This window comes from Solea solea, chromosome 16, assembly GCF_958295425.1.
Source record: "Solea solea chromosome 16, fSolSol10.1, whole genome shotgun sequence".
NCBI lineage: Eukaryota > Metazoa > Chordata > Actinopteri > Pleuronectiformes > Soleidae > Solea > Solea solea.
In genome coordinates, this window is record NC_081149.1 from 5260760 (window position 1) to 5396259 (window position 135500).

Consider the following 135500-nt stretch of genomic DNA (forward strand, 5'->3'; position numbering starts at 1 on the left):
TTATGGTACTCGGGTGGCACCCCACTGAGGTCAGGTGAAGAACTGGAGCTAGACCCTGAGTGATGAAGTGAAGCTGAGGCTTGCTGCAGGCACCTCTGATGACAGGAGGAACTCCACTCCCGGATGGTCCCAGTTGCCCATCTGGAAGGAGAAGGTGGCCTTGGAGCAGGGTTCGCTGGCTTTGGAGAGGTGACAGGGTAGATGAGCTCACCAGGATCTCCCCGACTACTGATGAGCTCTGGCTTTTGCTGGACAGCCGGAGATGTAGTGTCCCGCTGCCCCACAATAGAGGCAGAGATTGGACTTGCGTCGACGCTCTCTCTCTTCCAGGGAGAGGGAGGTCTGCATGGGCTCTGGATCCTCAAACTGCTGACCCAATGGGGCGGGGTTGGCTGCAGCAGCACCCCCACGGGAGCGAGGTGGACGAGAATGTTGGGTTCCCCCTTGACACTTCTCTCGTCGACGAGTCTGGACACGAAGCTCAATGCGGACAGCTAAGTCAATCACCCCGTCCAAGGTGGTTGATGACAAACGCTACCTTTGCCGGTTCTGTGGCGAAGGTGCGGGGCTGCAGGGCAAACAGAAGAGAACAGTTGGTGATGAAGGGGCCGCAAGTCAATCGATCTCCGTCATAACGCTCCGGGGTTCCCACCCGGGGCTCAGGAGCATCTCTGGGTGGAGAAGAGGCAGGTAAAGGTGCAGGAGCAGAAGGTGAAGCTTCCCAAGTAGAGGCAAATCCAGCAGATGAGGGGAGCTGGGTTAGATGAGCTGCTAGCTGTTGCATCTGTGCAGCTAAAGCTGCTAGTGTTTGTCCCTGAGTCTCAGCAGCCTGTCTGGCTTCAGCAGCAGCTGCAGTCATCACGGCCTCGTGTTGCTACAGGACTTCCTCAATTCTCTCGAGGCGACTCAGTGGTGAGGGATTGTGTGCTGGGTTTGGCCAGATTGTACTGTAACGGGTGTTGGCTGGACCCAATTGCAGCAGAAACAAGCAGGTTTACTTTAACAGCCTTTATTTGACACCAAATCGAATGAAGCAGCAGAGTATAGCAGGTGGGTATGGCAGGATTCAAACCCGGATCTTCCAGGGGAGCAGGTTAGCAGAGGGCCACAGGGCAAGCAAGAAATCTGGGACTCGTGAGCAGGTACAGGCTGAGTGCCACTCAGCTGCAGGCAGACGAATAGCAGGAGACCGGCAGGCAGAACTGTCAGGAACAGAAGGCAGGTGGGTTTGCTGAGGCGTGAAGCAAAGGTCAGGGGCAGATCAGGTCGATACCAGGTAAGCAGTCCGGGAATGATCGCTGGAGAGTCAGGCATGAGAGCGAAGACAATCTGGCAAAGAGTGAGTGGAGAGAAGCTGCATATATGCTGGCTTGATTGGAGATGATGAGCAGGTGAGAGCAGCAGGTGGAAGCAGCTAGCTGATGAGGGGTGTGGCAGAGCAGCAGAGCAGGAGGGGCGCAGAGCAGACTGTGACAGAGTGACCAGGAAACATTTTGTCAACCGTTTATAACTTCAGGAAACATTTTGTCAACCGTTTATAACTTCAGGAAACATTTTGTCAACCGTTTATAACTTCAGGAAACATTTCGTCCACCGTTTATAACTTCAGGAAACATTTTCCGGCAGAGTTTAATCGTCTCGATCACTCGTTTCATCTCTTCTTCAAAACGACATGATGTCAACATTTGGAATTCTCAAAAAAAGGAAAATCACATCATGAGATGCAAATCGCTCAAAAATGAGCGTAAAAATCACACAATCACAGAAATGTACGAGAACAACAGAGGTTGATTTTTGCCGGCTGAGTAAAAGTGGACTAAAAGAGCATTATAGAGCAGCCAGCACAAAAAATGTCCACCACCGGGCGTTTAATTAAAAGCACATCCTGTTCCTGGGGGAGACACTTCCTTTGGAGAGAACAAACAAAATAAAGGCTTTGTGGTGAAGTCACGTCAGCTCCGCGTCCTCCGAGGAGAACAAAACCCCCCCGATGCTTTCAAAGAAATAAAAAGAACGCCAGGCTCAGCTATGATAACACTGACACTTGGTCCACGTGTTGCCGTTCGTGTCTTTGTAGCAATCGTCATGGCAACCAAAAAAAAAAAAAAAAGCTGGAGAGGGAGCAGGAGGAGCAGCGTAGTGGAGCTCTGCTCCTGTCCTGGTTCTGCTGAGATGAGGATCCACATTAATCAACCTCATCCAGTGACAAGAGGAAAGTCCAGAATTAACACGTCACCTCATTTAGAGCATGTCAATGACACAGAGGTTATTTCCTGCTCCACTGGAAGAACCAGAGCTAGTTCAGGCTTTTCTGAAGTTACTCAGTTATTATTTACTTCAGGTTCAGGGTTCAAGTTTTTATGTTATTTTTGGTTCTATGGTGTAACCTGGCTCTCAAAATGCTTTTTACTACTTACAATTGTTATTCTTGTATAAAATAATATACACGTTCGTATTTTATCGCTCACTGTTTTTAGTGTGACGTACTACGGTGGCCTGGAAGTGCAAACCACGATTACAAAACGTAAAATCTCAAAAACAAACAAGTTAATTTACAAAACATAAAATGGGATTTGTAAAAGTGTTTCACGTTTTGTTAATGTGTTTTCAAAAGTGTACATTTGTTCCCACTTTTGTCGATTGTTTTTAGGATTTGTAAAATGTCAAGGCCACAAAATAAGACATTTGAACTCAGTGACTGAGGCAGCAGTGGATCGACGACTCCTGTGAGCTGCTACGTTAAAAACACTGATTTTCTTTATGGACTTTGGTGCAGGAGAGTGAGCGGTTTACAAAGCAATAAAAACATCCTTTTTTTTTTGCCAGAAAAGGCTGAAAAGCAGCAAATATAAAAGACAAGTGTAGATTCTTTGAGGTGAGCCATGAACAAACCCTTCAAAGGTTCATTCAGCTGGTTCTACAATTATTGGGGTAAAATTAAACATAAAAACACACTGCTGAGCACGCACAAAAGCAGAAAAGGTCAAATGAATTTGTTATGCAAAGCTAATTAAACAGACATTAATCTATTACAGCTCCCCAGTTTGACTGTGGGACGGCTGCAGGCAGCTGAGGCGCCGACGCCTCTGCAGGAAAACACGAGGATACAGTGAAAGCTTGCCGTATTGATCCGGTATCGATTCAAAGTTCAGGACACAGAGAGACCTCCGCCCCTTCGCTGCATATTTTCCTTCTGGCAGAGCAAGTGCAGCAAATCAGATATCATTGTTAGAGGGGGGGGGGGAGATAAGACAGTTTGGATGATACGAGGTGAAATTTTTGTCACGGCAGATTGAGTGCGTCTCTGTCGGGCCCCACAGGCGGCCGGCACTCCGTTAGTCATGGCGTTAGTCACGGAGGAAGAGAGGGCGGCCATTTGTCAGCCCGGGCCATTTTTGTTAAATGAGGACACATTGGCAGGTGACCGGGCGACACGAGCGTCCCGGCAGCCAAGACTTCAGCAGCAGAAGGGACAGTGGACATCTGCTCTACATCAAGAATCAAGAATCAAGAATTTTTATTGTCATTATGAGGACATAATGAAATATTGCAGTGACTCCCGTTTACCGTCTTTTTTTTGACTGTTTGAGAAAATGGACAGAGTCGTCCAGTTTGAAAGTGCAGCCATCTGCCAAGACAGGTTGGGGTGAAAGGAAAAAATGGGGAACAGGGGAGAGGCGGGGAAAAGAAGGGACAAGACGCAGGTGAGGTAGAGACAGAAGAGAGAGACCAGGAGCAGATATACAACAATTCTATCAATTTTATCGCTTACGTGGTAAATTGCCATGGGAATATTACACAACTCCTTATATGGGACATACATCCTGGGGGATAATTAGTGCAGAAATCACAAAAAAGAACACCTTTCTTTCATTTTTTTTCCATAAAAACGAGCCAAAGCGACGTATTTCACAAAATTGCCAAATTCAATCTGATTTGAAACATTTTGAGTACTTTTTGCTCAGGTTGTGCTAAAAATAAGGATATAAGACGCTCTATATTACAGCTCTGTGTTCGCTTCATTGAAGTTTTTATTTAAAGGGTTAAAGAAAAACCGCCACGTAGAAATATTTAGAACTGTTTCTCACCCGTCCGTACGAATATGATAACGAGACATTTTCACTGTTATCAATTACATCATATTTTGTTAAGGATGCAACAAAGCTGCAGTCGGGGGCCAAAACTGCAGCGGTTAGTAATGAGAAATGGGACAAGCGCGCTGATTAATTTATAACAAAAGAGTCAACAAAGGCAGCAGTGTTTTAAATCACCTGCCGGAGACGAGATATGTGCGGCGCGCTCTAAATTATATTTGTTGAGATACAAACAGAGATGGATTACCTCGGCGCCCAAACAGTAAATTAAAATGCAGCATATTCACCTCCGTCCCCACCTGCTTCAGACAAAAAAAGAAAAACAACTTCATTTTTTATTTATTTCCTTCCTTAAATATTTATTTATTTATTGGTTGAAGCAGGCGGTGGGATGGAATAATAAATCGCCCGTCTTTGGTGGTTGGTTAAGACTCATTAAAATATTTCCTATAAAGCACAGGAGCAAAACCGAGCCTCGGTGTGCCTGAGCTCAGCCCCGTGTTCTGTTTTTCTTTGAGGGATTTACATTAATAAGATAGTGGGTGTGCAGTAATCACCTAATGGCAAAGCCCACACGGACACGCGGGGACGGCTAATAGCCGCCGCAGAGGCTGAGCTACAATTAACTGGTGAACGGCAGAGAGATCGTTTTTTCAGCATTTTAAAATGTCTTGGTGCCTCTGTACACACTCAATCATACTTTTAATGACTTATTCAGACTTTATTATTTACTTCTCCATCATTGAAAATTATAATTGTTGTTGTTGTTTTGAATCTCGGGTGGTTCCTAAACTTGTCAGTATGATGTCAAAGTTTTTGCTGCATGAAAACGTGGCCGGCGCCAATGACTCCAGTTAAAAAAATTAAGATTTTAACTCTTAATAAAAAATCACTTTAAAAAGTCACACGACATATTTGTCTGGTCATTAGACCAAAGTCTAAATTTTGACCCTTTGCACAACATTGACTCCCTGCACCAAAGTCCTTTGGGAAAATCAGCGATTTTAACATCACACACACAGGCGTTGTTGATCCACTTTTTCCTCCATCATTAAGTTCAAATGTCATATTTTGTGACTTTGGTGTGTGAAATCCTTTATTTAGATTTACCTCAGTGACACAAACTGGCCACACGAGGCAGTAGAGGACCAGCAGCTCCTGTGTCCCCGCAAGCTAAAATCCCTGATTTTCTCTATGGAGTTTGGTGAAGGAAACGAGTGGTTTACAGACACAGTTTCCAAATGCACATTGACAATTGTGTACCTTACTTTAGGATTCATATCTAAATTAAAGCTAGTCAAATGTCACACCTACGGCCATTTTAGAGTCTTAAATCAACCGACCAGTCCACACAGAAAGGCCCTCAGTCAAAGTGGGATTTGAACCTGCGACCTCTACAGCCTAATGTTGTAACTTATTAGAATAAATTGTATATATTTATGTACCTTTTTAACTTTTGGGGCAATAAAAAAGGTTTATTAATAATAATAATCCCTCAGGTGCAATATTCGTGTATGGACCATGGTTTTGCTTGAAGTTTTTCTTCATTCTCACCCAAGACAAGTTCTGTGTTCTGAGTCCTCACCTGGTTCTGATAAAACACAACTAATTAAAAAGTAGTAGACATCTCAGAAACTTGTAAATAACTGCTCTCAAGTTTGTTGTTTTTTCACAGCGATAAAAAACAAAAATCGGTCCATTTGTGGAGCTGTCAGGTGTACGGTCTCTTTAAAATGAAGAATTTAAATGAAGAGGCCGACTCTGAGCAGAGGACCTGACCTCCATTCTAAAGGACATCGTGTAAGGCCTCGCACTGGAGCAGCGTGTAAAAATAGCTGCCCCACTGTTTTAGGACTTTTTGTAGAGTCCTTGTACCTCATCATCCCACAGATGAGTGCAGGGCTGGGATTTACGTATATAACCACTTAGAAATGTGCTCTTTGACTAAACTTGCACTCAAGCAACTTGTCTATAGCCGTTAAAGGCGACATGGAATGCTTGTATCGCACATATATGTTAGTTATGGAGGTCTACTTACATATATTAACTTGTTTTCATGGTTAAAATCCTCCTAATCGCTGCAAACGAGCCTATCAAAATATCTCCTCACTGACGCTCTCGTCAGCCGCGCTGTTTCAGACCAAAACCACACCCCCAGAACGTGGACTGTGTTGTGATTGGCCAGCCAACGAGAGCTTTCCCACTGTCCTGTGATTGGTCAGGTACCTGGAAGTGACGTAATTGATAGGTCAGCTCTCAGATACACAGCTCCCCCTCTGGCACGGTGGATGCTCTGCATCTCAGCAGCTACAACCAGAGTAGTTCTTCTTCTTCCGCGGTTGAATGTACGCAACCGGATGTGCCCGGACTAGTGCCCGCACCAGGAGGCGCTACGGTGGTGAGAGGAGTGGTGAGGATTTCTGATGACATCATCAGCATAGGGAAGTGCCGATCCGCTTCGCAGAGCCCAGGAAAACAATACAACACTATTTTCTCAGCAGTGGCTGAACTGTTTGTTCTGAAACTTTAGGGTTTCATAAACGAGGTAATGACGCAGATACACACACAAACGCAGCGTTAATTGGAGCTTCCGGTCTATGTGGCCTTTAATAAAAGGATGTGACCTCAGTCATTTCCATTAGAGAACAAATGAAATACAACAAGATTCATCACGTGTGCACTGTTTTTGCAGGTAATTGCACTAATGTCATGTTTACAGTTTATTAAATTACGCGCTCCGTGAAAGCAAACCCAACATTTGTGCCCAGTAACGGGAACCTTATGAAACTCTGCCTCTGAGTCTTCAGGCCTATACGTGAAGTTTAATACTTTATATTAGTTTAAGAAGAAGACGCCCAGTGGCCAGTAATATCTGCATCGCCTTCACTTCCACAAAAAAACAACATTATGAATCAAGTCTTTGCAGCTTTGTGAGGAAAACACAGATAATAAATACAAGAGGAAAAGAGGAACAAAGAAAGCTGATGTCTGGTGTTTGAGCAGAGATTTTTTTAATCACTACAAGTATCATTTCAACACTGACCCATAAATAGTAATAAAAATAAAAATCATAATCATAAAAAATGGTCTGCATATGTTTGATTTTGTTAAAATCTAACATTAAAAGCTAATGAGTAAAGCAAGAGTGGAGACATTGTGCAACATTTGTGCCAAAATAAATCTTTGACGTCCATATAAACTTTACAGGCACCATTTTACGCTGCTTTGCTGCTCGACACTTTCCAACACTTTCACTACTTAGGGAACGATTCTTTTTTGCGAGTGCTGTGATTCTGTTGCCGTTTATCTTGCACTGACGGCCAGGAGACGCTGTGGTTGGGAAGTTTGAAAAATTGAAAACGTGGTGGCACGTTGGGTCAAGTCTATATACAGAACTATATATAACTAGAATATATATTTTTTATCGCGTCTGCTTCTTGGTGCCAATGTTGTCAGGTATGTGATTTTAAACTTTTAGTCCTGAGACTTTTTGTGGACTCAACCTTGAAAACTTAGAGACAGAGAGACTTTTGCAGCTGGTCACACAAGTTTTGAGTTTTAACATGGAGTCAATGGGAGGTTTGACCAGAACTGTGCTTTTAGGTGATTTTAAGAAAAACTGCAAGTCATATGAAAATGGAAACAACTCACAGGGTTAGACAACAACCACAGTAGTAGTTATGGTTTTTATGTATAAATTGTCCGTGTAGGTTGGAAATTGTGGGCAGGAGAAGCGTTTGTTTAGAGATCTTTGTGATTATTTTCATAGACCAAAAAAAGTACAACACTTAAATTGTGATTGTTTAAAAACTGTAACAAGTATCAAAAGTTTGATTCAGGTGAATAAAGTCCCAAGTCTTGTGACCCGTTTAAAGTTTCAACCACGCCTCTACGTTAAAGTAAGACAATTCTCAATTCTCTACACTAAACTGTGGTAAAGCAAAGCAAGTCGAGTGAATGAACGTATGAAAATCTGCTTCATCTCACAGCTGTATTTGTTGAATTAAACGACACAACAACAGTGTTCTTGTGACAGAATGGAAAAATGGGCTCATTTTCTGTGAATCACGGTGATGCAGCAGTGACAAAACTGTGTTTTTCCCTCTATTCAAATCCTCCGTGTGGCTCCCCCCCCCCCCCCCCCCCCCCCCCCCCCCGGACCAGACCTCGTCAGACCTCTCCATTATTGCTGATCATGAAATTTGCTTTCCAGGTGTGTGGTCACGCTTTGGATTTCATCATTAACACAACGAGAGCACAGGAGCACGTCTTAATGCCAACAGAGTTATAGATTATACACATTTATAACCTGGGCTCCTGCGTCACTTTGGCTCTGAGTCGCTGATCTTTATTCTCCCGTGATAATTGAGGGCAGGACAAAGTCATTTAATGTCAGACCTCAAACTCACCGGAGCAAATGCTGGAAGGGAATTAAATCAAATAGCTTTGCATTCATGAATTAGTAAGTGGTAAAAAGTTCGGTTAAAAAGCACTTTTTGATGCAACAAGTAACTTAAAGCTGTGTTTCCCTCATGTTGCGGCTCAGTTTGGAATAGGAAACCTGGGTCAGGCTTGTGTTTTTGACTGAGAACAGTACCTTTATTTGGTAGGCGTGGTGTGGGCGGAGCCTGATGGACATGTAGCTGGATGGTTTGTGGCTGTTTGTCCTCAGAACTGTCCTGTCTAAACATCTTTGAGTCTGATTCTGTCAGAGATTTCTTCTTCTCTCCACTGAGGCCTAATGTTTGCTCATTGTTTCTCTGCTGCTTTGAGATCATGTGTGTTGTGATTTCAGTGCTATATAAATACAATGGAAGACGTCAGGCTTTGTATGAGAATAGACTTCTGGTGTTTAAGAAACACTGGGTTGCAAGAGAGTGACAGCTGACTGTCGTGGGTGGAGCCGGTCTAGCTCCACCCTCCACTGCTACTACTGCTATTACTACTGCTGCTACTGCTACTGCTACTAATACTGCTATTACTACTGCTGCTACTGCTACTACCACTACTACTACTGCTGCTGCTACTGCTACTGCTACTACCACTATGGCTATTACTACTGCTGCTACTGCTGCTACTGCTATTACTACTGCTGCTACTACTGCTGCTACTGCTATTACTACTGCTGCTACTGCTACTACCACTACTACTACTGCTACTGCTACTGCTACTACTACTACGGCTATTACTACTGCTGCTACTGCTATTACTATTGCTACTACTGCTGCTGCTACTGCTACTGCTACTACTACTACGGCTACTAATACTGCTATTACTACTGCTGCTATTGCTACTACCACTACTACTACTGCTGCTGCTCCTACTACTACGGCTACTAATACTGCTATTACTACTGCTGCTACTGCTACTACCACTACTACTACTGCTGCTACTGATACTACTACTACGGCTACTAATACTACTACTACTACTGCTGCATCTACTACTACTACTGCTACTACTGCTGCAACTACTAATACTGCTACTACTACTACTGCTGCAACTACTACTACTACTAATACTGCTACTACTGTTGCTACTACTACTACTACTGCTGCTGCAACTACTACTAATACTGCTGCTACTACTACTACTGCAACTACTACTACTACTACTAATACTGCTGCTGCTACTACTACTGCTGCAACTACTACTAATACTGCTGCTACTACTACTACTACTAATACTGCTGCTGCTGCTACTACTACTACCACTACTGCAACTACTATTACTACTACTGCTGCTACTACTACTACTGCTATTACTAATATAAATAATGAGAATAAAGCTTTTGCTGCTGCTTCAGTAAAATGTAAAACATAAAACAGGGTTATGACCTTTTAACTCACAGCTGAGTTTCACATTTCACTCTCTCCTGATAACCATTGACGGCTATTTTTGTCGTCTCATTTCTTTATTTTTCCCGTCTTTTGTCCCCGTTTTCACATTTCCCTGCATCTCCAGAGGGCCGTACGACCTGCTGCCACCGCACTTCCACACATCCGCCTCATATTAAAAAAGACACAGAGAGACAGAGAGCGTGAGACCCTGCCTCTCCTCCCCCGACCCCTTTATGGTGGATTAATAATTTACTGCTCCGACTTCTCATCTAGACTTGGAGGGGGCCAGTTTAACAAGCGCGCTTGTTTTCTGCCCCGCTCGTCTGATAGTTCTCACTCACAAAGACATGTGTGACAGCGCCGCTGTGAGCTGCACAGCTGTGACCCAGTTCAGAGACTTTTTCACCAGAACCGTCTCAGCGGGGGGGCGGAGAAATCCAGCATGAAAAGCCAAACCCGGTGGGCACGACTGCACTCTGCTGCAAAATAATCTCCATCCGTCCTGCTCGTCGTTTGAGGTCATGTGACAATTAATCTAATTTCCTGATTTCTTAATTTGCCAAAAAGTGCAGTCTCACGCTTTCATGTGAAAACAGGCTCTGTGTCAAGCAAAACTATCAGACCTGACTGAGGGAGCGTTTGTGTGTGTATGCAGCAGCACCTGTTTTTTTAAAAAACTAAACAAATATGTGAAATAAAATGAATCATAACTTTGACTCTGCAACATAATTATGACAAGATGATAAAATGAGCGGTGCATTATTCCCACGACAATTCATCTGATCCGTGCCATGTGAGCACTAAGGGGTAATGTCGTTTCCGTTTGTCAGCCTCATATGTTTAACCTTTTCCATACGAGGGCTATTTTTGCTGCCTCCTGTCCGAAATAAATCATATGATAGTAGCCCATTTAATGTTGGAGTTTGTAAAGGAATATCTGATGAACCCTGCTTTTTTACAGATGTTTTGAAAGGTAACAGTTTAAAATTGTTTCTTAAAATTATATTTTTAGTTCACATGCGTTAACATAACATGTTAAGTTATGTTGATGTCTACGTTTCATGTACAGCGTGTGTTTGAAAATCCGGAGTCGAATTCCTTGTATGTGTTACATACTTGGCCAATAAAGCTGATTCTGATTCTGATTCTGGTAAAGTGTTAGGTAAAAAAAAAAAACGTTTAAAAACTTCACTTTTTCTAATCATGTGATGTCACTTGTGACCTGTTTGGTCACTTCCTCCTTAAGGTCACTTCCTGTTTAAATTACTTCCTGTTTAGCAACGTTCGTCCGTGAAGCATCGTGGCAACAGAATTCCGTAACTCCAAATATTTCATGATATTATTTAGTGATAGAAGCTGATCAGTGGTTTGTGTTTACTTAATATAAACTGAGATAAATGTAGGATCAATTGATCCTAAAGTTACTATTAAGGCTGTAATGTCGCCCCCTGATCGCCATTCAAGAGCATAGAGATGAATTGGCTTTATTTTGAGGACACAAACTTAAAGCAAGTCCAATTATGAAACCATTTCTAAATTATCTTTAAATATATACATATATACTGTATATATATATATATATATATATATATATAGTATATCATGCATACATTTGATAATTTTGAGATTAAGTCAACAAAATAAAGTTGAAATGTTCTGAAATGTGAACAAAGCAACAAATAAAGGAAACTTAAGTAACTGTGAACACCTGCCGGCGACTGCTGTTTCACACCAATAAAAGCAGGTTGTTTTGTAAATGAGTCATAAATGAATTATTAAAGAGTCTGTGTGTAACATTTAGGAAGCTTTAATGACACAATTTTATTACACTTAAACTATAAAACTGTTTATAGAAGTGTGAAGAAGCTCCTGACATCACTCAACCATCAAGTCACCAAATTAAACCTTTCCAGAATTTGGAAAAATTACACAAAAAGGATATTTCTGCTCCATTAAAGCACTCTTTTTATTATTATTATTATTCATCAACTTAACCAAACAAGAGGGGCTGAATATTTTAAAAATCCACGAATGTGACGTTTATTTTTTTAACTTAATTCTCCACAATCTGCAAAAACTAAATCAATTATGTGCCTTTTGAAGGCGGCGGCTCGTTCTCCTCTGCAAACACGCGGCTGATTTATCGTCCGCCGTGTTCATCGTGCGGGGGGGGGAAAAAAGAAAGGCTTTTTATGAACTCATTTTATTCACAGCGCTGTCTGTTCCACTTTGCATAATAACCTTCAGTCTGCGGCGCGTTCTCACATCCTGTCGTGTTTAACCTGCCCAGTTAATTATGGAGCTGCTTTCATGTTCTTTTCAGTCCCACATGAGGAGCTGCTCAAGTTTGATTTCAAATTTAAGTTTCCTGTTCTATTCAACGCTGTCGTCATCAAAACTTGTTATTACGTATAATACTGAAACAACTTCAATTTGTGTGTGTGTGGGTATTTTGGGTATTTTTATTGAAGAATTGATCAAATTCCTGGTCTAATTATTGACTTATTGGGTCAGGGATGTTAAACGCGAAATTACCTGTGGGCAAATGAGCATCTAGTCTGGTCAAGGCGGGGCGGGGCTAGAAAAAACAGTGTGAAAAACCGTGTGTTCACTAGTGTGTGAGCGATAGGACCAACAATATTTCAACACAATGTCAAAACTGATGATATTTCACAGTTTGTTTTGATATTGAACGATGTGTGTACATCATAATAAAAGCGTATATTTCGATTGCTTGCAACACGAGTCAGTTACAGAGCTGCTAGTTTGAGGGTATAATCTGCTGCTGTGTGCTCAGAAAAGTGGTAGCATCATGAAATCATGATGAGGTAGCTTTATATTTGGCAAAAAGTCAACGTAAACTCAAACAAATCCAAGTAAAAATGATATTTATTCAAACCAGGCTTGCACAAACAACATGGATGTAACCTGAAAACAAAACAAAAAGATTTTTTGGAAGATTGGAATCTTTGAGGAGAACAATCATGATTTTTTTTACACAAATCTCTGACACGTGTCATCAGCGCAGGGACGACACGCGGACTTTTGTTCAGTCACTGATCTTTGCTGTCGCCGTCGTCTCCTGTGGCATTTTCACTGAATGTTTTCACACACACACACACACACACACACCTTAATGGCCCTTTTCCTGTGACAGTGATCAATATGCAGCTAATTACCACCGGCGATGACGGATCGCACTGTCAGATTAACCGTGATTATCCCGAGATTAAACATGTTTCCCAAATCCCAAATGTCAAAAACTATTACAAGGTCAGAGGAAGACTTCCTCGGTTCCTCGGCTTCTTCTTCACGTGATCATTTATTTGAAGCAGCCTCACTTCATGAATTCCTCACTCCTCATTAAAAACCACGTCGTCACGGTCGTGTTTCTGAAATCTGACTACAGATGTGGTTTTCACCTGGTTAGTGACGGTTGAATGCAGACGAGGTGAAAATGCTGTGGTCAGGTTTCACAGAGTTGTCAGATTGACTGACGTCTGTCTGTCATGATCCTGACGGATGCTCTGATGACACAGATGGTGATGGAGAGACTTCAGTCAATGTCTGAAGGAAGGGTAGGGGAAAGAAATCTGATAACACAGTCCTTGTAGTAGAGTGTTGACACTTGGCAGCCAAATCTAAACCAAAGCCAGTGAATGATTGGCAGGAGAGTCATGTACGTCATGGATCACGCCGTGTGTGTGTTTGTTTATTGTGTACATTTGTTCATGTGTGTGTGTGTGGAGCGCTTACATCACGCAACCAAAACAGCCGCCATTCTGGCAGGAAGCGGCGCTGATCACGTTCCACAGACGAGGCCATTTGTCGTCTCTTCAGCTGCTGTTTTCATAAAAAGTGAAAACGGTGGATGGATGTTCAGATCCTGAGTAGGGCAGACAACAAATTCTGCTTGTATAGCGTTAATCACGCAGATGAATTTAGCGTCCAGATTTGTATTATTATCTTCTTGGTCGGCAGTTAAGGGATAATGTAAGACAAGTGTTCCCTTAACTTTGTTTCCCTTCCCTTTAGACTTTTAGTCTAAAAGACGTGAACTTCCTCCAATTAAACAACTCTCCAGTCCCGTCAGTCTTGGTCCGTTATCCAGTAACATTCAAGTCCACTGCCAGAAGCCGAGGTGTCCCCTTTGACTCGGACTTCACCTTCAACCCTCACATCAACAAAGCTGTACAGTCTTGCTTCCTCCACATCAGAACCATCTCTAAAATATTCTATCACAGCCTGATTTAGACAATTCACACAATGAGCAAACATTAGAGGCATCAGTGGGGAGAAAAAACTCCCTTTTAACCGAAGAAGAAATCTCTGACGGAACCAGACTCACAGTTAAGGGGGTGGAGTGGCTCAGTGGACCGGTACCCTGTGTGCAAAAGACTTCATGGTCACAAGTTCAACTCCACCCCTGGCAGGTTGTACTCAATTACCTTGTAAGTTGCTTTGGATAAAAGTGTCTGCTAAATGACATGTAATGTAAGGGTTAGCTTAATTCAGGGGCCTTAAAAGTGATCAGTAAAATCTTAAAATCAATTCTAAAATGTACGGGAGCCAGTGGAGTGAAGCCAAGATTGGAGTAACCGGTGAGAAGCCTGGCTGCTGAGTTCTGAACCAGCTGGAGGCAGGAGAGCGTCAGAGCACCTCAGCTTTGGAACGGCCTGCCCGCAGAGATAAGGCTCATAACCTCAGTGTCATCTTTTAAATCTCTTCTTAAAACTAATTTTTATAGACTTGCTTTTATGTGACGCCGTCTTTTTAGATTTTTATTTGGTGTTAACCGGTGTTTATCCTTTCCTCTCATTGCTTTCTTCCTTTTCTGTGTATTTTCATTATGTATGTGAAATTGCTGTTTTTAAAGGTGCTTTACTTACTTACTAAGCTTTACTTAACCATCAGTGGGGAATGAAGGAACGCATTAGCTGTTTCCACACTAGACAATGATGGATGGATGGTTTCCGATGCCTTACATATGTCACATATGTTCTTTAGTCAAGGACATTGTTCAACAACAGGCCGCATGTTTGCTCCACAGTGTTTCTACAACAAAGGAGCCAACATTTCAAAGTCTAATGCGAAAAGAACGTTCTTTATGAAATGTGAAGGCCACCGTAGTTCTCTGGCGCTCTTGGGAAAAGGAAGGGATGAAAATATTTGAATATTTGTCATCTTAGGCTCTTTCTCTGATAAATCTATCACAAAGTTACAGATATCTCGTGGATTTGGTCTCCAAACAGCATCAAAGTCGTCACGGTGCAGTTTTCTTTGTAGTTACTGTACAGACAGATGTGCTGTCTTACCATTAGACGTGAGGAAGAACTCACTCAGGATTGTTCAATAAAGTTCATCAAGAGCATTAAATAATAATAAAATAATAATAAAAACCTCACGGTTGCTCTCTGAGAGCTTGCAGTCAAGTCAGAGAGTTTCCTGAACTCGGAGGACGTGCACCAGGAAGACAAGGCTTTAGATTCTAATTGGTCTGATTAGAGAGACTCCTGCGCCAGCACTTCTGATTAAGTGGAGTGATGGTGGTGATAAAGGCCGGCTGGCAGGCGGCGCTGGAGCATTAAGTGGCCATGAAATGAAGCAAAGTTCACTGCTGCAGCATGCGAGCGCGGTGCCGGGTGCAGGGATCCTGTCGCATGTTGGAGCCGCGCCGTGGGCGTGCGGTGAGATGTGACCGTAATCTGTCATCGTGTTCCGCGCCCATCGCCATTCGCAGCCTGACACGCGCTCAAGAGCGTGAACAAAGGCGGCGGCGGCGGTTTCCGCTTCAACACTCTCGCGTGTTTTCTGTCCCCCTCCTCAGCTGATGTTTACGCTGCCGGACTCACGATCATGCACAATTCAATATTTGTATATATAGTATAGATTTTTCTTGGATATGTAACGAGCAGATTGGATTGTATCCCCCCCCACACACACACACACACCTGAGAGACGCTCCAACACGTTAAAATTCAGTTTAAAAACAATAACTGTGAGGGGAAGAAAACAGAAGACGTGGCTGTGATTCTGCAGGCGAGTGTCATAAGTGAGTTAATGAAACACACACAACAACACGTCTCTTCCTCCACTTGTGCTGATGAATGGCTGGTTTTTTCATGCTTCTGTGCCAGTGAACAATAACTGGAGAACAACCTCCAGAGAATATCCTCAACTTTGACACAAACAGTCACAGGATGCTGTGGTTTGAAGGTTCGACCATGGTCTCACAAATCACGCGAGGCGAATCCTCCCGAAACCAATTGTCTATGTTTTGGTCTGTTGCTCCGCCCACTGCCAACCGCCCCAATAATGCAGCTCATACCCAGCCGGCGTGGACATGTGGGCCACAGAAGACGAGTAGGAATCTCGTCTTTGACTTTTGTTCAAAGATAATTGGACCAAACTCTGCGGCAGAATGGAGTTGGAAAAACCTCATCTCCCTCGTGTCCTTTCTCTCCCCCCCTTTCTGTCTCCCACCTCTACCCTGTCCCCCTTTTTTCCTTTCACCCCAACCTGTCTTGACATCTTTTGAGTCTGGTTCTGTCAGAGTTTTTTCTGCCCACTGATGCCTCTAGTGTTTCTCTGCTCTCTATAATGTCGCCCGGTGTACAGAGCCTTGAGATAATGTATGTTGTGATTCAGCACTATACAAATGAAATTAAATTGAATGTTATCATTATCTAACTACACTATTATATGATTATTAAGGGCGGTGGTTTTTTTCCTTCTTCTTCTTCTTTACGTGGCGTGTGTTGTTGTTAGACGAGAGTAGCAAACATAATATATAAACATAAATATCTTTATCAATATCAAATATTCTAATTGTTTGTTCATTGTTGTTATTGTAGCGTGTTAGTTGTTTGTAGTTTAGTGTTTTTGCCGTGCACATCGCTCCTCCGTCTGACGGTGGAACAGGTGTTGTTGGCGGTGGGAGATCAGGTTGGACACGGGAACATCAGCGATGCTTCCCGCATGAATAAAGTGGTTGTCGTGTTTCTGAAAGAAGAAAGCGATGTGGAGAGCGGCCTCGTACGTCAGGTACTACACCTGAATACGAGTAATAGGGGGAGTGGTTAGTGTAGCCTGGTTTCACTAATCGAGCTGCCACTTGTTACACCCTCCCAGTAGGGTTTACTGACCATCAGACTACCTGGGTACTAAGTTGGCACAAGCTTGAAACCCACTTGGGACCCATATTATCGTGAACCCAGGGCTCACATGGGAGGCTGGCGGTGGGTGGAGCAACAGAACGTCTCTTTTCAGGTTTCTTATAGGCAGAAAAAGAAGAGACAATGGGAGTGGCCTTTTCTTCTTGAACTTGATTTCCAACAAGGTCAAAATCAAATGCCACCCTTTAATCGTAGGAAGGTTAAAGTTTAACCGGCAGACCTGGCGTCCTGTATCCAAGTACAAGTCCATCGTTCTGCTGCCGCAGAGTCCGCTCCAGTTATCCCAGAACACAAGTCAAAGCAGAGACTCAGAGTCAGTCCTTCTACTCAAACAATGTCCACTCGCCACGTGTGATTCCTCCTCCTCCTCCTCCTCCTCCTCCTCCTCTAATAAAAACATGTGGACTCCTTCTTGCCTCCAGGTTATTAAAAGTAAATGTTATATTGACATTTCAATCACTCAGCCTTATTGCTTTTCCCGGAGACACTAAGAGCCAACGCTTGTCGCAGAGTGAGAATCTTCTTTGTGTTCTCGCAAAGCTCAGGCAGCCGGACCAGAGGTCACGACCAGAGGTCACGACCAGAGTTCATCAACGATTCACTCACGTAATGAGTTATTTTTTACATTAATTCTCAGTATTCACACTGGAGGGTTCTCTGAGGGAGTTCAGACCAGAGTGCTATAAAATACAGCTGCAGGTCTAATATTGATAGCGTTGGTTGTTTTAGGTTCTGAGCCCGAGGCCGCGCTTTCACACTCGCTATGTTAACGCAGCAGAGCTAATCTGCCACGTCGGTCACTCGCACCCCCCGGCGTTTCGTCTGCTCACCTGCTGCGGAGCGAATGTGCAGCTCCTGCTGTGGTTTACGTGCAGAAAAATCATAAAATATACTTTTGAATTCTCTAAAATACTCAACCTCATGAGCCAGAATGGAGTCAGACTCAATTTAATCTGTGTTAATCCTCCTTTTTTAACCTGATTTTCACCGTAATCACGCCACATTCTGTGCTATCGGAACAATTCCAGTGGTTTCTGAAAACTGAGAAGTTGCACGTCAGCGCCAACGTGTGGTTATTATGGTCGTTTCACTCGCACTGTTGCAGGAAGTCAGCGAATCAGCGTCTTTGTCACCAGAGAGGAGAGAGTTGTAAAAATGCCTGTGCATAAGTTTCCATTTTTTTGGCCTGTTTTTGGACATTTGAGACAAAAACTCAAAAAAAGTTATTTTAAACATGTTTTACACTGTTCAAATTTCAAATTTAACAAGCAAAATCTAGTGTTTTTAAAAAAACACTATTAAGTGGAATGTTGCTGTCTGTCATTCCTGTCGTTTTTTGCCTCCTGAGTTATAAATGACAGCGTATGGGGACGTCATAGAAGTTACTTTTATTCGGGTATCGCAGGAACATAACAGATCACTTTTATTTGACAGTGACGTTGTGACGCTCTTAGTTTACCCTACGCTCATCTCAACGTCACACCAGGACTCTCAACCCTTTACAGGACACTCATTGAAAGACGTTTTTCCTTGTGCTACACATTTCAAAATGATGCAAGAGAAGACCGAGCTCTATAAACGTACCTTTTACCTTCCGGAACTGCACCGAAGGCCTCGGCTAATCGATCAAGTTTTGCGATGACGCTTCCTGTGGCGTCGGTGGAAATCCACGTTTCTAGGATCTCGCAGTAAAGCGGTTTCAGATGTTCCTCACCAGATATAGTTATATATAGTTACCAGATGTAGTTATATATAGTTACCAGATGTAGTTCTTTGTCTGGTAAAAAGGGCTGAGAATGGACTCACATGTTTGTTGCTTCTGCACGTTTTTCACAATAAAACTCAAATGGAATCAGGGAACTGAAACACTGTGGTGCTTTTACTCTGAAACAGGATGTTCCGTGTTTGTGGTTCTGGTCGTCAGCGATGTGCAGAACCCTGAACTGTTCCTTTATGCAGCAGTGTTGGCAGTGGATTTCTCATTTCCTCTCTCCTGCCTCTGCTCGGTTTATCCAAGTGTTAGATGGTGGTTTAATTGGAAAAATGTCATCCTTTTTTCTTCCCTTTTACCGGTGAGAGTGTGTGTTTATGAAACTCTCAGCATCTCTGCCATCCTTAATAAACCTCCGCGTCCTCTTCGGTCTCTGCCCAGTGACAGTTTCCAAAGTGGTGACATTTATATCCAAATGGTAATTGATTCACAGGAGCCTGTTAGTATGCAGCTACAATTTAACAACTCCTCTCTTGGGGGGGGGGGGGGGGGATCAAGCTCTGGAAAGGAGAGACAAGATTTTGTTTTTTGCAGTTTTCTGGTCCTTACTCCAAAACCCGCCCTCGAGACGGCAGATCACATTTTAGGGAGGGAAAAAAAAGTAAGTAGAGCCGCAGGTTTGTTTTGCAGCTCTCGCTGTGCGACGCTGCCGAGGCTGGTATTGATTGCAACGCTGCTGCTGACAGAGTGGACACGGGCAGCACTCTCCACTCAGGCTGTGTTTACTGGTGCGTCTTACCTGCGACACTGAGGCATCGACAACAACAACAACAACAGCAGCAGCAGCAGCAGCAACATGAGGAGAGACTGACAAGCAGCAGTAATCCTCCTCCTCCTCCTCCTCCTCCTTCTCCCCAGACACTGTCAGGCCGGCTGAGCAGGAATAATGGCAGCAGCTCACAGAGCGCCTGCGAGCCTCTGGAAAAAAGTGCGAGTTGTCACCGGCGATTAGCCGGCGAGCTCCGTCGCCACGAGCCGTTTCAATTATGACACAGTTAACGAGAACAAATGAAGCCGTGATTGGCCACATAGTGTCACCTCTGCTGGAAGTGCCAGCCTCACAGAGTGTGTCCTCGTCGTTTTCAACATCTGCTGACAGACGAGGGCAATCACTTCTTATGAAAGGAGAAAACATGCACTCAAGTCCTCCAATGTAATGACGAGCGATCGGCGAGAAGACATGGCCGACCACAGCCTGGGTGAACTCAACTGAATCTGCCACTGATTTGGTGACACATCCAGCGAGGACAACGTTTTTGTTCAACTTCAGAACCTCAAAAAAAGCTGCTGCAACTGAGCGCACCTCCACAAGGGAGCTAACATACTAGTTATGTGTACTAGTTCTAGTTTGCAGAGTTTTCATCACGAGCGCTCACCAGAAGATAAGAAGCGGGCTTGAGGAACACTCAGTCATGTCCACTGTGGTGATGTCCTAACCTGGCTGACACCAAACTGCACACAGACAAGATCCCAGACTGGGAACCAAAACCCAGCTCCTCCTTGCTGTGAGGCAACAATGCTTACCACTATCCCACTGTGCCACCCAAAAAAAAACGGGAACCTAGCATCAGAGAAGTGCTCGGGGAGGTGTGAAACCAAACTCTGATGCTCATCAAAGAAGTAAACTCTGCTCCACCTAAAAACTTAAGTCTCGGTTCGCTTCAAGTTCAGGACGTGGACTACAACGCAGGGCATTGTGGGTAAACACTGTGAAATGTCTGAGCCCAGTGTTGCAGCGGATCTTTGTGTCGTATGTTCACGTTAAATGAGATGATTTGATGCGGCTCCATGTTCAGCTCTCATGTGGCAGAAACACATGTTGTCCTGCATTAACCAACATGTTTGTCTTTGTCTTCTCCTTCAGAAGTTCTTGATGCAGCGCCGCCCTCAGGCGGGGAGGGGAACACGTTATTCAGAAGGTTTGGATTGTCGAGTCTAGCGGAGACCATGAGGTGTGAAAACGACCTCAGTTTGAACGGAAGAGCTTCAACCTCGTGCCTATCTGAAACATAAACGGTGTTAATTTAATCCTAATCTGAGAGGAAACACATGCCTCATGGAACATAATTGAGAGTGTCTTTTTGTGTGTTGTGTGGGAGCGTGATTTCTTTTTTTTGTGGTAAGGGGCCACGGAGCAGAGGTGAAAACCAGTTTAGCGCCACAATCTCCACTAAACAAGACAAATGTGGCATGTTCTGCCGTTTACACCCTGTAATCTGCTCTAATCTGCTCTCCCCGCTGGTCATTAGTGTTGCACAAGTGGTGATAATGTGTGAATCATCGGCTCAGTTTCCTCTGGCATCTTTTCTCTCATTACACTCCGTTTTTCTTCTGCAGCTCCACAAGGACGTGTGATTGTGATGACGGCTGCTTCGTTTTAAAGAAACACCACAGTACCTCGAGTTTGTTTTCTGTGTACTTCACTGTATTTCAATCCCTCGAGTTGCTTTTGTTTTTTGTGTATTTTGTGTATGTGTGTGTTATTTCTAGAGCACACGGTCAACTTATATTTTATATCCTTTTTTAAATCCAGCACAACCTAGACAATCTGATTAAAAGAAAAAAACATTATAAAATATAATATTTTCACCAACTATATGAAACACACCTGAGCCAAAACTGAAAATGTTTAAAATCAGATTGAATTTGTGAAATTTGTCTTGTTTTTATGAACAAAAATAAAAGTCTGTTTTGTGACTTCTGCACAATTACAGCTACTTTTTAATCACTGCTAATAAAAATAGCCTGAATATGTGACCCCCCCCCCCCCCCCCCACACACACACACACACAGGATGTCCATATAAGGACGAAGGCATGAAGGGTTCAGGGACAGACATACAGACAGACGTCCTTTGCATTTTTAGATAAATAATTTTTTCTGGGTTTGTGTGTTTCACAGGTTTTGAAAGATGTCATCATTCCATCATTCGTTCATTAGTATTAATTTATGTGTATTTTTTTTCTTCAAATATGTAGAGCAGAAATGTATCAGTGTGAAAGTTTCCCTCCCTCTCATGACTGCGAGTGTTGGCTCTCCCTCTTAAAAATGCTCTTTATTTGCCCGCCAACTCTTGACAGGGCCAGATGTCCCCAACATTAATGTGTGTGTGTGTGTTTGTCACAAAACACCTGTGATGGTGTGACACACACACACGCGCTGACACACACACACACACACACCCAGCATTATGAGACACACTTGAAACAAGGCGATCAGAAATGACTTCACCACATTCACCACGTTCAAATGCACGTCAGGGTCAAAATTCACAAACTCTAACAAGCTTCTGTCGCTCATATTGAAAGCAAGTACAGAAGCACACACACAGTCACACAGCCACCAAAAACAATACTTCACTGTGCAGTAAGTGTATATATAATAATGTGATAAAGTCTAAAAAATTACGAAATACGTCAAAATTCTGAGCTAAAAATATCAAAATTTGATATATAATGTTGCTAAACATCAAAATTATGTTAGATTGGAAAGTTTAAAAGCTGATACAACTCAGATAAACGTCACAATTATGAAGATAAAAATGGACCTCACACAGATATAAACACACACACACACTTCAACAACCTCCTCTCACACACTGTGATTCATGGACCTCACGTTTCATTCTCCAAAACACACACACACACATGCATTAACGCAAACAAACACAAGCAGACTGAGTAATAATTTCCCTTGACCCTCCTTTGCATTCTCTATGTTTTGCTTTAGTCTTCTTTAAGGTTCCGTGTGGTTTATAATAATCCACTTCTATGCATCGCAGAGCAGTGATGAGGCGAGAACACACACAAACAAACCACGGCAACACAACACTTCCCTATAAGTTAGTTTTCATGTATCCACTGCTGCACCTCATCCCCTCAACAATGATAATAATTTAAAGTGTTCATATGCACACGTGGCACAGGACGGTGATTTGTTCTCACGCTCGTCGAGAGGCGAGAACCAAACAAAAAGAGGTCTAAATTATCACAAAAAGAGAGTTTGTGTGGTCGTAAGAGGCTCTTTACATTTGATATACTTCATATTATCTTCTTTAACATATGTAATAACATACATGCACACACACACGTATGTTTGCTGCTTCGTGTCACTGTTGGACAGACTTTTCTCAGCCACTCACTCTCACTCACACCAAAGTCCATAGAGAAAATCAGCGTTTTTAGTCTGTGAAGAAACAGGAGCTGCTGGTCCACTGCTGCCCCCTGTGGTCACTTTGTGTCACTGAGGTGAATCTGAACAAAGGATTTTAAATGCCGAATAATACAAAATAAGACATTTGAACTTCCTGATGGAGGCAGCAGTGGTTCGACCACGCCTGTGTGCTGTGATGTTAAAATTGATGATTTTCTCAATGGAGTTTGGTGAAGGAGAGCAAGCCAACACAACCTTCAGTTTCCAGTCAAACAATGAGGAAAAACATATTTTTAAAGATAATGTCGACTTAATCTGGTGATTATTTTGATGAATTAGTTGCTGATGACTGGTGGAGATCTGCAGGCCTGCGTGTCTGCTGTAAGAGTGAAAGGAGGATCACTTTGCGTTGGAGCGTGTGAAACATGCCGAGGCGTCCTGGCTCATTAACAGAGGACGACAGAACGGACCCTTGAACAGACTCGGTGTCCGAGGAGAGATAATTCCCCTCTGCTGCTGCAGAACTGGGGCAGACATTTCGGTCGGAGCTCTGAGTGAAGCCAAATCCAGACCCACGGGAAATCTCCTCACACAAAATGTACGAGAGACCATCGCTGCCGACTTCCTGATCAGAAAATAAGGAACGGATATATCATTCATTCATTCATTCATTCATACATCATTCACTTCATTCAAGTCATGATGATGTGCATCAACTCATGAGCCAAATAATCCAAGAAAAAACACCAAACACCTTTGCTACGATAGAAATGAACTATTCATTCATTCATTCATGGCTCCTGCTTGGATTAACAGGGGCCTCAAACCTGGGGCCCGTGGGCCACATGCGGCCCACCACTTAATATAATGGAATCATATAAAAAAAACAAAACTAAGATTTAGTATCATAAAGAGGTTTTTTTTTCCTTTTATTGTCAACTACTATCATTCATAACACATGCTTTTATTTGAAATTATGTAAAATACCTGATTTAAAGTCAGAATTCTGAGATTAAAGTCAGAATTCTGAGGTTAAACAAAGTAGAACTCTGAGATTAAATAAATAGAATGCTGATATTAAATAAGGTGGAATTCTGAGATTAAATAAAGTAGAAAACTGAGATTAAAGAAAGTCAGAATGCTGAGATAAAAGAAAGTAGAAAACTGAGATTAAATAAAGTATAATTCTGAGATTAAATAAAGTATAATTCTGAGATTAAAGTCGCAGGTAAACAGAGGCAGATGTGGTTTTTACTTTTACAGCAGAACGAGACATTTACATAAATATCAACCTCAATTCTTCCTTGCACAAAATTCACTTTTAACATTTGTCACTGCAAACGTGCAAACTCTGCATTACCGTAGTTACGCGGCAGTTTGAGATATCGGACATTTCCAGTGGTTTCTGAAAGCTGTGGTTATTAAGGTAATTTCACAGGAAGTGGGAGAATCAGCATCTTTGTCACCAGAGAGGAGAGAGTTGGAAACACGCCTGGATATAAGTTTCCATTTCTTGTCCTGTTTTTGGACATTGAGACATTATTTTAAATGTTTCAGTTAATACACTATTTTAACATGCAATGTATTGTAAATAACTGCCACTTATTGAAAGTTGTAAAAATGGGCAAAAAATAACTCACTCACAGGACGTTTTTTGTCCCCTTTATAGTTATATTATATTATATTATACAATATTAACTTAAATAAAGTGGAAAACTTTAATTAGTACTCACTGCTTTTCCAAAAGCACTTGGATTGAGAGACAGATGGGATTACGGGCGTGTCTTCTGAACCCCCTGAAAAATGACGTCCGGTGTGATGTCTCAACGTTTTGTTAGACATTTATAGTAGTGGTAGTGGAGGCGACGATTGGTTCCAAACGGCGTCGATGGCAGCGTGGGCGCACGGGGGGAGAGCGTGGGAATCCATAAACCACAAAACAATGAGCAGCGAGTCAGCGACACCGGAGGAAACTATGTTACCACACAGGTCACCGTGTGGCAATGAGTGGATTGGAAGCAGGTGTTCTCTCGCCACAGGTGAGCTGATCGCATACTGGAGGTGGAGAAAGGAGGAGATGTAGGCGGAGACCAGGCGGGGCATGACACGCCCCTAATAATGAATGCACATGAAGGGAACACTTGGCAAAGCAACTTAAAACCAAAAAAATGATAATATTTGATGAGTGATTTCAGACGTGAAAGTTAATCCTTTAACACCTAAGCCTCAACATTATTACATATATAAGATAATATATATATATGTGATTGTGGCAGTGGGGCTTGGTTAGAGCGACGGCTGCTGGAGGAAAGGAAGGAGTGGCTCAGCCTGTGATCAGACAGCTGGACAGAATCAGGTAATTAGTCAGCTATATAAGCATGTTTGTAACCTGGTTCTGATCTCTTGCAGTAGGCTGGGTCCTCACGCGGACACACAGAGAGAGAGAGAGAGAGAGAGAGAGAGAGAGACGGAGAGACCCAGAGACACAGAGACACAGAGAGTGAGGGCAGCGCAGCGCAGCAGAGCGCTGACATCACAGCCAGCCACAGCTGACTGCTTTTGGTTTTGTTTGGTTAATTGTTTTCAGTTGACAATAAACTGGTATATTTGCTCCCTCAACGCCGCCTCCTCGTCCTTCCCGAACCCCAGTGAGTGGGAAAAGCTCACAGTGGCACCTGAACAGGGACACATGGAAGGACAATCTCCGCTGTCGCTGGCCCTTCAGCACCTCGCTGCGATGCAGGAGAGCACCACCACGCTGCAGCAGCAGCAGTCCCAGCTCCTCGCGGACATTGCGGCGTCACAGCGGGACGATCGTGCTCTCCTGCGGGAGCTGCTGCAACGCCCGGCTGCCCACGGCGCCGACCCGGAGCCCGGTCGAGGACGGTCTCCGGCCGTCGCCCTGCAGCGGATGACCGCGGAAGATGACCCGGAGGCATACCTGGACATCTTCGAGGGCACGGCGGAGGCGTGTGGGTGGCCGGAGGAGGAGAGAGCGCTTCGGCTTCTTCCCCTGCTCACCGGCGTGGCGCAGCTGGCCGCGCACAGCCTGCCGGCGGCCGCGCGCCACGACTACACACAGCTGAGGAGAGTCATCCTGGACCGGCTGCGCAGTACGTCGGAGGGACACCGGCGGCGGTTCAGGGGGCTCTCCTTTGAAGGAGCCGGGCGCCCCTTTGCATACGCGCAGCAGCTCCTGGACGCAGCGAGGCGCTGGCTCCAGCCGGGGACCCACTCCGCTGAGGACGTCGTTGGACAGGTGGCGCTGGAGCAGTTCATCGCTGGGTTACCATCGTCCACAGCCAATTGGGTCCAGTGCCACCGCCCGGCCAACATCGAGGCAGCGATCGTCCTCGCGGAGGACCATCTCTCTCTTCCCCGGCGGAGCATGAGGGAGGAGACCAGGCCAGCGACGATCCCTGCCAGCCGTCCCACTCCAGCCCCGAGGAGGAGGTTCCCAGCGGCATCGGCTCCTGCACCACACCCACACACACACACACACACACAGCCGGAGCATGCATCGCTCCGGTCGTCTAATTACCCTCTGCCGTCTTTCCCTCAGGGCCCAGCCTACGCGTCTGATCACCTGGCACCCCGGGGGGCTCCTCAGACGCCAGGGCAGGTGTGCTGGCGGTGTGGGCAGCCCGGCCACATCAGAGCGGAGTGCCCGCTCATGGAAGTGGGGCAAGTGGTTCGGGTTGCCGGGCCGCCGGCCCCCTCCCCCGGTTCGGAAGGGACGTACCGTATACCGGTATGTATACAAGGGGGTACACATCAAGCTCTGCTGGATTCTGGTTGTGAACAGACCATGATCCATCAGCGCTTGGTTCGACCGGGGGCATTGTTGGAGGCATCGTGGGTGAGGGTGAGGTGTGTGCATGGGGATATTCACGATTATCCGGTGGTGGCTCTGGAAATTTATTTTAAAGGGAAAAAACATAGAGTAAAGGCTGGAGTTAGTACTCGCCTCACGCACCCTCTAATTTTGGGGACAAATTGGCCGGGGTTTACGAGCTTAGCAGGGGAAACCATGAGGGTGCGGTCACGTAAGTCAGGGAAATGTGAGTTATGTGCTGTCCTTAGTGGTGAGGCGGAGGTGCCGCATCCCGACGCTGCTGGGGGGGGGGCACAGATGGCGCCCATGGAAGATTTTCCCCTAGCACAGTCTCGGGATGAGACCCTCCGCCACGCCTTTGACCAAGTGATGGAAATTGATGGTTGTCCGGTTCACCCTAACGCAGCACTCTCTCACCCCTACTTTGTTGTCGTTAAAGACCGTTTATACAGAGTGAGTCGTGACGCTCGAACAGGGGAAGAGCTCTCCCAGTTGTTAGTCCCAAAAAGCCGCCGAGAAACGATTTTCCAGGCGGCTCACCACAACCCCATGGCGGGTCACCTCGGATATGATAAGACACTGAACCGGATCATGGCCCGATTTTACTGGCCGGGCATTCGGGCGGATGTAAGTCGGTGGTGTGCATCCTGCCGCGAATGTCAATTAGTCAACCCTCCGGCCACCCCAAAAGCGCCCTTGCGCCCATTACCATTAATGGAGGTCCCTTTTGATAGACTTGCCATGGACCTCATCGGGCCATTAGACCGGAGCGCACGGGGATATCGCTTTGTATTAGTTCTAGTGGACTATGCAACGCGATATCCCGAGGCAGTACCCTTGCGCAACATCTCGGCAAAGAGTGTTGCACAGGCACTGTTTCAGGTCATCTCCCGAGTTGGGATCCCGAAAGAGATCCTGACTGACCAGGGCACATCGTTTATGTCACGTACACTACGCGAGCTATACGAATTACTGGGCGTCCGCTCAATCCGGACTAGTGTGTACCATCCCCAGACTGATGGCCTGGTGGAGCGGTTTAACAAAACGCTAAAGAACATGATTCGTAAGTTCGTACACGAGGATAGTCGTAATTGGGATAAATGGTTGGACCCTCTGTTGTTTGCAGTGCGGGAGGTGCCCCAGGCCTCCACGGGTTTTTCGCCCTTTGAACTCCTGTTCGGCAGGAAACCTCGGGGTGTCTTGGACCTGGTTAAGGAAAACTGGGAGGCGGGTCCAAGCACCAGTAAAAATGAGGTACAGCACGTACTGGACCTGCGAGCAAAACTCCATTCACTGGGTCAGTTATCACGGCAGAATTTGCTCCAGGCCCAGGAACGTCAACAGCGGCTGTACAACAGAGGGGCTAAACTTAGACAGTTTTCACCGGGAGATAAAGTGCTTCTATTGCTACCGTCGTCTAGCTCCAAATTACTCGCCAAGTGGCAAGGGCCCTTTGTGGTCACACGGCGAGTGGGGGATGTTGACTATGAGGTTGTGCGTTCTGACAGGGGTGGAGCAACACAGATTTACCACCTTAACCTCCTCAAAGCCTGGAGGGAGGTGGCGTCTGTTTCTCTGGCCACCACGGTGATTGAGAGAGATGAGCTGGGACCGGAGGTGACTAAATTAAACAGGTCGGCGCCGGTCCCCGTTGACGATCATCTCTCGCCGGGCCAGCACATAGAAACTTCCCCGGGTGTGACAGTGCGTTCACGACCCTATCGCCTGCCGGAACATAAGAGGAAAACTGTTCAGGCAGAACTTCAGGCTATGTTAGAGATGGGAGTAATAGAAGAGTCCAACAGTGACTGGTGTTGCCCCATTGTTCTTGTTCGCAAGTCTGATGGGTCAATACGGTTCTGTGTGGACTACCGTAGAGTCAACGAGGTGTCCAAATTCGATGCCTATCCAATGCCCCGGGTCGACGAACTCCTGGATCGGCTGGGCACGGCTCGCTTTTTTACGACACTGGATTTGACCAAGGGCTACTGGCAGATTCCCTTGTCGCTAGAGTCCAGGGGAAAAACGGCCTTCTCCACTCCGTATGGTTTGTACCAATTTGTCACGCTTCCATTTGGGTTGTTCGGGGCCCCAGCCACGTTCCAGCGCCTCATGGACCGGGTGCTGCGGCCTCACTCTGCATATGCTGCGGCCTACTTGGATGATGTCATCATTCATAGTGAGACCTGGGAGCAGCATATGCAGCAGGTGGGAGCAGTGCTGGAGTCCCTGAGGAGGGCGGGGCTCACGGCCAACCCAGGGAAGTGTGCAGTTGGACGGAGGGAGGTACGGTATTTGGGGTACCACTTGGGGGGAGGGCAGGTGCGGCCACAGATACAAAAGACCGCAGCGGTTGCAGCCTGCCCGAGACCCAAGACCAAAAAAGAGGTTAGGAGGTTTCTGGGGCTGGCCGGTTACTATAGGAGGTTCATCCCGGCCTTCTCGGAGCTGACCAGCCCCCTAACCGACCTGACCCGAAAAGGTGCCTCAGATCCGGTCCAGTGGACGGAGCCGTGTCAGCTGGCGTTTGAGAGGGTTAAGCAAGCCCTCTGTGGGGAGCCACTTTTATACACACCTAACTTTTCTCTCCCTTTCATCCTGCAGACCGACGCCTCGAACAGCGGGCTGGGGGCCGTTTTGTCCCAGGAGGTGGAGGGGGTCGACCGCCCCGTACTGTACATAAGCCGGAAGCTAGCTCAGCGGGAGGTGAGCTACAGTACGGTGGAGAAAGAGTGCCTCGCCATACGGTGGGCGGTCGGTGCCCTCCGCTACTATCTCCTGGGGCGCCCATTCACCCTCTGGTCGGACCATGCCCCGCTCCAATGGCTCCACCGCATGAAAGATGCCAACACGCGGATCACTCGCTGGTATCTGGCTTTACAGCCTTTCCGGTTCAAGGTGATCCATAGGCCGGGGAACCGCATGGCCGTGGCCGACTTTCTCTCCCGCTCTGCGGAGGGGGGGGGGAGTGGGCTTGCGGCCGGCGGGGTCCCGGCCTAAGTCGGGCGGTGGGGGTATGTGGCAGTGGGGCTTGGTTAGAGCGACGGCTGCTGGAGGAAAGGAAGGAGTGGCTCAGCCGGTGATCAGACAGCTGGACAGAATCAGGTAATTAGTCAGCTATATAAGCATGTTTGTAACCTGGTTCTGATCTCTTGCAGTAGGCTGGGTCCTCACGCGGACACACAGAGAGAGAGAGAGAGACGGAGAGACCCAGAGACACAGAGACACAGAGAGTGAGGGCAGCGCAGCGCAGCAGAGCGCTGACATCACAGCCAGCCACAGCTGACTGCTTTTGGTTTTGTTTGGTTAATTGTTTTCAGTTGACAATAAACTGGTATATTTGCTCCCTCAACGCCGCCTCCTCGTCCTTCCCGAACCCCAGTGAGTGGGAAAAGCTCACAGTGATTGATGACACCCAACTCATTCTCTCTTCTCCCGGCTCCGACACACATGTAGCAGAACGGATCTCCACTTGTCTGACCGACATCTCTCAGTGGATGTCTGACCATCACCTGAAACTCTATCTCGACAAGACTGAGTTTCTTTCTCTCCCAGGAAAGGGCTCTCCCACCACAGACCTGACCATCACCCTCGACAACTCTGTGGTAACTCCGTCTCATACCGCAAGGAACCTGGGTGTGACACTTGATGACCATCTCTCCCTCACTGCCAACATTGCTGCAACAGCTCGATCTTGCAGATACATGTTGCACAACATCAGAAGGATACGGCCTCTTCTAACCCAGAAGGCGGCACAGGTTCTGGTCCAGGCTCTTGTCATCTCACGCTTGGATTACTGCAACTCCCTCCTGGCTGGAGTCCCTGCGTGTGCCATACGACCTCTGCAACTCATCCAGAATGCAGCAGCTCGACTGGTCTTCAACTTACCAAAATTCTCCCACACTACACCGTGCTTGCGTTCCATGCTACAAACGGATCCGGTCCAGCCTACATCCAGGACATGATCAAAACCTACACCCCAGCCCGCCCACTCCGCTCTGCATTGGTAAACCGGCTCGCTGCCCCCTCACTGAGAGGATCGCAGAGGCATTCGCAGAACTGGAGACTGTTCACTGTCCTAGCTCCCAAATGGTGGAACGAGCTCCCCATCAACATCCGGACAGCGGAAAGCCTCCACATCTTCCGCCGCCAACTAAAAACACATTTCTTCCGACTCTACGTTGACTAAGACGACGGTGATAAAAAAAAAACGTATACATCGCACTTATGACTAGCACTTCATAGTTTGGCTTACTTGAAGCTCTTACTTACTTCTAGCTCTTATTTGTACCCAAATGTTTAAATGCACTTATTGTAAGTCGCTTTGGATAAAAGTGTCTGCTAATTGACATGTAATGTAATGTAATATGTATAAAATGTAAGGAACAACATAATCACACACCCAAATGTTAAAGAAGATAATATAAAATATATGAAATGTAAAGTAATGTAAGTTAAGTTTCAGTTTCAGTTTTTTCAGTGATTTTGGTTTAATCTTGTGGATTAAAGGTGTGTTTTTCTTCTGGTTGTGCTAATTTGGAATTCACTGTTTTGTTGTGTTCACCAATTCTTTTGCCCATTTTCCCATGTTAAAATAGTGTTCGAACAATTCAAAATGAAGAACAACAAAAAAAACACACTGTAGTTGAACACAAACAGAAGATCGTGTGTGTTAAAATTGAAAGTTGTACAATATAAAACATATTTAAAGTAACATTTGTGTGAGTGTTTGTATCAAATGTCCAAGATTCTCTGGATTCCTGTAACGGCGCAAGTGAAATTACCGTAATAACTGTTGTCGTCTGCAATATTATACGCTCAGTGTTACAGTGTTTTAAAAACCTTTACGCTTATGCTGCTATACCTCCACGGCACCACCGGGGGGGACGTGAGGACACCAGGACTCTTAAGTGTTCCGACACCTGCTGTGACACTAATCATCGCAACAGTTACGATGTAACATGGCGTCAACGTTCCCAGCTGCTGTTGTTGTCGGGGAGAACGTTCCTCTGTGGAGTTACGGTGTCATCACTCCTCAGCCAGTGTCGACCCTGTCGTCACCCGTCAGCGATTTTTTCTGCTGAGGCTCGCGAACTCGGAGCTGTTTAACACTTAATGGACAAATTCCTCTTCCCTTTGTGCTCAAACGCGCCCAAGTCATGTGCCGCGGTTTGAGTGACACGGGAACCGAGGGCCAATTTGCAAAACGCCGTCTTCCAGATCCTCCGGTGAGGAGAGACATTCATCAAACGCTCCGTGCACTTTTTTTTTCTTTCTCTCATCTGCTTGTCATATTATGTGTAAAGCGCTGTCAGGAGCACTGTAGCGTTTCTTCTCTTTTTGTTCAAAGGGCCACAGGGGGAGATCACATGACTGCTGTAAAGTACGGCCGAGCAATTAAAGTGCACTCCTTCTTCTTCTTCTTCTAATTCTTTTTCTTCTTCTTCTTCTTCTTCTTCTTCTCCTTGTGTCTCAGTGAGATGTGAAATGAGCTGTGCAGGATAAAATAGTTTGGACAACTGAGAAGACCAAGAGTCCCATCACTAAAAGAAAAAAAGAAATTTTGGACCAATCTGTGCAAAGAGTGGACTACACAAAGACAAGAGTTACCGTCTTTTTTTTTTATCAATTACTCCTTAAAAACAAACTTTAATCACAGTTTCTTGTAAGACGTGGAGATTTTAAAGCTACAGTGTGTAACTTTGTCATTTTTCTGCGGCGGCACGTCCGATATTCACCTATTTCATGTACTTTCTTAACACTTAAAGTCTGATTTTAGTCAGACTTAGACAATAATTCAGTTTTCTTAACGTCATGTAACCAAGTTAGTCCGACTACAATCGAGCCAGTCTTAGTCAGACTAACATACCTGGATAATAGTCCGATTACTCCTGCATGCATACGCTTAGTCGGACTGGAGTCGGACTTCTGGCGTTCTGCAACTTGTACTTTTACTCCACTACATTTCCTCTAACTCACTTTGTTACTCGTTATGACCAAATAAAATCATCAGAAGCATTGGTATTATGGTCTGTATTTATATAGAGCTTTTCTAGTCTTGATGACCTTCACACACTACAACATGGGGTGTCCTGCTCAAGGACACATGTAGATGAGCAGAGCCAGGAATTTAACCCACAACCTTCCAGCTGACAGACAACTGGCCCTACCATTGAGCCACCATGGCACAAGCCTAAGTCTGCACTTTTTTGAATACTTTTATTTCCAAAACTTAAGTACATTTTATATCAGAAAATGACTTTTGCTACTTAAGTACAGTAAATGTCTTTAAGTATGTTTACTTAAGATAAAAAAGTGACTTTCAGGCTCACAAGACTTTGTGAGCTTTAAACACCAGGGTAGTGTGGACGACAGGTGCATCCTGAGCAGAATTTATACATCTTTTAAAAACTAAAACAGAAAAACAGAGGAATCTGGATGGAACCTTAGTTCTTAGGACTATAATTCTGGTATAATTCCTCTTGTGGTGGCTGAATAGTTTTGGGACTATGTGCCACACGACTGCAGTGACTGTGAAGCATTTTTTAACGTCACAGAGACTCTCTCTCTTTTTCTCTCTCTCTCTCCTCTTCTTTCCTGTCTCGCCTCGTCACACCCGACTGTCAAGAAATGTCTCCCCCCCCCCCCTCCCACCCGAAACAATTGCAATACTGTGTCCAGTGAATAGATGGTGATGGTGAGGGAGAGAGAGGAGACAAGTCAAATAAGCCAGACTCAACCTGTCCAGGTGACAGATCAGGTTAGGACAACCCTGTCCATCCCCGCCTGTCTCTCTAACTGTGAGCGGAAGAAGAAGCCGTGGACAGCAGGAGGAGGATGTCACTCTGTCTGTCTGTCTGTCTGTCTGTCCCTGCTGTACTTCTAACATGTTTGTTACAGCGAGAACAGTGTGGGGACATGTTTGTGGACAAGCCAGTGTGCACTACTTTCACTCTCAGTGCAGATGTTTGGCGCTCGAGGAGGCTGGAGGTTTGATGGAGGACGTGTCTGAAGTGATTAGTGAGGCGTCTGGCGTCTGAATATTTCATACAACATGTATTTTCATGAAGGAGTAGAACGAGCGACCGTGTTCTGACTTTTAATGCATGAAACTGCACTGATGTAGTGAAAGTGATGAGTGTCGGGGCAAAACATGTGTTTGTCGTTACTGATCATTAATTCATTTTTGTACCACTTTATGCTCCACGTGAGGGTCACAGGGAGGGGGGGTCATTGGAGCCAATCCCGGCTGACACAGGGTGAAAGGCGGACCCTGGACCGGTTGTCAGGGTCACAAAGAGACAAACACCTGCGGTCAATTTGTGTGTCCAATTAACCTCTGCGCGCTGCACGGCTGGTGTAGTGGTTAGCATTCTTGTCTTGGCAGCAAGAAGTCCTTTTGCTGCTAGGCAACATTGCTAGCCGCTACTGCACTGTAGTAGTGTGGTGCCGTTATTGAAACGAGACTCTAGAGGAATCTGGAGAAGGATTCTTGGGGAGGAGCCAAACACACACACATACACATACTGACCTACTCACTTTAGTGGGGACCAAAGTCTATGAACATCTCTGTTGGTCACTGTTTGTGCAGAATTTAAATATAAACACACTGTAATTCAACTTCCTGCTGAAAGTTTGTTGGCAGTGGCCAAGTGGAAAGGGAACTTGGCTTGTAACTGGAGGGTTGCTGGTTCAAGTCCCCACCAGGTCAGAAGGGCTGGGATACTCCTGAGCAAAGTATTCAATCCCCATTGCTCCCTGGGCACTACTCAGTGTGGCAGCCCACTGCTCCTAATTCTAGGATGGGTCAAATGCAGGGAAATCATTTCCTAAGGGGATTAATAAAGTATAAGACTTAGATTTCCTCAACTCTTCTCATTTTTGTTGCTTTTCCATCAGAGATAGCACCTGGTGTTTTTTTAGTATCTAGCGAGCTAGCCGGTACTAAATTGTGATGTCAGCAGACTGCCGGCCTCTGATTGGTCAGAGAGTGTCGTCGCTGAAGAGTCATCAACTGATTCTAACGATTCAGTTTCACCCAAAACGACTGCTTTACAAGTGCTTTGTGTGTTTGTGTCGCGTAGAAAAAAAACATGTCACGGCAATAGAACTGTGGAAAGTGGAAAAGTGACGTAACACACACACACACACATACTGGTCCACTCACTTTAGTGGGGACCAAAGTCAACATCTTGAACAGAATCTTAATGTAAACACTCCGGTTTCAAGCCACTTGCTCAACAAACGTGAATTTTTCACCATTTCGGTGTCAGTTTCACAACAAAACTGTTACACGGAGCTGCTCTCTGTCTCCCTCTGTCTCTCATCAGGGGTACTGCAGCCTCACAGCAGGAGTTCCTTATGAGCAGGTGCAGCGCCTCACGGGTGAACGGTAAACTGTTGATAAAGCTCGCTAAGGGTTTTGGTGACAGTGTTTGAGGAGGAGCTATGACTCCGGTGAGTCGTCAAGCCATAATTTTAAGACACGCCCTCAAATCCTAAACAAAAGAGAAATGGTTTAAAGCCTTTACTTTGTAATTCTTTATTTCACAGTTGTAATTGTATCACTTTTTCAGAGCCACTACAGTACTTTCTAACATATATCATTTATCTGCGTTCACGTGATGAAGAGCAGACCTTCACCTCGATCAAATCTCACTCAGACGACTCGGCGTTGGCAGAAGGTTCCCGTTTTCACGACAGATGGACGAGATTTGACACTGAGCGAGCGAGGACGACGTCGTTAAAAAAGTATTTGAAAATCAATTTCCCCGCGTCGTCACAACGTTTTCAGTGAGGTGATTTTCACCATCTGGTGCAGCCAGATTTCACCAGATTAAAACACGGTTTATGAATACGATTAAGCCGCCAATGAAGCGCCGTGGAATAAATGATTCTCCATTAATACATTTTTTTTTTACGTCCACTCCCACTCCAGATATTTCTCCTTGTTATGACTTTGCAGCGACAGCAGCCTCCGTAAATGATTATGCAGATACATTATTTTAATTAAAACATGTTGTGTTTCAATAAATGATGATGGGTGAATGTTCCACACACACAGACACCCAACCTGAGGAAGGTGAAGAAGATGAATAATCACACAAGTATCTAAAAATTCACCACTATTCAGTCACAGTCTTGAAATAAAGTTTATAGAAACAAGTGGAAATTCACAGAAAAAAGGGAACACTTTGCCAGTTCAAGAGAAAAAATGTCAATTTCTATGACTGAAAAATTCAACACTACAAAATAATATGGTTTGATTGCCTGAGATTTCTTACTAAACCTGAAAAGCAAGTCTGAAAATCCAAATTTTTTAATATCAAATTGTGCAAAAGTCCAATTTCCACACACGCACTCCAAAGTTTCTGTTCTGATATAAACCTGTCTTTGTGAAGACATTTTTATCTGGTCCTCACTTAAAGGGTTTGAGGGTTAAGACTTGGTTTTAAGATTAGAATTGGGTTTAGGTTAGGGTGAGGTTAGGGTGAGGCATTTCATTAAGGTGAAGGTAAGGGACCAGTTTAAACCTAACCCTAAAACCAAGTCTTTACCTATAAACAGTCCTTATAAGGTGTGACAGACCGTGAGGACCAGTCCTGTTGTCCTCACGGTCACAAAATGTCCTCGCCTCCTGAGTTCTATACTACACACACACACACACACACACACACACACTTTCTTTAAGACACTTAAACACGTTATTTCGTCTGGACCTTTAAAGGGCTTTTGGAGAGTTAAGGTTTTATGGTGCGGTTATAGGGAGTGTCCTCAGTAAGACTGCTGTACAAGAATCTACACACACACACGGAAGGTGTGTGGATGCAGCTTGAGCGCGCGTTGAAGCATAAACAGACACAGAATCACCAGCAGCAGCTTTTCACTGACAGACTTCTTATATTCTCTCTCGCTCTCGTTTTCAACCGCGAGTTATTGACTGAAGCCCAGAGGCAAAAAAAACATAGAAGAAGAAGAGAAAAGGAAAGGGAGAGGAAGAGGAGGAGGGAGGGTTTGATAATTAACCGAGGCACCTGAAAGAGAGAGAGGGAGAGAGAGGGAGTGAGGGAGTGAGAGGAAGCGAGAGAGAGAGAGAGAGGGGGAGAGGTCCTGTTCTCTCGCGCTGCTGAGGCGTTTTGATTCCGTGGCAGTGGCTGAGACAACGCGGTTACAGACCGCCGTGAACCCGGTAAGTCTTCTCCCTCTTCTTCTCCCTGTTCTTCTCTCTTCTTCTCCCGCCACAGCCTCTCATTCTTTAATCTACTAACACAAGTAAATTAACTTCTATGTTTTTTCTTCCTAAAAGGAAAAAAAACCCTCTCCGTTTCCAAGTTTACGCACATGATGAGGCGATGATCCGCTATCACTGCGGCGAATATTTCACTCGCGCGATTCACGAAAACTGTTTTTTTAGTGGAATATTTATTTTTTTAAAGGTGTTGTAAGTGAAAAAAAGAGAAAAAGAAATAATGAATAAAAGAAGGAGATGATTTAAGTGGAAACCTGAGAGCCCGGGCGCTGGCCGTGGTGCTGATTTCATGCATTGTTGCTGCTTATTGATACAAGTTCTTCTTTGATATTTGGTCTAAGCTTGAGTGACATGTGCTGGACACGTCTCTCTTTGTTCGCAGTGTCACATGAAGAAAAAGACAGATTTCACCTGAAGGACTTTCGTCTCTGCTGCAGCCAAAAGTTTTGAATCAAAAGAAGAATAAACATCTGGAGCCGCGCGAGAACCACACAGTGTTAAGATGTTCTGCGCGTGTGATGTGCGTAAAAGCCGCCAGTCACAATCCGTGAGCGAGAAGTCGGCGCGTAAAGGTGGAGCACCTGCGATGGACAAACCCGCCAGAAGCTGCACTCGGTAAAGGACGTGGACAGAGTGACACTCAGGACAGAAACCCACCAGCGTGTCCTCGAATGATGGGGACAAAGCACCTCCTGCTGCTTTTCATCTACTTAGACCCGCTGAATGTCCTGTGCGCCGCCGCCGCTGCCGCCGCCGCCACCAACAGGAAAACCAAACCCTCGCAGAACCGGAACAACAAGTTGAAGGCGGTGAACGGCAGCAGCACCACCGCGGTCCCCGCGGCCGCGGCGGGGAAGATCACGCAGCTGCAGGCGCCCGCGGTCCAGCACGACACGTGCCTGGGCTACTACGACGTGAGCGGCCAGTACGACAAGGAGTTCGCGTGCAACAACACGGACCACCGCTTCTGCTGCGGCAGCTGCTTCCTGCGCTTCTGCTGCGCGGACCGCGGCAAGCGGCTGGAGCAGAAGAGCTGCACCAACTACAACACGCCGGACTGGATCAAGACGCAGCCGCCGTCCCCGGCGCCCACGGGCGACACGTACGACCCGGAGCTGGACCAGACCAACGCCACGGTGTACATCACGTGCGGCGTCGTCGCGCTCATCATCGCCATTGGGATTTGTGTTAAAGTTGCCTACGACAAAGCCACGAAGCCTCCTCAGGAAATGAACGTGCACAGGTGAGATCTCCGCCTCATTAGCGCAGTGCATTCTGGGCGATGAGCAATTATATGGGGTGTGGTTGTGATTACTGACCCTGACTGGAAACCTGATTTGTTCTACAGCATGTGAGAAAATGGACAAACTAAGTTACTAACTAAGGCTGTTTCCATGGTTACAGTGAAAGTTTGAATCTGGTTTCCAGCAGGGATCGGGATCCGGCATCTACCCGATCCCTGCTGGAAAACCCTGTTTGGTCCTCACATGTGTGGCTTCATCCTTTTGAAACCATTTACAGCAGTTTCAAAGATTTCAAAGATAGCATTTCGATAAAATAATGTTTTTCTTATAGCGCAAATCCACGTTTTTGTGTTTGTTTTTCATATTTTAGTTGTAATTCTGATCAAATTAAATCACATTTGTATGTCAACGACCACGTCCTTTAAAAACATTTTATGGCAGTTTCAGTGACAAGAGGGACTGAGACAGAGGCGTTTGAAGGAAGTTAAAGGGCCTGGGGCCCCCAACATTGAACCAACTGTGATGAAACTTCCTAAAGTTTGACTCATCCACTGCACATTTGCAAAATGAAGTAGAAGTAGGAGCTCATTTCCAATTCTGAATTCCATTGTTTGTTTGTTTTTAGAACCAGTGGAGTCGCCCCCTGGTGGCTAACTAATACTTTTCTCCCACTTCCCAGGTTTCAGTTTTCAATATATTGTTGTTTATTGTACTATTACCGTACCAATCCAAACAAGTTCATATTTCTATTCAAGATACTTTGAGTTTTAAAGGTAATCGTACTGAGATGTTCAGTCAAATATTGATATCTATAATCTTCCTCCAGTGTTTGGTCTAATCTGACTCACAATTATTGGTTATTGATCTTTTTGCCTGAAGTCCTCGTGATGTTCTCCACACTGAGAGTCTGAAACCACGAGAGTTAAATCACTGATCACTACTTTGATTGAGTGGTTCGTTGTCACCAGTTACTTTTCCTGCAAAACCACGGAGAACTGGAAAAGAAAAGGAAAAACAGTTTAAATGTTGATGTTTCGTCTCGGTCGTTCTCAGGGAGTTGAGGAGAAAATTGGCAGGTGGCGACGGAGTTGTTTGTGGTGAGTGTGACATTCAGAGTGACGGCGAGAGACGGAACACAGTCGGAGACCAAGTGTTGGTGTGTTTTCAGGGATTTTGTGGTGTTATGAGGACACTCTGGCGTGTGTGTCTGATATGAGGATGAGGATAAACCAAGAGTCATTTCCAGGTTCTTTTTGTGCCTCAATAACCACAAAAGTGGTCATAATCACATACATTGATAAGCATTTCTGCCAAAATCCATAATCTGGGAGAAGAAAAAGTATTTCTCAGACAATTGAAGATTGTTTGTGACAAAAATTCAGATCGATCCGTCAAAAACTGTAGACAGGAATTTGATAATTATTGCTTTTTATGGATTTTATGCCGTCATGACGACACTCGGGTGTGTTTTCATCTCTCGGATGTCGTGACATTTTAAACCACGATCTCTTCTCAGCCTTTCCCCAGGTGCTTTTTTTTTTTTTAAAACCTAACCACATTAATCACCACCAGATCGTCCTTGTTCCCTTATTTTCCTCATTAACGCCTCGTTTAATTGCTACAGAAAATGAGTTCCTTGCAAAAAAGTGAAATGAGAATGCAGTTAAATTGAGTGGGAGCATGAATTCATGGCATGGTTTCTGCAAACCACAGGGAACGTTACATTTCAGCATTTTGTTACAGCTGAATGTTATGTTTCTATATTTACACGTGAAAGTGAGGTAGTTTTGAGGTTACCGTCACTCTCATTTACTCATTTACGCACGGAGCAGTAAAAGCAGTTAAAACACAGTCAGTTGTGTGCTCGTCTGTAGATGTGTGGTAATTTTGGCTCAGAAATCTGAGCTCAAACGTATCTGAGGGGTTTTAAAACAAACATACAAGTGCAACATATGATCGTGGAGCCTCCGAGGATCCGCTTCAAGTGCCAGCTTATAATTTCAGTTAAAAAAAAGAAGAAGTGCCATCTGTATTTTTGTGCCTGTAGTGAGGCTTTAATCACAAATATGCAACCTTCAGCCTGTAATTACACTGTGTTCTCTTTTCAGGCTGTCAATTCAATGCATAGTGAAAATCTAAGGGTTTGTGTACATTCAGCTGGTTTACAGTAGTGCGTGAGTATCATACATCATGTTCTCTCCTGAAGGCTGTGACCTTCAGCGAGCGCCTTTCATCTCCTCCCCAGAGCTTCCCTGTCAAAAAATGTCAAGATTGTGTACATTTCCACGCCACACGTTCCCATTTCTGTGTCAGTCCTGGAAATGGGAGGGGGTTGGTATTTGATGTGTGTTCAGCGGCGGTGGAGTGATGGAGGGGAGCCACTCATGTTCGCCCTGGTAGGAGTTGTCTTCTTCAATGACAGCGTGTTTTTTAAATCCTCAAGGCTCCGGTAGTGCTCATACTGAAATGTTCACTGAGCATTAGAGATCATATAAGACATCGCACGTCTTCGATTCAGTCACTGGCTGCACAAACTGCTGCGGTTTCAGAAACAGCACGGAAGGTCACATGTTTCCCTCCATCGTCAGAAAAATGGACTCGTTAGAATCAACACTTAAACCTTTTTTAAAATGTTATAACTTTATATCTTGCCATTTCCATACAGCCTTCAATAAATAGAGTTTTCTTGGAGAAAAGGTTGCAAATGTGGGATTCACGACAGCTGCTAGCTCATATTAGCATTACTAGCATCTATCAAAGACCTATCGCTACCCAGCTTTCCGCTAATTATGACAAAGCTACCAGGTACACAACTGCTTGATGATTGGGCTCAGTTTGCTAAATTTAGCAATAAAAACAGGCAACTTTTATCTTAACAAAACGTTGCAAGTAAACGGGTTAACAACCCCAGGAAACACAAATACAACAAAAAAAAATGCAAAGCAGCAGAGCATGTTTGACAAAAATATAATTTAGCAAAACTAGCATTGAGCCAAGCAGGGGTTTAGCAAAAGTAGAATTTAACAAACCTAGCCTTTAGCAGAACTGTTGTTTAACGTATACATTCTGTTGCTGATAACAACTGTAGCATACTCACAGCTCTGATGCTAATACAAACTGGACTTAAGCTAACCCCTTACTGTGGTGCAGAGGGTGGCTACAAACTTAAGACACAGTTTTTAAGAACTTTGAACTCTAAAGAAATGTGTTTACTGTACATGTTAAATTATCCCAGAAAGGATGTCAGTCAAGCAGCTTCAAGCAGCAGACACAGTCGCACAAATAACAGAACATGATTCGGGGAAAACACAGCTGTCATCACATAGATGAGCTCTGCAGAGCTGTTAGCTGTGGTATCCATCCATCTGTCTATCTCTCTAGCTCTCTAGCTCTTGATCTAGCTCTCTATCTAGCACTCTAGCTCTTGATCTAGTTCTCTATTTAGCTAACTAGTGCTTGATCTAGCTCTTTATCTCTCTATCTAGCTATCTAGCTTTTGATCTAGCTCTCTAGCGCTCTATCTTGCTCTCTATCTAGCTCTAGTTCTCTATCTAGCTCACTAGCTCCCATTTCCCAAAATCCACAGCAGATTAGCAAATGTAAAAGTGTGAAAATAGTGTGATGTGAATATTAGCTACATAGTCATAAGCTTCATGTTTGGACTATAATCCAAACACCTGTCCAAGATCATTGTCTTGGACTGGAAGGTGGACAAAGACGTTAATGGCTCCTCAGAGTCTGGTTGAGGTCTGACTACATTTGCAGGTTTTCCACCCACTGATAAGAATGAGAGAGAGAGAGAGAGAGAGAGAGAGAAATTGCAGTCACTTAGTCATTGCTCTTATTCAAGTGTTGCTTGAGTCACCTGCTTTTATCCGGGCTTCATTTTGGACAGATCAGCAGGAGAAGGACGTCCTGCTTCTCAGCCAGAGTCGTGCCAGTTGATTTAATGATATGAAGACAATTGAGCATTGTTGTGCCTCAGTCATGAAATTTCACTGCCTGCTGCTTTGGAAATGTTAAGGGCAGATTACTCATCTCTCAGACACACAGTGACAAGTTCCTGATGAAGAAAAACAAAATATTTAAATCCAAGACAACGACTGGAAGGGAAATCTTAATGATCATCATGGTCATAAGAGGGTTAAATCTAACCCTCTTATGACCATGATGATCATTTAGATTTTTATGGCTGTAGAATTGTCAAAAAACGTTTAATGAGTAAGCGCTATCTTTCCAAGATAACTTTCACTTTATGTTTATCTGGCAGTTATTCAACCATTTAGGTTACTGTCCCCGGTCCATAGTTTATATATGATATGAGATGAGATATATATATGAGATATCTAATTTTCTAGATATCACAAATGGTCTAGGTCTTTGCCAAACTTTTGAGTTAGATACACACCATTGTTTAATGACTTCACACAATGCTGATTGAGCCCATCAGCTCCACATGACTCTAATTGTGTTTGTCACAGAATGTTTAGATCTTTAGATTTTTCTGCTCTGCAAACACAGGAAGTGATTTCTTTAATGTCAAGACAGACAGAGGTACCAACATTTAGCTAGGAAAGTGGGACAACTGCAAACAGCTCAGAGTTACCACACATCTACAGAAAATGCAAAGAAGCGTCCATGCGATATTTTTAGAATGTGTGTTTTGGGCCTGTGATGGACTGGCGACTTGACCAGTGTCAGCTGGGATTGGCTCCAGTGGCCCTGCAACCCTCATGAGGAGGATAAATCAGTAAAAGATGGACAACACCAAGTTTCGGCCACTCCTTCTCTAGGGGTCGCCACAGCGAACGATCCGCATATTTGATTTGGCTTGGGTCAATTTAGAGTGGCCATTTAAATATGAGCAATGGGGATTGGGTGCCCCAGCCCTTCACCTGGTTGGAACTCGAAGTTCACAAGCACTGCATCTTTGAATTCAAGTACAGGTCTTCACCATAGGCCTCTTCTCCAAAGTTGACTTTAATGTCTGCATGAACTTATTGGACTATATGTTGTCATATAATGTTTTGTTTGAAATGACAAACACAAAAAGAACAAATCTTATGACAGATCCATCCATCTTCTACAGCTTTATCCTCCACATGAGGGTCGCACTGTGCCAATCTCACCTGACATTGGGCGAAAGGCGAGGTCCAGCCTGGACAGGTCGCCAGTCCATCACAGTGCCAATCTTATCATAAGTTTTTTTTTATTTTCCATTTCCTCTCTGAGAACTAAAGAGATGGTTGGCTGGCTCTGCTCTTCTTGCCACGGGTGCGATCCTTCAAGTGGATCCATCTGATGCCATTACTACAGTGTGAGCTACGGCCGCGAGAGTTCAGAGATGGGACGATTGAACGAGAAAGCGTAGCTTCCTGGATGCTCAATGGTGTTATTATATTAATTTTTGTGATTTGTTTACTCACACCAAACCGCTTGGCACAGTCATAATGATATTTGCTGGATTAGAGCTCAGAGGCCTGGCAGCAGTGAGTGCACATCCACGCTGACAGCTGTGACCGCAACAGAAGAAGAAGTGGAACATAGGATTTACTTTATATTTGGCCAAAGGTCTTCTCCTTAAAAATGAGAGCGTCTTTGTTAATTTTCGCTGCTTGGCTCGACTGATTTTGGACTCCCAGGTCTGTGACTGATGGAGCACTGTGAGCAGAATACTGAGCTGTTGGCAGACCTTTGCTTTTTTTTTTTTTTTTTTTTTGCCTGTGACCTTCACCGAAACACAAGAATTGTGGAGTGAGAGCTAAAGATTTGAACAGGCTGTATTGATCAACCACTGCAGAGCAAATCAAGACGCAATTTATGCCAGCAGTCTGTGATTGTGAGACTTAGATATTGAGGTAAAAGACAGGACGCCCTGTGAAATTGAGGAAAATAGCAGCAAATAAACTGTCCTGTTCTGTCCCATAGACTTTATTTTAAAAGCTGAATTAGTCTCTGGGTGTGGGAATGTGAAGCCAATGCAGAAATGTCTAAAACTTATATTCTCTGTGTGGAAATGTGTGAGGAAATTAGCCTAATTCTCACTTGATATTTAACCTATGTATATATTTATATATTTATATATATATATATACATATATATATAACTTTATAGTTCCAGTTCCATGACGTCGTAATGTCCAAATGTGTTGTGGGATCTACCTACGTTGCAGTCAATACATCTGTCCACTTCTAAGGATAAGGTCCCAGTTCTCCTAATTTCTTCTCCAGCCTAAGAACTTAAACTAGTATTCCTACGGTATAGGCAAATCTTTTATAAATTATTCACAAATACTTTATTTTCTTGATTTGTTTTCAACTGTTTTGGACAAAAAAATGGAGCGAGAGAGGATCAAGATAACCAAACTAATACTTGCCTGTTCAAGTTCAATTATGGAGTTCCTCAGGGATCGATTCTTGGTCCTGTGAAGTTTTCTACTGACATGCATTTGACAGAACCAGGTTAAACTTACATATTTTGTTTTAAATGTGTTGTATTCCTTTGTCCTTGTGTTTTTATGAATTATTTGTGTAACCTTTGAGAGAAAATCACCATGCAGACCAAGTCCATTTTGCATCCAAAGAATAGTCCATCTCTTTGTCGACATTTCCACAGGACTATTACACATACTGTCTAATATAATACAGACTATAATAAAAACTAATATACATATTAGTTTAGAAAAATGTCGGTAATATACATGGTACTAACCCAAAACTTATCCAGATTATAAACAATCACAGCGTTTGTGACAAGGACAAAGTTTCCTGCAGTTTTCATTAAGAAAAATTAAATGTAGACGTGCGCTTCAGAACTCCTTTGCCCACATTGTCCATTCCCTTTGAATCACCACATCATTGTCAGGCCCCTTTGCTGCAAACTGTAGCTCCTGCCGCACACGACATGGCAGCCAATTAGGACAATGCAAAATCAGGTCGCCTCTGTCTGTGAAAAAGGAATGGATAAAGTGTGCTGATCCTGGAAGGGAAACGCTATTAATACACTGCATATCTCCCAAAGTCACAGAGTTACAGGAAAAGTGGACTGTGTGGTTGCATTGGGTTGACATTGACATAGTTTAACTGCCCTTTCATTTCCTTCAAGAAAATGCAAAGGCTGACACTAAGCCTCCAAAGGTTCAACATGGTGTTGCTGAAATATTTTATTTTGTGGCTTGAATGAAGAGACATTGAGTTAAATCTCACTAAATCAGCCTTGATTCTTGACTCCACCGCAAATGACTTTGGGTAGCAAACAAGAGAATGTGTGACTCTTTTAATTTCCTTTAAATTGTAGCTGTAATTATGTTTTTTTTCCCTCTCCACTTCCCTTAAAAATTGCAAAGATTCAAATGGAACTGTAGCTTAATCAAACTTTTGATTTAAACTTTTGTTCTTTTGTGTTGTTTTCTTCCCCCCCCCCCCCCCCCCCCAGAGCTCTGGCAGATATTCTGAGGCAACAAGGACCAGTTCCGATATCTCAGTACGAACACGAAAACATTGCAGCAATTGATGGGTCGCCCAAAGACGAGACGCCGGTCCGAACCTTGAAGAATCATTACACACCTGTTCACGCCAAGGCTTCAAACCACGGTAGGAACGGTGCTTTTATGTGAATCAATAACTCAGACACTGAAACGCTTGTCCATTTATAAGAATCCAACTCTGTGCTATTACGACGTCGTGAGCCTCTCAGTGTGTCTTCCGTGGAGAGACCGTCATTAATCTGTCACAACGTGCTTTGAGTGACGTCTTGCGGAATTGACAGATGGGGCTGTGAATCCTGAGCTTTCCCTTCAGTCTTTCTTAGCATGAAACGTGGAGAGAAAATAGAAATGTGAGGCCTTGGATGAGTTCTCCAATCTCTCACGCTGTTTTCCCATAAGCCCAACTCAGCAGTGGCTCGAAAAAAAAAAAATTGAGATGCAAATTGTCATCTTCAAGCTTTTTTTTTGTCCGGAGATAATTCTGTCGTGCAAATGCCGTTCCGCCTACTTTTTATCTGGTCGGGTCTCCAGATTCCTGCTCCAGGGACGGGCTCGTTTTGCTAAGTGCCCCAGTATGGTGTCCCAGATTCGACGGTGTTACGTTTCACTCTCGTGTCACTCCCGCCTCCACCCTCAATCACGGATGGAACGTGTCAGAGGAGAGGAGATATACCACTGAGCTGCATGATGGAAGGAAGCTGTTTTCTCACTGTTCTGCAGCAGGATGACGTCGTGTTTCTGCCGTGTATATGCGACACATGTTAGGTGACTATTCAGGAGGGTCTTAAATGGTGCTCTCATCACTACATTTGCATTATTATATTATCACATCACAGTATCATAATGTTCCAATACATTATCCTCCCTTTTCTAGTCTTTATTACCTTCACTCTTTTTATGTGCATTTTTTGAATCTTAAATTATGAGCTGAAGGAGTTTGGGACACACTTGGATACATATTATATTGTTTCGATCAATAATTCTGTAATAACCTTCAACATAATGCAAATCATTGACTCGAGAGAGAGAACTCGACTTCCTTGGGGAAATCTGCCCTGTGATGGGAGACAATTCCTGGCTTTCCATTAAAATGTGTTGCAAATTTTACCTGAATTTACATAGATTTGTTTAAAAAAAAAGGGCATTTACATACATGTGCAAAATAGGGATAAGATAAGAGAGTGTGCAACTTTATGACTTGAAATGTTGATACATGATGGGATGGCGTTTTGTTACTGTTTCCATTATTGTACCAATATTTGTTGGAGTTTCCTCATATTGTGTGCTGCATAATCTGTTTTTCAAGCTTGTTTCAGTCACATGAGTTCTAAAAGTTGCTGAATCTGTTTCCATTGCACCAACTTTTCCACCTTCTTCATGCAGCAAAAAAACCCGTTTAATGCGATATTTTAAAGACTTTTTAGAATTATCCCTGTTTTAGTTTCTCTCTACAGTGGAAATGTCGCCATTGTAGCATTCATAACAACTGAATATGCTGCAAAGACACCTAGAAAAACATTTTTCATGATCTCCAATACAAAGAGAAGTCGGTCTGCAGATGTGAAGTGGTTAAAAGGTTTAAAAACAAAACCAACGCGGAGAAAAACAAGTGTTACACACTATGTATATGCATTATGACTTGTTGTTAAGGTTCTGCACAAACAGACAGTTATGTTCTGGTATTTGTCTCCTCCTCTGTCCAGCTGCGTGCTACAGGTCGACCAGTTAAATCGTTTTAGCTGATTAATCAGCATCAATTGGATCTTTTACAACCTAATGACCTAAGAGATGCAGATCACTGCTTCGCATGGATGCCACTGGCTAACAGCACGCCAAGCATGAGTATGGGTCAATGGTCACCTTTGCTGAAAAAGGAGGAGGGAGTGGAGCGATGGTTACGGTCACCTTTTTTGTTTGTCTTGGTCTATACCAGTGTTTCCCAACCCTGGTCCTCAGGGAACACTGCCCTGCATGTTTTAGATGTTGCCCTGCTTCATCACACCTTCAAATGGTCATCAAACTCTGCAGAAGCCTGATAACGAGCTGTTCATCGGGATCAGGTGTGTTGGAGCAGGGCAACATCTAAAACATGCAGGGCAGTGTTCCCTGAGGACCAGGGTTGGGGAAACACTGGTCTATATCATCCTCCCACTCAGTTTTGCCTCTGTTATCACCTTAGGGGGTGCTATATAGCCCCTGAGCAACGCATGGGTCCGGGAACTATGCCAATATCGCATTTTCGCCAGACCTGACGTCCATGCAAAGTTTCAAGAAGTTTTAATGTAAATTAACACCCTCAAAAATGACCACAAAGCCACAGATATAATGATAATCCTAAGGATTAACAACAGGTTCCTCCATGAATTCGTGCCTGGAGCTGTTTTCAGCCCCTGCCATTCGAGGCTTGTGCCCTGTCAACTAAAGAGTAGAAAATGGTGGGTACAGTGTAAAAAGAGAACATGCAACGTGTTCCCTGTTCATGCCGCACGGTTACATTCCCGAGGACCTCTTTTCTATTTGGCGTCAAGGTCAAGGACAAGTTGTTGTCGAAAAGAAAATGGCTTTTGCGAAAAGCGTGCGCCGTATGGATCCACTTCAGCGCCGTGACACGGCCCTTAAGAAGGTTGTCGAGCAGCCGCTCCAGCACTTCTCTGCTGTGGAAGCGTCTCACAGCAGCAGCAGATCACAGTTAATGGCTGAGGAGAACAAAAGTAGATTTGAAGAGATTTCTGTGCCGGAGCTGAATATATATCTATAATATACTCCTGCAACATCACCACTGATGGTTTCCTGCACGCAATTGGAGTTCACTTTCAATCGCTATCCCGTTTTGTATATGGCTATTGTATTTTATAGCATTTCCAGGCAAAAAGGGGAAAGTATTAGCAGTGATGTGCAGCAGTGGTTGGTCTCAGAGCGTCAGCCCTGTGTGATGTGAACTCATCCCAGAGATATTACACTTAGATGAAGTGCTGATGGCGTGTTTGTTGTGTTGTGTATCCAACAAGCCACCATTTTCACTTCCCCAAGCTCTGTTCTCTCACGTTTTCTGCTTGTGTGTGTGTGGTGTGTGTGTGTGTGAGAGAATGAATGGGTGACAAATGTCTTCCACACTTTGCAGACAGAGGGAGGAATTAACTCTGTAGGACACTGGCAGCCACCTCACTCTCAGCTCATTTAAAGTTTCACAGCCCCGTCAGAACTTTCACTCCACAATGAGATGAGACCGACTTTGGGATTGTTTTTTTGTTTTTTTTTGTTTTTTCATTAAAAAAAAGATGATGTCATGGCAGATGTCAGTGATGAGTCTCCTCAGTCTGACTCACACACACACACTTATGAAGTGTATTGTTAAGTCAAAACAGTGAAGCTACATGTTCACCTGCTGCCTTAATTGATGATGCACGTTGCTTTAACACAGAGACTTAGATATGGAGTTATAGAGGCTGTAGGTCTATTGTTGATAATCGGATGACTTTTTGATTTCGACTGATACACAGCTACAGCAGTGCATGGGGCATTAGTATTGCGTCAAGGCTCAAAACAACGTTTCACCTCTGTGGCAGTGAGGAGAGGAGAGGATTCCTACAGATAGTGCAGTGTCCATAACTTTGCACACAGTGTACAGACGGATTCTTAAAGTCTTATCTTCCTGTGACGCCATCTTCAAAGTCCGTAACAGTCGATTGCAGAAGCACATAGAGTATTTCCATATTTCAATATAGGCTAGTATTGAAGTGTAAACTGAAAGGGAGATGCATAGAACATGATATTCTGTTTGGAGATGGCTCAAACAGTAGCGTAATGAAACATCACGTGATGTCTCAAGTCAAACTTGTGATAGTTTCATGTTTAAATCTTCTCAAGTAATAAAAACCTTCTTGGGTTTTTTGTTTAAGACCAAGTCCGACTCCAGTCCGACTAAGCGTATACAGTACATGCAGGAGTAATCGGACTATGAATCACATTATCCAGGTATGTTAATCTGACTAACTAGACTAGCTCAATTTTAATCAGACTAACATGTTTACAAGACATTAGCCCTTAAGTGTTCATTTAGAAAACTTACTAATTTGTTCATAGCGGCAGAAAATGTCACCCTCCAAAAAATGCTGTAAAAATATCATATGTTAATATTTTTTTCCACTTTAAATGATTCAGTCTACACCACTATTTCATCATGAAATATACATATCAAATATTATTATTATAGAAATTGTAACCCTTTGAAAGGCCATTATGTTTACACAACTCCTTTTTCTCAACTTTTTTTTTTTTATCAAAAAACAAACACTGATGTTCGCTGTTATCCCTGTTTTGACACTTTATTAGCCGCCCACCTCCACCCTCACCCACGCCTGTATTGTGACCACCATTTTCTCTCGACCCTCCACTGGGGGCCGATCAACACGACTAGAAACACATTTGATTTCCAACCTGGTGTGACAGCATGTCAGCAGAGCTTCAGTGCGACTGTAAACAAACCCTCAGAGGCACTGGCAGCGGGCAGGTCAGTTTTGTGCTCTGCTGGACTGAGCCAACTTTGCCATCCCCCCTGTTTTCAGTGTTTGTGTGAAAAGGCACATTCTGGCTGTTTTATATTTGTACCCCGACGACGGGAGAGAGGATACAATCTCATTTATCGCTCAAATGTCAAACGATTTATTTAGGAACTCACGCGCCTCATATACACAAGTCAATATGATACAAGTTCAAAGTAATATTACATGACACACTATTTCTTTAAAGATATTCAAGGTATTTCCCTCATGACCACATGATTTATTCATACTCTTCAACATTTGGTCGGAGCTAACATATAAGCTAACAGGTACATTTGCAGATTTGTTTCGTTACTTTCCCAGAAACTTATCCACATGCCGCTTTTTAGACACTCTGGTGCCGTGATTGTCCTCTCAGGAGGACGGTTTACTTACATTCTGTCCTCCATTTTCACACTGTGCTCAGGTCGCCATCTGCTGGACCACCTCAGACAGTCTGATGCACTTCTAGGCTAAATATAAACAGGATTTGTAAGTTTGAGTCCCTGTGGAGTTCGTCAATATTTTCAAACACCACTTTTCACGAAGCAAACAACGCTTTTTAAGAAGCAAATAAAATATCGATTTAATCATTCAAAAATATTGTATTCTATTGTTTGTTTTCTTTGGGGGAAAACTTGGGGGAAGGAGACGGCCAGCGACTCCAAGCCCGTGAAAACTTCCGGTCCATTGAGCTGTCGCTCCAAAACTCAATAGCCAATCAGCAGGCAGCTTCCTAAGGCCGGCCCACAAACAAAAAAAGGGTCTTGGAATTATGTTGTGCAGCTATTTCCAATTTCCATTTTTTTTACCCTCTCCTTAAGACAAATTCAAGCTTTTTTTTTTTAATCTTTTTTTTTTATCCGGATATTTGAGGCCATCACTGACGAACATAAAAGTGCGGTTACAAGTGCGGACAAGGCATCTTTGATGAACATTTCCTGGAGATAAGGGGGCTTTAGGTTTGTCTTGGCACGCGGGAGCAATTTATATCACCGTCAGCATCTCCAGTCAGCGGCCTGTTTTCTGCTCCAAAGTGCAGTCCTTGCAGCACACGGAGGTTATGAATCGTCAGCGTTTCGTCCCGGGAGACGACGCGCGCTGATGCTCGACCGTATCATCTCCACAGAAACAAGACGATTCCTTTCTCGTGATTTTTTATGGAATTCCTCAATGGTCCTAATTAGCCGTGATGGTCAGAGTAATCAGTTTTTCATCTTCCTCTGGGTTTGATAAAAGAGTAATAAACCGTGGAGCTCAGGCTATTATTGCCAGACCTTGGTGCGATGAAGATCCCAGGTGTTTCTCTTCATTGCGATAATTTGAAATGCTGTTCGATCTTGGTTTCCTGAGGCCCCAAGGTCTGAGGGGCGTTACTGTGTTTGAAGTAGTTCCTTAAAGACAGAGGCTTTTAACCGTTTGCCAGTTTACGTAAAGATGAACTTGGAAAGAAAACAGTAGGGGGGGGGGGGGGGGGCAAAGAGGCCATTTGATAATTCAACTCTCTAGATTTGGGACGTTATCCCTCACTTCATCCACTCGGAGTTCTTTTATTTCCCGTGACGACTCGTCTGTGATTGGCAGCACAATTGGATGTTGTCAGGGTCGGCGCCGGCACCTTGTCTCGCTCCTTGTGTTCATGATGTAAACTCAATTACAGTGGTGGTTTTGGAGGAGCGTTAACAGCGGTGTGGTACAAATTGCATTACCCAGCGATCCTTTAATACCAGGAAACACAAAAGTGTCTCTACTGTGGAGGTGTGAAGCGTTGGATTCCCAAACTAAGGTCGGATCGATTCTGAAATCAAATGTAACCAAACTTCCTTTCACCACGGGGGATTTTTCCAGAGCCGTGATTTCACTGCGTAATTAAGTCACATTTTCTGATTTAAGGTAGAAAAGAAAATGTTTGATGAATGGGCCCCGGAACCCCAGCGCGGCATCTGTGGCATCCTTAATCAACACATATTGACGAGCTGATCAGCCCACCTGAGAGCCGCTGTTCGTCAGTCCTGCCATTTTTATTCTGTTTAGTATTCTCGTCGTCTGTGGCTGCTTTTTCCACAAAATGGCAGAAAAGGAAAACAGACATTTCTCAGTGGAGGTTGACTGATAAAGGGGTTTTTCTATGGCCAATGCCAATAATTAATGCAGATTTTTAGCCCTTACATTATGCCGATATCTATCTGATGATCTCTCTGATAAAACGGATGAATGAATATCTTTATTTCGGTTGCGTTCACATAAAAAGTAAACATAAAGTGAAACCACTGAAACACAATTATGCCAATAACCGAAAAAGTAATAGGCTGAAGCATGTGGGAACTTACAATTATAATACTAGACTTCAGCTGTAATTATTTTACATTTCAGACTTTATTTGAACCCCAAAAGAGTTTTTAAGTTTTTTAATTTAATTTCATCATTGAGTTTGTTCTATAATTTAACCGTAACCCTAACCCAAACCCAAATAATCCTCGTAAATTATAATTTTCTTCTATCAATTTAAAGAATGTATGAATGCAAACAGGAGGAGAGTTTTATTCACTGCACAAAAAATTATCTCTAGTGTTTCCGAATATTCAGTGTCTAACATAAAAGATTCTAAGTGCTAAGTGTTTTCCTCAAATTTGGACACAGTATGACATAACTGCTTAATGACAACAAATAATACTTTTTTTAAACCACACTAATGGTCTGCAAATATACAAATAATGCGTAAGCTCAATATTAAATACATGAAAGAAGTCATCAAAAAACTAAAAAAATAAACATTTGCATGATGGTTTAATGACTTATTGTCAGAGAACAAAACATGGGTCATTTGTAATAACAATCAGTTTCTGTTTTGTTTAGTTACAGACCTTTGTGCTCCATTTCCTGTCCGTGGTCTCTTTGGTGCGTTCCAGGTTTTCCAACGTTTACATGCAAATAAAGCCAAAGAATAGAATCAAATTGATGTAAAAGCACCTTTTGACACACTGGCTTTAGCTACTTTCCATTGACAGCAGTGACTTTTTTTCCCTGCCATTACAGTTGGAAAACTTATATATGTATATTTATTGATATATCTCTGTCTCCTCAGGTCACTATGGGAAAGGAGGAGGCCAAGACATGCACAACTACATCTCCTCCGGGTTTGTGACGCTTGGACGTGGCCACTTGCAAGGTAAAAGCTTGTCCTCGCAAGTTTAAAATGATGTCAGTTTCACTCGCAGAAGCTTCTGTGTCATGCTGTCGTCGTCCCTGCTGCCAAACGCCAGAAAAGAGAAGAGAAGAATATCAAATAGTGTGACTTTTGTTTCTGCCCGTACAGAATGGCATGAAGTGACATCTTGCAAAGTCCACTCACACGTTTAGTGTCTATGATTAAATCCACACTTCCAGTAACAAAGTAACACTTTTCGCAACCGATAAGCAGCCAGCGTGACGGCGACAGTGAGGCACAGGAGTCGATTTCCATCCCATTTCCTCCCTTTGGGGAGCTAATAAATCAGGAGCAGCGCCGGAGTGAGAATGAGCTGTAAACAAGGGGCTGGTTGTTGTGTTTTTACAGCGCAGCACTCCATCGATGAGTCGGGCATGTCCTGGCAGGGCGATCTGGACGTCCCCATCTCCTACGGTACGTTCCTCACATTATTCAAATGTTCCCTGCTGGAGAGAAAAGACACTCAACACAACCTTCTCATTTCCTGCTCACACCTGATAAGAAAAGTCACACAGAGGCAGAGAGAGAGAGAGAGAGAGAGAACACAGTTGAGTGCTTTTGGCTGATAATCGCAGCACAGTCACTGGGCGTAAAGAGCCACAGTCATATTTGGGGCCCCGGCAGCGACTGCTGCTATTGTATCTGCTCTGATTATTCTTTTTTCACTTGGAATGGAAACTCATTCAACTCGGCGAGCACATCAGGATCTGCGACAACTGCGATGTGACCGAGTTTTAGGGCAATCGGATGAATTTTGCAGGAATTGTAGTTAGAAGCACATTTTCACATTTTGTGTTCCCACTATGTGGCAGATTTCAACCTCGACAGACGGCTCTCTCCCTAACTTCACTTTCCTGATCTGATTCCTTATTTGATCCGTTACCGTGGCAACCACGGTCTCCATTTTATTTTCTTAGTCTGTTTTGAAATCGTTGAAAGTTTGTGAATTTGAAAGTTTCTTCTCTGCCACATTTTTGTGTTCCCACTAGCCACGTGGCAGGTTTCGGCCCCAGCCTCCCTCACCTTTCTTTGATATGTTACCGTGGCAACCACAGGATCAATTATTTTTCATCTTCTCCTGAGGACCCACGATGATACCCCCGCAAAGCTAGTCATAGCGCCACCTACTGGCAACAGGAAGTACTGTGCCTTCAGTGACATTTACGTGAAGCTTTCAGCGATCAAATATTTCATGTCTTAATAGTTTTTATTTTTTTGGTCAAATACAGAATTCTGTAAGAAAACTCAGTTTTGCCTCTTACGTATGTAAATATCCCCCAAAAGTAAACAGTTAATCAATGAATCTGTCATGGTCTTCTTCATCAACCCTGAAGCTAATTTAGTGTAAAATAGCGCTGACATGAGATGCTGTTGATTTAAAATTGAAGCAAGGACATGAACAGCAGGCACGGAAGTCGCCGTCTTTTATGATTCATGCGACGAGTCTTTTCACGCGACGGCTGATACTGTATTTAAAGTGTTGTCGCTGTGAGGAACGTCACCTGCTCGCTGCACCTCACAGGTGACAGGCGTCAGCAGCGCGAAGGCGGCCGCCCGTCATTTCAAAGCTCACGTTCCTGTCAGCCGCCATCGTACATGTGTGAGTTAAGCAGCTGGCTGTCGGCTGCTGGCTCACACACACACACACACACACACAGGTTTCCATGACTTCAGAGTACATTGCATTGATTTGCATTCATTTCCTGGAGATTTACACTAACCTCTAACCCTCATTACCGTAACTACTCAACCTTCTGTGATATCTAGAAACTGGCGATCTGTCTAGGGTGTGACCCCCGCCCTTTCGCCCTATGTCAGCTGAGATTGGCACAGCACCACCGCGGGACCCTCATGTGGAGGATAAAGCGGTAGAAGATGGATGGATAACGGGAAGTAGAGAATGAACTTGTCATTACGGTAGCTCCTCAGGACTTCCGCGGGCACGAGCGTCCGATCACAGACAAAGATTCACCAGCGCATCACACGTTGGCGACGTCAGCTTCTCAGTACCGCAATTCCTAAACGGTTGAATAACTGCCAGATATGGAAAGTGAAAGATATCTTGGAGAAAAAATGGGCAGAAGAACTCACTCATTGAACCTTTTTTGAACAATGCTACAGCCATGAAATCAAAATGAATCCAGACGTCCTGATTATCATGATGGTCATCACCTAACCCTGACTTCACCTTTCCTTAAAATGTTATCATTTACATAGGAATACCAGGACATCATGCATTGGTCCTTGAAAACATTGGAAGTTTGTGAGTTTGAAAATTTAAATTTAAATTTTCTTGAGCGTTCCTTTCTCCTTCCCTAGATTCCCTGCTTCCTTTCCTCGGCTCTTCCCTTGTCCTCTCTGACCTCTGACACAAGGTTTTTTCCTGCATTTCTCTTCACAAAAATTGTTTTCTTTTATGGACAAAAACATAATGTCCTCTGTCACAATCATCTCATATCTATTGTGGAGTATCCTCCCGTGTATTCCTCTGCACTGCAGTGTCGTTTTCCTCGCGGCTTCTGTTTGCCTCCAAACACCAAACAACTCGAGACAAGCACATTAACATGAACAACCCACTCCCCTGCTTTTAATCCACTGTTTTCTAAGACAAACCACGTTTGATTACGAGCGGCCGTGACCTCAAACTCAACTGTGTGTGTGTGTGTAGTGTTTCATTGTTTGTGTGGGAGCGTTCGCCGTGAAAGGAAGAGAACAAACAGTACAGACTCCGACGTACGTCAGGGCTAACGAGCCGCTAAACAAAGCTCCGAGTTATGTCGTCATTAATATTCATGCACACAACGCGACACTCGCGTGAATCCACAATCACTGCAGTAAAGTGAGAGTGTGTGGAGCCACTGCTGAGGCTGCGAGAGATGGATTCATGTCCGATATCGTGTGTCTGTCTCTCTGTCTTTATTTTATTCCTGGTGATGGATTGTCTGCGGGCGAAGGCGACGTCGAGCAGCTCTGAACCAGAGCAAGTGTGTTTTGATGGAACGCGAGCAGCTGCCACAGGAGACGCCGGAGCAGAATCAGATTCCTAAATTGTCAACGAGCTCCTGAAAACGCTGCCTCGTCTTCTACAGGATCAGGATTTTCTTACACCCCATTAAACCCAATACCACTGGTGAAAAACCACTTTAATCCCGGGTTTGTGAGCATTTACTCGCAGGTCAAATGTTTGATGTAAACGTAGCAGTGGCTAACTAAGAAGAAAGAGTTGCTAATGTTGCTAAAGTCATGAAGATGTGACGTCCTACCATGTGTGCCAGCGTTGGGAGGACTTTGTCCAACACTTACCTCATTTAATCTATTCCCACTGGTGAAAAGAACCTGTTTAATCCCGGGTTTGAATGGGTTTTGACCAATGGGAATGTGTTTAATCTGCACTCTGCGGATTCACACGTATTCATCGTGTCAATGCTTGATTGTGGGCGGATCTGATGTCTGTTGCTAGACGTACTGAAGCTATTGGAGTTAGCATAGGAGTAGTCTGTCATGGCATACTACTTAGCAAGAGTTGCTTATGTTGCTAAAGTGGTGTCCGCCATTGTTGGGTGCACTTGGCGGTTAGCTAAGCAGTGGCTATCAAAGTAGTTGCTAATGTTGCTAAATCGATTGGCCAATGCGCGTTGTCCAATACTTACCCCATGAAACCCATATTTAATCCCAGGGTTGAATGGGTTTTTACAAGATAAAGACCCATAGGTAAGTTTTTAAAGTAGGCGCCCCTAGTGGTAATATAAATGACAGCAATCTGGTACCTTGGGTTTGTCTTCATCAAGTAGCTTGGATGAGGTTTCCACTGGCAGTTTGCTTAATGGTTAAAGCGTTTATACACAGGGTCGACTCATACGTTAGACACGCACATATGTAGCCTATCCCTGTCTTTTGTTTAGCCCAAACCATAATCTCACTAACACTAAACGGACCTATGAGTTCTATTCAAAACAACCCATACTTACGTTTGATTTACGGATTTACATGTTTCGCGTCATATCAGTTCTTGACGGTGGGCAGGTTTTACGCTAGGTACTGGAGCTTAGCTATCAAAGGTTAGATTAGCAGGCTAACTGAGTTGCTAATGTTGCTACTTAGCCATGACAGACGGCTAAGCAGTGGCTATCAAAGTAGCGAGAGTTGCTAATGTTGCTAAAGCGATTGGCCATTGTTGGGTGCACGTTGTCCAACACTTACCCCATTAAACCTGTTCCCACTGGTGGAAAAAAACCTATATAATCCTAAATTTGAATGGGTTGTGATTGGTTTCATCTCCAACTGGCTTTAGTTGAAATAGAAGAATTTGGAGAAGCCGCTAACGCTGGATTTTCATGTTCGATCGTGGGCAGGTCTTACGCTTGGTTAATTTTGTTTCCTGCATCTATTAATTGTCATCGATAATCAATAGTTTTTTGGGGGGATTTCAGGGCCGAATATTGGGCGAATCAGTCAATCTAGAGTTGTCGGTTCACTGTAACTAACAAATACTTATTTGAGGAGAAACTTTTCGAAAACAAACCAGTCATATCTCTTTAATTGTCCGAGGATTTATAAAGAAAATCGAATCTTTTTGTGTGTGTGGTGTACAAACATTGTCTTTGTCCTCAGGCCTTTGTCGTCTCACTTTACCGTCTCTGCCTGTGGCGTCCACTGATGTGCATCCTGCTTAATTACTTTTTCATGAATTCGCTCCCTGTTTTCGTCCTGAGGGAATTGCTTTTTTCCTCCTCATCCCAAACCACTTAAGGTGACCTTGTCTTATTGGCACGCACCCCCCACCTCCTCACACTGTAATCCCTCACACCCACACCATGTGTGTGTGTGTGTGTAAAAAGAGTGGAGTTCAATTGTGCCACTTGCCCACTTTGCCTCCTTTTGTCCTTTTTTTCCCCCGTCTTTAACGCCGCAGACGTCATTTCGGGCTGAACCGAAACTGGAAACCTTGATCTTGAGGATAATCGATCGATAAATCATGTGCTGTGACATCAGCAGTGCACTGCGCACACGTGTCGTGTTGACTGTGATGCTGCGTATCGATCGGGAGACAGAGAGTCGGTGAGTCAAGCTCTTCCTGGATCATGTGCTCGCTCACCGTCGCGGCGTGAAATCCACTCAAAGATTGTAGAAGATGTTGTTTTTACAGTATTTTATTACAACTTTTCTTGAACACTATTAGAAGTAAGTTACTGGTTAAATTTGAAGAAAAACACAAATTAAGAACCCTTTATTTTGATGTTGAACCTTATGTTAAAGCTAATTTATTAATTGCCCAGTTAAAAAGAGACCTTCCTCCCCTTTGCCCTGGAAGTTTGCATATTTATGATAAAAAAAAAACCGCATTAAAAGGATATTGCAAGGACTAGGAACAGGGATCAAAATGTGAAGTAAATAGCCATATCTTTGCTGACTTAATTACAGCAAATGTAATCTGTTAAATGAGAGCAAATTTCAAACTTCTGCCTATTTTTGTAGTATTTACATGGAGAGGAAACCAAAAACACACAAAATAAACTGGAATCACATTTTCTTTTCTGTAAAATATTCACATTTAAGAAGCTGAAAAAGTCATTTGAATTTAGTAATGATTCGTCGTTTCAGCCCTTATTTGAATCCATCATTTGTCTCTTTTTTAAAAGTTTCACATCAAAAACACACACAAATAGGTTGGAACAGGAAATTACACATTTGCTCCTGGAGACATTGCTTTTTTATAATTATCTGCTTGGTTTTTTTGTGTAGAAATGACACAGTTCAGTGTCACTGTGATTCACCAAGGTTCTTTCTCCTCCCGGAATAAAACAAGTGTTACGCGAGAGGTGACCTCTGACATCTGTTCGCATCAGTGTCAACTTCAAACCTATTTTATTCTGTCACCGGGCAGGTTTGGTCTTTATCGGGTCATTTTAAATCGCCGCAACGTTCGCCAAAGTGGTAATATCCGCTTCTTTCTTCAATGAGGGTGATTCAGAGCAGTGGAGCTCGTCTCACACTGTGGCCGTCAGACACACAATGCAAACTGATTCCTCTCCTTATCTCGCCACGTTCCGTTAAATGGGAGGCTAATGAAGCGGATTCGGTCGCTGGAATGAAGCCGCACACTCGAAGAATCGCGCTTAATATCTGACACATACAAACACACACACACACACAATCTTTGTCCAGCCACTGCACATGCATTATGTAGTGCATGTTTTCAGGCGCTGAAATTACATCTGAATTGCTCACCGCAACTGGAAGGTCAAGCTGCTGCCTCACCTGGTTTTCAGCTTTTTATCTCAAATTGGAATTTCTTTTAGAAATGTCCCCTTTCGCCATTATCATATCATGATGATCTCATATTGGTCCGTTTATTTCTGTGTTGGTCATTTTAAGCAGTTCTGTAAATATTCCACTAAAACTGCAATGGCTGCATCGTTAAAAAAAAAAAAATAAACGGAGAAAAACGGAGAAATCACAACTGAAAAGTGTTTTAAAAAACACTTCTCGCTTCTCATTGGTCGATACCGGAGCGTCTTTGCGTGTAAATGGGCGTGAAGGTCAGGTCAGGATCACAGTGATGACCGGTTGCGTGTGGATTAATCCGGAAAACCAAACTTCATCCACCATAACTGTTAAAAAAAAACCAGTTTTAAACCAGTTTAATCTGGTTTAATCCGGTTTGTGAGCAGTGTGAATGTGTAATAACACTGTACGCTGGATTTTAGCTCCATTCAGCATCAATGGAACCTTGTTAAACACACAAATGTCTTCTTTGTTTGACTTAGTGATGTGTTTCTGCCCTAATTCAAAGTTTGGAGCTGTAGCCGATTTAATCTGCATCTTTTCTCGTCCATTGTGGTCGACCGTAAAAAAGGCGGCCCAAAATGGCCGCCTCTGCTTATTCTGCGGCATAGAAAAACAACAGCTCATACAATCAAGTGATTGTACACTTATTTATCTCAAATTTCTTGCCAAATGACAATAATTTCACCTAAAATTTAACATACTGGTCCTTCATAAGCATTCTTATCAAGTCTGTTTGACCCAAAATGGGTGAATGATTTACAAAATGGATGCTGAAACTAGCTCTTGAGACCAGTCAAGTTTTCTGAGAATGTAGTTTATCCTTCTTCATCCACCACTGCTTTAAACCGGTTTAAGCCAGTTTTTGACCAGTGTGAATGTGTATGGATTTTAGCTGCATTCACCATCAATGCTTCTTTGTGTGACTTATGTGTTGACTTTTCTGGCCGAATTCAAAGTTTGGAGCCGCTCCGGTCGGTAACAGCAGATTTAATCTGCATTTTTAAGCTCTTCTCTTGTCTCGATGACAACATTAAACTGCTTTACACGACAGTTTTCACCGTTCACTTTATTTTCTATCACGTGTCTCTCAAACCCAATGATTTTTGCTTCACTGTTTGGATCAAGATACAAAATATCTGGTTCATTTGTGACATCACATTTCACACGTAGTGTTGGAATTTAAGGCAGAACAAGCACTGACAATGAAAATGGAGTTAATCCCTCGAGTTTCCTCTCCTTGCTTTGGCAGCGTTTCTCTGTAAATACTCATTTTCTTTAGCCTCAGAAAACATCCAGCATGATTAAAAACACCGACACACTGAGCTGTGATCTTCTTAGTATTGTTGCCGGGTTGCGGCGACAGTGGCGCTGACGCTGCTGACTGAAGCACTTCCACGTTCCGGCCTCGTCACTGCCTCGTCCTTGTCCTCCGCTCATAATAGATATTGACAGGTTGCGGCGCAGATAATCCTAATCTGCATCCTAATTGTGCTCTCTCCTCTACGCCGTGCACTTTAATTTGCGACTCTGTTATGCGGCTAATGGAATTTCACAGTGGCATGGCCCTCAGCCGTGAGCAGGGAGGATGTGTGAGAAGTGTGTGAGTGGATTCATTTGTTCTAGTCACATGTGTCGCACATAGAGTATGATGTATGAATATAGGTTTGCTGTGTAAGGGTTGGTGAAGTTTCATTTCGTAGCTGAATATCTTCTGTGTTGGTGAACATACACTATTGGCTCTTTTCCACTACACAGCTCAACTTTGCTTTTCCATCAGTGATAGTACCTCGTACATGTACCTGCTCTGACGAGGTTCCAAACGAGCTGAGCAGACACTAGAAATGTGACGTCAACAGACTGCCGGCCACTGATTGGTCAGAGAGTGTCGTCACTGAAGAGTCAGGAGCGCGATGTCCGACACAAGAATCAAAGCCAAAAATTTCCAACTGTAGATGAGTCAAAAAGACTTAAAAATCCTACTTATAGTTCAAAATCTAATTAAAGTTCACTTATAATGCCAACATCTACTCATAGTTCCAAAATCTACTTATAGTCCCAAAATCTACTTATAGTTCCAAAATCTACTCATAGTCCGAAAATCTACTTATAGTTCCAAAATCTACTTATAGTTCCAAAATCTACTCATAGTTCCAAAATCTACTTATAGTTCCAAAATCTATTTATAGTTCCAAAATCTACTCATAGTTCCAAAATGTACTTATAGTTCCAAAATCTACTTATAGTTCCAAAATCTATTTATAGTTCCAAAATCTACTCATAGTTCCAAAATCTACTTATAGTTCCAAAATCTACTCATAGTTCCAAAATCTACTTATAGTTCCAAAATCTATTTATAGTTCCAAAATCTACTCATAGTTCCAAAATCTACTTATAGTTCCAAAATCTACTCATAGTTCCAAAATCTACTTATAGTTCCAAAATCTATTTATAGTTCCAAAATCTACTCATAGTTCCAAAATCTACTTATGGTTCCAAAATCTACTCATAGTCCCAAAATCTATTTATAGTTCCAAAATCTACTCATAGTTCCAAAATCTATTTATAGTTCCAAAATCTACTTATAGTTCCAAAATCTATTTATAGTTCCAAAATCTACTCATAGTCCCAAAATCTATTTATAGTTCCAAAATCTACTCATAGTTCCAAAATCTACTTATAGTTCCAAAATCTACTCATAGTCCCAAAATCTACTCATAGTCCCAAAATCTACTCATAGTTCCAAAATCTATTTATAGTTCCGAAATCTACTTATAGTCCCAACATTTACTTAAAGTTCACTTGAAGTCCCAAAATCAGCATTTTCTTAGCTAATGACGACACAGGAGCTGCTGGTCTACCGCTGCCTCGTGTGGTCAGTTTGGGTCACTTACTGTATGTACTTAACAGCATTATCAGTGGGCAGTGAGCGAGTGTAACCGCCTGCGATCGTACAAACAAACAAACGCCACATGAACCTGACCTGAAAACAATCATGTGCTGCAGATATTCCGGCCACATGATTGTTGTCAAAACACTGTTTCTCTCATTGTCATCGGCAAAACATGGAGTTCTATCAAAGTTGTGTCCAGTGCGTCTTGTTTTTATGTCGAGGAAAAGTTCCATCACGATATCATTATCATTATTGTTTTATCGCCCGTAATCACTTTCTATAGTAACGGGGGGGGGGAAAGCAGCCTAAACTCTGTGTTCAAAGGTTTTATTGAAGATAAGATGGAGTTCAGCAGGTGTCGGTTTCATGATGTGAGTCTTTGTTTAGTTTTTTGAGTTGTTCTGCGTTTGAGGCTTCACTCAGCTGTTATTGATCCGACTGAAGACTCAGACGCTCCTGATGAATTCAACATTTTCTTCCATGAAACGAGACGGTGACGAGACGTCTTTATGGAGCAGTAATGGTGCATGCGGCCGCCTCATCGCCGTGATGTGAAGTTTAATATGCTGCAGAGTCGAGGCCCGCGATCAGATCAGATCAGCTGTGGCTGCGGGCGAGTGGAGGAGGAGGAAGAGGAAGAGGAGGAGGAGGAGGAGGAGGCTGAGTGGCTCCCGGTGCATCATATTCTTCCCATTTCTCCGCAGCTCCAGACAACAGGCCGTGCTGAAATGACTGTAGGCGCCGCCAACTGTGAAATTAATTGAACTTGTGATCCGAGAGCGGTAGAGACCAGCATCCAGCCCCGAGGAGGCGAGCTGTGTGCAGCCGCGCTTACATTAGCCCACGACGAGGGAACAGCCGAAGCCCCGGAGGCGCTGGACTGGATCCGCGGTCGGCCGCTTTCCTTGGACAAGATGTCCAGAGTCTCCGCTCCACTCCCGTGACATTGTTGCAGAGACGTGTTGTCTCGCTACCGGCTCGTATTAGGGAGGCTTTGTGTTGGCGAGGAATCGGATTTGTTCACTGATCCATCGGGTGACCGATGGCGAGCCTGTGGATCATGATTCTGAATTCAGGGCACGGTTTTTGGAAGCAGAGATTGAAGAGCTGCAGTTTTGTTTGGGTTCTCGTGAACACGTGCGACGTAGCATTGTCTGTTTGCTGCGACTCTCGTCTGAAATCCAGCTCTGTCGAGCAAAACTATCACTGTTTGTGTGCGGTACGGTGGCCTGGAAGTGCAAACCATTATTACAAAACAGTGTTGTTCTCTACTCAAGTACAAAATTCACGTATCTGTATTTTACTTTATTTATATATCTTTACTCCACTACATTTCCTCTAACTGTTACTCATTACTACCAAACGAAATCAGAAGAGGAAGAGTTGGTATTATGGTCTGTATTTACATTATATAGAGCGGTTCTAGTCTTGATGAGCTGCTTTACACTATAGTTTTCAGCCATTCACTCATTCACACGCTGCAGCAAGTGTTTTTGCTCAAGGGCACAAAACACTTGAAAAACAAAAGGGACTTCAGATTCGACCAAAGTCATTTTCTGGTAAAGATACTTGTACTTTTACTCAAGAACCCCTTTGTTAAGGTACTTTATATGAGACTGATTGTAAAGCAGCTCATCAAGACAAAGATAAATAAATCAGACTAACTTTACGTCAGGATTAACTCCTAAATCTTGAAGTTAATTTGGTCCCCGCTGCCTTCGCCTCGCGATGAAAACACGAGAAATCAAATGGAAACATGACAGACGTACAGATGGAGGCAAACATCTGCTGTCATGTTTCAAACTGCTGTCGTCTCAGAGACGGCGATCAGTCTGGGAGAAATGAAACTTCTCTCTCACTTCCCTGGTTTTTTTCTGGCCTGAAAACCAAAAAGAGGCAGAACGTTCTCTCTCTCTCTCTCTCTCTCTCTCTCTCTCTCTGTTCTGCTTTAAGCAGTTTGTGTCGTGTCCCTGAAGTTTCCTCCCCCCGCCCCCAAACCTCCCGACTCCTGTGGATACAATGAAATCCGCACTGGCCCATATTAGATAAGTATCCTCCAGCTCTCATCCAGGTCACATTGCACCGTGGAGAGCAGCAGCAGCAGCAGCAGCAGCAGCAGCAGAAGCAGCAACAGCAGCAGAAACATTACATTACATGTCATTTAGCAGACGCTTTTATCCAAAGCGACTTACAATAAGTGCATTTCAACATTTGGGTACAAACAAGAGTTAGAAGTAAGTAAGTGGTTCAAGTAAGTCAAACTATAAAGTGCTAGTCATAAGTGCGATGTACAAGTAAGTGTCAACTGTCCAGAAGTCGATGGGGAGCTCGTTCCACCATTTGGGAGCCAGGACAGTGAACAGTCTTATTCGGTGAATGCCTCTGCGATCCTCTCAGTGAGGGAGGAAGCAAGCCGAGGGAGAGAGGAAGCAGCAAGCCGGTTTGCCGATGCAGAGCGGAGTGGGCGGGCTGGGGTGGAGGTTTTGATCATGTCCTGGATGTAGGCTGGACCTGATCTGTTTGTAGCATGGAACGCAAGCACTAGAGCAGCAGCAGCAGAAACAGCGGCAGAAACAGCAGCAGCAGCAGAAACAGCAGCAGCAGCTCAGGTGGAGGAGACGACGCAGGTCGACTCACAGCTCCACATCGACCCAAATCCGCCTGTTTTTCTATCAAGAACTTCACATTCAAGGTCGACCAATAAACCGTAGTTACTTTTTTGATTTTATGATCAAATATAAGAATGATTCACTTTTATTTTATGCAGTATTTTCGATACAAATATCATGTCTATAAAAGAGTCACCATAAAAGAGCTCGGAAAATGTCCTCCGAATCAGTGTTTTTGACCATTTTTCCAGAAAAACATTGAATATCGGGCAGTTTCCAACTGATTAATCCGTCCACGTCTGGTCCACCTTACTTTGGCATAAAGTCATCTTGAACTCCATAACCCGAACATTGATTCAACATGTGTTTACCTCCAAATAGACGCAGGTTTGGTAAAATGTCTGTATTTTCCTCTTTTATTCACACGTACAGAGCTGCTGCACTTCAGAGTGACACAGCAGTGCACTTCTGTGCCAGAGACGTCTTTACCAGCCTTGTTTTTCGCTTATTGTTTTCCGGCTGAAAACTGAAGTTTATAAACCGCTCGTACTCCTACACCAAAGTCCATGGAGAAAATCAGCATTTTTAGCTCGTGGGGACGCAGGAGCTGCTGCGTCCCCACGAGATTCACGCTACCAGACGAGGCAGCGTAAATCTGCGAAAAAGGATTTCCAACACTGAAGTCACAGAATAAGACTTTTTTTACATCACTGATGTCAAGAGCAAAGAAGATGGATAGGATCAGGAATGAGTCAATCAGAGGAACAGCACGTGTAAGATGTTTTGGAGATTAGGTCAGAGAGGCCAGAATGAGATGGTTTGGTCATGTACAGAGGAGGGATAGTGAGTATATTGGTAGAAGGATGCTGGGGTTGGAACTGCCAGGCAGGAGGTCTAGAGGAAGACTAAAGAGAAGGTTTATGGATGTAGTGAAAGAGGACATGAAGTTAGTTGGTGTGAGAGAGGGGGATACAGAGAACAGGGTTTGATGGAGGAGGTTGATTCGCTGTGGCGACCCCTGAAGGGAGCAGCCGGAAGGAAAAGAAGAAGAAGAAGTCAAGAGCAGTGGGTTAACGGCTCCTGTGCTGTGGTGCAATATCACTGATTTTCTCTCTGGACTTTGGTGCAGGGACTTCGGGGGTGCAGTGGCCCAGTGGTTAAGACCAGTACCCTGTCTGCGAAAGACATCGTGGTCGCAAGTTCGACTCCTCCCCTGGCTGATTGTACTCAATTCCATTGTAAGTCGCTTTGGATAAAAGCGTCTGCTAAATGACATGTTATGTAATGTAATGTAATGTAATGGAGAGAGTTTGTGACTTTACGACTCTGTTTGGAAACACTGTCTTTTTTTAATCGGATAAAATCTGCTTTTTATTTACACCAAACACGTGTGAATGAATTCCATTTTCCTGCAGCTCGTGACAGAATAACGTGCCGTTTATTCATTTACGGACGTCAAATGTCTGATATTTTATTAGCATCCCCCCTTTGAATGTGTCATTCAAATGTCGCGACCTTCAGCAGAAACAGTCGTCTTTGTCTCGGAGTGCCGCCGCCACGGCCGTCGCCTGCTCGCCCTTAATCAATTAAAAAACAAACAAACAAATGCTTTTTAAGCTCGTTCCTTTTGATATCTGTGATATGCATAACAACGACCTCGTTACTGGAGGCGTCGCTGTTGTGTTTGTGGATGCAAAACACACGCTTTCATTGTTGTGTGATTCCTCCGTGCAGTGGAGCAGAGGAGGACGGGAAACAAACAGCGAGCATCTCTCGAGGCGTGAACTCACATCTGTGGCTTCTGTGTCGTTCGCCGGCTCCGGGTGGAAAAATCACTTTTTAAAGACGTGTCCTCCATTTGCTTATAAAACGTCGCCGTTCTGCTGCTTCTCGCTTTTGTCAAAGCTGCCCATGAAACAGTGGAATAAAAAACGACCTTCCGCTGAAGGAGGACACTTTTCCTCGTCTCCGCGTCCTCCGTCTCTCCTTGAACGTGGCGCGGCTCGTTTCTTTTTTAGAATCCACTTTCCCGGAACAATAAAACAATCTTATGTGAAGAATCAGGTGTGTGAGGGAGGGAACTGGAGATTTCACAGCTATGTTGGAGGTGTCAAACACACGGCACGTGGTGCCACATGTTGCCCGCCAATCCATTTCCTGTGGCTCGCCTCTTTATTTTTTTGTTATTTCTGTGTTTTTACATACATTTACACAAAGACTTTTATTTTGATGGCCATTAATGGTGGTCACGCCCAGTGTGGATTTTGCCAGATAATTAGGGCCTGAGCCACGAATGACAGCGGCCGAAACGGCTGCTATTACATAAAAACTCTTATAGTTTCCGGATGCGTGCGTTGCTCAAGGGCTCTATAGCGCTAAGGTGAAAACAGATGCAAAATTTAGTTCCACCGAATTTCCCAAAACTTGGTGGGAAGATGTTATAGACCAAGACGAACAAAAAAGTCAACCATAACCATGGTCTCAACTAAACAGGAAGTCGGCCATTGTGAATTCTAGTGTCCATTTTGGCGATTTGCACCTTACGGAAATGAGCGAACTCATCCAAGCACGTTTGTCGTACCGACATAAAAAAAAACACGTCAATTTGTACTTGACACATCAAAGGTGAAAAGTTATCAGAAGGTTTTGTGGATTCAAAATGGCGTGGCCACGGCAACCCTCTGTGTTTTGGCCAATTTCAACCATTTGCCACGAAACAGGAAGTATCATACAACTTCAGCATTGAGTTCCACCGAATTTGCCGAAACTTGGTGGGAAGATGTTATCGACCAAGATGAACAAAAAAGTCGACAGTAACCATGGCCTCAACTAAACAGGAAGTCGGCCATTTCTAATTTTGGCGATTTGCACCCTATGTAAATGAGCGAACTTGTCTGAGCGCATTTTGTCGTACCAACGTAAAAAATACGATCGACCAAATAAAAGTCTATTACTCTATATAATGGCTATTGAAAGAGAGTCAGTGAGGTCAGGGAACTGAAACGTCTCAATAATTGTTTCAGTCTTAAATCCAAAATTAGCAATTTTTCCGTGGATTTCTGGACGACTCGCCTCCAAATGTGGCTTCAGGTTCGTTGAGTTTGTCTGCATGGTTTTTGAAGGGTTTTGTCTTCAGCTAACATTGTGCGTGAAATCCCACCATATGTCGTCTCTTCTCGTCGTCATTTCTGCCGTTTTTCCCCCGTGTGTCCTCCTCCGTGTGGACTTCCAGATAGATCCAAACAAAACCTCCGTCCCTTGCAAGAACAGATCTTCTCTTCCCAGTTGGTCATGATGGCCATAACATTTCCATTTTTGTCACATTGACATCTCGTTATCGTCTGTGATAAAAAGAATTTTCGTTAACTAAATAAACACTGGTCACTCCCAGACATGCGGGGGAGTCTATTTTTGTAATTCCTTGCCAAGAGACTGCTGGACTGTCCGAGGTGTGAAAAGCAGTGAGCACAGAGTGGATAAAGAAGCACTCAGCTGCTCGTTAACTCCGGGCATCGTGTCCTTACGTTTCAGAGCCAGATTAGGTTTCGCTCTGCTCTCCAATTCCCTTTTAAAGTGCTTTTAAAAAAGTTCCACGTTTTTAACAACAGTGTCAAATTCTGTGAAGTTGAAGGAGCAGTTGTTGGAAGTTCAGATCGATGCTCCTCAAAGTTTATTTAAGTTTAGAGGGATTTACATCTCACGTGACCTTTTTAGTCCTTGTCAGATTTCAGAGATTTCAGATTGACAGAGTTCATAAATGATGATGTAGTAACAAATATGAGTTAAATATTTAATAAATATAAAACAGATTAGGTGTCATTTTCATCTTCTGTTTGATGATTTGTAGTTTCTTGGTAACGCAGCAATGAATTGAAATCTGAAAGACACAAAACTTCAAAACACAGTTTCATTTTCTGACGGGTTTGTGTCGCTTTGCAACCGCTCACTCTGCCCACACCATAGTCCACGGAGAAAATCGTCGATTTTACATCACGGCACATGTGGGTTGTTGAGCCACTGCTGCTTGCGTATGTAAGTTCAGACATGTTATTTTTGAGTTTGAAATCATGAATTTTTCCTCTAAATGAAGTGTTGATATTGTGTAAACTGTCATTGTTTTGTCTTGTTGTTGCTGTTGTTGTTGTTATTTGCAGAGCACAGGGTTTTTTCACCATGTGCAGTTAACGGCTGACGCAGGTGTTTGAGATTAAACTCGTCAGAGGGAAACTCTGTTCTCTGTCAGGACACGATTAACTGATCCGACCAAGTGTTCCACAGGGTTCCAGCGTGTGTGCTTGTGTGTGTGTGTGTGTGTGTGTGAGTGTGTGTGTGTGTGATTAATGACAAACATTTCTACTGAGTCCAAACGTTTGGCTAATGTCACTAGAGAAAAAAAAGAAAGACGCAACGTTAATTACTGTTGTTCTGTTCTTTAACCTTCACGCTTAATCAGTCCTTGAGATGAAAAAAGTGTGAAATCACATTTTAAAAAGACCCAAATGACCATAAAAAATGTTATGACCATAAAATCGACCAGTCTTTGTTTATTAAGAGAAAAATGTTGATTAATGGAGTAAATAAGTAAAATGTTGTTCTCTGCGCTTTGTTGGACAAGTTACTCAGGACATGTTTTCATATTTGTCCTCTTTACTTACTGCAGTACTTGCCATTCAATCAATTAAAATTTATTTGTATCACGCCAAATCACAACATACATTATCTCAAGACTCTGTACATAGACAACATCGTGGAGAGCAGAGAAAGCCAACAATTCACACAATGAGCAAACATTAGAGGCAACAGTGGAGAGAAAAAACTCACTCTCCGACAGAACCAGACTCAGAGATGTGCGGCCATCTGCCAAGACAGGTTGGGGTGAAAGGAAAAAATGGGGACAGAGGAGAGGTTTGGGGGGAGAGTGAGCGTCATGACTCAAAAAAACAGACTGAGAAAAGATCTCAGTTTGAAATTATATTCTGATACTAACAGAATCACCGTTCACCATGAATACATGAAAAACATCATTCTGCTGCTTCTCAAGGCAAAAAAATACTCTTTTTTTGGGTTGAACTGAAAGTCACGATGCTAAATAAATGCTTGCCCCATGTGTCAAAACACATATATATATATATGAATGACCCCGGTGAACCATGGACACTGCTCACGTCTCGGCCTCGCGAGCCTTTAATAGAGATGTCAGCCTCAGTAAACAGAGACGACCGCGGTGCTAAGCGTTCCTGTCACACTTTGGGCCCAAACTCCTCTCGGAGTGAGCGTGTTGTTTTGATTAAAGGGCCACGTGAAGGTTGAAGCACCTCTGAGGGGAAGAGTTATTGCTGCAGCGTGGATTGGCAGCTTGATAATGATCTCAGTGGGAGAACTCAATGAGCTTTTAAAGGCAACGTGTCGCCTCCGTGACCCGCAGAGAAAAGAAAATAGAATCCCACCACCTTTTAAATACCAAGCGGCTGCTTTTTTGTCAGGGAGACTTTCAGGTAAACGTCAACAGCAGGTGTTGAGCTCATGATGAAGTTCATTCTTTTATTCATCTATCCATCAACTCGCGCGTGGAAACGAGGGGAAAAAAAGCTGCAATTTACTTGTCCTTTATTTATTGACCAGTTAAAAATGTGAACTAAGCAGCTTTTTGTGGGTCAAATTAAAGAAATCTAGGTATCTTTAGATATGTTTAGTTATTTAAATTTAAATTTAAAAAAAACATTTCAATTGGTAAACAAAAATTTCCAAGTCATTTACTAAAACTTAATTTAATGCTTGTTATTTCAAACATAAACTCATTAATCTGAAATAAAAGTTTCAGAAAATTCTGAAAATTTGCTTTGGGACCCAAAAAATTCACCTGCGACCCATCTCTGGGGCCCTGACCCAGTGTTTGGGAGCTACTGCTGTAATGCATTTTGGTCAATGCCTGGTTAAATTTGTATCAATCATAGTCGAGCACTGGCTACTCAGCGACGGGGCCCCCCCCAAATTTAATTCAGTTTATGGCACCATTTAATTTTAAATATAGCGTTACATTGATGTGATGATGCTCCATTTTGTTTTCAACTATAGACCAAAGAAGTCGAGTCTTTAACAGGTTTTTTTTTGCAGATCAAATAGCAATATATGTGATAAAAATGAGTATAAACCTTTAAAAATCATGGTTTATATGCTTTAGTGGGGACCAAAGTCTGCAAACACTGCTGTTTGTACAGAATATAATCGTAAAATAAAAACACTGATCATAAACTTCCCGTTGAACAGACGTGTACAAAGGCGACGGGAAGCTACTTGAACTGAAGCTTGTATGTAAGTCAGTTTCGGCTTCTAATGTGCTGTCTCACTCACACACGCGGGTCCACTCGCTTTAGTGGGGACCAAATCCTCGGAGAGTCTGTTCGTCCGCGTTTGGAAGGAATATTAGCGTAAATGTTCTGAGCTCAAACCACTTGTTTCCCAAACATGTAGAGAAATTATATTTTTACTTATATTTTAATTTAAAAAGAAACACTCCTGCTCTATGTCTCCCCCTTGTCTGTGTCTGTCAGTGGTACTGCAGCCTCACAGCAGGAGTCTGCTCTTCTTCTCCACCTCTTTTAATCATCTTTATTAGGAATTTTAAATAAAGTGTCAGAGCTTTTTTGCATGTTTTTGCCTCGAGGTGAGACAGGTCAGACAGGTCAAACTCTGATTGTGTCGTTCACAAAAATATATATATTTTTTTTTTTAACACCTGCAAATGTTCCATTCAATGGATTGCAGTCAGCAGGGATCACTCCCTGAACCGCCACGTTTTCTTCTGCCTTTCTTTCTTTCTTTCTGTCTTTCTTTTTGATGAGTTCATTAGATTTCGTGAGGAACATGGCGTGACTGTGTCGGAAACCCTTCGGCAAACATGCCACAGTAAACGCAGATTAACAAAAAACAAAAACCCGGCGCAGAGCGAGTGAGACGTGTTTAAAAAAGGATTAGAGAAGGTTAACAGATGCTCTGGATGGATTTGACTTGATCAGTCAAACACTTCACATTGTGCAGTCAGGACTCGCATCATGCTGGCAGTTTTCTTAAACAAGTGTGTCCCTTGTGCAGCCTTTCATTTGCTTCTGTATTTCACAGTTTGAAGATAAAAAAACCTTTCTGCTGCTGCTGCTGTAGTAATAATAATAATGTCACTGTTCTTTGTTCTTTGGGCTTTGTGATGATCTGTTAACTGATGCTGAACTGTGGAAGTGTTGAACTCGGCAGCTGTTGTGACAGTGAAAATGTCACAAGTCGGCGAAATGAGAGAAAGCAATAGGAAATGAGAATTCAGTGTGAGCGGTGGCGAATTTACCACTCGAGGCCGTTACAGAGAGCGAGCAGCGAGTCTCTACTTTAATGCTCTGTTGCACCTTTTTTTTTTAGAAAATTAAACAACCCTTGGTTAGAGCTGCGGAAGTATTTTTAATCACAGTGATTAAAGTTGTATTTATTTGCAATACACAACGGTTTTTAGGTCCATAATAACACTGTAAAGCAACTTGTACCAGTGTTCCATTGACTTTGAATCAAACGAATTCAAGGAAAGTAACTTTATGACCTAGACCTTTTTAGATTTATGTGATTTTTTTCAAATCCAAACAAGTGCAACAACACGCCAGAGGAAAACACAGTGTTCATTTACTCCTCAGGAAAATGTTTACTCATGTTGTAAATCAAGCAAAATGCAAGAGACTTACTTTTCCCATATAGTTCCATTCAAATTGAGTTCATGTATGGCAAGCAGCACTGTTGCCCCCCCCAGTTGCTATTTCATATATTCTTACTTCGGGATTGCCCTCAGCCAGCGAAGCACATGGCGGTCTAGGATATAGACCAAAATATAAATATATAATATAAGTATAACCTGAATATCTCCCACCCACTGCATACGACTGAATGCTAACTCAACTCTTTTGCTATCCACATTTTCTGGTAGTCAGGAGGATATGGGACCATTCACACAAGAACAAGTTACGTTAATCATCATCAAAAAGTTTGGGCTTTTTATCAACATTGGAACAATTTTTTGGGAGGTTTACGAGCATACTTCGCATCTTCTACTCACAGCATTACAGCACCACACACAGGCCTGGCATAGATACTTCAGCATTTAGAGCTGTTTCTAAAGAGCTGCTGGGTGTTTCAACATCTTTTCTTGAAACGAAAGAGAAAACAAGACTAGGACTGTCATGATAGGGCCCTTGCCCAAACAACTCGTCATGTCCAATGACTCTGAGAAATTTCATGTAGTTCTGTTTACCGTTAACCCCTCGAAAATGACCGGAAAACCACGGATATCATAATAATAAACTGAAGGCTAAGAATGGGTTCCTTTTCCGTTGGCCCTGGTACATTCATGCTTGGGCTCTAATTATACAGGGAAAGTCCTATTTCTGTGTGGATCAGGCTGATGTGTGTCCTCGGAGTGTCCTGCAGAGTCTCTGCCGCTGTCTGTGGACGAGCCTCCTGTCAGGTGTCAGTGGTCAATCCGTTCTTTCTTATCAGGCTGAAGGATTCGAGAGTGAATAAATAACAGAAATGGAGAGGTGAGGGCTGAGTTCTTCACACTGCCGGGGAAAATAAATGCTTTCCAGTCAGATTGTGGCCGGATTTATGTGGTCATGAGAGGTCGGGTCAAAGTGGGGAGCGTAAAAAACGCTGAGCAAGCTCTTCTCCGTGGAGAGTCACGCCGGGCCAAAAAGGATTTAGTTTGTGAGAAATATTCTCATTACCTCCGGGGTTAAAGGGAAATAAAAAGATCTTGACTTTTTTAAAACTCCAAATGCATTTGATCCCACACAATCTGAACTCTGGCACTAAATCACCAGCCTTGTGATTAAATATCAAGCTGCTGATAACTGGAGCGCAGATAAAAGAATAATGTGTGGACCCCCTGTGACATGTACTGTGGCGTATTATATATGACGATTGGTCCTCCAACTGCGGCGTGTGCCCAATCTCTGCTGTAATTGGGCCAACTCGACTGACTACTTAAAAAAGTTTTGTGCAACTCGTTTGACATCTATTATCTGTGCAGTGCATTGTGGGCAAAACAAATGACAGAGCGTAGTGTAACAGACGTTCTCCAGCATGTGCCGAAATAATGAAAACTAAAACAAAAAACCGTTGTACTGAAGGAACTTTTAAAACACTACTGGAGACTTTTGTCATTTTTCACAAAACCTCCATTTAAATTTGTGCTGAGGCTCCAACTGTTTCTAAAGATATCAAATATGTCAGAGTGAATATTATTAGTGGGATTTTTAAAGTGATGCATGAGGCAGCTGGAATAGTTCAGTCTGGTGGTGTGTGATTGTCATTGTTCAGATAGTTGAAACAGTATCTAGGTAAGAAACTCTTGACACTTTCTACGACCAAAATTATTAACACCTTGTGTTAATAGACAGGATGAGACCAAGTCAAGACCAGCACCAAGTCAAGGCTTAAGACTAAGGCAGGGCTAGACCAAGTCAAGACCAGCACCAAGTCAAGGCTAAGACTAAGGCAGGGCGAGACCAAGTAAAGACCAGCTCCAAGACAAGGCTAAGACTAAGGCAGGGCGAGACCAAGTCAAGGCTAAGACCAAGGCAGGGCAAGACCAAGTCAAGACCGGCACCAAGTCAAGGCTAAGACTAAGGCAGGACGAGCCAAGTCAAGACCGGCACCGGGTCAAGGCTAAGACTAAGGCAGGGCTAGGCCAAGTCAAGGCTGTCTAAGGCAGGGCGAGACCAAGTCAAGACCAGTACCTAGTCAAGGCCAAGACTAAGACAGGGCTAGACCAAAACAAGACCAACACCAAGGCAGGCTGACACCAACTCGAGACCAAGTCAAGGCTAAGACTACGACAGGGCGAGACCAAGTCAAGACCAGCACTAAGGCAGGCTGACACCAATTTGAGTTCATGTCAAAACCAAGACTAAGGCAGGGCGAGACCAAGTCAAGACCAGCACCAAGTCAAGGCTAAGACTAAGGCAGGGCAAGACCAAGTCAAGACCAGCACCAAGTCAAGGCTTAAGACTAAGGCAGGGCTAGACCAATTTGAGTTCATGTCAAAACCAAGACTAAGGCAGGGCGAGACCAAGTCAAGACCAGCACCAAGTCAAGGCTAAGACTAAGGCAGGGCGAGACCAGGTCAAGACCAGCACCAAGTCAAGGCTAAGACTAAGGCAGGGCTAGACCAAGTCAAGACCAGCACCAAGTCAAGGCTCAGACTATGGCAGGGCGAGACTAGGTCAAGACCGGCACCAGGTCAAGGCTAAGACTAAGGCAGGGCTAGACCAAGTCAAGGCTAAGTCTAAGGCAGGGCGAGACCAAGTCAAGACCAGTACCTAGTCAAGGCCAAGACTAAGACAGGGCTAGACCAAGTCAAGACCAGCACCAAGTCAAAGCTAAGACTAAGGCAGGGCATAACAACACAAATTAACATTATGTTGTGTCTCACGTGACTTAAGTTTGAGTGACGGCTCTAACTCCTGGAAAACTGAAGCAAAACATGGAGGAAAAAAAAGAAATCATCCACAGTCTTGATGCGACAGAACAAAACCAGAGTTCTGAAAACAACAGGAAGCGAGTTTCTGTGCTTTGGCCCATTTATCATCGCAGACAGCACATGCAGCAGCAGCAGCAGCAGCAGCAGCGGCAGAGGGTTTGAAACACGGATCTTGGAGATAAAGATGATTAAGACACTTTAGAACCCAAGAGCCTGATTGCTGTAATTTGCTGCTGCAGATGATTTGAAGCAGTGGCTCATATTTTTAGATTAAGACTGAGTAACACTTCCTGAGGATTTCTTTGGTAGCAAATATTTATCGTAAATAAACGTCCAGAGAGGAAAAGAGGGAACGGCTCATATTACCTCAACTTTAAGAGAAGAGTAACTCCTTGTTTGAATTGACTTGGTTGATTGTAGGTCACAGTGTGACTCACTGACTCAAGACGATAGCAACGCAAATCAAGTCCACAGTGTAGAGACCAAAACCTGGCTTAGTCTTGGTTTCGACTTGGACTTGATCTCACCCTGCCTTGGTGTTGAACTTGACTTGCCCCGCTCACCAAGGAGAAAAAACATCGCCAACAGAAGTTACCAAGGATAGTCATCCGAGCCTCGACCTGGCGACCCTTGAACTGGCTGCTACCCCGACTCCCCTGCCTGACGGACCTTTCCGTTGTGAGCCGCTCAGACCAGACGTGTCCAGGGGAGCTGTAGCATCGTGTCTCTTGTTCTTCTTTGGTAGGAATGCGTCCTATTCCCTGCATCCAGACTTGTACCGTCACCTGATACTACAGAACCCTGACCCGCGAGTAGACCAGGATCCGCACATTGCGACGCGCACGTCAGCAATGTTTACATCATATTTAGTCATATAAGTCATTTAAAAACACCATTTGATTTCACCCTCTCTTACTCATTTTTACTCATTAGAAGGCCTTGAAATGATCATTTCAATTGACGCGACTGACAGTCATTTCTCGATTTTTGCTGTGACACGATGATCAGGTCTATTTTAGCTGTGTCACATGATGGAGTAAATGAAGTTGTGATTGTCTTCTCTCTGAAGACTCCTGCTGTCAGCGAGTCGCATTTCTCTCTCACTCTGTTCCTTCAGCCTGATGAAAAATGATCTTGGTTTTAATTAGACGCCACAAAGAGGCTGATTCATTGTTTATTTGCATTTTCCGTTGTGTTTTTCTCTCTGTTTTTCTTTAACTTGAACCTCACAGACATTGTGGAATCGATGGGGAGTTGCATATTTGCCGAGGGAAGAAAGCGTCCGTGTGTTTACTGCAAATATACGCCTGTGGCCAATACACTGTGACGATCACACAGCCGGCACTTTATATGTAGAGGGGAGGAAAAAAAGAAAATTGCACGTCGAGGACCTGATAGATGAAGGTGAAATAAAAACCCAGCCTGTAGCCAAAAGTGACAGATGAAAAGGTTGAATGAATAAAGGTGCGGGGAGAAGTAAAAAAAGAAAGAAAAGCACACCCCGGTGACTGGTGCAGCATCCACACTCCCCTCACAGGACAATGTGATGCCCTAACGAGCCCTCAGAGGGGCTCCTTTTTCCCACCCCTAGCTTTTACCGCTCATCCCAGGTGCCAGACACATTTGTCTGCGGGGTTGCGGGGGGTTATGGGGCTGCTCTGCTCACAGATGGAATCCTATTGGGCGCCACATGGCTGGAATCCATGTGGCGTGATTCAGTCTGCCAGGAGCTTTTCACGATCGCGAGGAGCAGTTGTTGTGTGGTCTATCTTGGAGGGAGGCAACCAACTGTGTACGGTGGCACGGAGTCTGGGGCTGTTTTGTTGCACAGAGTGACTACACGATCAAAAAGGTTGAGCTGTTTCCCCTCCTGTTGCGACGTGTGCCTGATTTTCTGGACGTTTGTCATTTCATACTTGGGCAAAAACAAAAACTTTGTGTCCACTTTGAAATGACCTGAGAACATCCACCGTTCAAGTGAAGCTCCTGAATCCTGAGATGCTTTATTTATTTATTCATACTACATTACAGGGACAGTGCATGCGAATAAAACATTCCTGTAAAACCTTTATTGAATATTATAATATATAAAATGTAATTAAAAATTGTAAAAAATTATGTATTTTAATCCAGAGACTGAAGCCAATGTGAAAACTCATACTTTCTATTGTTGATGTATATATATGTATAGTAATTATGATTATGAAGTAACATTTATTATACTAGTTATTAATAGTATATAGAGGATAGTTTTACATAGTTTTTTTCACTTATTTTCTTTCTTATTGTCTCCCTCAAATGTTAGTCCTTTACTGTCCGTTGTTTTAACGTTGTTTGAGATGATTAAATACATAAAAATAAAACGTCAATAAATATAATTCTAACTAGGACTGCATGCAGTCATGATAGGGCTCTGGCGTCCTCACTCACGTCTGGGAGTGCCGCAGCTCTCCCTCACTCAAAAGTCTTCACTGCACTCGGACGAGTTCGCTCTTTTACATAGGCTGCAAATCACCAAAATGGACGCCAAAATTCAAATTGTCCGACTTCCTGTTGAGCTGAGGCCATGGTTACAGTTGACTTTTTTGTTCGTCTTGGTCGATAACATCTTCTCACCAAGTTTCGGGACATTCGGAGGAACTCAATTTTGCCTCTGTTTTCACCTTTAGGGGGCGCTGTAGAGCCCTTGAACAACGAACGGGTCTGGAACTATGCCAATATCGCATTTTCGCCAGAACAAGTTTCAAGAGTTTTTATGCACGTTTAACCCGCAAAGCCACGGATTTAATAATTATCTGAAGGAATTTTTGTTTCCGTTCGGTAAATATATGCAAATATAGAAGATTGTCTCCTAACAAAGATAAAATGTCAACATTAAAACTTATTGGCTTTTCAACTCTGAAAATAAATCTCATAAAAGTAAAATGGAATTACTGATCAATAATCCCAAATATAAGTGTTTGTGTGGCACACACTGATGCTTTTTAATTGTTTTTGGTCCAACATTTGCATCTTTTACCTCCGAGGTTATTAACAGCCATAGATTAAACATACTGGGGGTAAAAGAAGCCTCCTTTAAAGAGGAGAAGGTTTAAATTTAATTACAAAACAACATCACCAGCTCCCCAGGAAGTGCTGATCAGGGTATGTGAAGTAATGAACCTTCATTATGAGCTGGCAGGCGCCTCCTCGACTGCTGACACGCTTAGAAACCTATTATCGCCCCGGCAAATTAAAACAATTGAGCGCAAAACATTTCGAATGCATAAGTCGTTTCCAGCGCGCGGCGTTTGATGAATGGGAGCGAGAATCAGGAGATCAGTGTGACGACGGCAAACCGAAAACATCAGGTCACGAGCAGAAAATCACCTGGCGCTGTGGGAAAAGACGTTTTCAAATCATTTCCTGCTAATTCAATTTCTCCAAAAGTCAAGCAGAGGCCATTAAAATGACTCTGCTGCCGTTTGAGTGGAGCGTCAGTGAAACTGTGCTCGTGTCAAGGCGACACATGGACAAAATAAAAATGAACTGGGCCTCTGCTGGTTCACATCATTACATCAACGCTTGGCTGCTTTTTCCTCCACACAATTCAACTTCCCGCTGCTCCTTATACACAGTGTTTGTTTTAAAGATGTGCTCTGAGTTAGTGAACACAGTACACTCCTGATCAAAATTTTAATCAAATTTACATTTTGCACTGTTGAGAATCCACTAGAATCCACATTTTTGCAAAGATTTAGGCTTTTAAAGGCTGTGGTCTGAATTTTTTTATCAGCTGATGAACAGCCTATTTCAGTTTAATGGTTGTTTGCAATAAATTGCTTACTCAAAAATTTTTTTTTTGTCTCACTCCCATTTCTTCTTTTTGCATTTTGAACTTAGAACCTTCTTAAGACCCAGCAGTGCAAAATGTGAATTCTTGCAATTTTTCAAATGGTCTTAAAATTTTGATCAGGAGTGTATTTGTGATGTTTTTACCTTTTACCTCTTCAGAGCTCCCCCTACAGTTTCGGGGGAGATAATTTTGCTGTGACACCACCGTAAACATCCATCCATCGTCTCCTGCTTTATCCTCAGTCAGTGTTTAGATGCAGGTCAAAAGTCCTATTTCAGTCAGACTAAGAAAATAATTCTTAATGTCATATCAACACATTAGTCCGACTAAATCGACAACAAGACAACCACAAGAGCCGAGTTCGATCTAATTTGTATCACGATGAACATGAGCACGCCGTCCATCTTCACCGTTCACCTTCTTGTTTGTCTGTGACTTAAAGGTCAACTGGAAACTGATTCAGTACGCACTAGCTTATAGAGAAATACAGACGTCAGACGTACACGGCCAATCAGTTGTCCGATTCCCTGTCTTAGTCTGACTATTACTCGACTAAACTGCACATGGAAACGTGTCGTAAAAACTCGACGGAGCCGGCGAACACGAGCCGCGCAGCCACGTCCATGCTGGTCCACATCCGTTTTTCATGCTCTGTGTTTTGTACTCGCTCGGTCAGAGTTTCCTCTTCCTCGCTCTTCCTCACGCTTCCTCGCGATCCCTCCGACAACAGTTTGCTCTGCTCCGCATCTATTTCGCCGACTCTGCCGCCGTGAACGTCTAAAATAACGCTGTCACTGCCGTGAGCTTATTAAAGGTAGTTGTCAAGATCACGTGAAATCACGTGTTGTTACTTTCTTGTTGTTCTGCCTCTGTTTGGTCTCAGACCTGACTGAGGGAGCGTTTGTGTGCATACAGCAGCAGAGCAGGGGTGGGCGGAGACAAGGTGTGTTTACTGCTAAATGACTGATCTGATCTGGAACCTTTCGCTTCTTTCCTGTTTGCAGTCGTCTCGCTTTGCCAGCTCGATGTTGTTGTTGTTGTTGATCACTTCACTTCACAAATCACCTCCTGAGAGATGCTTCACAGAGAGAACAGCGGGTCGTGTGGAGCTGATGGACTTTTAATCAGAAGTCATTCGATAATGGTCTGAATGTGGCGGACATTTAAAAAACGTTTGGGTGATTTTCAACGTTGTTTGTCTTTCTGTCGTTTCAGAAACTTTCTTTCTTACACAGTCGTAGAGAAAATGTCTCATTGATGTCAGAGGTCAGGAGAGAGAGACCAGACTGGTTCAAGATGATGAAAAGAAAGTAACTTAAATAACCACTTGTTACAACTGAGTCTGACCCTCGAATGTTTCACAAGGAAAAAGAAAAAAGAAAAATCCTGAACTTGAGAAGGAGACGAGGCCAAGTGAACCCGTGTGGGGGAGTCTTAAAATACACCTTTAACTAGGGCAGCGTGCGCGGCTCGGGGTGCAAAAGCTGTCCACGCAGACGGGACACGGGTTACATAAACCAACACGACACTGAAGTGTGTCATCGCCTCACCTGCCGCACTGTGACCCACATGACCGAGCAGGGAGCGAACACAGACGCACCAGCGAAGCAACACAGCGACTCATGGGTTCCACGTCCATGAGCGTCCGTTTCCCCCCCGATGAGGCCCACGGTCCCGGGGATTACAGGAGCCCTCGCACGGCATTAAACGTAAATTGGGCCCTTTTCAATTCTCCCGGCGTCGCCCGGCTCCGTCCTGCACATATAATGAATTCCAGTAATGAACTGGGTTTATACAGGAGAGAACAATATGAGCTGCAAAGTGTTGTACAATGTGGCCTGCATCTGTCACCATTACAGTCAATATTTGGTGACTGGCACAAGATGAATGCGGCCCCGGGGAACAATGAAAGAAGCCTGGTCTAATCTAATGTGAGTCCTGATTGTAGCGGGCGCTCCCGGACGCCACGCTAATGGTCGGCATTATACAACAACACTGCGCCACCAACTCTTCCCTTATCGCCCCACCGCGATGCTCTGCTGAACGGAGACACATTAATAAGTAAAAGTACAAAGATTAGGGGAATAATCCGGCATAAAGATGCTTTTATGTCCAAGTTTAAACGCACCAAGAGTCTGAAAGGGAACAGAGAGGCGACGGCAGGTTCTTAAGTTCTGAGGACTGACCCAAATATTGGAGACGAAATCACCTCCTTTTCTATTTGTGCCGCTGCTCGTCTCTGGTGACCGAGCTTAACATGGAATCAATTCAACTCATTTAAGACTTTAAATGGAGTTGCTCTCGCCCTCACTCAGCCGCTGAACTGCTGCCAGAAATCACCGCAGCCTCAATCAGCCAGAGAAAAAACAAATGACGGGCATTTACGTCCATTAGCTCCGTCTTCAATTATATTCTTATTTTTTGCTCCGGATTTAATTGAATTTCAACTTAAGCGGGTTACAGTGTGTAACTGGATGAAGAACCCGTCCGACTGTGGACAACAGCTGAACCCGGGAGAGGAAAGGGTTGTGGGTTTTCATCAGGCTTCAGGCAGTAAGATGAAAATCACAGTATTAACACTTTAATAAGGGTTTTATTTTAAAAAAGGCTTCACATTAGACCGAACGATGGCTGCAGGTTGAAAAGTGCGGTTTAGTTGTGAGTCATTTCTAGAAAAGACTTGTGTGATGATGACGTGGAGTCTTGTTCAGGTTTCTGTCACTGACTGTTGCTCTGAGTGGAAGCAGCACGACTCCATGTTTGAAATGTCAGTGCAGCAGGAGGCGTGAATGTTTGTGATTTCACTGCTGCTCGGTGCGAAGAAGAAAAAGAACAACAAAAAACAAACTGTACAGACGAGTTTCCGTGTGTGACTGATTACACGGTGACTTCTATGAAAGGAAGGGGAAACGCTGATGAGAGGTTTGGAAAGGAAACTGTTCATTTATTCATTTTAATTACATGTGAATACAAAGAGGTGAATTTCAATGTTCAGCCGAGCAGTTTGGTGAATTGTCCATAAAAGGCCAAAATATGAATCACAGCAGTATTTTCTTATCAACATCATGAAACTCACCTCTTTTTTAATCAACCTCCTGCGAACAAACAGCGTGACTTTGGGGTTGAAAGCACCAAAAAAAATAGCGTCATTAACACAATAATTCAGCTTTTAAACATTCACCTTCAATCAAATAAGTATTTGTACTTGAGTCTTTTTTAATCACCACAATCATTGATTATATACTAATGACTAAAAAGGACAAACAATGAAGAATCGTAACAGTCACTTTATTTCCTGATTAAACTTCCAACTCATTTTCTCATTTCTTTCTTACTCTGATTCACTGGTTTTTTAAGACACACAAAAAATGAAATACACCCATAATAAGAGTTTAATTTAACACTAAAAGAGTGAAATACACTCAGAATTGGTGTTAAATTGACTCTTGGTGTAACTTTAACAGTGGGAAATTTACCGTGTGCTTAAGTCTGGACTGTATAAACGTATATGAGTATATATAAAGTATATGATTCACTATAGATTAGTTAAGAAAGGTTGTCAAAGATGGGGAGGAAATTTGCTCCGCGTCCCGTACGTAGATCGTCTCTTGCATCTGCAGTGAAGATGTTGTTGCCAAAGATCGTTCATCGGTGCATTATTGTACATATATGTATATATATTATACATATATGTACATTAATGTCAGTGTCATGGATGTGTGGAGTCTTTGACAGCAGAGTGTTGGCTTCACTGTGTTTCCCTCAGCCTCTTGATGTTGCCTTGTTCTTCTTCCACCCTCTGCTCTCACCTGTATTTTTTATTCTCTTTGATTGACAGCAGTGGATTTCTTTATAACGTGACCATCTCTTCACTGACCTCTCTTTTTTCTTTTGTTTACTTGTTTTTTCATACAAACCTGGCAACATGGTTCTTCAAACGCTGCGCTGCAAAACCAGACAATCACTTTTACCCTGTTTCCTGCCTCGATCGGTCGAGCAGCAGACTTTACTTAGTAACGGCTTCAAACTGAATTGAAACAACAACGATGGCACCTCACAAACACACACTCACCCATTCACTGTGAACACATGAAATTAACAAATGAAGCAGAGGAAAATGAAACGAGAACGTAAGAAAGTGAAGAATCGCTGTCAATCGACTATGAGGAAACACTTTAAATCTATAAATCTATAGCTACAAATATGCATTTAAATGCAACATTGGTCTGTCTGTCTGTCTGTCTGTCTGTCTGTCTGTCTGTCTGTCCTTCAAACTTGGCAGGGGACTTGGTCAGGGCACCAGTGTGTGCAGAGACAACATTGTTGTTGCTGTTGTTGTCGTTGTTGTTGTTTTGTTTAAGAAATGAAAGGGAAAGGCTTACAGGTGCTGTTTTATTTTGAAAAACCAACCACTTCTTTCTGGCCTTCACTTGAGGATGAGAACATTTGATTTGGACGGCTCTAACTACATTTTGTTTTGATGATTTGTACCTTGTTGTTGTTCCTTTTCACCTTGTAAACGATCTCTTGGGTCAACCCTGGTCAACCTCTTACATCTGTTATATGTAACAGATGTAAGAGGTTGACCAGGGTTGACCCAAGAGATCGTTGTCGTTCTGCTGTTCCTCAGGGTCTATTCTCGTGGAATCCCGCTGCATCAGGTCACAATCATATTACAAGCAGGAGACCGTCCATGAAGTAAAACAAAAAAAAGAAAAGAAAAGAAAAAGACACATTTTTGGCACATTACATCTCTGCAGCGCGCTTCCCTGCTGCTGTATAATTAGGAGTCACTCCTGTGGTTTGGACAGTAGGGGGTGATCTGAGCTGCAGGGACGACGACCGACAACTGCGGACTCACATGGAGAACAAAAAAGGAGGTTGCCACGAGAGACAAGTCAATTAACCGGCTTCATAAAAGGACTGCAGCGTTGCCTCATCACGGCGACTGTGTGGTTGTTGTGCTTTTTTTACTGTCTCAGCCGACTTATCTGTACTTTTAGTAATGAGGAGTTTACAGCAGAGCGCTGTGACCGTGGTGGAAACAAGAGTTCTAAAGCTCTTGCTTTATAATTACAGTCCCTCCAAACATACTGAAAATCATCATTGTTCCCCGGAGGAAAGGTTTCTGAGGTGTGACAGTTTGTATTAGCATGCGGCTGTTGTGTCCAGCACTGAATCATTTAAAGCCTTTGTAATTATCACACATACCTGTGTGAGACAGGTTTAAACACCCTGGGGTCATCCGTCCAAACCAAGAGAGGTGGAGACGAGTGTCAGGACGGATGTGAGACAGAAGGACAGCAGCAAAAGTGAGACCGATGCTGAGACTTTCGTTGGGCGTGGCCAGGATTAGAAATGATCAAAATTTGGTCCTCATTTTGCAGGCTGCAGGATCCAGATCCAGTTTCAAGGCTATATTATTATTATCATTCATATCATATCATCACCGTTATTATTATGCTGTAATTAAAGTTGATATCAGTATAATTTGTTATCAACAATCTGCTGCTGCTTATATAAAGGACATTGTAGTTCTATAAACACGTCATCACTGACTCAGAACTGTCTAAACTTAGAACTTCTGTTCCTGTTCTCTCTCTTATGTCTCTGCCTCACCTCCCCCCCTTTCGGTCCCCCATGTTTTTCCTCTCACCCCAACCTGTCTAGGCAGATGTCTGCACATCTTTGAGTTTGGTTCTGTCAGAGATTTCTTCTTCTGTTTTTCTCTCTCCACTGTTACCTAGTGGGTTTCTCTGCTCTCCATGATGTTGTCTATGTACAGTATCTTGAGATAATGTATGTTGTAATTTGGCGCTATACATATAAAATTGAATCAAATTGAATTGAATATAATCCAGGGACAGCTCAGGTTGAGAGTCCAGGTTGAGATGGTTTGGACACGTGCAGAGGAGGGACAGTGTTGGACAGAGGATGTTGAAGATGCAGGAGGAAAAGAGGAAGACCACAGAGAAGGTTCCTGGAGGTTGTGAAGGAGGACATGAGGACAGATGGAGGTAGATGATACACTGTGGCGCCCCCTAAAGGTAGAACTTTAAGGGGCAACTACTCCACCCCCCAAAAAAACCATCGGCCTGGGCAGCAGGTTTAATTTTTCTTCTTTTCTTCATTGTTATTTCTCTTAAGCAAACAACTGCAGAGAATCAACTCTTTTTTCAGGCGTGTCAGTATGAACAGTATTACTATCTGAAAAACATAATGTTTAAATGAAAACATAATGGCATGAATGTAGCCAGAGTAAGATCGCAGTAAACGTTTGGTGCCATCAGCATATCAGAAGAAATTTAGGCCGTTCTGACTTGTGGTGTGTCCTAGGGAAGAAAGAAGAGGATGAACAGAAGGGGGCCAAGAGCGGAACCTTGCGGGACGCCTTGCAAGTGTTATTGGGTTGAGTTATTGATATATGGATGATGTGACATTTATTAGATCTTCAAAGGTCATCACATACCAGGATCTTTGCCTGAGTGACACAGAACCATTCTGACCTCCAGTCAGAAGTCTCTGGTGAAGACTTGGCACCTGAAGACCTTCGTCGTGCTTGCAACGCAAACCCCGAGGCTCTTTGGGCTCGAGGCCAAAGTTTTAATAAGCAGTCTGACTGTGAACGCGTCGAGGCGTGACCTGACCTTGACACGAGAAGATATTCTGAACACCTTCACTCAGCGGCTTCGGAAACACTGTTGATCATATCACAAACAAAATGAAGTCACGATCAAGTCGTTGTTGCTGCTGCGGTCGTTGTGTTTTCGTGTGGCATCTATTTAGGCAAAAAAAAAAAAAGGTTCCTCCTGTTTTAAAAACATACCGTGACATTTCCAAACGTCCCAGTGCGACTGAAATGTTAACGAGGTCTGGCATTATCACTGAAGTGTTCATTTGAGATTCTTATGAGGGCGCTCGATATCGTGGATGACAGCGTCTGATCAATTAGGCCCCGCAGCCTGTCTGACGATGTGCAGCGCTGCGGTCGCTCTGTCCCCACTCCCGACGTCGCGTGAATCCACATTAATCACGCGTCTCCTAATAAATGCCGTCAGACGCAACACAATAGCGGCGTCTCTTTTACGCGTAGCTGCCTCGCTGTTCAGCCTGTCGTTAATTAACGTCATCCGCAATTGTTTACTTGTCGCGAATGATCGTTTAATTAGGTAACTTCAGATGGAGGATCCAAATATTATGGATTGATTATAACAAGATCAGCGGCAGCTTAAGGAAGCTTTAACTCTGTGGGACAAGTACCAATCACATTTGTATGTAAATAGACATAATTATCTGTTCTAATCATCCCCCGTTACTCTTGAGGCAGGCAGGGAGGAGGAGGAGGAGGAGGAGGAGGAGGGAAAAAAGGGGGCGTTTTGCTGCTTCAACTCTGTGGAAAGTGGCAGAAGTGTGAAGGAGACAAAGACGCGCGGCGCTGAGCCAAGAGCTGCTCCACCCGCAGTAAAATAACACCTGCTAACTCAACCACTTCCTGATGAAAGATTCTCAGAGGAGTCTGTAAACGGTGAGACACCGGTGCTGTTTCTTTTGTTTTCCTCCAGGAACAATGAGCCTTGGGTCAGACTGTTTTTGGAAAGAAACCAGAGCTATTATATCTGCAGAGAGAGAGAGAATGTGTGAGAGAGAGAGAGAGAGAGAGAGAGAGAGAAGTCTCCTTTTAGTCACAGAGGCAGTTTGAAGAGTTTAGTTTCTTCAACTTCACAAACAATAAACTCTTGATTTCGGAAATTATCATCAGTTAGGGTTAGGTAAGTCTTTTCCCTTTTTGTCTAAAACCTGAGACGTTGAATTCAGTTTTCTCTGAAACAGCAGAAGCTGATGATGACAGTTTGTTTCTGAACATAATCTTTACATTACCCATCATGATAATCTGGCCGCCTGGATTTATTCTGATTTTTTTGAGTTCTTCTGCCCCTTTTTTTTCCAAGATAACTTTCACTTTCCATATCTGGCAGTTATTCAACCACTTAGGAATTGTGGTACTGAGAAGCAAATGTGTGACGCGCTGGTGAATCTCGTCTGTGATTGGACGCTCGTTCTGCAGAAGTATATGGTCGTAAATCTCTATTTCTCTCTGCTTTCTGGTATCCATCCATCTATCCATCTATCCATCTATCTTCTACCACTTTATCCTCCACATGAGGGTTACGCGAGGGCGCTGTGTCAATCTCAGCTGACATAGGGCGAAAGGTGTAGGCCAGTCCATAGTTTTTGACTTTTCCAGATATCACAAACGAGTCTCAGAGTAATGAGAAGTATGTACGATAGGATAGTAACAGAAGGGTTAAACAAGGAAATGTAATAAGGTTAGATTATTTCTTAGGTTTTTCATTGTCTGTTATGTGTCCACGTAGTGCAGTTAAGGCAACTCTAACTCTTGATTTAAATTTGTAATATCGGTAAAAATTTTCCCCAAAGTGTTTATGGTCTTAATAGCGAGTTTCAGGTCATCATGATGTGAATTTCGTAAATGATGGACATGTTATGTGTCAAAGCAGGGCGTGGCTATGGTGTGATTGACAGCAAAATGCACTGTAAGATCTGCCTCCCCTTCCAAATATGGTTTCTTCTTGTTTGCAAAAATCAAAATGGCAGTAGAGGTGATACAACTACAATTCACACACCAACAAGTGACATTATGTCAGTTTTTGGCAATTTTTTGGCAACCAAATATATTTGTTGGCATTTATAGAAGAAGTTTAAGAATCTAGAAGCTAAAAACCTGAGTTTCAGGTTTACTGCATGAGAAGAAAACAATTAGTGGCAGTAGAGACTTGATAAAAACAGACCAAGTTTCCTTTAATATGTGATGTAAAGGGAAGGAGGCACACTCTTCTGAAAGTGAATTTTCCAGTGAGTTATTTTCCATAATTATACTACACGTTTTGCTTTAATTGCATTGGCAGTGTGGCACAAAGCAACTGTTGATAAGCAGTCTGATGAAACGATTAGAAAAGGCAGAGCAAACTGGAAAATTACGAGGGAAGATCTTTTTAATGACTTTGCAATTAGGAGCCGAGCTCAGCTGCTATAGCCGGCATTCGGCGGCAGCGCGTGTGGAATGCTAAGCGTTCACGGTCACATTTTTCTCTTCAGGTTTGGGGAGGGAAGCGTTTTCGGTCGAGACTTTGGCTTAATTTGAGTTAGCGACTGAGCATTTTTGGAGAAATTGTCATTGTTTGGCTTCAGTTTTGCACCTGAATGCCTCAAAAATGGAGAAAAGTCCCTATTTCTGACGGTGTCTGTGAGGTTCAGACTCCCCTCCCTCTGTGGAAAGATCAGGAGCAGGAGCATGAGGCGAGCAGCTCGGCATGACACATGACGACTTCCCATAAGGAGCTCCTGCAGCCGAGGATCTTTGTTTCCCCCGTATTGATTAGGGATTGTGTGTCACAGCCCCTGGGCGCATCATGCACTCCCGACAGGGTTTTTTTCCAGGCAAGTGAAGGCAGCGCCGGTTGTTTTCCCCCCACCACCCTCTCACCGTCCCTCAGGCTGACCTTGTGACTTCCTTACAGAAATAAGAAATATCAGACAAACTCTTGAGCTCGGCCGAGCGTGCAGGCCAAAGACAGAGTGATAAATGATCAAGGGAGGAGCTCCGACAACAACGATGCGCTTCTGAAACACAACTGTATAAAATGTCTCATCTTATCCAGAGCTGTTTGAGGACAATGAGGTCATGTCCTGTCTGTTTTTCTCATTTGTAACCCTAACCCTAAGCTTAGTTTAGCGTGAGTTTAAGCCCTTCAATTAAAAATCCAACATATATTTTAATATATAATATATAGGTTAATATTTGTCCATGTTTTGACTGAAGCCCTAATTAACCCCACATAAACGGGACTTTCCCTTTCTTTTCAAAATGTCTTTATCCACACAAAACGCTAAGACGCTAAATGCTATAGTACATATGCCAGGCCTGTATGTGGTGCTGTAACACTTTTGTGTTGTGTACAAACAAAGAAAAAAAAACGTATCATGAAGTGAAAAGACCAAAAAAACTCATGTCTTTTAGTGAGATATTGCCATTTAATTAGACGACTTGTACCAATATACGCGCACTAGCAGGGAACGGTGACTCCGGGACACTAGGTGGCGATATCACATTTGTTTTCCTGTTGCTGTAAGTTTACTTATATTAATAGAAAACATCTAATTACTGTGTTAGACCACACTTTTAAAATACATGTAAACATGATAGCTTTCGTTAAATAAAGGGTATATGTATATATCGATATATACATCTATATATATATTAGGGACTTAATTGAGTCTCTAATATATATAAAAGTCAGATTAACACCCAGATCCTGTGGTTGGGAGTTGAAAAGTCTGACTCTTTTTCTCGGCTTAAAGAATTAAACATTTATCTTCTTTAGCTCACCATCTCAAAATGGATAGCTGCGCTAACCATGCAGTCACAGATGTTAACGCGTTTGTCCGACAGTTTGTTGATGTGTGTGGGAGTTTTATTTCAGCAGGTGTGAGAAGTCGCCGTCAGAACGTCAGAACATTTTCTGAGTCTCATGACGAGTTTGGCGGCTGATAAGAGAGCAGTTTGACATCAGATTAAATGAAGCAGGTTAAAGTGTCGACGCAAATCTGTCTCCAAATCTGTTCCAGCACATGTTCTTGTTGCATTAATGAGGTGAAACCTGCGAGTTCAGGCGACGGCGTGGCTCGACTGCCTCTGCTCATGTGGCACAGTGATTGTTGGTGCCTGCTGCCGCACTTCATACCTGAAATCTGTACGTCCCTGACACTCATAAGCTCCGCCTCCATCCCAGCTGCCACTTCTGCATCTGCCTTCTCCTCCTGGGAGTCTTGACGTTGTCGCTCCGCTGTCGTCTGCCTGGTGTTCATGATAATGAGGAGTGACAGGATCAGACGCTGGTTGCCAAGGCGACTGTACATGGTCTGTGTTCATGTGTATGCAGATGACACTGTCGTTTACCTCCTGATCCTCAGAGATGGATGCAACTTTGTCATTTTTGCCAATTATTATTTACAAAAATAACCATTTTATCTTTCACTAAAGAAACATTGATCACAATGTGGGCTTTTGCCAGCTGATAATTATTCCCACTTAAACTGTACAGCAGCTTAGCCACATTTTATTTTATCTATTCTGGTCTCCCGGAGGAAAAAAAAAAATATTTTTTTGCAAACCATGGGGAACTCATATATAACTATATAAAAAATATTTAGAGGATATAGTCTGCCAGTCTGCAGTGAGTCAAACCACGAAGTAAAACTATTTTCAATAACCACATGGGGGTGATACTGCTGATTGTCAAAAGAATTTGCCTCTTCCTCACTTGATTTATATGATTTGTAAACATCTTCCTGCAGAGTTAATGGTCTCAATCGCTGTAATTTCAGGTATTTTTAAATTAAACGTGATGTCAATTTTGTAAAGGATGTTTTTTTTACATTTCCAGGAAAATAGACAATAAAGCACAACACATACGAGTTGTGTGATTGACAGCTTGGTTGGCTGATGTCTGTGATCTTCTGGTGGTAATTTAGAAAAAGATTTATAAAATGACTGACATGTTTTGGCACCTTGTTTCACATGTGTCATATTAACATTTCAAAAATCGACAAGGCACAAGACATCTGCCCAACATTGCACCGCAGTTTGAGATGAAACTGCAGATTATTTCCATTTGTATACTGTGGCTGAATGCAGGGATGTTGCAACATAACAGAACCTCAAAGCAGCTGAGGATAACCTTTACATTTTATGACCAGCCATAAAAAAACCTGTGCCATTCCACCATAACCGTTCCCTGCAGTTATGGGGGTGGAGTGGCTCAGTGGTTAAGACCGATGCCAAGTGTGCAAAGACTTCATGGTCACAAGTTCAACTCCACCCCTGGCAGGTTGTACGCAATTCCCTTGTAAGTCGCTTTGGATAAAAGTCTCTACTAAATGACATGTAATAATAACAATAACTATCTGGCTAATTATGAAAAACTGTACATTTGAAAGAAAACACCATCCATCCAAAGCTTTTGTGGTATTTCAGAATTGCAATTGTGTTTTTTATCAGATTCTTATCACGGTTGCGGGTTTTTTTCCTTCCGAAGACTCGGCTTCACCCATTTACTGGGATCCTCATGTGTTCAGACCCTTGAATCGTGGAGTCCCACATTTCACGGCAAGGATAACGGCAGCTTTGTGTGATGTGACTTCTGACATATCAAAGAAGACATCAGATAAATCTGTGCTTATCCTTGTTAGTAATTCACAGACTCCGGGAAGCCGTGCTCCCCCCTGGGAGACGCCGCTGGTCGAGCTTGTGACGCCGCATGGGTAAGACTCAGAGAGACACTGCTGCGTTGGTGTGTTTCTGAAACTGTGTTACTGTAAGAAAAAAAAGGCTAATTCCAGAGCTGAAGGAGGAAGGCTGGAGTGACTGATTGTTTCTCAGTTGCAGCTCGTGAAATGGAAAATGAACTGATTTCCTCTCAGTGAGCGAAGGGTTTTAAAGCCGGGGATTAACAGGATGTGACGATTTCAGACAGATGTGGTTCACTTGTAAACAGAATTAACATTCATTCATGTGCAGAGAGAGAAATACTATAATTGAGTTAAGTGCACCGAGTGGAAAATGCTGCCGAGGAAATATGCATTTGTGATAAATAAATAAATGAAAAAATCCCCGGTGCACTGAAACATGGCAATAAGATGCTCTGGTGCAGAAAACTCAACAAAACACCAGCGACTCATCAAAAATGAATATTAGCCAATATTAAAGCTGCAGTAGGCAGGATGGCATGAAGCTAATTCTTTAAGATAGATGCTCTCTCCCTCTCTCTCCTGAGCCTCTCCCATACACACACTTTATAACAATTTTCCTTTTATTGAAGTTTCTTTGCAGCGTAGGCAGTTCTAACCAATGCTGGAATAGGAAGATTTGCACTGAAGGTTTGTCTACATGTAACTGTTTTGTAGAAGAGCCAGTAGAAGGCGGCCTCTCTCTCTCTGAGCTGCTCTGTGATTGTTTTGGAAAGTTGTCGGTAACGTGTTGCCAACCCCAGCTTTGCTTTTCTTTGTTTTCTAAAATGGAACTATAAAATAATAATGTCAAATAAGGAGGTTATTGTATGTAAAAGAGAACGAAGGTTTGCGTTTCTAATTTTCACGTCCAATCATGACATTCGGGCTTCAACTGATGAGTCATTAATCGAGTAATTGTTTGGTCCATGAAATGTCAGAAAATGTTGATCAGTGTTTCTCAAACCTTGAAAGGATGATGTTGTCAAATGTTTTGTCCAGAAACCAAAAACTATTCTGTTTTTTTTTTTGTTATATGGAGCAAAGTTACCAGAAAATATAAAAAAACTTATTTTAATCAAATAATAATAAACTTATTTGATGCCTAAAGACAAGTATCTGTATGAAGCATGATGATCAATTGTAGCTGAAGTGAATTTGTGGGAATATAATGTGATTTCCTCTAATAACCAGTCTTGGATATTTCTCAGATTCTCCCAGAATTAGTAGCAAGTTGTAATGTCTCATATTGTTTTAGCAAATGTAGCAGAATATCAAGTTTGTGCTAAAATGTAATGTCGAAACTAAAATGAGCCACAGTCTCACAGCTCAGTGCTTCATTTTGACTTTAAAATGGCAGCATGCTTCCATCTCTTCCATCCTCTCTCCTGCTTCGCCTCAGTGTCACTCTCCATCACACGTTCGTCCGGACAAGGACAAAAATGAGGTGATCTGTCCCACCAGGTCCACATGGTACTTCACACTCTGCCGGGCTAATGACCTAGCATGGGTTCTCTCCGTTGCCCGCGTCTGTCCATCAGCTTCCCTCCAGAGTGAGGCGTTTAAAATGGATCTGGGTCACAGTGGGATCCCCCCTCTGTTCACCCGCCGGAACCTGGAAGCGTTGGATTCATTTGTGACACAGCCGTCTGTATCACTCCAGCCAATCCACGTGACACGCCTCGCTGTCTGCTGCATTATGCATTGACACTTTGCAGGTATGTTCCCCTCCGTGTACTTCACGCGGTGCCAGCTCGGTGTCACATGGACTTAGTGTGTCAGCGCCTCTGAGTGTGAGAGATGAAAAGTGATATATATCGAGAGGAAGAGGAAGAGGAAGAGCTCCCTCTGACACCAGGGGGTCCTTGGTTTTTCCACCATTGCGGCTTTGACTGCAGGAGCGACACTTTACTCCTCGGCTAAAATGTTTTCCAAATCCAGGATGGCAGCTCCTGCAACTGTTATATATTCTGGCAGCGAGCCATGTCGCTGCTTCATTTACAGTTCTCTAATTGCACCAGATGTCATATAAAAACATCTTAGAGTTTAATTTTAACAGCCAAATTGTGATTGTAGGAGCTTCACCACCACCTTCAACTCGACTCAGTTTGATATCAGTCATGTCGTTCTCCATTACTTCTCAGCTCCTCCTCAAATTGGGGGCGGAGTCGTCATAGCAACGGCTGCATGAAACTGCCGCGCTGTGGTTTCATACGTTTTCACGCTCTGTCTGACACAGTCACTGAACTGAAGAGATTAACGCACGTTTTCTGTGACTTTTTCTTTTTAGCTGATCTACAGTTTGCCATTATTGGCTTTGATTCTTGTGTCAGACGTCGCACTCATGACTCTTCCTTCCAGTGACGACACTCTCTGACCAATCAGTGGCCAGCAGTCTGTTGACGTCACATTTTAGTATCGGCTCAGCTGGCTTGGAACCTCGTCAGAGCAGGTAACAAAAAGGTGCCTGGTACTATCACTAATGGAAAAGCAAAAAAACAAGAGTCAAGCCAAGCCGAGTCATGCTAGTACTGAATAATGGAAAAGTTCCATATTTGTGCGATCGATTCACTGTAAAACATTTAGACAGAAGTGCTGTTGGAAATCCACCTCATGAGTGTGAAAACTGCGAGTTCCGACTACAAATGGAACACACCGGAAAATCACAGTCTGTATTAACAGCTCCCCCTAGTGGTGTCTCCTTTTCCTGTTATATTTCAGGATCATTTTCCAAAGCAAAATAAAGAGTGGTTTCTTACCGACTCTCAGCCCATGCCGCGCAAATTGAGTCATGCAACAAATCCTCTAAAAACCACTGTCTTGTGACCAAAGGATGTCAAAGTAAAAAATCATCATTTCAGCTTCACATGTTGTAATTGTCTCGGTCCTTTGGCCTACATTTGTCCCTTGCAGTGCATGAGAAGACAGAGCTGGACATGTGCATCAGATTGGTTTCTGATCGCCTACAGTATAACGCTCATCATGACCATGCTGTGTCGTCCTTGGTCGTTCAGACGGTTGCAAGTTTCCTTGAGGGAGAGAGCGCCTCATTCTCTGGCTTCTTGGAGGTTCCACTTGAGTAAACACTCCTCTGAGCGCTCTGTGGTTACGTGTGACTGCTCGCTGTCCCCACGGCTGAATCACGCCTGCAGCTGCGTCGCTGTGTGCGGGGGAAGTGGAGTCTTCTCCTGAATTACACACTCCTCGTGAACAAATGACAAATTTTTTTTTATTTGTTTGTTTGTGTATATCCAGTGTTTGCTCAGATGTTGCATAAAAGCAATAACACTCAAATGTCTTCACATTACATTACATGCACGTCAGCCCTGAACTGCATATCACCACTAAACTTTTGAACCTTGGGTCACCACTTATGCTACATTTCATTTTGTGAAGGGATTTAAAAATAAATAAGGCGTTATAAGGCGTCATGTTAACAACATGACAGTGGTTCATTTTATATCTACACTGAGGAGAGCCCTAATATTTTCATGTGAGGAGACTTTACAGCAACTAGTTACTACCATAGCATCTTTTGGCTACAATAGCTATCAGCTACATAGCAGCAATCAACTGTGGTAGCAGTTTTCAGCGACAGTAATCAGCAGCTACTTAACAGCAAACAGCTACAGGAGCAACTACATAGCAGCTACAATAGCTAGCAGCTACATAGCAGCAATCAGCTGGGGTAGCAGGTTTTAGCGACAGTAGCTAACTGCTATGGTAGCAGCCCCGAATTTGTACCACAAACCAGATTTGTTCTGCACATGTGCCAAGTGTGACTACTTCCTGTCGAAACAATTAACAACAGGTTCAGAGATTTTAAGTGAAATAATGTTAGATAGTATTTTAGTCGTTATTCTATAAAATGCACATTTTCATGTTATCTCTCGTTTTACTAGGGTAGGGTAACAGATATTAACTACCCCATACTATGTTGTATAGTCGTAGTATATTTTTGCAAATGTAGGAGATTATCAAGGTGGTGCAACATCTTTGAATATGATAAAATGAATGACAGTCATGTTCAGACACTGATCCCAAAGCAAAACACAGCGCCCCCTGTCGTCAGTTCAAACCTAAACCAGCTCATATATACATTTATTTTATTGTGTTTAGTGTTTTAACAGGATGATAGATGAACATATTTAAATGCAAATAAGGAACCTCCATCACATATATCTCCATGCTTTTTATGCTCCACTGTTTGGAAAATCCACATCTAATTGAATCAAGGAGAATATCCTCATTCTCGGAAAATAATTTAAACCCCCGCCGCTGCTCAGCGATGGAATCTGGTTTGTTCTTTAAGCACTCAAACGACACATAACGACATTAGCACGGCATCAAATGAGTCCCTCGCAACAGAGATGGATCGCTGTGAGGTGGAGCCATGTTCCATGTTCCTTATCATAAAGACGCCGCAATCAATCATTTTGGCAAAGCAGTGAGGATTGTGTCAATGTTAGGAGGGGGTCACGTGACCGAGCTGTGACGGCTTACTGCTCACTCCACATCAACAAAATCATTACGGTTTATCCTCGGGGGACAGTGACCGCATAAATTAACGTCAGTCGCCGTCTCAGTCCTTTGAGGGGTTTCAGGACGAGCTAAGCTAATCTTTGCTGACGTGATTGACAGGTTACACCCTGGACATGAGTCCAGTGTCCAACTGTGTCATGTCTGTGAAGACTTGCATAATGAAAACAATGCTTCCTCTTCATGTTTAATCGCAGTTAGCCAACAAGACAGTTAAAAAGACAAGCTGTCACTCAGTTGGTAAAGCAGGTGTTTTTTAACGCTGCCCCAATGAGTCACTTTAATCAGGGATAGTACAAGTACGATCACTTGAAGCAGGAAAAAGCATGTCCGGTCGCCTTTTTCTCCTTTTTCTCTACAGAGCTCCCCCTACAGTTGTTGAGTACATATTTTTACGACTATCGTAATCATCCGGCCATCATCGTCAACCGCTTGCGTGTTTCTCGCAAGAACCAATATTTTTTCTATGTGGAGACTTCACAGCAACTAGCAACTATGGTAGCAATTTTTAGCGACAGTAGCTAGCAGCTACAGCAGCAGCTAGCACCCATGGTAGCAGCTTCCAGCTACAATAGTTAGCACCTATAGTATATAGCAGAAATTAGCTATAGTAGCAGTTTTTAGCAACATAAGCTAGCAAATATGAGCAGTAGTGGGCAATGAAGACAGCCCAGATTGTCCCTGGATCAAGATCAATCTACAAACTTCTAGTTTAAATTTAAGTCCTATTTGGTTTACTATGAACAAAATCAAAATTAGATACTATTTCTGCAGCGTCTCCTCCAAAAGTATTGGAAGAGTGAGGACAATTCCTTTACCTTTGCTGTAAAGCATTTGGGTTTATACAGCATATCAAAAGACAAGAGATCAGTATTTTGAGCTTTTATGTCCATGCATTTACATCCCGATATGTTCAACAACGTAGAAGATTAGCCTCCTTTGTAATGGGACACCAGATGTTGTAGGTGAGCATATAGGAACAGATTTTAAATGAATAATACTTCACATTTAGTGGTAAAAACCTTTTCCTGTGGGCCCTGTTGGTTCTTTTTTGATGTTTTATCCTCTCGAGAGTCGAGCAGAGCACAGGTTACAGTCTGCTCTGTACGTTAAGTGGTATTGGGTGGAGCAGTATTGGAGTAGTTTTACGAGTATGTGAATTACACGAGGGCTGCATCAAACCTGATACTGGTATCAGGTGCATCCGAATGGCCCCGACTTGGTGTCAGTAGTTGCAAATATTGCCAACATGATCCCACTGTGTGCACAGTTGTTGCTTGAACTGTGTCCGACACAAATCGGACAGCAGCATTTGGACGGTAAACTGTTTATGTTTGAACAGATGTGATGGTTGATTGGATTAGTTGGTGCCTGGACTGGAATATTTGAGTGGCTACTGCTGCTTGGTCCAAAAAAATAAAAAAGCAACAGACCTACAATGCAGTTTGTTCGGCGTGAATGGGCAGTGTTTCAGTCATTAAGAAATCTGAGTGGTCATGAAGACTTGGTAAGCGCGGTATGAATACAGACCCGTACAATCATAAGTCAACGCAGTGACCGCGTCGTTCGGAAAACTTCAAGACGGAGCATTTATTCATTCATTGGAGTGAAGTGACCAAGCAGTGAAGAAGGAGAGTCTTTAATGCATGACACGCATAAAACATGAAGGACACGTCTGGTTTTCTTTCCATAAATTGAAGCGACCACCCTTAACTCTGTCTTTTCTTTCCTTTATAGGGAACCACCACCACGACTATCAGCACAGTCACCTGGATCTGACCGCGCTCACGCCCAAACTGGGTAAGAGAAACTGAAAAGTACTATTGCCCTTGACATTAAACCACACACAAAACCTCACTGTTAAAAAGCTCACCAGAACCAACTGTATTCATCTTTTCAGTACAAAAATATAGTCTTAAAAAAAAAGAATGCTGCTCTAAGTTTGAGTTAGAACTTGTTCACCCAACTTGACTTTTGTAAATGATATGCATTGTTATGTCTGTAAATGAAAGTCAGCCTTCTTTCCAGTTTCAAGGACGAGCTTAGATCTTTCACAGGGAAATTAAAATCTTGAGAAAATGATAAAGGAGTCTTGAGAGTAATTTCAAAAGCAAAAAAAGGAAAAACATTGTTTGATAATCAAAGGATCATCTGCAGTTTGCAGACGTTATTGAAAACCAAATTACTGTTATTGTGTCCCATCTTTTTTTTCTTCTCCGATTGCGATTTTTTCCATGAAAGAGGTGTGGAATTACTGAATGGTCCTGCAACTGAACGGCAATGAAATGAAACGCTCATGTGTAATTAGGGAAAGAATCAGGCATTTATTTGTTCCGAAAACATCCCGTGTGACGCTCTGAAAGCTGCAGAAGCAGATGTTTGGCGTCAGCGTCTCTCTCTGAAACCCTCGCTGAGTGATTGTACAACGTTTCCCAGCATTAATGGAGCACCGCAGTCCACATCCTGCCCGTACCCGTCTGCCTCTTCAACAGAGCGGCCTTTTCACGGGGAAAATGGCTTTCAAAAGTGCTTTTAGCCACCAAATAAAACTCTTCAGAGCTGCTTCTTTAGTCTATTCAGCTTCTGACGAGGCTCCGGGCTGCAATGCATAATTCAAAGGTTGCTGGTGTTTTGACTTTGTGTTAAAGATTCAGGTATTTTCAAGTATGGTTTGTATGAGGTACTGACATGTAGTCTTCACTGACTCTTTAAACATGGAAAACGTACATGTACAATAATAATAATAGAGATAAGTATGAGATTGTTTGCGACACGGTCACGTAATACAATCGAGGTTTGCAGCCTTATTTTTGACTGGAAAGCTAAGTTTTTTGTTTACTCCTCAATCTCCTGCACCAAAGTCCATAGAGAAAATCAGCGATTTTAGGAGCTGCTGGTCTACTGCTGCCTCGTTTGTTACATTTGTGTCACTGAGTACAAGAAGTTTAAACCCTAAAGTAAGAACATTTTAATATCTTAACCAGTCGATGGAGGCAGCAGCGGATCAGGAACTCCTGTGTGCTGTGATGTAAAATTGCTGATATTCTCTGTGGACTTTGGGGTCACGAAGCAGCAAGAACTTAAGTTTCCCGTTGAAAACGTCCGTCTACCATTAAGATAAAGTGTTGAACGTATTCTTATGATATCGTAGACTTAAGGTGGTGTAGATATTATTATCAGCAAGCCTTTGTGTCTCAGTACTTCCGACAACCAGACAAAAAAAACCTGAATTATGGCAGCATTCTTCCATTATTGGCTTTGAATTAGGTCGAAAACTCTGGTGTGCTTTATAAAAACATGCTGTATCCAATGATTGATCTTTTCTTTCTCACTTGGATTTGTTAGCCCACAGACAAATGAGATACGGTAAGTGATACACATGCACATGTTTGTGTTTATGTGTATTTTTATCTTCATCTTTTCACATAGAGATCAGTTCTTTACCTTTTTCTTCGCCCCCCCACACACCTTTTTCAGTGCTTGTGTATTCTTTTGCAGTCACAAAAGTTCCCGCCGCTGCATTATAATCCATGACCTTTAGTCCGTTCTCAAGAATCCTTTCACGCACACACACACACACACTCAGAGAGCATCTCCTCTCTGCACCATATGCTCTGCGGTGTTGTGTGTCCCTGTCCTCCTTTGCTGCAGTAGTCGCTCGGTCCTATTTTTAAACCCAGAGTCGCTGCCCCCCACTATCTGTGCCTCATGACCCATGACTGGGCGTCCCAATCAAACACTGAATCCACAGGAGCTCGACGCAGTGCAGGGAACTCGTGACGTTGCCACACGTACAGTATTTATCAATCATTCAATGTTACGAGACATGTCTGCTCAAGGGTCACCTGAGCAGCTTCAAACGCAACGGATCAGGAAACACTTGCACCAGACGTCCACCAGGGGGAGTGTCACTACCAGAATTTTGCTCTCAGGGTACCCCCATGGTTGGTAAATGGTATTATTTATCATGTGTTGACGCGCCAGACCAGGTACAGTTGCCGGGGTTCCCACGGGTCCTTGAAAGTTTTGAACATTTTCCTAAACAGACACAAAGTGCTTGAATTTTGTGCAAGAAAAAAGTGAAATTGATATTTAGGTAATTGTCTCCCTCATTTGTTACGACGCCACCTACTGTTTCACGCGCCCTGTGTTGCTTGATGTGCATAGACGATGTGCCACGAGATTCCGTGCAGAACAGTGAGCGAGTAAAGTTAAGCAAAGTGAGAGCAAATGATAAAGTGATGTCTGGGAAATGAAAATTCCAACATCTCTGTCTCACCAAAGCCAAATTTACAAAGACTAACGTTGACCAAGATCCCGAGAACAATCAAAAACTTGTCCAGATGTGGAGTGTGCTGCAATCATGGGCTAAGACAAAGCTCTTACAGAGTTGCCCTCCCATCTTAATCTGTGTCAGCACATTCTAGTCCTTGAATTTAAAAGGAATCGGTCGTGGAAAGTCCTTGAATCAAATATCAAATATCACTGACTGCCAAGTCTTGATCCACAGATCCAATAATGTTGCCTATGCACAATTATTTTGGACAACCGGCTTACATTGTCTTTCAAAAGTGAGCCATATCTGTGAAATATGCATTTCCAATGTAAGTATGTTACTGTGGTTTAGCAGTATTTTCCCTTAAAATACAGTGTATTACTGTGTTTGGCAGTATTTTCCCTTAAAATACAGTGTATTACTGTGGTTTAGCAGTATTTTCCCTTAAAATACAGTATATTACAGTGGTTTAGCTGTATTTCCCATTTCCACTGAGGGACACAATCCACTGGGCGAGCTTGACTACTGACCTGAGAAGCGATAAAAGACGTGAAACCACGCCAGACGAAAGAGACTCATGTGATCGTAGATAGTGTCCACGAGTGTGGGGATCCAGGTCACGGAGTTTGAGGTTCATACGCTTGGTCAGTGGGAAAATGAGAGAAGCAGAACTGTTTTTACATGAACAAAGACAGAGGAAACATACTTTGTTTCCTCTGTTACTTTGCTGTGAGACAGCCCTTTTTATTGACACAGTTTTCCTATAGATACAATGACAACAGTTTAAAAGCTGTGTTGCGACACGGCAGATCAGCTGTTGGGGAATATCTTTGACCGTTCAGGTCATTGTGTTTAAAACCAACCGGACTTCATTTACTTTGATGACACCTAAGAATAAAGCATACAGTGAGAAATGTCTTGTACGACGCCCTGAAACACACAGAGTTTCTCCTGCTGCGTCCTTAGTTGTCACAACATTAAATTGAGAGTTTCCAGAGAATGACCAGACTGACCTTTTGCCTTCTCACATACAGTCACGGAGGCGAATATTTGGCCTAAGAGACGCTGTAAACTTCCTCCTGTATGCACGTGTGATTTTCACACTCTTATTCGTTTATTTCTGTTCAGATAAAATCACGTCACGTCACAGTTGTCGTCCAGAAATTCCCCAAAAACTGATCTCTATTTCACCCGCCAGGCGGTGGCAGTGGCCCGAGAGCTGCCGCTCATCCCTGTCATCTTTTGCCCGTCCGTCCGTCCGTCTGTCTGTGTTCTGACCGCACTGCCTCCACTCCCTCCTCCTCCTCCTCCTCCTCCTCCTCTGTCCACTGTAGAGCGACCGCAGCGGATGAACAACATCCTGACCTCAGCCACGGAGCCGTACGACGTGTCGCTCTCCAGATCCTTCCAGAACCTCAGCCATCTGCCGCCCTCCTACGAGCTGGCCCTCCAGTCTGACCTAAGTAAATACTCCTCCTCTTCCTCCTCCTCCTCCTCCTCCTCCTCTCTGCTCAGATTAACTCATCCTCCATCGCAGTGTTTTGCTTGATGCAGTTGATGTCACCCTGTGGCCTGATGACAGGTCTGAATGTCCATTACGGGGACGAGCATCACGATAAGTGTCTCCAGATGTTCATCTTCCACGCTCTCCTTTTTTTTTATTTCCCAACTTTTCACCTTTTAAAAAGGGACGTCTTCTTCTTAAGTGCGTGACGTTTTCCAGGCGTCACACATATTTCCACAGACTCATGCGTCGGCCCAGCGACTGTTGTCTAATTGGCATGTAATCTTGCTCCATCTGCCGTGCGTGTCACGCTGCTAATGTCTGCTAATGACATTTTAAGAGGCATATTTTTTCCTCAGCTGAGCGGCTCCTATAGGCCAACAGGGCGGTGCTTTAATGTCTCGGCGATGCCACAGATCATTATCTCCGCCGTGACATATTTGATGCTGACATTAAAACCCAGAGATGAGTCGTCCTTTAGAGCAAACACAAGTTTGATTTCATTCATCCTTGTGACTTTCAAGTGTATTCTCTCAGTAACAGGGGTCACTGTAACTTCTCCATGTCCTGCATTACTGTGGTTTAGCAACATTTCCCCTTAAAATACAGCATATTACTGTGGTTTAGCAGCATTTCCCCTTAAAATACAGTATATTACTGTGGTTTAGCAGCATGTCCCCTTAAAGTACATTTTATTACTGTGGTTTAGCAGCATTTCCGCTTAAAATACAGTATATTACTGTGGTTTAGCAGAATTTCCCCTTAAAATACAGTATATTACTGTGGTTTAGCAGCATTTCCCCTTAAAATACAGTATATTACTGTGGTTCAGCATTCCCCCTTAAAATACAGTATATTACTGTGGTTTAGCAGCATTTCCCCTTAAAATACAGTATATTACTGTGGTTTAGCAGCATGTCCCCTTAAAGTACATTTTATTACTGTGGTTTAGCAGCATTTCCGCTTAAAATACAGTATATTACTGTGGTTTAGCAGAATTTCCCCTTAAAATACAGAATATTACTGTGGTTTAGCAGCATTTCCCCTTAAAATACATTATATTACTGTGGTTTAGCAGCATTTCCGCTTAAAATACAGTATATTACTTTGGTTTAGCAGAATTTCCCCTTAAAATACAGTATATTACTGTGGTTTAGCAGCATTCCCCCTTAAAATACAGTATATTTATGTGGTTTAGCAACATTTCCCCTTAAAATACAGTATATTTATGTGGTTTAGCAACATTTCCCCTTAAAATACAGCATATTACTGTGGTTTAGCAGAATTTCCCCTTAAAATACAGTATATTACTGTGGTTTAGCAGCATTTCCCCTTAAAATATAGTATATTACTGTGGTTTAGCAGCATTTCCCCTTAAAATACAGTATATTACTGTGGTTTAGCAGCATTTCCCCTTAAAATACAGTATATTACTGTGGTTTAGCAGAATTTCCCCTTAAAATACAGTATATTACTGTGGTTTAGCAGCATTTCCCCTTAAAATACAGTATATTACTGTGGTTTAGCAGCATTTCCCCTTAAAGTACATTTTATTACTGTGGTTTAGCAGCATTTCCGCTTAAAATACAGTATATTACTGTGGTTTAGCAGAATTTCCCCTTAAAATACAGAATATTACTGTGGTTTAGCAGCATTTCCCCTTAAAATACATTATATTACTGTGGTTTAGCAGCATTTCCGCTTAAAATACAGTATATTACTTTGGTTTAGCAGAATTTCCCCTTAAAATACAGTATATTACTGTGGTTTAGCAGCATGTCCCCTTAAAGTACATTTTATTACTGTGGTTTAGCAGCATTACCCCTTAAAATACAGTATATTACTGTGGTTTAGCAGCATTTCCGCTTAAAATACAGTATATTACTGTGGTTTAGCAGAATTTCCCCTTAAAATACAGTATATTACTGTGGTTTAGCAGCATTTCCCCTTAAAATACAGTATATTACTGTGGTTTAGCAGCATTCCCCCTTAAAATACAGTATATTACTGTGGTTTAGCAGCATTTCCCCTTAAAATACAGTATATTACTGTGGTTTAGCAACATTTCCCCTTAAAATACATTATATTACTGTGGTTTAGCAGCATTTCCCCTTCAAATACAGTATATTACTGTGGTTTTGGCAGTAAAAATACAGTACATTACTGTGGTTTAGCAGCATTACCCCTTAAAATACAGTACATTACTGTGGTTTAGCAGCATTTCCCCTTAAAATACAGTATATTACTGAGGTTTTAGCAGTAAAAAAATACAGTATATTACTGTGGTTTAGCAGTATTTTTTCTTACAATACAGAATATTTCTGTGGTTTAGCAGCATTTCCCCTTAAAATACAGTACATTACTGTGGTTTAGCAGCATTTCCACTTAAAATACAGTACATTACTGTGGTTTAGCAGCATTTCCCCTTAAAATACAGTATATTACTGAGGTTTTAGCAGTAAAAAAATACAGTATATTACTGTGGTTTAGCAGTATTTTTTCTTACAATACAGAATATTACTGTGGTTTAGCAGTATTTTTTCTTACAATACAGAATATTTCTGTGGTTTAGCAGCATTTTCCCTGACAATAGCATGAATTAAACAAAATGTAACTTGAGCCGCTTTGTGATTCCAGTGGAATTCAGTGGAAACCTTACTTTGTGTGTTTGCAGGTGAATGAGGTTTTTGTCACATCCTCTTTTTCAGAAATGTTTCCTTTAGCCTTGAGAAGCTGCTGGACATTTAAAACGTCAGGGAAAGCAACCTTTAGAGCTTTTAGTCCAGAGCTTTTGTGTTTTCCCATCGCTCTCTCTCTCTCTCTCCAACAAAAGCAACAATGCTAAATTTACAGGGGTGGTATTCAACGTGTGACAAACACACACACACACACATAAGCGCTGCTGTCGCTGTCCTTGAATCTTAACAGCCGTCGCACACAGTTCAGAAGTGCCGTCTCTTTTCAGGATGCTGAATATTGCTCTTTTGTATACATTATTTTCTTTCACTATCGACGTGAGCCTTGTTTACAAACACACACTGAAAATCACACATGAATGATGAATGACGAGGATTTGAGTTCCAGTAGAATCTGTCAAACAAACACCCAAAATCATCCTAAATGAAATAGTGTTCATATTTATTATTTATTTTAATATTGAGCATAAGAATAGGAAGAATATATGGTATATACTGTATATATATATATATATATATATATATATATACTGTATATATATATATATATACATACGTATATATTTCTTTCTTTCCTGTCCGGGAAGACTAACAACTAGGAAGCTAGAGCAGTGAACATATTCTTAGAATGTTGTAGACTTAAGATTTTATGAGGTGAGCCTTTTATTAAGTGGCTGAAAGAATCTTTAATCCAAGAAAAAGGGAAAAAGGGCATCAATAAAACTGGTTTAAGTTGCACCACTCCTGCTCTGATCCCCTGGAAAGATCCCTTTATAATTGATGTTGCACTAGTTACATGAGTGTTAGTGCATTATATGATTACAGTCCTCTGCGATCAACAGCCGACACATAAATACTCGGGCTATATTGAATGTAATCTCGCAGAGTGGGAGTTGGGGCCTTAATCAGCCGCTGTTAGCAATTTCCTGCATGCGTTTGTAGCTGCGCTCCCCGCTCGGGACCCTTTAGCCTCTCACAATCACGTTAATTGTAAAGTGCTTGCGTTTTTTCCAGCACCGCAGAGAGGAGCTCGGGCAATATGCATCGCCGCTCCTAAATCATTTTAGTGTAAACAGTGTAAACACTTAAAAAGGCCAGAGCTTAAATCAAGACTCCGTGGCTCGACGGAGGAAGACGGGCTGTATTTGCAGTTTCTGAGAAACGTGGTGTGTGTGCATGAGTAACGTCGCAGTAAATCCTCTAATGGTGTCTTTATTTGCCTGAATGACAGAGAGAAGCTGCTCTCATTTCCTCCGCATTTATATTTGACAATATTTTAGTTAGAAGACTCCCTGTTTGCTAATCTGCAGCTGCTGATGCGGCTCGAGCCGAGTTCATACTCTGTGGGGTTCAGAGTCCTGGCATCACAGTGCAGTTTCTAATTATTTACAGTGAACTACAGTGTTTCCATTTAGCAAAAAAAACTTAAAATCCAAAGCCATGTTTTTTGGTGCCCATGTTAACAGATTAAAGGCAGTGTTTTTCCTTCAAATACAGCATATTACTGTGGTTTAGCAGTAAAAATACAGCATATTACTGTGGTTTAGCAGTACAGCATATTGCTGTGGTTTAGCAGTAAAAATACAGCATATTATATTACTGTGGTTTAGCAGTAAAAATACAGTATATTACTGTGGTTTAGTAGTATTTACCCTCAAAATACAGTATATTACTGTGGTTTAGCAGTATTTACCCTCAAAATACAGCATTTTACTGTGGTTTAGCAGTACAGCATATTACTGTGGTTTAGCAGTAAAAATACAGTATATTACTGTGGTTTAGCAGTAAAAATACAGCATATTACTGTGGTTTAGCAGTACAGCATATTGCTGTGGTTTAGCAGTAAAAATACAGTATATTACTGTGGTTTAGCAGTACAGCATATTGCTGTGTTTTAGCAGTAAACATACAGTATATTAATGTAGTTTAGCAGTATTTACCCTCAAAATACAGTATATTACTGTGGTTTAGCAGTAAAAATACAGCATATTACTGTGGTTTAGCAGTACAGCATATTGCTGTGGTTTAGCAGTAAAAATACAGTATATTACTGTGGTTTAGCAGTACAGCATATTGCTGTGTTTTAGCAGTAAACATACAGTATATTAATGTAGTTTAGCAGTATTTACCCTCAAAATACAGCATATTACTGTGGTTTAGCAGTAAAAATACAGCATATTACTGTGGTTTAGCAGTCCAGCATATTGCTGTGGTTTAGCAGTAAAAATACAGTATATTATATTACTGTGGTTTAGCAGTAAAAATACAGTATATTAGTGTGGTTTAGCAGTATTTACCCTCAAAATACAGTATATTACTGTGGTTTAGCAGTATTTACCCTCAAAATACAGCATATTACTGTGGTTTAGCAGTACAGCATATTACTGTGGTTTAGCAGTAAAAATACAGTATATTACTGTGGTTTAGCAGTAAAAATACAGCATATTACTGTGGTTTAGCAGTACAGCATATTGCTGTGGTTTAGCAGTAAAAATACAGTATATTACTGTGGTTTAGCAGTACAGCATATTGCTGTGTTTTAGCAGTAAACATACAGTATATTAATGTAGTTTAGCAGTATTTACCCTCAAAATACAGTATATTACTGTGGTTTAGCAGTAAAAATACAGTATAATACTGTGATTTAGCACTATTTTCCCTCAAAATAAAGCATATTACTGTGGTTAAGCACTAAAAATACAGCATATTACTGTGGTTAAGCACTCAAAATACAGCATATTACTGTGGTTTGTAGTATTTTCCCTCAAAAAACAGTATATGACTGTGGTTTAGCAGTGTTTTCCCAATAAATATAGTATATGACTGTGGTTTAGCAGTGTTTTCCCAATAAATACAGTATATGACTGTGGTTTAGCAGTGTTTTCCCAATAAATACAGTATATTACTGTTGTTTAGCAGTGTTTTTCTCTTAAAAGAGGTGGTTCATCAATAGGGGGCGCCAGTGTGCTGCCCCACCTGTCCCAAATAAATGTTTATTATTTAAAAGAGCAAGTAGGCGTGTCACAGTTTGGTACGTGCTTCAGTTTGGAGCCAAAGTTTGGTGCAGGTCTTGATTTATTTTCATTCATCCTTAACAGTAACTTACACAGACTTGGGAAAATGTTGCAGGTGAATGAATATTTGAGTACAGTGGAATCACTAACCACAGCTCTCTCACAGTGACTGACTGTGTCCTTAAGTTTGACCTATTATGGAGCGACGAGCCACGGCGTGTTGATTGTTAGACGTGCTTGTAGCCTCTGGTTGAGTTCGGTTGACATTTTCCACCATAATGTCGCTTCTAAACAAATTCTTCCGGGAGGTAAAATCCTAAGCCACACTGCCCCAAGGCCAGAGACGGACTGTCTTCATTAGAAATGCACAGAGCGGTGGACATGAAGCCCCCTAATGGACGGACAATAAGGTGACCTTCTGTGTCCAGGCGTGAGATCACTCCCTGAGCGTCCAAACAAACAAGTCCCATCGTTAAATTCCTCTGTGGCTCTGTGGAGCGTGCTACCGTCCTAAAAACAGAGCTTTGACCTCACTGGTCCTCGCTAATTAACTGCTACACAGGTGACGACACCTGAGCCGCAGCAGTTAATCAGAGAACGTCAGTGGAATCACTCCCTCGAGTCGCCAGAGCTGCCAAAAAAATAAAACACAGGTCGACAGAACTCTGCAGAGAGAGAGAGAGAGAGAGAGAGAGAGATAGAGAGAGAGAGAGAGAGAGAGATGTTTATGGCAAGTTCAGTCGGCATGGTTTTACTATCAGGTGGAGGAGTTCAAAGACCGGTTGCCCAGAGTCGTGCATACATGTCTGCAGTTCCATTCATACTGAAAGGAGGCTCCTTGTCTTTCTATGCATCCTCAATCCCATTTTATATTCCAGTTGCCGTGATTTCTCACCCGTTTGCCTACATTTCGATGTCTTTGCCTTAATCCCGTGTCACCACTCAGCTTTATACTCTTAATGTTTGACCAATCCAAGAGGAACTAACATTGGTAAGCAGGCCATGGCGAAGAGGAAAGGAATTGGGCTTGTAACCTTCAATCCTGGGACACGCCAAGGGCTGGGGTGCCCCTGAGTGAGGCACCCAATCACCCACTGCTCCTGCGCCTGTGTGCAAAAAAAAAATACTCATTCTAATAGTTCATGTTGTGTACCTGCTTTAATGTTAGTGGTCTTTCGTACAGACCATGGCAGAGACAACAGTTTACTGATAACATGTCACATTCTTGAAGGGGCGTCCCTTTTTTGTGGGAGTAAATTTTAACCACTTGTCCAGTTCCAAAGTTCCAAGGGACAAGGGGCAAGGTCTAAGAGACAGGGACAGGGGTACAACATGAGAAATGGGGTTCAGCTGTTGTCTTTGTCTTCGAGCAATTGCTTGAACAAGTGTGGGGACCGGTGGACCTCATTGCATGACCCTCTTTTTGAAGCAAGCGCCCCCTGGTTATCGTCGTCTTTGTTGTCCGCTTCTTTAACCTAAACGAGTATTGCGCGAATGGTCACAAATCGAGTATGTCCGCGTGTATGTGCATCGGCGTATTATGGCATTTATTTTGCCTCATGTCAAATCAAGTCTCGCGTGTATGACGACCAGTATCTGTGATACAGATAGAGTTGATCATATGCGAAATCTTGGGGACATTCGAAACCATTCGTTTACCGTGAAAAAGGCTTAGTGTCCGAAAACGGCCATCAACCGTCACCAAATTTCTCATGGACATCTCTCATCATGTCCACTTTCACCTCTCCAAAAACCAAAGCTGAAACTGCAATATTATGGTCAATAATGAGTGGCTTTGGAGCAGAAAAAGTTGTTTCTGTTTTTGGACATTAAACGACTTTTCACATCCCCAACTTTTGAGACTAAAAGAAAGTAGATTTCTGTTGACTCGAAAAGCAAGAATTTGGCCCATGACAACATTGTTACAACACTGCTCTTAAAGTGGCCTCTCCGTACCAAGGGGGAAGTGACATAAATATTCATAGAAGTTTTAGCTAATTTTGTACACAACCATTTGCAAATATGTCAGATGAAACTTCAAACTGAACTGATCAAAAATGACTCTGAACACGCCGGCAGTCTTTTTTTCCCCCTCAATTAAACTCAGGTACAGATTGTCTGAAGCTCATTTGCAGCAAACTCTGAAGGCGAGTCTTCGTTTTTAGAGAAAACATTGACCCCCCCCCACACACACACACACACACACACACACTGATGTTTTGTCCACAGGGAATCTCCCAGTAATGAGTCACTGTCGAGCAGCCGGCGAATCAAGCTCTTTAATGAGAGTTTCCTCAGAGGGAGTCCAAACAGTCTCAGTTAAAACGAGGAGAAACCCGTGGTCGTGGTGGTGATGAGGTGCCTCCTCCCAGCAGGGGCTGGGCTGGTTTTCATCTCGTCTGCAGGCTTTTGAGAATCCACTGTTACATGACAATGATGAAGAGTGTGGCGACATTTCACAGTCTTTGTTTTCTCCGCTGGGTTTTCGGAAACTAAAGTGAACAAAAATATTGGGCAGCAAAAGTGATTCCAAAGAGTTGAATCACATTTCCTGAATGTGGCAGATAAATCTGCGATGTTAAAGTCCTGCAGGGGCTTCTTGCAAAGTTTTTTATTTGTTAGATTTGTTTGGTGAAATGTGTGCATACCTCACAAAAAAAATGCAAATAAATTACCAAGTGCTGCAAATTGCATGTTACAAATCAGACGGAATGGGCCCCGAGTGTCACAGGCTGTTATTGAGAAACATAGACGGGCATTCAAGGAATCATGGGAGTTACCAACTACAGTAGGAGGCACATAAAGGAGATTAGTTTTTACAGCCAAAGCCCTTTGCACAAAAGACATTTTTTTTCATGCAATTTGTGTTTCAAGTGTGAGCAATAATGAAGAAAGAGCCATTTTCTCTTAACCCAACTCCCAAGAAACCACCAGCCTCATATTAAACAAACCATTTTAAAGGTTTATTAAAAAGAATGGGCTTGATGTGAATGATCCGATGCAAGTTCCTACTTCAGGTGTTAAGATATTCTATCATTCTACCCAGTGATCTGCCCGCTGGCATCGATTCTGCTGAAATCCAATGCTTCAGATTGTAATTATTCTGTGTAATTTATGAAGTTGTAGGGCATGAGATAACTTATGCCTCGATGCAGCGATTCCCAAAGACTGGGTTTGGAAGTTTTCCATCCTTATAGTTAAAATTAATGTGTAATAACGTGCACAACATGGAGTTTTAATTCATTTACCAAGCGATTATTTGTTTACCAATTAGCTGTTATGGATATGGCTGTAAAATGAGTCGCTACATTATGCACAAATTAGCTCTTGTCATGATTTATATTGTGATTTATGTTGCGGTCGTTAGCCGTCTTTAAAAAGTTCGGGTTCAGGAAAAACTGCCTCAGTGTGTTGAACATTTCTGGTTATCGTGTCCTGGGAGTTCTGCTGTCTTTCCTTCTCTCTCTCTCTCCCCACGTGGGTGTGAGTGTGTGTGTGTGTGTGATGAGTTGCAGGTGCGCCTGATTGATTGAATGACTGACATGTGTGTTGAGCTGGATCCTGGGAGCTGATTGGTTCTGCACAGGTGGTTCCACTATAAGAGACCACACCCATCACGACCAGTTTTGTCCTTGTGTTTGTCCAAATAAACCTTTAAAAGGAGTTTATTGGGAATGGAGTAAAAATAAGGGAGTTGCTCTCATGTTTTCACCTGGACCTGGACCTGGACATAACACTATGGCTTTTATTTTATGGACCAACGGCAACTTTTGTCAAAATTAAGCTGATGACTGGTTCAAATATAAGCAACCAGACGACCTGCTGTTAATGATGTGACCCTGAAATATTCAAATGCGCTAACACACACACACATACAGACATGCTAATGTCTGTCGGAAAGTTTATTTTATTCATTTATTTATTTATTTATTTATTGTCAGTATTAAAGACTCATAGCCTGCTTGTGTGTTTGTGTAAGTGTATAATCCTGTGGTTTTTCTGGCCTTAAGATGAGCCTTTACCTGGATTTATGGAAAGATTTTCCATTCCATTTGCTATCTTACGTTGATATGTTTTGATAGCAGCCTGAAAACTACACAAACAAAAAGAAGAACATCCTATTTGGTCTCTGAAGACCACCGTAGATCCCTGAGGAGTCCTCAATATGGAGGCCTCACCATTAGATGTCACTAATTCTCAGATATGTGGATCATTTTTGCCATCTGCGTTGCCTTTACATGGGAACTAGGAAGTCAGATTAGCAATAGAGGTTGTTCCCAGTGTCCGAGTCCAGGGGGCATTTCTTCAACACGACCTCAGAAATTCCAAGTTCGGACTACAAATGGAACACACCATTATGTCTGTTATCACAAAGCTCATCTGATCTCTTTTCTTACTCAGGTGATAAAGACATTGACGACTACTACACGAGGAAGCATCATCATCCCGACTTTGGCGGCCGGGGACCGACCCACATGATGAAGCTGAACGCAGACCCCATGCAGCACCAGCAGCACCAGCAGCACCAGCAGCACCACCAGCAGCACCAGCAGCGGCAGCGTCCCCGCCGAGTCCAGCGGGCCATGTCCCAGGACCACGTCCTGTCCCCTCCCAGGACGCCGCGGCGTGGAGACTACGGCTTGTCCTCTTACGGCGTGATGGCGGCGACGGCGTACGGGAGCAGCCGCCACCTCTCCGAGGAGCAGCTCCTGTCCGCGGACCGCCTCCACTCCCAGGATCCGTTGCTGTCGCCGGCGATGAGGCGCGACAAGTTCCGGGAGAAGGCGATGGCGCGGGCGATGTCTCACGCTGACATGCTGCTGCCGACCACGCCCGTCATGGACCGCCATAAGGTGACTAAGATGCACTCGCAACCCAGTGCCTCAAACGACTCCTACAACACGCTGACGGTCAACCACCAACCGACCACATCCAAGAGGCAGGCGTTTGCCTCCCGACGGACACACACGGTGGACCACCTACAGTACATTCCCGGCCACCACCACACATACCGCACTGCCAGTAAGAACGAGGTAACTGTTTAGCTGTAAAAAGAGGATTCCTGAGACGAACCCCCGGACGAACAAACCTCCTGCGTTCAGAGCACTTCCCGCTTTTTAGCACAAGCTTCCTGTGTCATCCATATTTTCGGGTAACTAGAATCAAAGACTTTCCTCTCTTAGAGCATCATAAGGGCTTTGAGCGTCGACACAGAGTGGATCCTTCATGTCGAGACGTGTTCGACGGCGTGAAAGTAAATATTTTTTAAAACCGACTGGACGTCGGACTGGAAGGGGAATTGTGTCAACTTTATAAATATATAAATACACTATATTTACTATTTGTATTTCCAGTCCTTGTTATAGCTTTAGAGATTCTTACTGACTGATGTGAGTTGAGCACTTCAAGAGGTGCCTCTAAAACTGTCCCATTTCAGTGACGGAAGGGGATTCGTGGGTTAAAAAGCACAATTAATGAATTCCCTTTTTTTGGGTTTGGTTCATTTTCTTCTTTCTTTTCTTTTTTTTCCTAAACGGCCAGAACATATCAGCTTATTAGTGAAAACAGAATATGTGTCTGTTGCGTACAATAGATGATTGTAAATAGGCTATATTAGCAGCAGTAAAAGAGAGTTTAAAAAACAACAAAAAAAGAAGCTGGCCTCATTGATGTTGTTTGTTTGTTTGTTTTTTCTCCTCCCACCTAGAATCTATAATGGATTCGCAATTAATAACTTTAATTTTAGATAAGTCAAAGAACCCAAATTAGTATTATTTCCACAGATGTCTGTGAAATTGTGGATCTAATATAAGTATAAGGGGATTTTTTTTTCTTCTCTTTTTTTAAACCGTGCTTGTAGCGTAGAATGATTGTGTGCGAAACAACTGTTCACTCGATTGGCAGCTTCAGCTAAAAATGGAACACCCCCCCCCCCGGTTCTCTTTGGTTCACGTACACGTCCTGGCTTTGTGAGCGATGCGATGACCTTTTCTCTCCCCCCCCCGCTGCTCGTTTCTCGTGGTCGGCCTGCTGCTTCCATCTCTACATATCAGGTGCTCTGTGTCAGAACTAATGAGCAAAAAGAGGTCCAGTTGTAGTTTTGTGTTGGTGTGATGACTTAAAACAATCAATACTTGCAGCAGAGGACACCATAACATGCTAGTCAATCAAGCATTAATTAAAACTGTGAACTGTTTGTCCAGGTGTTTTCATTAAAGTAATGCCTTACTGTACGGAATCCATATGCTCTTAATTGCAAACAATCATGTTTAAGTCCTGTCTCCGTGTCTTTTGTGCAATATTACCGACTATAGACGACCAGCAGAACCAGCTGTAAAAAAACCCTTTACTGTGGTAGATGATACAGAACACTCGGTTTACCTGGAAAAAGACTCTTAAATTTGAAAAGAAAACAATTGGGAAATTCACTTGGTTCCTTGTAATCAGTCATTGGAATGGGGTTCAGGTGGGTCGTGGAAGATTTTGTTTTGGAGTCACAAAATATTGTCCAAGTCTCTGACTTAAAGAGTGATTATTCTTCATAAAATGAAGTCACAGTTCATTTATCAAACATTGACATATATGAGTTGGTTTGTGACAGTCAAAAGATGTTAATAGTGATGTTTAATTGCAAGTAAATTTCATCATATGGCTGTCAGACTGAAGAACTGAAATGAGAAGTCCTGGTTTAGAAGCCCCCTTCAAATCCCAACTGAAAATCCCACATTTTAAAGTCAAATTCCAAGTACAAAGTCTCTATTTTATGTGTCCCAGTTCAAGATACATTAAATTAAGAAATAACAAATATAAATATATAAATAACAGATTACATTAAGTACCAAGTCAGGTCATTTTAGTCCCAACTAAAATCGCTATACAAGGCAAATCAAGTCAAAATTTGAAGACAAGACCATTGAGCCACAGGTAAAGGTTGGAGTCAACATGAGGACCAAGTCAAGTCCCAACTCTAATCAAACTAAATATCCAAAGCAAGTCAAAGCCATACAAAGACAAATCCAACATCGGGACAATTCACTCCTGAGAAAGAGAAACTAAGTCAAAGTTTCAAATCAAGACAACGTCTAAAGTCCTAAGCCGTGTCTTGAAGACAAGATAATGGAGTCCTGGTTAAAAGTCTTCAGGTAAATCAGTACTGAGTTGTCCCATGTAAAGACAATTCAGTCCCAAGAAGAGATAATCAGAGTCACAGGTCACATCCAGAGCCAAAACAAATCAATTCCAAGTTAAACTCCAAACCAAGACCAACTAAGTCCCAAGTGAAGACTTGAAGACGAGACCATGTTGTCCAACTATGAAAAGTTCAAAGTCAAGGTGAATCTGTGCCGAGTAGTGCCAAGACCATACCTGTCCTAGAAGGTCCCAACTAAGACAACTCAGTCCAATGAAAGAACCCAAATAAAAGACCACACAAGTCAAGACTCAGCGATACGATACTTGAATTCCAGGTAAAGTTCTAAGTCAAAATGTAAGTTTTAAGATAAGGTATCAATATCGATTAAGAGCCGATTTGTTCCCGAATTTAATTATTTCAAGGAAAAACCAGAACAAGCCTTAAAAATCATGTCAGGAGTCAACTGAGTTCCAGGTAAAATTCTGAGTCACGTTTCCCGATCAAGACTTTCAAGGTATAAGAATAAAGGGTGAAAATTTTGGGACATGTGAAAACCTCTACTGGTGAGTCCAATGTGTCATAGTACGAAGATCTTTGTATCTTTGCCAATAATCCACTGCTGTGTCTTCGTAAGCAGAAGGTACGCTGCTGTATGTAAAATGGCTCACACACATCATTTAAAGCGATTTTTGATCACGCGATGTTGCACATTTGTTTTTCCTGTTTCTCGTGATGATTTACTGAAGTGTGGAGAATCGGCTAAACGTACTGAAATTTCTCAATGTGTGACTTTAATTTGAATTAAATGATGTCAATTAGAGCTTTGTCTTTTAACCCACCGCTGACAATTAATTGTCATTATTGTACATATTTAATGAAGTATTTGTCTCCTTTTCTTGGAGAGAGAGTGTGTGTGTGTGTGTGTACTCGTGAACCAGTAGAACAGGGGACTTCGGCGTCGTTACACACTCACAAAGAGGGGACTCCGTGTTGAACAGGGGACATTTTTCAGGTCCCCTCTTTGTCATGCTTTAAATCAAGTGAGTAAAGAATGACAGTCCCCTGTTAGCCTGGTAAACGTGTGTGTGTGTAAGGTAATAAACTTCTGCTTCTTCTTTTCACTTCATTAACAATAATAATAATAATAATAATAATAATGATGTCATCCCAAGAGCCTTTCTCTCTCTCTCTCTCTCTCTCGCTATGTGCAGTATAACTCTATAGCCACTTCTTAAAAATGTTGTGGTGCTCATTTGCTACCATCCAGGCTTTGTTGTCTTTTTTTTTATTATATAGGACTGTATTGTCCCTCCATATATATATATAAATTGTTTTTAATGTGGTATGAATGAAATAGTGTCTGTGTAACTGCACAAACAACTGGAGACTAATTTAAAGGCTTCAAAACAAAAAAAAATACAACTGTTTCTGTGTTTGTTTTCAAATGATTCATTATTAGTAGTACACAGTATATATAAATGGAACTTGGCTTGCAAGCGGAGGGTTGCCTGTTCTATATTATCCGTATGATATCGGTATCATTTAACATTTAAGCATTTAGCTTTTATCCAAAGCGACTTACCAAAGAGGAATAAGCTACATGGAAGTAGTCTTGGAAAGAACTCCACAAGATAATAGTGGACTGATAGTGGGTGAGAGTGCCGAGGTGGATCCAAGTGCGGGGGTAAAAGGTAAGTGCTCGGACAGAAGATGCTGGCTTTTCAAGAGCTTCTTGAAGATAAACAGGGACGCCCCGGTCTGGTAGCACTTGGTAGGTCATTCGGAGGGAGAAGTTACTAATTATTAAGCAATGCTAGAATGTCCGTGCAGTAGAATTATTCTTAATTATTTATTTATTTCTGCCAAGCAAACATGCATCCACGTTTCGAGTGAAATGACATATAGATACAGAAGCTTTGGATCATTGTAGTGACCACATACAACCACTCTTAAGAAAAAGAGTGGCTTCCTTTAATATCCTGACTAATTTTTTCCTAGAGGCAGAAAATGTCACCTTCCCAAAAACTGCTGTAAAAAATATTATATATTTTTTCCACTTTAAATGAGTCAATGAGTCAAAACTACTTCAGCCTGAAATACATGTGAATATATATATACGTATATATATATATATATATATATATACATGTATATACATATATATACATGTATATATATCAAATATTAATTTGATTTGAGATTTTAACCCATTAAAACCCAGTATGTTAACTGGAACTCCACTGTTTATATGTAAAATGTCACCTTCCCAAAAACTGCAGTAAAAATATTAAATATTAGTTCTAAATGTTTCCAAAAATGAACATCCTCTGGCAAATTTAAATTACATTCATTCAACACAGACAGAATGGCTTGACATTAAAAAAACGCAATGGCACAAAATGTCCCTCGGAACTCTGTTCTTCACTGCACAACTCTTCAGGTTACCATGATTTTACCACACATTTCAGCGTGGGCTGAACTGGTAGTTTGGTTAAAAGCCTAAAAGTGGCTTTTATGCAGTTTCAAGTGAGGCTTTTAACGACTTAGCACAAGTCAATTAGCTAAATCATCCCCAGGGGCATGAAATAAACAAAGCAACAAATGGAAATGAACCAAATATCATCAAATGTGCTCCTTTGTTAAGAAATTGACTGCATTAAAATTACTCCAGTGTGTGTTTGAACAGCCATTTACATCCTATATCTACCTTTTTTTTTAATGTTAACACACTGTCGGTGAAGATGCAGTGTGATTCCAGTCCCAACTCGCAGTGAATATGTCCAACAACAATATCAATATTGCAACGATGAGGGGGAAATTTTCCCCAGAGTTTCCTCCAGGATAAAGCAGTTTGCAGAGAGCAGTTTTCTTCCCTGTGTGTGTGTGTGTGTGTGTTTGTGTGATTGTGCAGAATCAGTACTGACACACACTCGGCTCCCAGGTGATCGGTCAACCATGACACTGCTCAAATGGGAAGTCATTGGTGCAGCACGAGTTTGAAACTCACCAGAAGTTGCCGCCCGGCACGTGTTCTTTACTTATCGCTTTGCAGCAGCTTTTTGACAGCTGCAGTCGTCAGGATCGCTGGAGAAACAGTCGGCTGTTGAGTCGATCAACGGAGGCTTGGAGGAGAAATATGTAAAACTGAGGGCAGGAGTTTTCCAAAAATGAGTTCTGAAAATCCAAATTCACAACATTGGCTATAGTGTTTCCTCCTCCTCCCTTAGACCCGAGGCTCCCGTGGGCTTCTTCTTAAGACTTAAGCCCCAAAGTTACACTGAGTGCATGTACATATAAATGTCCCACTGTCAAACCATCCATCCATCTCTTACCGCTTTATCCTCCACATGAGGGTCACAGGGGGGGCTCTGTGATAGGCGGGGTATACATAGAGACAAACAACCATTTATTCTCACACTTACAGTCCTACGGTCAATTTAGTCCAATTTACCTAATCCCCAAATCTGCATGTTTTTGGACTGTGGGAGGAAGCTGGAGAACCCAGAAAACACACACACACAGGGAGAATGCAGAAAGGCCCTTGTTCCAAAGGCAAGAGCGCTAACCACTACTCCAACCACGTGGCCCACTGTGAAACCAGGTAGCGTTTATTTTCACGTCAGCAATAGGAAGTGGAAGTACGTCGGCTCTGAGCAGCAGCAGAGAATGATCACATGACGAGGCAACGATGTTGAGAGAGAGAGAGAGAGAGAGAGAGAGAGAGAGAGAGTGAGAGAGCGGTCATTGACGTCACCAAAGCGCAAACTATCCCTTTTTCAGGAGAAAAAAATTAATAATTACATTCCAAAACGTACAAAATGAAGTACAACGGCAGCTTTCTGGTCTCTCTCTTCTGTCTCTACCTAGCCTCCCTCTTTCACTGTCTCTCTCCCCATTCTGTCCCCCATTTTCCCTTTCACCCCAACCTGTCTAGGCAGATGGCGGCAGATCTTTGAGTCTGGTTGCGTCAGAGATTTCTTCTCGCTGTTCTCTCCACTGATGCCCAGTGCTTGCTCATTGTGTGAACTGTTGGGTTCTGATAGAGCTGCAGATCCAGCTGGTTTTCTTGAACATTTCCTCACAAAAATGACTGTCCATGCAGTGGAAATATCAGGGCGGGAGGTTCTACACCAAGTGCTGCAACAGTCATGGAAGTTTGAAGACCACATGTTGAAAATTAAACCTCATTTGGTCAAAGCACTGCATCACGTTCAGCCTGCGAACTTTTCATCCCACCCTCGTATGTTAGAGTGAGTGTGCATTTTTTTTTGTCTAATTATGAAGACATTTTCCTCCAGTCACCATTCTTTTTATTTCCTTGTTGGTGTTTTTGTTTAGTTTGCAGCATCAGCAGCTGAAGCTTTGTGTGTCTGGTCACTGACACCATAAACAAAACCACAATGAGACTCCTATTACGTTTACGACACGTGTATTAATACCTTCTGTTCCACATTGCGTCGTCTTAAAAAACTCTCTTGAAATTCACGGAGCAGTGAAATGCAATTTTTTTTTTACACAATGCCTTAAACAAAACCTTGTGGTTACAAAAGTGCACACACACAAATGTGAGAGATAGCAAAAGGCAGCAGTTCCCACTTCCTTCTGCTTTTGTCCATTTGCATTTAGATGGAAAAATTGAACAAGGTTATTTAGAGACAACTGTGGCTCAAATGGAGGAGCAACGTACGGTCAAGTTTTTTTTGCCATTTTAACTTTAATTCTGCTCTTTTTGTGTCCTTATCAGGCAAATTAAATCCAGATCATCACACTCAGGTGACCTTTATGATCCAGAAAAGGTTGAGGTTGTGTTTATATTCTTATCAGAGATCTACAAGTCTGTCAGTAAAATGAAATATCCACCTTTTGCACCCATAAATCCTTCTTTCTTTACAGTCCGTGTGTATCACTGCTGTCTCGCACTGTTTTTTCTTCTTCTTTTTTTTTTAATGGTATGACCTTTTCCAAAAAAAAAACAAACACGCAGACCTCGGGGGAAGAAGCCTGAACTTTCCGTTGTCTTTTATTATTCTTCAGATTCTCAGTTGAGTTGACAAAGGAAAAGGTATAAGGATTTTTTTTATTATTCTTTCTTTCCTTTGAAAAGGCTACTGTTGACCTTCCACATCTCACTGCCAACAAATCCCATCAGAAGTCACCGCCGTGCGAGGGATAAGTGTCGCTCCGGCTGACTGACGCGTCAAACACGGAACAAAAGGGACAGGAGGGCGACGGTAAAATTCATATACCATCGCCTGCCACTTTATTAGGTACACCTGACACCGGATAAAGTGTTCTGAGTGGCGACTGGTGTGGTCTGGAGAGGTTCTTCTTCATACATTTGACGTAATGAGCGCTTATTGAAGTTACTGTTGACCTTTTTCCCAGAGAACTCCTGTTCTATTCTCTTTTCCAGAACATTCTCTCCAAACACTATCGATGGTTGTGCATGAAAACTGTTAAAAGTCATTTTTTGATGCGCAGTGTGAACTTCAGTAGCTCTTCTTGGGCCCTTGTATGTGTGTACCTAATAAAGTGACCATGATTGTAACTGGCATAACAGTGGAGGCACTAATTCGTTTTTACTTAACATTTTTAAACTTATTTTTCTTTTATTTCAAAGTGATTCCACACTTATAAAAACACATTTAGGGAAGAATATTCAATTCACGCCAGTAAACTATTTTTTTGCTTGTTGTTCACACTTTTAAGCATCATATCTTATTTAAAATGTGTTTTTATCATTCTGTTTTCAGTGATATTGAGTTTTCTCTGGCGCTTTACATACATTATTCCAAGAATTCCATGAAGCATTTATCAGTTTTGCTCAGTAATCTCAGGATGTCCTAAACATTTTCAGACGTTTATTGATTTATATTTATTTTTCCCTTTATTATTATTTATGTATTATGTGTTGAATATCATGCCCGCGTGCCAGTTATTTCAATAATAGTTGGTCTTCAGCGGACTGAAAATAGAATATTTCCCTGTAAAATTAGTTTAGTATAAGTAATGTAAATGTATGTCGTCTTAGATATTGTGTTCTTCCTTTAATTGTTGTGTTGTTGCTTTGTTTTAAGTGCTTGTTTTTTGGGCAAGTAAACAATATTTAAATCTCAATGAGACAACAATAAGACAAGTAGAAGATTTCTCTTTTACATTAGTTTGGTAAAAAAGGGAAATAATCCGGTAATGAATGCTCTCAGTTCCTCACCGCTGCTGAACAACCACCCGAGCAGAAACAGGAGCCCCATTATCTGAACTGCAATTATACCAACAACATCCAACCTGGGCAGAAATTGGACAATTTGTGTTATTTATGGTCCACAGTCACAGCTCCTCACCTCCGGGGAGGAAACCGATGGATGCTGGCATCATGTAAATGCAGCCTGTTAATAGAGGCGGGTGCTTAAGGAGTCTGAGAGTGTAAACACCGTGGCATTCACCGGTGACCGCACCACCATGGGATTCTGATGATGAATGCAGCTAATAGGCATTTCTCACTGCACCGTGCACACACACACATGTTTGTGTGTTTGTGTGTGTGTGTGTGTGTGTAGTTCTGGTAGGCAGCTGCTATCGATCCGTCCCTGACATACTGCCTTCACCACTGCTTAAAAGAGAGCAGTCAATAGCAGAGCTGCCTGCGCGATGGCCCCGAGTGTTTCTGCAGTGGAATGGATAGTTGTAGAATGAGAAGGGGGAAAAAAAATTTAATGGTGTAACTATACAGCCTAAAGAGGAAAATCCACAAAAATTGACTGGTGTGTCTCTGCAACACAGACAATCTAAATGTCTCCTATAGTTTTTTTTTCTCCCCCTTCACCCTCCTCCTCCTCCTCCTCCTGTTTTACTTTTATTTTTCCAATTCAGTTTTATGACTTTCAGGAGCTTTTTATGAGCTTTTATGGCAGTTCTGGGGAGAAATGAAAGGGAGAGAGAGGTTTCTTTGTCACGGTGCAATGATAGGACACAAAGAAATAGGTTCAGGCTCTTGCAGAGATGAAAACGTTCTCCTTTAATGAAGATAATGTCAGGTTTGGTATGCCATATAATCATCCACAAAACAGGCAGGAGTACGGAATCAGCGGGCAAGCGACTGCGTTGGGGGTGCAAATCACTTCCTGACCAAATTTTACAATTTATTTGGCAGTTGTCTGCAGCAAATTGGAAACATTTTCTAAAAAGAATTGGTGGAAAAGTTACAGTATATAAGCAGCAGACACAATTATATTGATATCAACTTTAATTATAGCACAATAATAATGGTGATGATATGATATGAATGATTGTAAAAAATAATAGCCTCAAAACTGGATCTGGATCCTGCAACCTGCAAGATGAGGATACAGGGGGAGAGAGATTGAGAGAGAGACAGAGAGAGAGGACAGGAAGGAAAGACACAAACTAGGAAGAGAAAGAACCAGGTTAATGACATATAATGAAGTCATATTCATGTTCCCAATGTAATTCTTGATTTGACTGATTATACTTGTGTTGACAAAAACAACGATTGTTAATTTCAGGTGAACGTATACATTTCTGCCAACGTATACTCCAAAATCCTCATGGCCATGGGCAGCCCAAAGGAAAGGAAGTGGCCTTGTAACTGGAAGGTTGCCTTGTAACTGGAAGGTTGCTGGCCAAGGGCTGGGGTGCCCCCCTGAGCAAGGCCCCCAATTCCCCCATTACTCCCCCGGGCGTAGATAAGTGGCTTCCGTGTGTTCACTCCTGGTGTGTAATAAGATTGGGTTAAATGCAGAGGTCAAATTCACTATCACTAATTGGTGGGTGTGCAAAAATAACACATTCATTCATTCATTCATTCATTCATTCATGCTAGTCTATTGAATGATAAAGAAACCAGGAGGAACTAGCTTCTGTGTAACGCAGGGCCAAACATTATCACACTAACAGGCTCGTTAATGAGTTCACACTCTATGCCGATGATTAGCTGGTTTATTCCATCCAGTGTCTATCATAGTTTAGCACATTAGCATTCTGGCATGATTGTGAATGAGTTATTGCTGTATGCTGACGATTAGCTGCACCAATGTCCATCATAGTTTAGCATGTTACTACCGTCTAGATGAGGTTTAACTGGGACGTTATGCTACAAAAAGGTGTGTGTGTGTGTGTTGTTAATGTTTTGATGAGGAAATTTTTACGTATATGTGTATAAAATTATATCAGACTTTAACTTTGACATAGAACACAAACGTCCAGAAATAGAAAAAGTCCCGTTTCTCAATGCTCCACATTCAGCGACAACATTTTTCCATTACAGTCAGAGCCTCCTGCCAGACTGACGAATTAATATCCCGCCTGCATTGTCTTATTGACAAGCACCTCCATTAATCACAAAACAGACACAATTCAGTCTCCATCTGCTACCAGGATAACAAGGGTTTGTTAGTCTCCACACACACACACACTCTGATAGGACTCCTCTCTTTCACTCTCTATCTTCCTCTTCTCTCTTCTTCACCTTGAGAAATATTTTTAATCCTCTGGTCAAAGTCAATTGTTCCCTTAGATTGGTACTTGATAAGTTAAATTAAGCTGAGCTAAGACTCTCTTAGGGATCAAGGTTAGGGATCTACTACATTGAGGATTTAGTAATTACTAAACCACTGCTACAGCTTGAGGAATGACTAGCTAGTTTGCACCAGACCAACTTGGCCTTGTAAATCCTTAGTGAACGAGCACGTCGAAAACGTGGCAACCAAATCAGCATGCAAAGCGGAATGTAAACAGTGTCTGAGAACAAGGGCAGCTGGACATATTCATTTAGACACTGACATAGAGACATTTAAAGACATTTAAAGACAGCACCACCTTGTATTAAAATATCTCATTGATATTCAGGCACGACAAAAGCCCATTCAGCTCTGAGCGCTTGCCGGAATTAACACCCTCATCTAAAGGATGTGTTCTGTCTCCCAGGACAGGTTCCTCCTCCTGTACAACTACCAACCTCCCTAAATGAGTTACGTCATGGGGTAGGTGTAAATATTCAGTAATTACTAAGGTTTAGTGGTAAGTGGTGCCATCCATTTGAATTTAGGGGTGACACCAGCAACCAGCCCCAGGTATTATCACACCTTTACATCAGACTCTGCCTCTCCAGAGGCTCAGTTATCAATTTTATTAAGCACCAAAGAAAGAAAGACATTAAAACCCTGGTTAAAGGTTGGATTGTCAGCTAGTTTTGTCCCACCTGTGACAACACCTGAGCGGCTCAAGCGAGAACACTCTGAGAGCGTCTGACCACGAGTAAGAACAGGTGTGAATTCCACCCGCAACAACTGGGCGGAGCGGAGGTACTCGGTGTCTCTGAGGACATCTAACGAGAAGGCGGCAACTAAACTGCTTTTGTCGATTCTAACGCGCGGGGTAAAGGGGGCCATGGATGTCTGCCGGTCTCAAGCCCAGAAATGTAGGGAAATCTACCACTGATTCTCGAGCATGAAGTAGTTTGTGCGATGTGCACTGATACGAAGTAGCCTCCTGTAACATTTCATCTCAAAGGCCTGAATCTTCTGGATGTCGCTGGCACGGAGAGTCCAGACCTCGTAGGTTGCAATGGTGGTCTTCACTGGAGCTCTATTGATCCATATCACTTCCAGGGACGAAAGAACAGTTAAACCGCAATTAACTCTGACTGTGGTTTCAGTTTGATGATCTTTACGACCAGGGAAGCACGTGACGAGAACATGTTTACCTGACGTTACATGTGCGGGTGTACATCTGGTGTCTGATGTGGAACCTCCTGCTTCCTCCGTGTGCTGCAGCGAGGTGTAAATCTTCCTACTGTTTGAACGAACGATCCGACGAGGATGTTCACACGTCGTCAACCAGACGCCGCGGAGCTGACTGCGTCCTGCTGAGGACGATCTGACAGAGTGAGAGCCTGCACTTGTTTACACAGATGCTTGTGTGTGTGTGTGTGTTTGCATGTGCTTGTTTGTCTATGAACGTGTGTCAGGGAGGTTTCAGGCACTACTTCCTGTTGTTCTAGACCAGCGGCTGTTGTCTTAAGTGACCCGTGTGATTTTACTGCTCTCGGAATGAGGAGGGAGCTACAGTATGAGACCCAAAAGACAACCTAATTGAAAAGAACTTTATTACGGCTGTGAATGTAATCCAGTTAAATGAAATGGAGTCTATTAGGACGGTGTTCCAGTTTAAGAATCTAAATAAGCCACTCCAAGATCTGTTCTGAGTTCTTTTCTTCAGACTGTTCCAGATCACACGGCTCCAGACACGAGGTACAGTTCTTCCTTTAGGCGTAAGGAAATAAATCAGAGCTCTGTAGGTTTCCCCCCTCCTGTAGAAATCAAGGTCACACAGTGTCTTTTAAATCTGGGACAGCTCGTCTCATGTGACAGGCCGCGCTCACACACACACACACACACACACACCTCACAGTGACTCTCTGTGGAAGTTGTTGCTGCACATTTGAACAGGTTTGTTTGTGTAAGTGAGAAACTATTATGCCTGAAGCAAGAAAAAAAAAAAAAAAACGTAGACAATTTTATAAATGTAAACATGGACGTGTGAGCACACAGTGATCTAACCAAAGCTTCCCAGGCTTCGTATTTGGGCCCGTGGAGCTTCGCTGCTGTTGACTGATGAGTTTGCACAGTGAGATCTTGACACAGTCGATGAGCTGGAGTCTGGAGAGCTGTTTACTGCAGAGGAATTGATGAACCACGGGGACTGTTTTCGTTTCTTTTGTGTGCTTACAGTGTGTCCTGCAGTAAAATCCTCGGAGAGACTTCAGCCTAGTTGCCTACATTGAAAATCTCCTGCCTGAACAACCGACTATTTCAGTAGACATTATACAATGTTTTCAAACCACTCACTTAAAGTGATAGTTTGGGTTCACCTAATAAACTCTCTGCCAGTTTAAGTGAACAACACGTTAACAATGTGAAGGTCTTGTCTTGTTTTGTGAACTGACAACTTCCTGCACCAAACCCCATAGAGAAAATCCACCATTTTACATCGCAGCACTCAGGAGCTGTTGATCCGCAAATATCAAGGTCAAATATGATATTTCTTGATTTTCGTGTTTGAAATATTTTTGGTTTTATTTACTTTGGTGACACAAACTCATCAGATGAGGTAGCAGGAGACCAGCAGCTCCAGTGTCTCTGTGAACTAAAATAACTGTTTTTTTTTGCATGGACTTTGGTGCGGGAGAGAGGTTTCTGTCCAATATGAGTAATGTTACAATTTCATTAAAGCGTAACTGTTTGTTTTCGTCGAACTGACTCGAGGTTTATTCAATGTAATAACTTCTTTATGTGGTGTTCCTGGTATCTAACAAATAGGAAACATTGCCATAATAAGCACATCCAAAAATATGTTCCCTATCCTTTTGCATCACACATTACATTGTTATAAACAGAGAGATATATCAATTCATCTTTTATCTATGTTATTACTTTGTTATCTATGTTATAAAGGCAGATTTTTTAAAGAAGAATAAAGAGAATAAAGTCGTTAATATACGAGAATAAAGTCGTAATATTCTAAACTAAATGATGCATCCACCGATAACCCTGCAGTGGACCAGTTCCAGCCATTTCCCCGTCCACAGAAGCAGTGATTTCCTCCATGTCCGCCTGGTTCTTTCTGCGGAAAAGATGCGTTTCTCTTCTAAAACAAGAGGTTAGAATATTACGACTTTAATCTCGTACATTTACGACTTTAATCTCGCAAATTTACGACTTTGTTGTCATTTATTCTAATACTCTTTTGTAGTATGTAGCTTTTAGTGTAAAAAGACCGTGTCACTGTTCCATAACGTGGTCGATGCTTGCTCTCAACTTTTGTCCCACAATGCAGTTCGGCAAACGCTTGACGCGGCTCTATTTAAAGGGAACGACGGCGTTTCCGTGGCCGCCTCCTCGACGTGTGTCCTACACACACACGAGTTGTTTAATTACTTTCAGGCAGACACAGACAGGCACAACCACACTCCATGAACTGCTAAATGAAACGTTGCCGCATGTGATTTAGTGGGCTGTGAAAAACCCGGCTAACTGCTCCCTCCAATTAACACGGTGGCTTCCCTCCAGCGATTTGCCAAATCAGAGTTAATTTCCCCTCAGCACCGCTTGTTTATGTCGACACTCAGGACCACGTCCGCGGAGAGATGGTTTTCCCAGTTTGGATTAGAGGGAATTAGACAGATTCCCGACCTTAACCAAATCTGCAACGCGAGCAGAGAGACGGGCAGCGAGACGGGCAGAGACAGAGTGACTTTGTTGTTTGTTGCATTTTTTAAAGCGTAGTATTGATCGACAGATGCACTGAAGGATTCACAACATTTTGTCATTCCCACTTCATAAGAGAGACCATGTGATTTTTCTTTACCCCCATTCACAAAGAGTGAGAAGGGGGAGGGGCAGAGAGCGCCAGAAATCCACTTCCTGATATGTTTATGGCCAACACGTAACTCACACTTTTTTTTACTATAGTTTTATGACATTATGTTGTAAATAATCTGCTGAATCTGCGTCACACAGTAATAAATATAAAGTATGTGCTGTTGACACATCCTACACCAGAGAGCCATATTTCCTATAAGCAGATTATAATGACATTATATAATATTAACCACATCAATACGACAGTGGTAGTTTTCCAGTTGCAATCGAGTCTCTAAAATCCGTGTTAAGTCCTCAGCATTTGAGTCAGAGTCTCATTGAAGAGACAGAATCGAGTCCATGTGGAGTCCACTGTGCGTGAATCCAAGTCCAGTTCATTTTTGGAGAGACGGACAGAAATACGAATGTTTTTGGCCGTCCAGTCGCAAACGTCACCAGAGCGCAGGCTCTGCCAATCACGCTGGTGTCCACCATGGTTTTAATGTCTCCTAAATGTGGACATAATTTACACAACATGACATCACCTGCTGTTGAAGAAGAGCTGAACATCGTCAGCAAGATGTTTAGCGACGTTATGAATCAAACTCGCTTTCCTATGGACTTCCATTCAAAGACGTTTATTTTTAGCAACCGGTGACAACGCCCCCTGGTGGCTAACTGATGTGTAAACTGGATTAATTTTATATCTTAGAATGAATGGATGGCTGTGGACACAGACTGGGGTTAGTGTTTCTCTGTCCATGGAGTTACGGTTAGGGTTATTTTGTAATTTGTATTTTAATGAGATGATGACATTTTGTATCAAAGTACTTCTATATATTTTTGTATTTTTAAAATACTGTAAAAAATAATACTTTCCTTGAAACAACGTGATGGTGTCGTAAGAACACAGATTGACAGGCAGGCGACTTAAATTTGCCCGGACACATTTATTAGTTGGGTATTTGGTAGTTTATTACAAAATACATAATGTTTTTTCATGATTTACAATGAAACAATCAGAAAGCCACCCCTGCATAGGTTGATTTTAAATATACGAGAGCTTTCACAGACTCTTCCGATGAAAGACTGTTGACCTTCTTCGCTGGTGTTGTTTATACTGCAGCGAATATGAGCCGTCCCGTTCTGTGAACTCACTTCATCTGGCCCTTCAACTGTCCGGCCGACTACAGCGAGTAATGTCCTCTCCAAAACACACACACACACAAAAACAGAATCATAAATGGCAAAAAAAAGGTTTCCCCGATAAGGTCAAACCTCTCTGCATTTCGGTAATTAAACTTGGCAGTTTGGAGCAAAAACAAAAAGCACGCTCACATGAAAACGCAAAAGACAAACCTCAGTTTGGAGAATAAAGCGGTCGCAACGTGTTTCTACTTCAACGTTGGAGGTGAGTGGACAAACATACACGGAGGAGGTGACAAATAAAAGCAGACACATGCACAATCATGAATCCACAGACGCCGAGGAGCTGCTGCTGTAATTCTTTATTCCCGTTCGTCCTCTGAATAAAAATGAAGAGGAACGAGAAAAAAATCAATGGCTGTCTCGATGGAGAGATGAAAATGAAGGGAGGAGGAGGAGGAGGATGGGGGGAGAAAAAAAATCAATTTCATCGACATTATCCCGGGGAGTAAGTGTTCCTCCGCTTGTTTGTCTGAGAAGCGCTGAATGAAATCTTTATACCTGAATGAAATGTTTTTGAGCTCCGACGGCAGAGCCAGAGGAAGTGAGAGTTCCTTCTCCAAAAGACGAATCTTTATCAATAAGTCGCATCATTCAAACGTCTGGAGGAGGAGCTCATTGATGAAATGTCCGCACATGCAAAGCCTGATGTCACTCACACACACACACACACACACACAGTTATCCTTTTAAGGACTCTGCATTGACTTCCATTTATTTGGACCAACACATTATCCATAACCTTAACCATAACTAGTTATTGTCTTACCCTCAACTTAACTAGTTAGTCACAAATGAGGTCCTGCCTCATTAGGACCAGGTTTTGGTCTACAGGAGGACTACTAGTCCTGACAAGTTCGGGTTAGCCATAACTTTAAGCGGGTCTTAACCCTGAAAAAAACCCTTAAAAGTTGTGGGACCCAGACAAAATGTCCCCACAAAGTGGGGTGTGTATGTTTGGACCTCACAAAGATATAAATACAAGTACACACCAACACACACATTTTAACCGAATGATAATTCAAATCTTAACCCTAAACTTCATAAATGGTGTTCTGCCTCATTAGGACCAGGTTTTGGCATACAGGAGGACATGGTCAGTGTTTATGACAGAAAGGGTCCTACAGAGGAAAAAAATACCTAAGACTTCAGAGGACACTGACTTACATAAATTTCCTTGAGACTTACCACTGACCTAACCTAACCCTAAACTTAAACAACTTTACATCATTTACATGCAGGGGACTAGGTGTTTGCCCCTCCTGGAGCCTCCACCTTATCGTGGTGGAGGGGTTTGCATGTCCCAATGATCGTAGGAGCTCAGTTGTCGGGCGCTTTATGTCTCTGGTAGAGGCAAACAGGCCCGAGTTGAGGGACTGGACAAAGAGGGGTTCAAAGACCTCACCAGGTCTCCATATCTGGAGACAGGACTGGGGGTGGGGAACAATGGTGAGTGCCTAGTAGTTGGGCCAGGCACATCCTGAAGAGGCAACTTGGGGCCTCATTTCCATGGGCTCACCAGGGGCCATGGAGGTGTGAGTTGGGTGGTGGCCAAAGGCCTCGGCCGCAGAAGCTGGCTCTAGGGACCTGGACGCCTCCCTGGTGAGGTGTTCTGGGCACTGGGAGTAGGACTCGGGGAAGACCCAGGACTCGCTGGAGAGACTGTCTCTTGGCTGGCTTTGGAACGTCTCGGGATTCTCCTAGAAGAGCTGGACAAAGTGGCCAGGGAGCGGGAAGTCTGGGATTCTCTGCTCAAGTTGCTACCCCCACAACCCAACCTCAGATAAGTGGTAGGCGATGGATGGACAATCCTTACAAGTTGTACCTCGATGTGAAGGCCATTAATCAGGCTTTCCAACAACGTAAAGTACAATAACAATTGGTATTATTAAAATAATTGGCTGAAATAGTGTTCGGAAAAGTGAGTTTAGAGTACTCAATGTCTGCCAATAAACCCTAGCAAATGTTACACCCTTTAAGAGTAAAATGTTAAGTTAATGTGATGGCATTTCCACATCTGACTCGCTGCCTCTGCAACATTTGCTTAGTTCAGACATTCATCCTAAAAAAAATTACAGAATTACAGCAAAAAGCCGCGCGGAGGCCGTTCACACTCGCCTCGGAGTGACACGTAATTGGAGTGAATTGAACGGGCGGTTTGACTTCATCTAAGTGCTCCGTGCCATCTCCTCACACGGAGGCAGAGATTAATGAGATCACCTCACAGAGGCTGGAGCAGCCTGATTGTTTGTGAGAACTGCGATCGCAGTTCACGGTCACAGCAGTGATTTTTTTTTTTTCCTTAACATCATGGACTGAAAATTAAGGATAATGCGATCGCTGCTGGAAAATAGCAACGTCATCTTTCACCAAGGACACTCGGGGAAAAATGAGAGAAACACAGACTTTACAAACTATGTGTTGAAATAAATTGGACCTAATTTGTTTTTTTTTTTTAAAACATGTCAGTATTCCACCGTGTCGGAGCCACGACTTTAAAGGTTTGACCGTTTTATTTTCATTTTAGTTTTTAATGAGGACGAAGGAAAACAAGCTCAGCATCTAACAAGTGGCTCATTTCAATGAAATAGGACTAAAAATTGAAACGAAGCAATATTAAGATGAAATACTGTGACCCATAACACGCTGGTGTTTCCTCTGTAAATGAGCCTGAGAATTAGCATAAAACAAACCTCAGGACGGAAGATGCTAAGAACAGTGACACTGGCATAAAAAAAGATTGGGAAAGATTAACAGTTCAGTGGTTAGAAATTAAAAATGATATCTTGATGATCCATCAAATAAAAAAGCCAGGACTCTGACTTTTATTTTTAAAATTTTGTTTCCAAACAAATTTATATGCATCCTCTTCTGTAAACTATATATGTATATATATATATATATATATATATACATATATCTACAGTGTATATATATTTCATATATATGAAATTGAAATGGTGTGCAATATCATCCTAAATATTTATTTAAAATACTTTATACTCAGAATTATGAGACACAACTTAAATCTCAGACGTCAGACTGTTTTCCAATTATTATTATTTTTTTTCATCCTCTTCCTTAATAGTTATAATTATATACATAGTTAACAAAAATCAACAACACATTCTTGGTTGCAAAATGAATCTGTAAATAACAACAGACAGAAAACTAAATAAAAAAAATAAAATAGAATCAAAATGTTAAGTCAAAATAGACAATTTTATTCAAAGTTTATATATTATTAAATGTTGAACTTATATCCTGATGTGATGAACATAACTTAATGTATTATTACCAGTTTTCATTATCATTTTAAAACAAGTGTAGGGCCACAGGACATCTAGTAGGGGGCACATGTGGCACGCGGGCCGCGAGTTTAAAAAGGTTTGAGTTTAAGGTTTGTTTATCACAATCACAAAAAGTGGTGAAAGGAAAAGACAGAAACTCTCAAAAACATCCACGGTGCCACCTTCAGTTTTCTATCATCCCCTTAGAAGCAATAAAAATCTAAATGATGTCAGCCCTGAAACAGAGAGCAGTGCTATCAACAGAGGTTACAAACCATATGAGGCAATATACAGCAAGTTATGACCGGACCTCAACACACAGACACACACTCTGACATCTGGTGTCATAAATCAAGACTTCTTGAACCATGGGAAATAAGAGCAATCACGCTCAGGTCAAAGGGATAAAGGCTACGCAACTCAACAGCTAAGCCCCCCGCGCCCCCATATATATGATTGAGATTTCACGATGAGTAGGCTGCTCCATAATGCTGAGGTTACCACGGCAACTGGGCTGTAAAGCTGCACAGTGTTCGGTACAGTCTGTCTGAGACCATAGGTCAAGGCTTCGGCACATTCCACCTCTGACTGAGAAACCCTGCGGTCGATGTGATATCACAGCCGTGGATGGAGTTCCTCTCCAAATGCTAATCCCCGCAGGGCAGGAGGGACCGGTCGATGACATCGATCCGCTCGCCCATCGGGGGGGCGGAGACGAAGATCCTGCGGTCATATGGATGAGAATCTCTCATCCTCTTTCTTTCCCTCCGTTCAGACTCCTTCCACATTTTGTGTGTCGCTACCGTTTACCGACACTTTGACAGACAAGATTGTGCAAATGTTCGGACCCCGATCGAGATAAATTGGGGTGTTTTGTGGCTGCGCTGGGAAGTCAATATGGCGCGGCCCCAGCGAGTTACCTGGAGAAACTCCCTGCGGAGACTTTAAATTAGCTTGTGCTAACAGACACGACAAGCAGCAAGTTTCCTACGCAGGAAACTTGCTGCTTGTTGTGTCCGCCTCCACTGTGATTCTGCAGTTTCAGACTCTCTAGAGTGTAAAGAATAATTGAAGTCATAAGCCTTGAGGTAAAGGTCAGGACTCGGAGCACTCAGTGTCCCTTTACCTTTGCACTAAATTCAAGATTTATTGAATAAAAATTCAAAAACTTAACGTATGGTATCAAAACTGTGACGAAGAGTTTGGAGACTTGGGACTTGGGATCCACATTTCCTCATTATTCATGAGATGTCTCACAACACAGACGCTTAACTTAAGTGTTATCTTACACTTGTCGAGCATCATCACGTCAAAAATGATCAAGAATCTGCTCTGAAACCTGTGCTCAATGAAGCCTCTGGGAGTCTTTCTTGCCTTGAATTTGAAACTGTCTTTCCGATGGTTCAGTTGGTGCTGTTTTTGTAGGTAATGCAGTGTCTCTTACTGATTCAGAATAACTCAGTTCTAAAGCTTTTCAACCTCAAAAGAAAGTAGAGTAAGTTTCCTTTTGCCACATTTGCCAACTCGCTGAAAGTCACCCATTTTGTTACTTACCTTCTGTGTTTTTCTATTACTTGTTTGGTCTTGTATTTCCTGTTTTATTGTGAAACTTTCATCTTGTTTCCTGTGTTTCTTCACCTTGTTGATTATCTGCACCTGCCCTAATGTGTCACACCTGGTTCCAATTGTCTCACCCACTGTATAAAGTCTCTGTGTTCCCTCCTCATTCAGCATCCTGGTGTTCCCCTCGCCTCTGATTTTGTGTTTTTTTTGGCCTGGTTTCTCATTAAGGGACTGAAAAATCCAAACATGTTTGATTACCTGCGACTGAGGTCGGGTTGGGTCTTTTACCCTCACATGCCAACTGTCCCCAACTACTGACTCGTGCTCTGGACTCTGCCCAACTGTGAATCATGGGTACAATTGTGTAAATAAATCCTGTAGTGTGTCCCCATCTTAAGTTGGGGACACAATGCCAAATGTGCGTCGCATATCGTGGATCCGGGTATACTGGCGCGTCAGGGTCTTGTAGTATCACCAACGGGTGGGGAATAGGAGAACGATGCTACAGCTCCCTCAGTCACGTCTGGTTTGGGCGGGTGATCAGCTGAAAGGTCTGTCGGGCAGGGGAGTCGGGGTGTCAGGCGGTTCGAGGGTCGGATGACGATTTCTTCGGGCGTCGCATGCGCGGAAGTATACCAGGGTCTCGAGTGACTTGATTTCCTGCCTTTGTAGATAAAGTCAGGGTAAACACACCCTCACGTCTGTGTCCACTGGTCAGTCTCTCAGCACCTTTTTATCATCAGTACCTTGAAAAAGGGGGAAAAAAAGCAGCGAGCCGCGAGCCCGGAGGCCGCGAACCATCAAATCAACCAGAGTGTGGCAAGCTTTGTTCTCTGCCCAATTATCAGCCGGGGAAAACAAATCTGTCGGAAATGAGATGTGTGGCTGAGCTATTGATCTGTTTACACACACACACACACACACACACACACACACACACCACATCTGCTGCTTTATTCCCCCTCAGAAGCAAATAAAAGCACTCTGTCCTTTTCCCCGTCCGTCGCTGACATGTCTCAGCGGGGAGGAAACAGCGCCGGCCCTTTGACGTCATGAGGGCCGCGGGTACGTAACCCTCTCCTCCGACTGCTAACAGCATGTGCGATGTGCTCTATTTTTATGCCAGTGCGTCAGATGGACGGACGGATAGATGCCTGTACACTATGTGATCATACATATGGATGTTGGGATCATCAAAGGGAGAGAATGTGTGCCCACACTTTCCTCAGCTGTGGAGGAATCCACCTGAATATTTTAACCCTGTCAGATAAATGACCCAGATAACACAACACGTGTCTGATTATTACTCTACGCTGTGTTCTGTTTGTTCTAAATAAATACGAGGTCATCAGGAAAATGACTTGAAAGCCTGTGTGTGTGTGTTCACTGTGGATTCACAGAAGCCGTGAGATTAGCTGTGCTTGTTGTGACATTATACAAAAGACCAAAAGGACAATCAAAACTCCAGAATCTGTCAAGTTAATTATGTTTTCACAAATTTTGTTTGAAAAAGAGTTTTGAGCTCTCCTCTCCTTCTTCACGTTACACTACACAGGTATTAGTTTTCTTTCTGTTATTTTGTTCCTCGTGATTTATTCACTTAATCTCGTCACACTCGATGTGAACAGAGAGGTTTCAAATTCACACTGAACTTGTGAATAAGTGTGTTTCATGTGTTTGTTGTTTTACACCTGGACAGGGGGTGGGGCATGGAGCACACAATAGTTGCAATATGAAACTTTACCTCTAGATGCCACTAAATCATCTTTCTTAGTATAAAATAACCTTGAGATTGGTGTTTATTTGCGTTGTTGTTGATGTGAGAAGGACGTAAAACAGATTTGCTGTTCTTATAATACCATAGTT

At 42.8% G+C, this 135500-nt stretch overlaps 2 protein-coding genes across 4 annotated transcripts; both read left to right on the forward strand.

Annotated features, from left to right (window-relative positions):
• Positions 1-25721: 25721 nt before the first annotated feature.
• LOC131475234 (uncharacterized) lies at positions 25722-29867 on the forward strand. The gene is made up of 2 exons (XM_058653208.1): positions 25722-26783; positions 29472-29867. Exons 1-2 carry the CDS (start codon positions 25722-25724, stop codon positions 29865-29867), a joined length of 1458 nt encoding a protein of 485 aa, XP_058509191.1.
• A 6782-nt stretch (positions 29868-36649) lies between these two features.
• LOC131475973 (protein shisa-6-like) lies at positions 36650-113978 on the forward strand. 3 transcript variants are annotated; one of them, XM_058654384.1, is made up of 9 exons: positions 36654-37056; positions 37499-38359; positions 45796-45953; positions 53474-53557; positions 53945-54010; positions 98314-98376; positions 99922-99942; positions 102187-102315; positions 112468-113978. In XM_058654384.1, the coding sequence occupies exons 2-9, from the start codon at positions 37788-37790 to the stop codon at positions 113109-113111; spliced, it is 1737 nt and encodes a 578-aa protein (XP_058510367.1). In that variant the 5' UTR covers positions 36654-37056; positions 37499-37787; the 3' UTR covers positions 113112-113978. The 3 variants fall into 3 exon arrangements, with proteins under 3 accessions (XP_058510369.1, XP_058510367.1, XP_058510368.1); XM_058654385.1 differs by lacking the exon at positions 99922-99942 and having other exon boundaries at positions 36655-37056; XM_058654386.1 differs by lacking the exons at positions 99922-99942; positions 102187-102315 and having other exon boundaries at positions 36650-37056.
• Positions 113979-135500: the final 21522 nt, after the last annotated feature.

Coding starts and splice junctions, on each gene's coding strand:
- LOC131475234 (XM_058653208.1), top strand. CDS start 25,722: ATGGAAGGACAATCTCCGCTGTCGCTGGCCCTTCAGCACCTCGCTGCG. Junction 26,784..29,471: donor AAGGGACGTACCGTATACCG/GTATGTATACAA, acceptor TTCATCCTGCAG/ACCGACGCCTCGAACAGCGG.
- LOC131475973 (XM_058654384.1), top strand. CDS start 37,788: ATGATGGGGACAAAGCACCTCCTGCTGCTTTTCATCTACTTAGACCCG. Junction 45,954..53,473: donor CGCCAAGGCTTCAAACCACG/GTAGGAACGGTG, acceptor CTGTCTCCTCAG/GTCACTATGGGAAAGGAGGA. Junction 99,943..102,186: donor CCACAGACAAATGAGATACG/GTAAGTGATACA, acceptor TGTCCACTGTAG/AGCGACCGCAGCGGATGAAC.